At 38.0% G+C, this 141,157-nt stretch overlaps 3 protein-coding genes across 4 annotated transcripts; 1 reads left to right on the top strand and 2 right to left on the bottom strand.

The window, feature by feature from the left end:
- Positions 1 to 564: 564 nt before the first annotated feature.
- Positions 565 to 7,869, bottom strand: dcaf8 (DDB1 and CUL4 associated factor 8). Of its 2 annotated transcripts, none has more exons than XM_072362957.1 (13): positions 7,605 to 7,869; positions 7,008 to 7,080; positions 6,822 to 6,914; positions 5,900 to 6,567; positions 5,173 to 5,313; positions 4,979 to 5,073; positions 4,737 to 4,847; positions 4,503 to 4,633; positions 3,916 to 4,023; positions 3,600 to 3,730; positions 3,353 to 3,472; positions 2,608 to 2,724; positions 565 to 2,432 (listed from the first exon to the last, which is right to left on the bottom strand). In XM_072362957.1, exons 2-13 carry the CDS (start codon positions 7,042 to 7,044, stop codon positions 2,325 to 2,327), a joined length of 1,860 nt encoding a protein of 619 aa, XP_072219058.1. In that variant the 5' UTR covers positions 7,045 to 7,080; positions 7,605 to 7,869; the 3' UTR covers positions 565 to 2,324. The 2 variants fall into 2 exon arrangements, with proteins under 2 accessions (XP_072219058.1, XP_072219059.1); XM_072362958.1 differs by having other exon boundaries at positions 7,789 to 7,842.
- Positions 7,870 to 9,299: 1,430 nt separating this feature from the next.
- LOC140268765 (guanine nucleotide exchange factor VAV3-like) lies at positions 9,300 to 63,582 on the top strand. The gene is made up of 27 exons (XM_072363744.1): positions 9,300 to 9,663; positions 13,589 to 13,705; positions 22,219 to 22,277; positions 22,781 to 22,846; positions 23,481 to 23,598; positions 25,351 to 25,443; positions 25,758 to 25,826; positions 25,906 to 26,009; positions 26,278 to 26,377; positions 26,696 to 26,791; positions 29,854 to 29,922; positions 30,828 to 30,914; positions 31,801 to 31,886; positions 32,092 to 32,224; positions 35,092 to 35,201; positions 37,956 to 38,057; positions 38,595 to 38,686; positions 39,329 to 39,351; positions 41,218 to 41,242; positions 43,836 to 43,966; positions 47,999 to 48,064; positions 48,316 to 48,350; positions 48,511 to 48,627; positions 52,996 to 53,083; positions 53,548 to 53,677; positions 60,528 to 60,676; positions 62,185 to 63,582. Exons 1-27 carry the CDS (start codon positions 9,460 to 9,462, stop codon positions 62,224 to 62,226), a joined length of 2,511 nt encoding a protein of 836 aa, XP_072219845.1. The 5' UTR covers positions 9,300 to 9,459; the 3' UTR covers positions 62,227 to 63,582.
- A 12,474-nt stretch (positions 63,583 to 76,056) lies between these two features.
- On the bottom strand, positions 76,057 to 138,995 carry LOC140268729 (netrin-G1-like). The gene is made up of 7 exons (XM_072363697.1): positions 138,437 to 138,995; positions 133,854 to 134,507; positions 110,435 to 111,078; positions 90,473 to 90,645; positions 86,150 to 86,176; positions 84,787 to 84,831; positions 76,057 to 78,138 (listed from the first exon to the last, which is right to left on the bottom strand). Exons 2-7 carry the CDS (start codon positions 134,097 to 134,099, stop codon positions 77,903 to 77,905), a joined length of 1,371 nt encoding a protein of 456 aa, XP_072219798.1. The 5' UTR covers positions 134,100 to 134,507; positions 138,437 to 138,995; the 3' UTR covers positions 76,057 to 77,902.
- Positions 138,996 to 141,157: the final 2,162 nt, after the last annotated feature.

Here is a 141,157-nt window from a genome sequence, read left to right as displayed (position 1 = left end):
CAACTTAAAGGAGAACTATTCAAGGAACGTGGGAGTTTTTAATCTCCTCTTTAGAGATGCTTCAGTGATGAAAGTTTAACCGCTTGAACAAAAACAGACCATGAAATGACAACACCAAGAGCATAGTCATTTTTTGTTTATTGCACAAATCGTACATATTTCCAACTGAACTGGTAGAACGCAATATTAGGCGAGGTGGGAAAAGAGTTGTTCATCAAAAGCCTTATTCATTAACTATACAATATGCCAAAAATAGCCAGTGGGAAAAATCTGGATAGAACTGTCTCAAATAATGGATTAAGATCTTCAAAGCAAGCTTTTTCTTTCCCAAGAAAAATAATCGGAAGTTGAATGCTTGAAATAACAGCAGTTCTGTTTTTAATCTCAGAGGGATGCCGAGAAAAGGAGAAAAAACTAAAATGGTCTTTTCAATTTTTTCTTCACTGGATTTTAAAAGTACGTCGTCCTCATACGGTATAGAATATAAACCTCTGCATCAATACCAATTCATTGTTTTGACTTTGTTTTTCCTTTTTTTTTGAAGTCAAACAGCAATTGCTAAAGTTTTTTTTTGTTTTTTTTACAGTTTTAATATATATTTATATATGTACATATAAATTCAACTAACTACAGTTCTCATAGAAAATGAGAAAAGCTGGACTTTATCGCTCTTACACATCAAATGACTGGCAAGCATATTGACCCCCCCCCCCCCCTTCCCCACCCTCCCCTCCCATCCTCATCTTTACGCAGCACCCGACCTGGCTGAAAAAAATTGATTTTAGATTTTGATGTCAAGAGCTATACGACTCTAATATGAAGGTACCACCAGCAGGCCGTAAACTTAGTTTAACACAAGATCTGCAAGATAGGGCTTCGTCTGGATCTGTAGAAGGGACAAGTAAACATCCTGGAGTTTATGCTGGTGGCTGAAAAACTGTGTTTTTATATGAATTACATCATACTGACAAATAGAGACCTCTAGAAGTGCTGGTAATTTTTTTTTTTCACCTTCTGACTAAATCAGGTCAGGTATTCCTCCATCTTTTCCAGACTCATGGCAAAAAATAACAGGTAAACATTGAATATCAGTTATTTTAAAAAGGAACCACACAAACAAGTACAACCCCAGATTACTCCAATCTCGTTTGGCTCGTAGGCAGTGTTTCAACTGATTGATCCAGGTCGGGTCTGGCTCTTAAAAGAAATCAAAAGAGTTCCCCAACAGAGCTCAAATCAGTCCTCTTTTTCCTGTACACAAGCATCGATCTCACTGAGAGGTGAACTGAGGAGACTTCCTGTTGAAGATGAATTTCTGAATGGAGATGGTGGGACAGGAAGAAAGGATGGTGGAAGCAAAGGAAACCACCTCTCCTCAGTTAGAAATGCTAGAGTGCAAAATGTCCTCTCACTCAAAAAAAATAACTGTCCACAACATCACGCAGGGTGCACATTTAGTCTGTCTCACACCGAGTCATCCCTGATTCAAAGTGCGCTCAGTTGTGACTGGAGAGGGTAATGCAAAGTGGAAGGGAACAAATGGAGTAATGCAGCATTTCAGGATTTAGACGTTCTCTGGGATCAAACGTGAAAAATGCAACTAGTAGCGCAAAAAAAAGAAGAAAGAAATCTAAATGAGCTGGGGGCAAAGCAGTGAGGAGCACTGGGCTCTACCCCACACAGTTCAATTTCTAAAGAGAATCACATTTAGGGGATGGTTTGAGGGTATGAGCCTACGTCCTTCCTACCTGCTGAACCCCTCTTCATCTGCACAGAAAGCTTGAGAGCAAGAGGTGTGGAACCAACACAAAGGGAGGGGGGGTGCTGGTGAAGTAAAGCTCACTAGAAGTTGTTTAAAGTTGGAGGTACTTGTTGCCATACATGCACAGTACATCTTTGAAATGCTCTGCAGATCAACAATGTACAGACAAGCTTCAAGTGGTTTATAGGGATGTGAGTGCTCACTAAACCTCTGTGCACTTGTCTCACGCTCATCAGGAGATTGGAAGTTTCGCCATCTGCAGTCATCCTTTGCACACACGTAACTGCTGGGAAACCAGGCGTTAAGCATCTGTCACTCTGCCTCAACAGTATGTTTATGTAAATGTTTGTTTTTCTGTGTCTTGTATGCGCACGCTTGTGTGCATGGAAAAAAAAAAAAACAAAGTAAGAAAGACATAACTGATGTCTGAAGTCGGTAGGTCATCAGTGTTTGAGTGTGCCAGTGTGTCAATAGTGCTTGCCTATGTGCATCAATTCAAGGGCAATAAAGATTGTGTGTATGTGTATGTGCGTGTCTTTATGTGCAAGTATGTAAGTGCGGCTCAAGATGACATGCACTGGACGTGGTCTGGACCTCCTTCCTCTTCGTCTGAGGAATCTGGAGAGCTCCAGGACTCATCTGTGTCTGCATCTGCTCCCTCACGGCGAGCCTATTTGAGATGTACAGCAGCATTTATCAGCATGTGTGCACGTTCAATCTCATCTTCACAACACACTTTCCTGTAAACTTCTACAAATACTCTGAATGGATAATAATTCAAGCCGGACCTTCTCTGTCGCCACAAAAACACATTTTTCAACAAAGGTTTTCCAAACTGAGCTCACCCTTGTGGGTCTTCTGTTCCTCATGTGTCTCATCAGGAACCACAGCAGCTGGGTGTCGTACTGGTCACCGTGGCGCACGCTGTCCTCGTCTCGCTCCCGCTTGTTTTTCTTCATCACCTTCGTGAGCACAACAGAAGTAAATGTGGGGATCAAAAGCATTCAGTTCCAGCACACGTCTAAGTCAAACAAATCATCCCCAACGCCAAACGAACGTAATCATTATCGGGCTAGTTTGTGTTTCCATTTTCGACAATAGTGAAAACAAGAGACTTGAGATGAAAATGCTACTGTGCTGCAATGTTTTGTCTTTTGAAATAAATCCAGGGCAACCTCTTTTCTTTTTTAGCTGACTGCTCACTGCCTGTTCAGTTCAGCTTGATCCAAAATGACTGCAAGAGAGTCGAGTTGTCAACAAGCTCCATCTAGAGGAAGTAAAGGTTGCAACCAGGGTTTGTAATGAACTCCAAGAGTGATCATTAGAGGCAGTGCTTTTTCCTATGTCTGGTCTTTCAGTGGCATGTTTTAAATGTGGTTACACCCAGTATTCTGTAATGCTGAATAGACTAGATAAACAGGTAGGTATACTCATAACTACTCATACTGTAGATCTTTTTCTTTCCAATTGAACCATATCTAAAGCTCAAGGAAAGCCACTGTTAAAAAGACAAGTCCTTGTTCAATAAATACAATTTCAACCCATATAACAACAATAATAATAATATCTATTAATAATACAGTACAGTACCTCTTTTAGACCCTTTAGTCCTGTGGGGATTTCAGCTGTAGGGGCCCACAGTTTGATATCATGGTCCAACCCACTGGTGGCCATACCTGGCAGATGGGGATGAGGCTCCAGACAGTTCACCTACATCAGGCAACAGTAATTTCATAAATCCTGCCTCTAAAACCAAGTAAAAACTCTTAATGTCACCTTTAAAGATGCTATCTGATTCCAACTAAAATACACGTTAAATTCTCCCACACTGACTCACCACTCCTCCTCTGTCGCCCTCCATAAATTGGACGATGCGAGCAGAGTGTTTGTCCCACAGGTAGATGTGTCCACAGTCACTACCGCTAACCACAAACTCACTGGATGGGCCATAGAAGTTCACCCCCTTCACTGTGAGAAAAAGATGACAGAGCAGGACAAAGCACAGTTAAAGAGCACCCTTGCTGGAGGCGAAAAATGCCAGCAAGAACGACGAGCTGTCAGTTGAATGTTTGTCCAGTTAGGGAAGTTATATAAGCTGAAGTTGTTTTCAAAACTGCAGCGTCATTGCTCCAACTTGGGACTGAGTTAAATACCTGTGGCGTTATTGCGGTGTCCCTTATATCTCCTGCGATAGTCTGCCCCGTCACTGTGGTTTGAGTCAAACAGGTAGATGTCTTCATCATTGTAACTAGCCAGGAGTTCTGGTCAGACAGAAAGGGTTGAACGGGTCTTAAAATGCCCTTTAAAGCCATTATGACAATGAAACTGGCCTGGACAAGAAAGAATTTGGACAACCTTAACCAAAAAAAACTGATAAATCTGCACCACTGGTGCTAATCTAACCATAATGATGCTTTGTAAAGAAAAGCATAATCAAAAGATTTTCTTCCTTGGTACAAGATTTACATCTATTTTAGTTTCACTGACACAAAAGACGAGCCAATTAGAAGTTTTAAGACAATAAATCAAGTAAGCATCAAGTACAGAACTCACCACTTACAATAAACATCTCTAAAAAAATAACGTCCATAACAGAGGTTATTATTCAAGGAGGATCACAATGAATTAAAAGATTAATTCAAAACTAGATCACAGACTGAAATGAAACCACTCTGAAAATCTAAGAGGTCTTCAACATGGCCTTTATCATGGATTGTTTAAGCTGTGTCAGCAACTTTACCTGTGCCGTCATGACTGTACACAAGGCAGGTAATGTTGGTTTTAGACTCGCTGGACACCAGATGTGAGGGACAAAACTTTTTCAGCACACCGTTGTTGTCATTTTCATTTATCTTCCTCTGGTCATAGATCCTAAAGAAAGTAACAGAACAAATACACAAATAAGACCAAATATCAGAGTATTCAACTGACATCATCGGTGAGATATATACCGAAGCTACAGTCAGGTTCATACCTCACATACTGATCTCTCCCACCAACAGCAAAGTGGTGCGTCTTTGCTGGATTGACAAAGATGGTATACAGCCCCACTTTTTTATCACCTTCCTTTACAACCACTAGTTTGCTGTCAAACAGACATAAGGAAATTAAACAAGAAAAATATATATATTATTAGCTACTGCAAGCGGTCTAAAAATGACAATGAATTACATCAACCACCAGGAAATTACACTTCTTCTTTTTATTGCCACTCACTTGGCTGGGCGGTCTAGGCGCAGGTCAATACCAAACACCACAGCGTCCTCTCCAGCTGACAGAAAGGAACATGGCGAATCTGGCTCCAGGGCCAGCTGAATAAAAGAAAAAGGAAAAATTTTATATAACACTCATAAGAGACTATTTGACCATATCGGTCTCAAAACAGCATGTCAGTTTCCCCTCACTCTCACCTTGTGTGCAGCTCCTTTATGCTGTGCTACCCGCTTTGTGTTCTTGCAGCGCTGCGTAGCAGAGAGCTCTGCGACTCTGATCTGACCATCTCGAGCGCACATAGCCAAGGTGGAGTCTCCACTGTGAGGCAGGAACTTTGCCTATATAAATCAAGGGAAGAACGACAGGACTCGCCTCAAGTTTAAGACCACAAGTTACGTTGATCAGTCACCAAGTTTCTTTGGTCCGTTTCATTCTATTGCAAAATGTAGAACATATTGATAGGAAATACCAATCCATATCATTGAGTGACAATTCAGTTTTCTTTGTTTCTAGCTTATTTAATCTTTCCCCTCATCTTTTCTACTCATCTGCCAATCCATTTCTTTTTTAAAGATAGTATAAACAAACTACAGATGGAAAAAACTTGAGATGTTAACTGCTTTTTTTGCCTTTCAGTGCTAAAAGAGTCAATCAAAGAGTCAACTATTACAAACAATTAGGCAATTAATAATTAAGCAGAAGATGAAATGACAAGATGACAAGAAGCGTTCAGGGTATGACTCGAATGTGTGACCATTGGGAAAAGGGTTGAGGGGTTTATATGAAGAAAATTTAGCTTTTCTTCTTCCCGCTTCCTGTCTCTCTTTTCCTAACCAAAACTCAACTGATAAAAATAACTGAGAAAGTTACGAGTAACGAAATTAATCCACAATTGCCGCCCTGAGCCCTCTTGTCTTCGCTCACCTGAAACACATTACTTTTGTGTCCACTGTCAAACTCCAACTCAGCACGGCGGATGGCCCAGTCCCATATCACCACTCGCAGGTCATCGCTACCCGATGCCAGGCGGGTGCCAGAGGGGTTGAAGTGCAACGTGTTGACACAACCTGTATGCCTTTCTAAACGACCCTGTAGTTCCAGCCGCTGAACCAGGCCACGGGCTCCACACACGTGCCTCACAAACTGATGCGAGTCCCTGCCGATCTCCCTGGAGCGCAGAGAGGGTACTGCCTGCCACACAGGGCCACGCATCTCACGGAGCTCTGCCCCCAGCCAGGCTTCCATAGCCTCGTTGTCATCATCATCATCTTCATCCTCCTCCTCATCCTTATGTTCTTCTTCATCATCATCATCGTCATCATCATCATCATCATCTGAGCTGGAGGAATGGTTGTTACCGCCGCCAGGTCTGTTTCTCTTTCTAGCTGCCCTTTTCCCGCTATCCTTTTCCTTGGCCTTCTCTCGTCTCCCACCCTCACTCTCTCTTTCACCATCCTCAGTCAAGGAGTAGAGTCCGCTGCCATCCATGCTGTCTGTATCTTCGTCCTCCTCTCCCTCTTTGTTTGCCCCCGTCTCTCCTGCAACATCTGGCATAGCTTTGTCTCCAGATGCCTCTGCTGTCTCTTTGTGAGCTACAGAAATAGGGAAGGCCAGGATGTTAAGGCAACACTGTCTCACTGGGAGATTCAAGAAAAGCTACACAACTGATAAAGCAAACTATCAAATACATCAGGAATACCCAAATACATCAGTGTTATGTCATATTAGGTTTCAATAACTTAATTATGACTTTTACAAAAATAAAAAAACAGGAACATTTGAACAGTTTTACACAACGCCATCAAAATTAACTTTTTAGAGAGTTAGAATTCAGGAGTAGGTTTACCATCTTGAGAGGAAGACTGTGTTTGTCCCTCTTTGCTTCCAGAGGCATCCTCCTCCTTGTGGTGATCTTCTCCAGGCTCCTTTTCTTCAGAGCCTGCAAGTAAAGGCAGATATTTCCTCTTGATCAACTTTCAGGCCAAAGAAGCATGACATCTTGCACATTTATGGTTCAGCACTGATAATGTACCATTAAGAACAGTGGATTTTCCGTCAGCCTCAGCCATTCTGTCTCTTTAGTCCTGCGTCGTCCCGAAGTAGAACTTTTGAGTGTCACAAAAGAGAGCAGCAATAAGGTCACTTATTCGTGTACCACACAATTGCACAAAATGAGAAACTACAGTTTGCTCGAGTGCACAAACCGACAACACGGGTCATACAATACGAACTATAATCAACAACAGCCTCTGCTTTGGATACCGTGGGACACAAGTTGTTACCTGTTAGCACCGTAGCTTTAAAACTAACTGAGAGGTTATTGGTGGCCACTTTTGCCACTGTTCCTAATGTCATAAATAAACTAACTCGTCTACTAGCCGACTCCGAGGCCCAACTAATGCCCCGTTTGCTTTCTGGTGTCTATTAGTGCACTGTCCTCTGCAAAACAGCGACTAGGCGACTACGTGACACTGTTATTAGCGAAGGCTAAAGCTACCTACCATGTATGAAGCTAACGAATATCGAAACTATAAACACAATCGTCACTTTTAGAGAACACAATGGTTGGGAAAATGCGAACAAGCGAGTAGCACTGTTTTCACTCGCTAACTAGCATTGCTAGCGTTACCTCTACTCGAAGGCCCGACGAGGCGTACTTCTTAGTTTAGTCCTAATCTTTATTGCAGATTTGTTTTCTCCACCTCACTACTTAGCAAATAAGCTAAGTGCCTCGACTAAGAAATATCTGACGATAAACACACGACATTAGGAGTGCGTGCGTAAAGCTCTGAGTGAAAAACACAGTATAATACAAGCTAGCTGCGTTCAGGCAAGGTTGTCTTCTCTGTTTATGTTTTGACGGTTCAGCTTCTTTTTTTGTGCGTGTGTATAGATCCATTTCCGGTGTCGTGCTCGCTTGTTTTATTTTCCACCGGAAGTTCGCAAAAAAAAAGCCTGAATATGTAAATTGATAAATAATCAAACAAAGAAGTACATTATAATCAATAATGATAATGATTTCAAAGAAATACAATTATATAGACCAGTTTGATGAATTTAGCTTTATCTTTGCTGTTTAAAATATAGGCACTGTAGCCATCCATTTCCTGCACTTTTGTGTTTGAATTGTAGATAGGCCAGTGGTGACTGCCCAGTTTATTTTGAGGGAAATTATTTGACACCTGAGACAGCAAATGGGAGCTCGCATTTGAATTGAATTCTCTTTTCCTTTCTTTAAAAAAAAGAAGAAACATGTTAACTTATTGTACTGAGGTAATCAAGTGAACAGGCTGTCCTGCAGCTGACTTATTTACTTACTTACTTAATTACTTACATGTATAAAAAATACATGTTGAGGCTCATGAATGTGATCGCTGTGTACAAAAACTAAAAAAAAAAAACATCTGGCTTCCTCACTAAGGATGAAGCACAGTGGGATCATGTGGCTTCCTTCCTGTGTTTATGTCACAGACTTAATGCCAGTGACCTTGTGTAATTACGATTGCAGTTCAACGTCTTTATCTGTGCCATTTAGATCCCGCGATCCTTCTCCTTTTAGTTATGACTATACTGAAACACAAGGATCACAGACTCCCAAAATACAGACCTTAAAAATGAGTTAACTTGTTAATATCCATGCAGAACGTTAGCTATAGGTAACAGAGTGGGAAGGAAAGAATAAACTAAAGCACACAACACTTCTCATATAATTAACAGGTTTTTTTTCTCTGTACCGTCTGCTATCTCTTTATCTATCTCTCTGCTATCAGTTGTACTAATCAAATGATCACTGAGGTTAGCAGTTAAGTAGGTGGTTAAACATGTTTAAAGTCACCTTAAATTCAGAAAAGTTTTACCAGCCACTACCTTCCCTAATATGTAAGACTAAAATATTTGGTTAGGATTAATTAAGATAATATTAAAAAAAAAAATCCGTGTAAATGTGTGTCATGTAAAGAATAATTGTCATGTGGTGAACACGAGAAACACCTGTCAGCACCTGTCATATACTGATTTAATACTTTTCTACTGTGAAAAGAAAAACAAAACAACACAAAAAACCTCGCAAATACACGATCTTGTAATGTTTTTGTCTCAACTTTACTCATTTCAGAAACTAGGGGTTGTGCTATGTTCTTCTAATAGAAATAAAAAAAACAAAACTTTCTCTCTCTCTCTCTCTCTCTCTCTCTCTTTTTTTTTTTTGTTGATAGGGTTAAGGTTAAAAACGACCTTCGTGGAAATATCACAGATGAAGGAAGGGGAAGTTCAGCTTGACAGAGGGGGTTTCACACCCATGTGTGCAGGCTGCTCTCATAAACTGCAGCGGCTCAGTCGTCCTCCAGAGGCGATGCTGGATGGAGTTCGGGGACGCACGCGGGCGGCTCAGAGAGCAGCGTCTGTCATGCCATGAGCAGACTTAAAACACAGCAAAAGTTTAGATATTCGCTGTTGACCTGCTGTTTACACCTCTCTCCGCCAACATGGAGTTCTGGAGGCAATGTGCAATGTGGCTGATCAGCTGCAAAGTGCTGCCTGTAAACCACCGAGTCATCGCGGACACGGCGCAGGTGTCAGACCTGGCGCAAACGCTGCGGGACGGGGTGCTGCTGTGCCAGCTGCTCAACAACCTGAGACCTCACACCATCAACCTGAAGGGAATAAATCTCAGGCCACAAATGTCACAGGTACGCTAACTGCATCTGTGCTCATGTCAGAACAACAGGTTGTAACAACCTGCAGGACAACTGCAAAATAGCGCAAAGTTAAAGTGCTTTAGTTTATTGCAAACGTGTAATGTTAGATGGAATCGATCAGATTAATTAACCTGGGTTAATTTACTCCCTAAACAATACCTCCACAGTTACCTAATCGAAAATGCACGAAGGCGTGCGTGTGATGTTGTTTTTGTAGGAGATAGACATAAAAGACCCACGTACAGTTTCAAAAATGTCCCACCACAGAGCAGACCAGAGGGTGTGTGTGCACATTTAAAAAATATATACAGAAGTGTGGTTCCACTCCTGGAAACTTCAATTTAGAAGTAGGTGAGCGTCTTTCGCTTTTGAATTTGATTGCCGAGTAGACTGGCACAATTGTAAGGATTTGCAACTTAAGCCAGTCTTCTGATCGTTTTCCACCAGTCACAGACTTTGACATATTTGAGTCCAGAAATTAAACACAGCCATCCTGACTCTGTTGGTTCCATGCCAAAGACAATCTGTTATCAAAACTATGGAGCGATTTCCAACACATGGTGCGCCAGTCAACTGTACATGACATCAATCTAAATTATGGATTGTGTGTCTTATTTTATCTTTATCCATTTTTTACATAGTTTGGAATTTTGCATTAGTGAGACAATGTTAAATGTCCCCTTAGCCTATGAAAGTTACTCCCTCACTGTCATTAGAGAGGTCTGATAAAATCCTGTCTTTGATCCACCCCGTCCAATTTGTGCTACAGTAGCTTGTGCTTTGCTTGTGACTCAGTTTGGAGACATGTTACATGTGTAGTTAGTCACTGGCGACTTTGCATTCCCGAGCACCACTAAAGCAATATATTTCAATTCAAGAAATTGATCACCTACTACAGCACAAGTCACGATTTGCCAAGATGCTCTTGATGTAGAGATAAAAAATATCTTTCAATGTCATTACTTACAGATTAGACAAAATACAGCACATTTTTATAACTTAATGATGATATAATTAAGACAGATGTGTGGCAGGATAAGATGTTGTGGTTTCCAAAATACTCACTGATCATTTTATACGCCACAGTAGTAGTGTGGTCAGTTAGTAAGTTGGTTTGATAAGTTAATATTTAAAGTGGACTACGAACGGTTAGTTTCTGATAGCATTCAAAAAAGTTTTTTAAATGATCCATCATCAAAGATTCCTTTAGAAATTAATAAAAGAAAAATGCAACAAACTACCCATTTAAAGAAGACTAAATTTGCCTTAATTTTTTTAAATGGGTAAATAATAACCAGTTCTACAGCATTCTATAGTCTTATATGATGCGATTGCCTTATGTCTGTTTATGTTCTGTCAGTGCGCATCCACTGTGGCTTTTATCTTCTTGACAGACAGTGAAAGCACACCCAGAGTCTAACGGGCCAAACAATGGAGTCTCATGGCCCGCAGCTGTAGGCCATATGACTGTGGTTGAGAAAGGCATGTGTGTCAGTGGGCTCCAGATCTGTAAATGGCATTTTCATTGTGCACGGCAAACATATGATCTTAGTAATGGAAACAAAGGCTTGAGGGGAATGAGCTGCAGGACAAGACAGCAGTGTACCGTGATGAAAATGCACCATGTTGGGCCAGACATGTTGGGCCTTGGTTAAGATTCAAATTGATGTTGTTGATACTAAAGTATGTGGATCGTTACTATTGATATCATATGCTTCTATGTTTTTAAAGAAAAGTACTAATAAAGATATATTTGAGATAAGAGATACAGAGTATAGATGAGATGATACATCAAGTGAAATGTTATGTACAAGTAAAGCTTATGAATACATTCAAACAACTACCAGGAGAATAGAACCTGCTTTAACAAAATAGGCCTAACAGGTTTCTAATGATCTGTAACCCCTCAGTTCTAATAATAAAATACCATTTTTCAAGAAGCCAGTCAATACTGACCTCAGAGATTTTATGTTTTGAGAATGTAAAAGAAAATGTGCACGAGAGTGGTCACTGCATTCAGTAGGAAGCTGCAGGTGGCACAAAGCCATCATGTTCACGCACTTCCTCTGCAGACGTACAGGGCCCTGTGGGGCGGTTGAGTGATTACAGGCGTCTCCACGATGAGCTTATGCGATAAAAAGGGGTCTATCTGTCCTCAGAGATCTTCTTGCAGCCCTGTTTCTGCTGCAAATTGTCACATAGTCATTAGTAATTTCTTAATATGTGCTCCAAAGAGCAAATTAGATTGGTTTATTTACCTTTTCAATACTTTCGTGGGTGTTTTTATTTCAGTGCAAAATAAGTAAACTCAGACCTCTTCCTTGAATCCTAAACCACAATTGTAAGGACACAGTCTCTCTAAGAGCTGTGGAACGCTGTCTTCCCTCTGAGACATGGATCCTAAAAGGAAGTGACACCAACAGAGAATTTAGTTGGTGGTTTCATTTCACACAGCTGAACTTCCAGTTTTCACTTTCAGTTTGCAGAGCTTGTGGTTCACTTTCAAATGTTCAAAAGTCATTTCACTGTGCTTTCATTACACTATTAATGCAATCTTATACTGTCTAAAGTAGAATAGATGGGCTTGTTTTTCTAAATAATAAGAGAAACTTTAAGAAATGCTACCATAGCTGCTACCATAGAGTCACATAAATTGGAATTAATCTGTGCCACTCAAAGCAGAAAACATCTGTTTCAACAGACTACATCACTGTTACACAGAGTTATTAAAGAGAGCATTTAATTCATCTTAGTGATCTGGTGAACACAAGAAACCTGGTAATTCATATCACTGTGCTGATTGTGTTTGCATGAAAAGCAGTCTGATTAGAGCAGATAGAAATATGCACCTTGATTTTGCCACTTCACAGTAAAAGTAGTATCAACCCCTCAGCCAAACACTTTAAAAACAGTTAAAACAGTCACCAAGTAAATCGAATTCGATCTCAAAATCATAGGAAAATTAGCAGTGCACTGCTTTAAGACTCTGGGGTTGTTTCCTCTGAAGACAGATCTCAGATCAGCTCAAATGAACCCCACTAATAGTCAAACACGACTTGTTTGAAACCCAAGCAATCTACTAAGATGTGAAATTCTAAACTTACACTGCAGATTAAATATTTTGAGCACTCTCCTGAGCTAACCCACTTTGTTAAATTGTGCAACTTTTGGATAGGTTTGTCCTCATCTGACAAACACAATCTCACAGTGTCACGTATTTGTGATTTTAGACCTGTCCTAAAAATCCTGCTTTCACAGTCCAACAGTTCTTGATTTTTTAACATGTTTTAAGCACCTGTTGTCTCTGAATTTGCATTGCTCTGACATGAAGATATCCTGCTTACGTCTTCAATACGCAAACATTTCATTCTGTTTTCAGAAACCTGGATTGGATCTTATTGTGGTTTTAAGAAGCTTCAATATGCTCTAAGATACACTAAGATAATGTACCAGTAAACGGTTTAAATGGCAGAAAAATACTACTTTATGTTGAGTGCATATGTATGATAAAAAGCAATGTGAACGGGTGGGTGAGACATGCATGTAAGAAGCTTTGTAAAAATCCAGAAAAGGTTGAAAAGGTGTCATTAATCGGTAACTTAACTTGTAAGTAGTAGTAACAGTAGCTTTCAATATGTTGTAAAATTCTTTAAAGTACTATGCTTTTTTAATTAATTATTGTAGAGTATGAGTAGGACAAATCAAACAAGAACCTCAAATAGTATGTATTGGACTATGTATGAATGTAATTTATTACTTTCCATAAATTATGTTATTTTTCTTTCCAGAATTAGATTCAGTTTTCGATTTCTACATCATACCGTTATAGATAAAAGTAAATGAATGACTGTAATTGCTGCTGCATTGAGTCAGTGGATACTGAATTGACAGTTGTCACATTTCCCCCCCATTGCAGTTCTTGTGCTTGAAGAACATTCGAACATTCTTGGCTTCCTGCTGCGATGTGTTTGGAATCAAGAAAAGCGATTTGTTCGAGGCCTTTGATCTCTTTGATGTTCGAGACTTTGGAAAGGTAATTCACATTTATCACTCTGTTCAGTCTGCCATTTCAGATGATTTTTTGTTTATTTAGCTGCTTCTTTAGACTGAATGATTTGTAAAAGAGTGCCAATCGTGTTAGTTGTTGCACCTTTACATGCCGTTTTACAGAGAAATCCATCTGATAGGTAGCAAAAAACATGTTACCAGCTGTTACAACTGAGTGATGATCGCAATTAAACTGGTTTTCTTTACAATCGATTCTGCAGCTTTTCGTCAACATTTCAAAAAATTTGGTTGTAGTTCCTCCTATTTTATTTAGAAATGATATACCTAAAGTGTCTGCGGGCCACTGTTGGGTAGGCTTGATTTCTCTGTGTCTTTTCCACCTTCATTAGTTTCACCTGTGTCTTGTTCTTTACGTATATTACCCCCCCCCCCCCAACGCTGTTTGTACATCCTTGATTCCTTTCCTGACTTCCTCTCCTTGTATTTTAGTCCCTCCCACATAAAATGTGGGCAGAGTACATAAACAAGATGTGAAGAGAGATGATTCAAGAACAAAATGAGTCCTATTAGCATTTGTGCTGCAAGTGGAACATTTGCATAATTTGCCTTCAGTTTTTGTTTAACCGCTGTGCTTAATGAGATCTGTCAGATGATAATAACATGGTTCATGCGAACTCAATGAGTTATTTTTAAGCATCTTACATGTATTTAGATGTCTCAAATTGAATGTGTATTCTTACTCTTATGTCCTCCAATAGGCTTCCTCTCTGCTTTAGATGCATTCAAGGACTTAAGAAATTTGTTAAGATGTTGCAGTGTGAGGGACACAGACACAGAGGAGAGGGGAGACAAGATGGTGCAAAACAGAGAAATGAGAGGAGGGCTTAGTCCAGCGTCTTCCTCTGTCAGTTGACATTTTGTGTAGGCTATCATGCCAGTATGCCTCTTTTTCGTTCCTTCTGCTGTGCCTTTCATTATCCCTGTTTTATGCATGGTCTAATTAATCTTTGTGGTACTCTTGGATTTCTATATTGCCCTTCTCCCAGAGTTTTTGTTAGCCTATTTTTGCTGTTTTGCATCTTAAGTCTCATTGCATTAAATCTCATTAACTCAAGTCAAACTTTATTTACACACATAGCAACAAACTTAAAATTCAGGCCTTGTAGATATAATTTGAAGAAAATTCTGTAACTCTAGTACTTATTTCACGCCTCAAATGCATACTGAAACAGTTTTTGATGTACATTTAATGTACATTTAGGTGAAATAAGTGGTGGATGTTGCAGCCCTCTTATATAATGTTCATGAAGTAGAATCAGACAACTTGAGCTCAAATCTGACTGGCTCAGAGGACTGACGATGGAGTTTGATCGCGTCTCAGATATAATTGGCTCTGGGCAAAAGTTAGAAGAAATCACAATGACTGTCTGGATATGAATTTATTACAAAAAGCCCAAATAATGTGTAAGAATAAAGTAATGCATGAAAATAAGTCCTTCTGCTTCTTCTGCTTTCGGCCTCTCGCTGTGCCTCTCCCTTGGCACATGTTTTACGTCGGATGCCCTTCCTGACGCAACCCTCACCATTCATCTGGGCTTGGGACCGGCACTAGAAATACACTGGCTCCTGCTCCCCAGCGGCCGGGTGCTCAATGCCTGAAAAGAAGTTAATTACATTATTAAAAAAAATAGTAAATGAGAGAAATATATTGTGAAAAAATGCAATACTTCATGTATAAAATATAAACAAATATATTTCAAAAAATTAAAATATGAATATATATATATAGGTTCAAAATAAATGAAAATCCTTTATGTTATCTGTTGTTTAGTAATTTATACATAAGTAAGTAAGTAAAGTTTATTTTTTAAAGCCCTTTTCACAAAAAAGCCCCTGTACACAAGACGATTAAAGAATATATGTAAATTGTGTGCCATAGTAGCTAATAAAAGATTAAATCTGGCATTGCCCTGGTGACATAACTACATACCTGGAAAAGATGCCACCTTGATATGCCTCTGCATCAGTGGTACCTTCACCCATATGTAAGCAACCCATGATATGGACTCTGTCCCCCACATTGTCACAGACAATGGTTTTTGCAATTTTGTTTCTAACAGTCTAGATGGTATTTCTCATCTTTGGCACGTAGAACTAAGCGTATCTTTTTCCAATAGCAGCTGAAACACAGACTCATCTGACCACAGAACACATGTCCACTGTCTTTTTGTACATTTCAGATAAGCTTGTGCCCAGAAAACAGAACATATTCCTTCTTGTGTAAAACAACACCTTGCAAATGCCTTTCAAGGTGTCATGTGTGAAAGTACAGAAACATCATTGGGAGTTGAGGTTGATCCACTGCCGATGCGCCTCGGAGCTGGCTAAGGAGGTAGTCACAGAGCTTTGCTTCTGGGCGTAAGCAGACATTACAGAACATGTCGTTCCAACCAGGAAAGCTGTTTTCACTCAGCTGATTCTGAAACGCCAGCTTAACATGTGTAAGCACACTCTGATCAGCAACTGTCCCGCCTGTGCAAATTACCAAAAAGGAATGGCGAAAGGTTAACTAGGATGTCCTTTTTGCACTGATACATATACTACATTTGTGAAAAATGGCTATAGTTTCAAGTTACATTTTTGGAGGCAGTGGATGGCTGTATTGGGTGACAGTGGTTTCCAACATAAGCCCATATGGTTATATTAATCATGATAGTTGGCATGAGAGTTTGTGATGCAGTTTTGCCTGCGGGCTTGAAGCTCACACACATGTAACAGTAAAGTCTGTCATAAGCCTTTTTTGCATTGAAATATCTCCAGACTGCTTGAATTTTTTCACTGTGTTATATACTGCAAATGCTGAAAGACGAAAGTTCTTTGCAATTTTGTGTTGAGAAATATTTTCTTTGAACTAATCAATAATTCTCTGATGGATAAACTTTTCCCTCTATTTTTGCCTCTTTTTGAGTGTGTTGCTGGTATTAAATTCTAGATTTATTTAAATTGTCTGAATTAATAAGTCAGTCAATAAAGAGAGTTAAAATAATTTCCTTTGCACCTATGATTATCAAATAGAATTTCAAACAAAAGAAGAATAAAATTGGGAACTGTACTGGATATTAGCTTTGTAGAAAGTGGGTTATGGTTGGTCGCTACATCACTAAATTTGCAATTGCAAATGTAATGATCCAGTCACTTACTCAAATTTCTGACCTTTCTTGTTCCTTTCTGGAACCAAGACCTTTCTGAAGCCAACCAGACATATGATTGCCTTCCTCCCAAAGGAGGCAAATCATTTGTTTGTGTGTGAGTGTAAAAGCATTGAGGACCCTCCCATCATTTGTCTGGTCTAATATTTTTAGCCAACCTCTGAAGAGATTGATTGACAAATTTTTATTGCTGGATTATTGTTGGAGCTGGTTTCAGTGTGTGCACATGCACAGCGTTATTAGGTCAGTGGGTTTGTACTCTACCTTGCCACTCCTGTGCTGCATGTGGACAGTCGCTTGCAGCACAGGAGTCTGATTTAACCCTGCTGAAGAAGGCACAGTCACTCAGAGCAGCCCACTTTTCTTTAGTTAAGTGCATCTGGTGTGTACCTTACCTCTGAGCACCATGACTTGTTTGAACATTTAGAGGCAGTCTACAGGGAAATACAGCATTATTTGTTTATGAAACATTTAATTACTGGCTTTTATGTTCTGAATCTAATAATTGTATAATCCATTGCTTCAGTGATTTAGCCAGAGCTTTAATTAGGTTAACTTGAGTCATGCTTTTGCATTGAATTATTTTGTCATTCTATTTGTTGCACCTGTCAAAGGTAATTGATTAAGTGTCTTATGGGTTTAGAAAATTATTTATGTAGCATGTACAGCAAATTTGACTGAAAATAAATGATCTCCTCCAGGCTCTGCAGTGAAGAGAGGTCTTTTAATTCAGGCATGTTATATGTGATTACAATATTGAATTCACCTCCATTAAGAAAAAAAACAGGGGTCACAAGGGTAGGAGAACTACTAGCAAGTGCATGCAGAACTGTGCATGCCTTTCTCGTACAGACTCACTTTTTTTCAGTTCAGTGTGTTGTGCTCTCAAGAAGCTTCTAGTTAATCTGGCTGCTGATAATCCCAGTGGGGAGGTGCGGCCTGCAAATATGTACAGTACATTCAAGCTGGGCTGCATAATCTCAGTCATGTTCAAGGGTTGTCCATCAAACAGACAAGCTTCTGGAGGAGGGAAAGATTGCACTGCATCACTCATTTTTTTAAAACCTTAGTTAAGGTAGAAATATGGGTGTCTGCACATTCAGCGATTGGGTTGGATTGGCCCCAAGTAGGGCTGTACAGCTGAACCAGAAAAACTCAATCTCTACCTTTTTTTCACAAACATCCACAAGAGAACATCTCAAATCTTAGCCAGTCTAATCTACTTGGGGTTTAGTTGTACCAACTCTGCCCATAAACTGAGCATTAGTCTACTGAATATCTAATGAGACCTCCGTAACCTACATTCCTCTGCTGAGTTATCACAGGCTTCACCCTAGGCATGCAGAAGCCTTCAGGCCATATAGGTGAAAGGAGGAAGCAAGAAATGTGTTTGTTTCATCCCACATAAGAGAACAAATCAAATATTTTTCATGCTTTTTGAAAAACAAAACATTTACTGTTTCTGTTTTTAAGGAAGTGTTTTTTTTGGTTTGTTTTGGATAGACAATTTGAGGAAATCACCTTACTCCAGTGTCTTACAGTAAAAAATGGGTAATATAAACAGTTTGTTTAGCCTAACATTCAGAACAGAATGGGGATTATTAGCTGTACTAAAACTGAACTGACACAATTTGCATGAAGTACCTTGAACTTACTTTTTTATATTCTCAGAAAAATTTTTCTAATCTCAGTGACTCTAACTGAGCCTTTGCATTTAAAAAATGAAAATCCACGGCTACATTTAAAGGGCCAGCTTAATGTTGCTATACAGTGTTTGATTGGTTTTCTGTTAAATGTAGAGATCGTGTGGAACAGTATTCACTGAATTTTACATGTACCACCCAAGCTCTGTTTTTCCAGTGGTTGTTCACTGGAAATTTGCAGAATAAAAATCATGCAATTTATGATTGTGTAATGTTTATTTCAAGTTTTGAGTCAAATTGTAACTTTATTTCTACAGGGTCATTGTAAATTAAAGTTAATGTGTTATATACATACCAATCTATCTCCACGACATTGTTTGCTTCGGCAAGCCTGAGGCAGGCCAATGCCTTTGTTCTTTATAGTACTATCAGCACCATCAGCTTGTGCAGATATGATACAGGCATTTCATTTTCTTATTTTTTCATAGCCTTAGGTCACAAAGTTACTAATTGATATGCTCAAAGAGCTTGCAAGGTGACCTGGGGAGTGAGCATTATGCAGCTTTGGACAAAATCCTGTTTGTTTTCTGCTGCCAGTTATCTCTCTTAATATGTGTCATTAAAAAAAAAAAAAAGGAAACACACTTTGGGAGAGAACTTGACTGAAACACTGAAGGTTCATTTGTGTATTTTGTATTATAACTAACATACATTTTGTTGTAATATAAGACTTTGTTTGACGGCTACAGAGTGAGTTTCTGTGCATTTTCACACTGCTAAATGTTTAAGATACACTTTGTAAATAGGCCACTCTCACCAAAGCGGTTGGACTTTAGCTTAGCGTGTGGCTTTCTGTCTCAAGTGACATGTGGCTTAACCTTAGTTTCATCAGACAAGTTAGGTGTGAGAACAGCTTGTTTTTAAGAAAACCTTTCAGATTTTAAATGTAAGTACAGTCAGTGGACACATGTTTGATTTTTTTTTAAAAAACCTTTTCATATTGGTCCTGTGTTTTCTTAAAGGAGCGATATGCAACTCTGTCATCTTTGTTTTTCTTTAGAATATCAGTCCTATATACAGTGACCTCAACTACCCCTGCTGTAAATCAGAAGTAAAGGGAGTTATATGCAGTCATATTAGAATTACACTGATGGAGATCAAATCATTCATGACATGCAAGCCCCCAAAAGGGCTCATTAACCTACAGCAATTCAAAGGTTTTCTTGAAAGGTTTCTTCTATGGAGTTTAGTTGTAATAAAATGCAACACAGTTAGATATTAGGGCTGTAAACACATAGATCCACCTGTAAAATAATCTTACATCAAATGCTTACTTTGTTATAGGGAAAAATAAAAAGATTTCAGTTCTGTTCTTTTGCATTTTTAAAGCCAGTTTCTCACGTTACAAACAAGACTCTTTCAGGCCCACTCGAGTTTAACCAAAGCCACAGCACTCATTCAGACAGGAAGAGGAGATCAACTGCAGATAGACAGGCTGTTATATCTAACCCAATCAACTATGTATTTGTTTTAACCATGGCTGCAAATCCAAATTCTTTGAAAAGACCACGTTGCTCTTTCTTTTTTTTTAACAGAGACTTCTGAACAACAGCCAGGGAAATAGAGAAGTGAAAGAGTTTATCCTTAGCTATACTGAGCGTTATCTGAGTGTTACTGTGTATTATGAGCAACAAGTCAGAATAGTGAGGACCTGAGTAAATCAATTATCTATAAAACATTTATGTACTCTGATTTGTAATAAGCACAATAACGATAAATACATGAATAAATCGTTTTTGATACAACACTTCTCATACCTGACACACCTGTACATGCACAGCGACCACCACACAGACAGATATGGTGTGATGATTTGCTGTGAACTTAAGGTAACTTCCTGAGATCACTTTTATTTCTGTAGCTATCTGTATTTTATCTGTATGTCACTCATGATTTAATGGCTCAATGAAAAATGTATGTGAACAATGTTTCAGCCTACAAGGAAAGAAAATATCAAATGCTGTACTTCACTACATGAAGTATTAAACACTATTCAAAAACATAACTAGACAGTAGAGTAAAATGTTGCTAAATAAAAAAAACTGAACACTTTATACTGTCAAAATAAGTAAAAATGTAAGTCTCATGTTATCGAGTAAACTAATAAGAAGACATCATTTTGAGTGTACTTAGTATAATTTTATATAGTCTTCTTTATTTATTTGACATGTGCAGACATATTTTGCTGCTGAGTTTAACTTTTATCACGGTAATGGATGTTTTGTCATCTACAAGTTTAATATGTGCACATTTACTGCCAAAACAGATATCACAAGTTGTGGTAGTTCATGCTGGGCATGTCATCATTCTAAGATTTCAGAAATAAGGGGCCAAAAGCTCGACAACAAGGATCGTTAAATGTAAACAGGTAAATAATGTCATTGGTTGGTATCTTGACTAAGGGGTGACGCAACTTTCCTTTTTCATAGCAGGAAGTGTGTTGCTACCTTGTTGGCAGATAATGATTGAATAGATGCAAACTTTTATGTCTTGGTAATGTGTTTGTTAGTGGTTGCCCAATAGTCTCTATGGATATAGGGGCTTGTCAGCTGCTTATTTGGTGGTCATTATGGTTTTCAGTCTATTCAGCATGTGGTTTCTAGTGCATTACCATGAGGTTGCTAATCCTTTGGTCTGTGCTGCTGTCATATCATGGGATGGATATTAGCGATAAATCACTAAAACCTCCTCGTTTTTAATCGGATACAGCACCCATTTACAATAAAGTAATGACACTGAGCAAGTGTGAATAAAATCAGATCACAATGACTGCAAGATGGTGATGGCAATTAGTTCAAAAGTAAAAAAAAAGAAGATATTTCAGTCTCAACAGAAAGTTGGAGATTTCACCATGTACAAAATATTCAAATTTATAGGGAATCGAGAAACTCGAGAAAGATGAAAATTGCTGCTGCTTTAACTTGGCCTAAGCTTATTTAAGACAGATTGCGGCATAGTGGGAAACGTAGCCTTCTGGTTGATATAAACATTTTTGATTTTTTTTAAAGAATCACAGAGGAACTATCTGGCTTGTCATTAGCAAATAACACAAAAGCCAGCTGTTTTGGTATGTAGATGCAATGATGCACATGTCATGGGTAACTTCATCAATTCAGTGAGGATAACTTTAATGCTGAATCATATTTGCGTGTTTTGGGGAAAGCCTTTCATATTTTAGCAAGACAATACGTCCTGCATGTATAACTATTACAACAACATGACACCATGGTAAAGAGTCCAGGGTCTGAACTGGCCTGCTTGCAGTCACCTAGTTAGTGAGTTGTGAAGCAGAATATATTACGAAAGTGGACCTGAGTTGCTGAGCAGCTGAAATTCTCATTTTCTCTCAGTTTCATCAGTTCCCAAACTCAAATTGAGTTTATGTTTTTGACCATCCAAAGTTTTTTTTTTTCTTTTTTAAATCTGGAAAAGGAGGCAACTCAAATAAAAACACTGTACACTGTAAATAAATCCCTACATCCATCTGACTTTCAGTATTATTTACCACTCAGCAACTGGGAGGATTGTAATGGACAATCATTTTGACATGACATTAGCAAACATAAGCCCAAACTCTGTCTCTTATACATTCTGCAAAATAATTTCACACGTGTTTGTTTCTCCAGGTTATGGACACTCTTTCAAAGCTCTCACATACACCGATTGCTCAACAAGGAGGATTCAAGTAAGTCTTCTAAGATTGAAAAAAAAATATATATATATATAAATTACCCTGCAATCTCTTTGTACCTGCAAATCTTTTGCTTCCATTTTACCTTCACCCCCTGCCCTGACTGCCGCTTCAGCTACTGTAGCCATAAGTCCCACAAATGTTTTACTTTATTGTTTGAAATGAAACAGAAAAAGTGTCTTTGTTTCATAGAAAATTTGTTTATTGAAGTTTGAACTGTTGAACTGTTGTATCATAAAAAACAATAGTAAATGATAGATATTGTTAAACTGAGTTTGACTTTTCAGAAATCTTTCACTAGATAAAGACTGATGTAGCTTTAAAGTCAAATAGCTGATTGTAAATGATAAATTTGCTGATAAATTGGTCCTAGTTAGCATGGATCAATTTGCCCCTTTTTGAGCTTGATAAAAGCATATCAGTTTGTTCTGATATTTTAATGTATTTAGACAAATAAAAATGTTATTTAAACTAATCTGTTTTACCGTCTCTTCCAGGCCTTTTCCAACGGAGGAGAGCCTGAAAGACGAGGACATTTACAACAATCTTGAAGACTTGATTGAGTATGTATGAACTCTGTGGGCCCTGTACTGATGTTGACAGAATGCGATCATTTAACTCAGAAGCAGAGCCAGCTCTCTTTGCTTATCATCCAAGCTCTCCAGGGGTCTCAATACCCACATGTTTTGGTAAAAGACTTGGCTCTGTTTGTCTGTTACTGTTGGAGGAAACAAATGAGTAATTTTGCACGTTTTTGCTGAGTGCTTGCACACCACCCACATCAGGTTCTGAATGGGTGCTGTTGGCAGTGGGTTTGATCGTACAGAATAACAGTAATGCAGTGTTTTTTTTTTCATGCGTCAGCAGAGCTCCAGATCATGATTTCTTTCAATTTTGTCTTTAAGAAGCAGCTAATTCTTTCACACATGCATTTGTTCATTATTAGTTAGAGTTGCAGTTATTGATGAGCAGCTAAACAAATTTTTCATGAATTGCATTTCTTTTTAAATAATAGATTTGGCAATTATTGCACACAAACTGCATAGAGGGTGTGCTGCTTGACACTGTGAGCATATTTTACAGCTTAATGTAATGCACACGTACAAATCCAATTTTTTAGAATTAACATTATTCACAAACTGTAGCAACCCCAAGTTATTCTGACAAATTTGAAACGTGTGTGTGTGTACATGACAGTGAGAATGTTCCTGAGGACGAGGATGACTTGTATGCAGCGGTCTATGGGCTGGAAGAAGACTACGCTGGGGGAGAAATTTATGAAGACCTCATGAGGACTGAGCAGCATCCCCCACTGGTACCGCATTGAGTCAGCCTCTGATACATACGTGCACACACATTCACTAACACACATGCACTTACACACCACAAACACCACTGAATGTATTAAGCAAGTATGTTGAAGTCTTAAGCCTCATGAGATGGATGGCGTTGAACTTGTTTTTTTAAAGGAGCCATATTAGGATTTTTCAAAACTTACCATCAGTATTTTATACACATTTGGTGCATGCAAAAGCAAAGTTACAAAGCACAAAGTCCAGACTAGATGGAGACACAATATCTTACTGAAAATCTTCCCCCTGACAGCTTCAGCTGCTTTACTGAACTGCTGCGTCGTGGTTGCATTTGTGTATCCTCACCACCAACACTCCTGTTGCGGCACTGCTGCGGCATCTGTCTGCTCAACTGTTTTAAACATAGCATGCTTCTGTGTGGTCATAATTACGATGTATTTTGTGTAATCCACAGTTGATGATTTGAAAATTAAAGACATAAAATCTTCCCTGCAGTAACTTGAGAACAGTCACATTCAGCTGCCAAAATGAACTGAAAATCATTTGTTGTCATCGTCAGTCATCACCACGACAGCTAAGCTGAGACTACTGTAAAATATTTGTTGTAACTGATATGAAGTCAATATGATGAGAAATGTTATTACTATGTATTTTGTTGAGAACAGCTTTCATGAGCTTACCTCGGGTGTAAAAAAATAGTTACTACACAGAGACAACATTTCGTGGCTGCAGCACAGCTCAGCCTGCGACTGCATCCAGTGAAGATGCTCTAATCTGCTGTGAGAGACCCAAAACAAAAATATCAAGTTCTGCACACGGCACACACATAAGACACTCCCGGTGTGAAGCCAGCATAATTCTTCTACCATTAAGAGAAACTATAGAGCAATCGCGTACCTCAACAACGGCAAAATCAGAAATCCCTGGATCTGACAGCTGATCCCAATCAAAACTGAAATTGAATCACTTCTTAATTGACCCATGACCAACAAATAAGCCAAACACAGCACACAACCTCTGTGTCAGGTGCAAATTTAATGCATTTATTTTTATCCCATGGGTGATATGAAGACATTACAGGAAATCAAACAAGCAAGAAGTCTCTCCTCCATTGACTTATATGTACAGTAGAAGTAGATTAAAGACAAAATAGAGAGAAAAACAACTCAAAGTTAATCTACCAACATCAGTATCAGTGCCAAAGTTACCAAAACAAAATATAGTGGCCAGGCTTAAAAGCAACTCACACCCATCTGCCACCGCGGTGAACTGCAACTTCTCCAACTCAACATCAAACTCTCTGGCTCTATGTCAGAATTGTGGCTGGTTTGGCACATTTCAAACCTTCAAAGATCAGATGTTTTGCATAATGGGATTTTTGTCCAATCGGCTGAACAATCAGAGCAGGCCAGGCCTACACATTCTTCAGACACTCATTGAATGCATTTTACGTCAACTATAGTAGAGAAAAGTAAACAACATTTCATACTTTTAGACTTGACACTACTCAATAAGAAATTCTACCCATGTCATGATTTGTATTGAAGCATTTCTGTTGATACTGCTTGGCGCTGCAGAGGCCATCCTTTCATCAACCCCCTGCTGCACCTAAACGTTGTTGAGCACCAGCTGGTGGACTGCTTGACTTTTTTGTCCGCAAACTTTCTTGTCCGCGGATAAACAAATTAGACAAATTCTTCGTATTCTATCAGATGGTAACATTTACATTTTCTTTGATGTATGCTTCTTTCCAGAGGCAGGCAGAGGTGGATGTGCGAAGCTGCTGCCTTGCAGAGATCAAACAGACGGAGGAGAGATACACAGAGACCCTTGAGTCCATTGAGAAGGTACCGAACCTGTCTCCTCTGCACTCATCACATGTTGTTCATGTCAAACGATGAAACTCTTTGTATCAGACTTTTAAATCTTAATCGATGTTTTCCGATGCTGTATTTAGTATCTTTTAGGGGTATTTCAGGGAACTTCCCAGTTAGCGTTTCTCAAATTCGCCTGGCTGTCACACTCTTTAAAATATCTAATGTGACGTCTGTGAAAGGTTTCAGTATTAGTATCACTGGTTGTTACAAATTATCAGGAACAAATGTGTGAGAGGAGGTGATTAAAAGGTTTATTTAATGTGTTTGTGTGATCGTTTCTACAGTATTTCCTGAATCCATTAAAGAAGTTCTTGTCTGCAGCTGAAATTGACAAAGTATTTGTCAACATTCCAGTAAGTCCAGCTGTTTTTCCCCCTTTCATCTGATGAAATAAATCTGTTCAGATACTGATGGCTTTCTTCTCCGATGCAGGACCTTGTCAAAGTTCACAAGAATCTCATGGTTGATGTGCAGGATTCCATTTTAAACAAAAAAGCCTCAAATCTCTACCAGATCTTTATCAGCTACAAAGAGAGGTAACAGAGGATTTTCAGCTACAGCTACATCTCAGTTCTGAGTTTCACTCAGTCTTTTCTGCAAGCGTCCATTCGATTTATATAAGAAGCACCTATGAGTTCCAGTGTTGCAATGAAGCTCAAACTGAAAGTGTTTGTATTTCCTGCTTGTAGAGAAAGCAGCTGAGAGCAGACAGTTTTACACTATAATAGATCTCAAAGCTCTGTTTTGTAAGCTCTGTGGCCGCGTTCCTTATCAACATGGTCTCACTTCCTTTACTCTGACTAGATTACTCATTTATGGGATATACTGCAGTCGGGTGGAGATTGCCATTGCTGTTTTAGACCTCATCTGCAAAGAGAAAGAGGATGTTCGCCTGAAATTGGAGGTGAGACTTCTGAAGACCATATTTACATATTTAGTTTTACAGTGACCTCTAGTGCACATATATGAAAATTGCTTTTATAAATATATATATAAAATAGAAGAATGTGTTTTTTTCCTGTGTAAGTGTAGCAATTAAAAAAATATAGCCAATTCAAAATTATGACATTGAGGCTAAGTTCCACAGCTGACAATGCAACTCTGACTAAACTGAAGGCGAATGACCCTTAAACCGTTTAAAATATTGTGAAGCCTAAAGTCTCTGTAGTGATGCACAGTATCTTTTGCTTGTTTGAATATGTGTGCCGCGTCTTTATTTTAGGAATGCTCCAAAAGAGCCAACAATGGGAAGTTCACACTGAGGGACCTGCTGGTCGTCCCGATGCAGAGAGTGCTAAAGTACCATCTCCTTCTACAGGTAGAGATATTTGACTCACTAACTGAAAGAAAAAGTTTGAAACTTGTCATGAAAAAATATGATGAAGTGAAATAAAAAGAAAAGAAAAAGGAGACCATAGAGCTTTTCTTCAGTTTAGTGAATAATCATCAATGAAATCAGCTGAGTTTATTGAAAATTGCTCGATTTAAATTGTGAGGTGATCACAGCCTTGTGTCTCTCTTTTCATTGGTTCACTTTTTATTCATTTATATATTCATTTATATATTCATGCTCACAGACAACAGCTGAACTGGGTGTTCATATAAAGTATAAAACTTTATATATATTTTTTTTCTTGTTGGTATTTTTGATCATAAATAGAAAACACATGCATATTCATACATATAAAAACAGCCATTCAGCAGTAACCCTATCTCCCATTTTGGATGACAACTCTATACATTTGGCTTGGACACAAGTTAGTTTGGAAAAAAAATAAAGTTAGGACTAGGAAATGATAGACAAGCAAAGATTCTTCACTTGATCAACAAAGACAGTCAAGGCATATAGAGTCAATTGTTTGGCATGATGCATCCAGCAAATGGCAGTTCCAAATAGGCAATATCTATTAAAGACTTTCTTTAAGACAAGATTTCTTGTATGAGCATGTGGTGGCTGCCATCACAAGGCTGTCATCTGTTTTTTTGCTGCTCTTAGACAAGCAACAGTGTTAATTTTTGGTGAGAAGAGACGTCAGTGGATGATGAATAATTCAGCAGAAGCAGCCTAGGGCAAAATATAGGGCAAAATAGCACCCAAAAGTTTGGATTGCGTCCTGATTTCCGAAAAGATGCTACCCCCTGGACAATTCCAGTACACGTGTGAAAAAGGAGCCTGGGACCACATAAGGTCACAGTTTGCAGTAAGAACATGAAATGAGTACTGTTAAATAAAGTTTCATGGAAGTGTTATACATTCTGTGCTGGAATTTAAAAGCCAAAATTGCTTCATACCCTAATTTCTGTTGAGGAACAGACAAAATTCCTTTTCAGTTTCTTACAAAATTATATTGGTTTACAAACAGAGAAAAAAAGTTCATGGAACATGGAAACTAAGCCTTTAGTATGACCCCCTCGTATCTAGTATGAAGTGAAGCAAGTGGGATGTTAAGGTAACACTCCATGGAGCTCATATAGCTGTATAGCAAAGAAACAAGGACAATCCCTCAGTTGATATAATGTTGACACCTTTTTACAACTGTGGTAACTGAAACAGGGTGTCTCCTGTTCTGACTTTTTATTTCAATGTACGAGTGAACACTAGATGGAGACAACGTCCACATATTGATAATTCATGTGGGTTTTCCATCTCAATTTTGTCATCTCAGATAGAAAATAAAATAAATATATCCTTTCTGTAGAAACATCCCACATTCCAAGATTTCTAAAGGCAAAATCACTGACTCAAAGAATGTCTCCAGATTTAAAAATCTCCAACAAATTGCAATCTACAATCTACAAATTACAGACTTGAGCGTGTTTTGCAGGTTAGTTTAATGTAATATCCCTCAGTCTCTTGCTCCCTTTAGAAACCTGACATTCATAGCCTTTCGAATTTCCACCAGTTTCACGACCTACTGATAAACTGTATGACACTGTTTCCCCTGCTTTGTATGAATCAGAGGTTAGAGATTACAGAGGGCAGGGAAAAAGGGCAATGCCTGGAAAGATGTTTTAAATCATTAAAAGGCTGAAGGACTCCATAGTGAATGCTGTCAAAGCAGGGAGTTCTTTGCCACCACCTGACAAGAGACACTGTGATGAGGGTAAAAATGGGAGAAAGAGGTTGATTAATTCAGGCTCATTCAGAAAGATGATGTGGACGCATTAAATTGATCTCTTCATTTTGCAATGTTATTAGATGGTTTATCACACCAAAAGTGATTCCACCAACCTTTCATACTAAAAACATGTAGGACACAGTACACCACGGTAGGAATAATGAAATCTTGATGATGTACTTTTCTGTTATAACTGCAAATGCAGTATTGGCAGCAGGTGTGATTAACAAGCAACATCTGCCTAGAATTAAAATCATATATCGGCTTTAGCAAAAAATCAACATGCTGAATAAGTTTACTGTGCAAGCTCTTCCAACAGATATTCTGCACAGATTTCATCAACAGATTGGTTCCACTGTGCTGTTTTGTTTAAGAACAACAACTTCCATGTGTTCATTAAGAAAATAAATATGTGTGTACCGGATATCTACTTTCTTCTGTCTTTATCTTTGCCTATTTAATTATATAATTGTACACATAATATATATATATATATATATTATAGATATAAAATGTATCTGTTAGTTGCACAGTGTCACAATAGTGTGTATATACATGTTTTGTATACTGTGTTGCTTACAAGAAGGAATTCTATTTGTTGGCGTATTTAGAGACCAAATAGAGAGATGGACGATACACAGTGCTGATATCACATAAGTTTTTAGTGTTTATTGCATAGAATGAAAAAAAACACCTCAATGATAATTAGTTTAGATTAAATGAAAATTTATTTAGAAATGAAATAATAAGAAAATAAATGAGAAATACTCCATATGTATTCAAAATTGTTATTACAGATACAATAACAAGACTGCCTGCTCTGCAGATGTTTACTGGAGTGGACTGATGAAATTAAATAATTGTCCAGTGCTAATTATCTTGAAATTACATATAATTGGTCTGATTAATCAGCTAACTGAATAGTCAGACAGTGTGTATAAGTCAGGTACTTCATTAAACTGTCTAGCTGTAAAATGAAAAAAGTATGAAAGTCTTTTTGTATTTTTGCTGTAATTGTATAGAGAAATCGTCCCTATCTAAATGGTAGAGCAAAAATGAAGTAATACTATTTTAGTACTTAAAAGTTTAAGATCTGTATGTGTTCATATTTGCTTTTTTGTTGTAGACTTATATAATATGTATAGTAATCAATGACCCTGGTACCCATGCTAAAGGCGTTTGCCCATGTTATTGTATTTGTGTGTCAGAGTTCTGTTAGTAGAAGTCTTTGAGTTATTTTTCTGTCCTTTCTCTCTAACAGGAGCTAGTCAAACATACCCCCGATGCTGTTGATAAGAGCAACTTGAATATCGCTCTTGTTGCCATGAAAGTAAGTGCCGTGCTTAAGTGGTGTGTAGATACTGAGATGTTGGATTGTAACCAAAAGATGGCTGTCAGAGCAGATAAGTCTAGTTTACACTCTCCTACGCTCTGCTATCAACTTTTATTTGATGAAAACAGATCTCTTAAACCATTTAAACTTGAGCCTACTGTTTTACATGTGGGGGAGCAGATGAAACTTTAAAATGAGCAGGGCTGCTCTTACTAATCCTGAGGTTATCCTGAGTTTGCTTAGGCAGCTAATCTGAGCACCTAGTAACGATAATTTAGACAACTTGAAGTCTTGATTTACATTTTCATACTTTACTTTGTTAATAGATTAAAATTTTTTTGTGATTAGAGCCTCAATACAAAATTCTCCTTCTGAATCAATAAACATTTGTGAGTATATATTTATCTGTCTGATGCTGTCCTTGCACAGTAGCACAGCATCTCAACAACACAAACATTAAAGTATATAACAACAAGAATAGGTTTAGAAATATGTACAACATCAAACAGTATAATGAGAGAATGCTTATTAGCTTATTTTAGAAGAGTAGGATTGATACCACTCTTTCATCTGTATGTTTGATTCCAAGCAAAAAAAGAGGGCTGGGAAAACAACTAGCTTGATTGAAATTTGATTTGAAATGTATTTGTTTCCTGGCTCCATATTGATATTGGAAAAGCTGATATATCAGTGATATTGATCCTCTCAGCTAATTCTCAGCATGAGAGAAACAAAGTGTGCTTTGAATTCTCGCATTGTCCACAATGTTTAAACTGTTCCTTTAGGTGTACAACTCCGAATATCATATTTACAAACTGGATTCTTTGACATATTTCACCTCCTCCAGATTGCAATAACCCCGGAATAAAAACTGTGTGTTTGTATGTGTGTGTGTTGCCCAGGACCTCGCTCAGTACGTCAACGAAGTGAAGAGAGATTGTGAGACTCTGAGGGAGATCGAACAGTACCAGAGGTCCATTGAAAACCTGGTATACCAAAAAATCTTTGTCTGCAACTATCAGCAGCTGTTCGTGTTAACTTTGTGAGAATGCAGATTATCAGGGAGACTTGCTGTCTCTTAAGCAGTTTTTATTCTAGATTTGGAGTCCTGGAGACATAGTCAGACTCTACTGACTTGACTGATTGTCATTTGCAAGATGATTAAAGATCTCATTAAATATAAGACTTTCATTTTATGCTATTTTTGTTTCTCTCTTTTTACTTTGACTTGAACCTATTCCAAATTTGACTTTCATGTTGTTTAACAATATTATGTTTTTTCAATCCTTTTACAATTTTACAGGAAGGTAAAGCATTTTTATCACCAAAGCTAAACAAGAATATTGATCTCATTGATAACCGCTAAAGAAGTTGTCCTCCACAGTATAGCTACTGTATCTATGGGTATTCTAAACTCTCTAGTAATGTTTCTTTGTACATTTTCAACAGTTATACAAGAAAGGTGCAGGAAGAGTGTGAAGCACAGAGTTGTCCGCTGTTTTTATCACTGACATCATCTAAATCAGAGACAAATCATCATTCTGAAGCAGGCAGGCAACAACATGCCAACAAAATTGATTTTCGGAAATGTCAATCTTAATGCAATCTGACATTTTGAGAATACTATAACATTTATGTTATGGTAAACAGTACATTTGATGCCGAGTCACAATTCTGAGTGAAAACATCCTGAATGAAAATATCTTTTTTTTTCCAATTCTGAAACAAATCAAACCTCAAGATTTAAAGGAGTTGCGGAAATTCAAGATGCACATCCGTTTTCAAGGCTTATGACTGATGAAGCACTGACATTGCATGAACAAATTTGATTCTGAAAACACATCAGTGCTTAACTTCTCCATATTTTCCTTGCAGAATCAGCCCCTTGACAGTTTCGGTCGGCCAAAAGGAGATGGAGAGGTACGCCTGATCTCCACTGTTGACAAGAGGAAACAAGACAGGTTGTTTTACTTTAACATCATGAACTCATAAGCGAAAGCAGGATTTTAGACAATAAAAAAAGATAATATAAATTGCCCATTGAATGTTTCTTTAATGAATCATAAATATTCAAGAACTGAATATAAATGTCAAGCTGTTTTGTGTCTTTTGGGGACGTGGTTTTGCTAGCGTATACTCTTATTAATCTAATCTCGTTGTTTACAGACACATCTTTTTATTTGATGTGGCAGTCATTGTTTGCAAGCGAAGAGGAGACAACTATGAGATGAAGGACATCATGGATCTTAATGACTTCAAAGTTACTAACAACCCCACGTCTGATAGAGAGGGCAAAAAGGTCAGTTTGATGTAAAACTTTGCACTTTACCTTCCAAAATAAACTTTCATCTAATTGAGCGTCCATATCCACAAACAGTGTTGCAGGAAAGTTGCTACTGTATGCAACATCTGCTTGGATTCAGATTTTATAGCAAAAATAAACATTATTCTCCCATAACCTGTCAATGGCGCTTTCACGCTTTCTGGAAAAGCCTGATTTAGAAACCTGCAAGGCTCCTTTTCCGTCTTCCCTGTTTATACAGAAAACTTTTTTTTTTTTTTTTCACCTTGTGGGAGCGTTCGTAAGCCATATTGTAGTGGAAGAAACTTGTTGATGTCTTGTTGATGGATGCCCACAGATGGTGTCTTCTCACTTCGGTGCTGATTGCTAATGTGAAACTGACAGCTTGCCAGAATGGGATATGAGTTTTTTGAAAAGGACTCTATGACGATCATAATGCACTCTATTGTGCAGTTATGACATTTATGTATATTGGTGTGAGATATAGGCATGACAGTGATTGGAGTTGATCATTTGTAGTCATTATCTTGATATGCTTTTTGGGATAATGCATGTGTTTGTGTGTTTTCCATTGTCCAAAATGTTTGATTTACATATTGACATATGTAACTCTGCTTAACCTGCTTGTGTGTCTCTTTACCCTTTATCATTACCACCCTTTCAGCATAATGTTCCAGCAATCGTACATAAGCTTTATTTAATGCTGCATAAAAAGACTCTGGTATAAGACTTCATTTGTAGCTGCACTTGTACACAGGCACAAATATTCATACAGAGTTCCTGTGTGCTTACACAGAGAAACACACACACACTGCAGGACAGAGATGCTAATATGAGGTGATGAATGTGCACAGTCCTCCAAGGCTACTTTACACTATATGTCATTTTCTGCTAAATGAAACTTCAGACTTTGAATGCGGTACCGCTGAGCAGCACCCACACAGTCATTAATGATTGAACACCAAGCAGTGCTCTGGAACACTTAGGATTTTCAGGGCTGGCCAATCACTGACGGATAAATCCGACCTCTTTTCTAGTTACTGGATATGACACAAGGACTGGAGCCGATGATGGTGGTAAAAGCAGAGAGGTTTGAGAATTAATTGAAAAATGCTCGAAAATATACACATGGGTGAGGCTTTAAAGCCAAAGGTGCTTTTGTGAAGCTATTTGGTGGCTACAGCTTAAAAAGCATTGCATCTCTGGTTAACTGTTTACCTAAATGTATTGCTTAGGGGAAAAGGCATGTTTATGTATTTGTCCAGCATTTGTCTTAATAGATGTAACTCCTTTAAGACACTGTTAAAATCTTTGGCAGGGATTTGACTTACAATGAATGTTCCTTGATTTATAACTTAAAAAGCAATTTGGTTACTCTAAGGCAGATTAGCAGACACTGCCTCAATGTTTTTACAGTCTTCAGTGTATTTCCGTCTCTGCTCTTTGGGTTGAACTCTGGTTAAACTCCCATTGCAGCTGCTGCTCTGTTGATGCTGACAAAATCCAACAGCCTGCACACTTTGGTTGATCTGTGAGGCTCGTGACATCCCTGACACTAAAGCCAAGGAGGACTGATGACGGCATTAATCGCTGTGTGTCAGGAGAGCAGTGACTTATGCATCATTTTTGCCTACCTTGTCATAATTAGAGCTGAACAAACTAGATGATTGGCATTGTTACAACTTTAGGGTTGGCTCTTAAGGATTCATGTTAATGCTAAGCATACATCATTTTTTGAGATTATCATAAATTAAAACATTTCATTTTTATTATTAACTATCTATTAGTTCCCTTTATTGCCTCTTTGGTTGGTATGAAGCTGGTTGATGCAAATTATTGGTAAGAACAAACTTTTCCCTCGCAGCCAATTTTAAGTTGGCATGAAAAAACAATGTATGTTTGAAGGACTTACAGTGTACACGTATATAATATTTCTTGCAGTATACGTTTTTAATAGGATTTCAGAATTGAACATATTTATGACTCATCCTGCACTTTGGGGCGTATGATAATTGGATGATTTAAAAATCAAAAATTTGAAATGAATGTTAAGAACAGTATAAGCATTTTTCGGTGACATGCTTATTCAGATTTTTATCTTCCTCTCTCATGGCTGAAATCAAGGTTCAAAACTTTCAGCTGGAGTGAGACTGATAGGGTTGTGTTTGGGTACAGCCGAAAGCACAAATAGCCTGCCACTGACGAGTCGGTTATTTACACAAACTCTGCACAAAATCAGTTTTGTTCCTTTATGAATTCAAACTTTGAAAAATTTTTAAAGAAAATTTACCTAATTGCATCAGCAGATAGTGCCATAAAGTGTTTGTATCATTGCTTCCTGTTTCCTTTAACTTCTTGAGAATTTAAGTCTCCTTTTGAAAGAATGTTTTTACCAAGACACACAGTAACAATCCACAAAATTAGTATATGCGTATTTTTATGTTCATAATTATCTTATGAACATAAAAATGAACAAAACTATTCATGTTTACTGTTGGGTAATATTGATATGAACCCAGCCATAAATTCTTTTACTGAGTAGTTTTTTGTCAACCACCTAACCCCTAAACTAAACCTAAGTATTAGCTGGCGATACTAACCACAGTTTTAAATAAGAGGCACGTTTAATGTTTTCTGGATTTTTGTTTTTAGCTTCTTCTTGAGCCATACTTACCGCAATGTTACAGTTTATTTTCCGGTACTTCAAAAAGGTTGACACTCAAATCTACAAATACATTACAAAATAAATAAATTGGTACATTTATTCAGGCCACGGTAGTTTAACCCCCCCCCAGATATATATTTTTTCCTACACATGCATCCACATAACATTCTGTTCCCTTTCTTTTTCCTGAAATCCGCAGTGGTGTTACGGCTTCTATTTGACGCACCAGCAGGGGCTCACAGGCTTTGAACTCTTCTTTAAGACCAAAGAGCTGAAGAAGAAGTGGCTGGATCAGTTTGAAATGGCCATGTAAGTACGAGGAGGCAAAAACACCACAGTTTTATAGCCACATTGAAGGCCAGTGATCACACTGTGTATTTGCATGCATGCATGTGTGGGTGTGTGTGTGGTGTATATTTGTCCTGTTTGCTTGTGTGTTGTTCCGAGGCCAAGAGAGGTGTTGACTCTTTCATGTGCACTGTTTGATCAGGTTTAAGCTGTAATCAAACACACGCACACACACACACCCACAGCTATGGGTTAACATAAACTGTTCTGCAGAGTCGCCAACTACAAAGACGTCACTCTACCTCGATGATTCATCAATCCATGCTGTATTGAGATAGACTGTATTGTTTGTATTATACTGCAACATTTGGAGGACTTTACAAGCTCATATCTTGTCTGCATCCTTTCTTATGCTGATTAGGGAGAATACTTTGTGGTTTAGACATTACACTGTGTTGACTGAAAAATTGCCTTTGAGCTTGAGTTATGAAATGTATGGAAAAAAAATCCTTGACATACATGCTGACTCTCTGCTTTGGCCTTCATGAATACATTCTCACTTCTGTTGTTGCTTTGAAACATTCTTGATATGTTTGCTGTAGCAGAGTGTGGTGATGTACATTACTGCTTCTAGTTCTCTCCCTTGAACTGAAAGTTTTGCAGTGACATAAGTTATACACTTCTATTAGCACTTAGCCCCTGACACCTTCCCAAAACATAATGTGTAATTTCCAAAATTCACAAAAAGAAACAAACATTTTCACTCTGGGCTTAAAACTGTTTTGACATAGAGAGCCTACAGGGTTTCTGTCTGAGATAAGCTGCGTGTGCTTCTGTGCATTGGGTAATGACACCAGAAGGGGCCAATTCAGAAAGTAAAAATTGTGCCCAAATCGAAGAGGATGCGAGCTCCTGATGAAACCCTCAGTGATGGGAGTATTCATTTTTAAAGGGCTTCTGGGTGGTGTGTTTGCCACAAAAGAAAAAAAAAAGGGTTTTGTGCCTGTCAGGTTTGCTCACATTTCAACAAAGCTTTTTCAACCATGCATGCTGCCCATTTTGTATTTGAAAATGTGCAGATAGAAAATTTAAACTGTCTTGGCTTAAATAGGTACTCCATCTTTGGTCATACTCATGCGCTTTGGTAAAATTATTGTCATCGCGATTGTAGCTATACTAGCATTTTGACTAATAAGGCCAACGATTGATTGATTGTTCTCTTAGTGGTGGCAATAATCAAATCCCAAAACATCTGATTTAAATAAATAAAAAAAGGTAGAAATAATATTTGCACACATATTGCATACATATAGATTGATTTGCATGGTATTTCTATTCAAAGTCAGCCCATTCTGCTGAAAAAACAGCAATTTAAGTTTGGTTTTGTTTACACTGAGCTAGTAAAGAGCAGGAAATAATCTCAGGAGATTTTACAAAGATTGAAAAACCATTGCCAGACGTTGCCAAAAGCACCAGAGGGTGCTGATGACTTTATTAGCTAGATTGTTTGGCAAACAATAACACCTCAGTTTGGATCAGCGCTAACACTTTTAAATGCCATGGTTGAAGCATTTCATCTCTCATGGATACAATCGTTTGTGTTTGCCTCTCCAACAAGATGGCAGATGATTAGCCTTAAACTGTTGCTAGTGTGACAGAAGTATAAACACACTGATTTAGAGACTGTTCAGAAATTTGTAGTTCACATTCGGCCAATTCATTGTATTTGTGTCACATGGGTTTTGCTGCAGACAGGAGACTCGCATCAAGTCTTGAGTATTTTCATTCCAGTTGGGAAATGAATTAGTTCATACTGTATCTTGACAGATTTTTTGCCTTACAGTCTCTGAAGATACCATTTTACACAAAAATAACTTCCAGACATCTAGTGAGTGCATTCTCAAGACTAAAAAATCAGAAGGAGATCTTAAAAACAATTTCAGATTTAACAACAGACATCAAAGGAAAATATTCCAAAAACAGAACGCTAACTTAAGCTAGATGCATGCATTGTTTTTTTCTTTTTCTTTTTCTTTTTCTGTCAGCCCATTTTACTGTTACCAAAATAAACTTTCATTCAGTCCCACCATGTTTACAACACTTAAACAGCACCCACTTACACTGTAGTAGACCAGAAAGTCTGCTGGGATCAGCTGTTCTTGATCTTCTTTAGACTGAGTGCAATGTGTATGAAGCTGTAGCAACACAGAGACAACTTCCCTGTGTGTGTTTACCAGACATTTTTATGTAAAGTGGCTCACAAATGAAGAGTATAGAGTGGTTATTGCAATGAATCACTCACTGAGACTGGCTTTTAATTCAGAAGTGCTAAAATATCTATTGGGAGTGATCATAACAACTGAGCGCTGCAGAGCTAAGCGCCGCTCAGCAGAGAAGAAAAGATTAATCTGTAAATCCATACACATATCTAATAAACATGCTCATGTATTTTTTAGACATGCACACTATATATGCGATCAATGCACACTGGTGAGATAGCCATGATTTATGTTGGAAATTGTGAGCCGGACTTTCAAACAACTCCATAGAACAAGGTGGTGTTTTGATGATTTTCTATGAACCAATCCGTGTACCCCATCAGAGTCCTTTTACCTTACTCTACTGTAGCATGCCATTTAATGAAAAAACACCATAAGCAGTGCACCGCTGTATTTATTGTACTCACAGATCAACACCATCAGGTCAACATTTCAGTTTTTATAATACATGCTATTCTATATCCAACCATTTTATCTCCTTTCTTCCCCGTCTTAGATCAAATATCCGACCAGAGAAGGCTAATCACAATTCCCACCAGTTCAAGATGCACACATTTGAAAAGATCCCTTCGTGCAGCTACTGTCACCTTTTGCTCAGGTAAGATTCAAACATCAGATAGGAGACTGGTCTATACTGAATAATTATGCACATGTGATGAAGTACCAGTAAGTTAGAAATATTGAACTTGAGCTTGAAGTTCACATTCTGTTCTTGAATGGCAAACCATCCTATGTTTTTCCCGATCGTGTCCCTAGATACGTATAAATACACATTAAAATGTTTTTCATATTGAAGATATGAAGGAACACAGTGACAGTTCAGTTCTCTGTCACTTTTCCTCAAGCACTTAAAGGGAAAAGAGATCATTGATTTTAGTCCTTAACTTGACTGTAAAAAAAAACTTACTGAGGTTCAAGTAAATATCTATTACGCTGTGATATAGACTGTTACTGTAGCTGTCTCGATTTTCAACACATGGTACCATTTTATGGTTTTGGAGAGCTGAAGGACATCGCCTGTGTCATTTCACTTATCTTGACAGTGTGACAGAAGCAAGAAAATTCTAAATGTCAAGGTGTTTCTCATCTGGATGTTGTTGCGCATGAAATATATCCAGTATTTTACTGTCTCTAGGGGCATCTTTAACCAGGGTTATCTTTGTCAAAAATGTGGCCTGGGGGCTCATAAGGAATGTCTGGGTCAACTGGGAGTCTGCAGGAGAACAGGTGAGACACAGACCTTCCAAACTCTTTTTTTTAAAATGTTCTAATCACGTAATCTAATTTTTTTTTGTTGACCTTTCATCACCAGGCTTCAATATGCACTTATTCGCATTACATATCAAAATCTAAAAGGCAGATTCTCATTAATTTTTCTCAGCACATTAATGCTCCTTGGAGAGCAACCTTTATACAGCTTGTCCTTCAGTGAGCTTTACCCTAATGCCACACTCTAGTTTGATAGTATTTATTGTCCTCAAATTAATATCTGTAGATGTGGTAACCTCTTAAACTTTACTTAATTTGTTTGTAATTTATGTAATTTTTTTTAATAAGTAATAAAAAAAGGTCTATGTTTTGACTAATGTTGAAATTGAGCCATTGTTGAATCGTATTGCTGCGTCTAGCTTAATGTCTGTGTCATCAGTCTGGTGCTTTAGTTCAGGGAGTTACCTTTTCTGAATTCACAGACAGCTAAAGGCAGCTCAGGCATTTGACAAGCGTTCTTAGCAGAAACGCTGTGGTCTTTTTGCATTCAGAGGCGTGATGAGGGCCAGCAGAGGTTGACAGCTGAGGTTGTATGTCAAGAAGCCACCACACTCTCATATTGCATTCCTCTCACTGTATCTGTTTCTCACCTGCCTGCAGATCCTGTCAAGCCGAGGCCCACGGTAAGCCCTGAACTGGTTCTTTTCTTTGACTTAGACATCTAAGCTAACATAATTGGTGAAACATAACACAGCAGCTGTACTCCTAATCACATGCACACTTATCTGCTGACAAGGAAAGATGAGGAAGGATTTTGTCATGCACATCAACAATCAAAGCTTTGTTATTTAAATGCCTTTATTGTGCTTGTGAGCTGTTTATTCTTGTAGTGCTCTGAAGTTCGAGAGGAGATGCTGATATGATGTGTGGCTATTAAGTCATGAGAATAATGCTGTAAAACTTGCGTTTCAAGTCTTTTCCGTTTCCAGTTGTCTTTGATGCTTCAACATATTCTTCTTCACCTCAGTAACAGATGAAAAACAGGTTTCCTCGAGTGTAAATTTGATTTTGAGGAAAATAAATAAGCTGCATGGTGCTAGATTAGAAGAGAAGGGTGGTCAAGTACGGTAGTGATTGTGCTGCTGTGTTGTCCCGATAAAGGATGCAGCCGCCACTCTCCCTCTCATTCCCTGACCTGTTCTCACAGAGAGTTTGCAACCAAACAAAATGTAAAAAAGGGAGTTTTCTTTGTTAAACTGAGCTAGTGCCATGAATGTTAAAAGTGTAGAACACGCAAATTGCGGCTTTTCCACAATGAAGGTTAATTTTACAAGTGGTGTGACTCACTGTGTATAAAAATACTGAGATTCTATTATGTGAAGGGCAACAACACCGTCTGTCTGTTACTGTCACAAATTAATTTCAACCATTCAGGAAAACAAAGCACAATAAACCAAAGCAATGGGTTAGGAGCAGCTGCTGTCGACTGTCGTTAAGCTGCAACGGAACAGTGTGGTTCCGAATCACAGACTCATAGCCTGGAGCCCAACTTGATGAATAATCTCATGATAGAAGTCTTGCACCTATTTAGATGAACCAGTTAGGTGCGGACTTCAACAGATCAGATCAATTCAACTTCAGCTGTCAGTCTGTGGACCGATAGATTTTACAAACAGAGCTTAATCATAATCACTTCATGATCAATACATCAATTCAATTTCTATGTAAGTAAAACGTCATAAACATTCAATCAAATGTACATTTGCATTAGTTTTTTTTTTTTATTCTGTTTCCAAATTCAGACACACATTTAGTATCTGGATCTCAAGATAGAATGAAGAAAATAAAACTTTTATGCCTGTTGTTGTTCATTGTCTTCTTGAAACAACTGCGTTTAATTGAAAATCTCGTCCAAAGTTTGCAATCTACAACTTTAATGAGGCTCGAGCCAGAGCAGCAGCAGGAGCTCTGTTTGGCCAGACTCCTGTCAGCATGAAACAGCTGGCAAATCATTGCACCTGATGATATTCTGTGGTTTTTGAGAATGTAGGTGGAGCACTCTGTAAAATTCTCAGAGTCGAAGGAAAGCTATATTTGAACATTGTCAATGTTCACAGTTACTTATGTGGCCATCTCCAAGCAGCCATCCATTTATATAGCATCACTTGTTTCTGATAAATCATAAAATAAATCATGTTTATTTCACATATCTCCCAGTTACTGCAATCTGTTACACCGTATGTGAGCAGGTTTTAAACTCTCTTTTGCTGTATTTAAAAGACTCACATATTTATACATTTTATGTTCTAAGTTATTAAATTCCTCCCCAAATAAACACCAACATTTTACTTCTGAATACTGTTTTTTAACTTTCAAAATGCTGAGACCAAACATTTAAAAAGTATTACAGAAAGTTTGTAGAGCATGACTCATTTTTTTAGGTCAGTCTGATCTTGCACTGTAGCTAAGAACCTATACCTCTATATTTATCAATATCTTATATTTTTTCTTCTCTCGCTGTGTTTCTTGCTTTCTTTCTCCATTCACAGGATAACACAACACCACCAGACCCAGGTCAGTATGATTTGAGCACTTGGCCGCTTTTGTGAACCTGCAGAGAGCTTTTGTGGTACTTCTTAACCTTCTTTTATGTCAATTCTGCAGCAAACTTTGGACAGGATGAAAAGGAGGTGGTTAGTCTTATTAAATGTCTTCTTGACATCTAGGTTTAGCCTTATTCAGAGTGAGACTGGGAGCAGAGGGACAATGGCTTAAAGCTAACCTCAAGATGTTTTGATGATTTTCTGTTACAGATATGTTGACATGACATTCAAATTTTTGTTTTCTTTTTTTTCTTAGAAATTACTTGATAATAGAATACTGAACAAATCTTTAACCAGAGCACAAAAAAAGCTTCTTTGCTCACCACATACCGTGATGCCTAAACCCTAGACGGCATTGAGATGAATTGGAGTGGGTGGAATCATTATGAGAACCACGCAGGAGAAATCCTGGCAGAAAAGCACTTCCAGCAGTCTGTGCACCTCAACCTCAACTGCTGAGCTGTGCCTTTGTGATAAATCAATTTCTATAAGGGGTTTATGAGAAAGACAGCCCTGCTTATTGTTCTTATTAAAAACATGAATGTGAGATATTCCATCCATCTGAGGTCACAGTCAACTAATAGTTTCCTCAGGCTGGTTTGCAGGGGAGCTGGAGCTGGAGGGGGAGATCTGTCTGAGGTTGGGTAGATATGTGAGTCAGGGGAGAGTAAGTGGCTGTGTCTTTTAAGTTGGCAGGGGTGTTTAGTCTTTGCCTTAGCGCCATGCTTGTGGCTGTATTTGTCTACCATGCTGAGGAAAGATTGGTACTGTTCCAGAATCAAAGAGATGGATTTCCTGCAATAGTAAATTGGTGCTTTTAGGATGGTGCCATTTTGGTGGTTTAGATCTTGATGAAAAAAAGAAAAAAAGAATAAAACTCTCTAAACCAACAGATTTATATATGTATTAAGGATCAGTTGAGCTGAAACTAACAGGATTACAAAAAGCCATATTTTCTCACTTGAGTTTCTCACTTAATACCTGTGTTACAGATGGTTTGTGTCTGCACAGGCTTTGACACCTTGGCTATGTGATCCCGATTTCCAAAAAAGCTGTGACAGTGTGTGAAGTAAATGCAAATGATTTAGCTAATAATCAAATAAGAAATAATTACAAAAGGCCAGTGACATAATTTATTCGTATCAAAATGGCATCTCAGAAGTAAAAATGGAGAGAGATTTACCACTTTAGTGAAAGAATGAACAGACAAGTAGTTCAACAATTTGAGAATAACACATCTTTCAAAAATATAGATAATACAGAGTAGTCCCTGCTCCTAAGGGACTAACTATATTGAATTTCCATGATCCCAGGATGGGCAGGATCAGAACTGTGCATTAAAGAAATAAAAATTAAGTGTGGGAAACACTACATAACCTTGGGAACATTTACAGAGATTGTAGGTTGCTGAATTCTTAAATGCAAGTGAAACATTTACTATGCAAAGGAGAGAAAAAAGGTTGTTCAGAATTGTATTGAGCTTCACTCCACAATACCTTATCAATCCCAAAATGGGACATAATTTCACTCCATAAAGAATCCAAACAGTTATTAGGGCTAATAACAAAAGGGACCGTGCAACTGTGATGGTAAGTAGGTGCATTCGTGCACATAGCATGGGTTACTCATACATCTCAGAAGGAACCTTTAACGTTAAATGGTATATGCAGAATTTGTACAATAGCAACAAAAGCCAATATCCATACCGCGTCTTTTTCAGGAAAGGACTTGTTTATTTCAGCAAGACAATGCCAAACAACATTTTGCATGTATTACAACCACGTGACTCTGTCATGCAGTGCCGGCACATCACACATTAAAAGCATTCAGTGCTTCGTGAAACACAAAATACAGCAAAGCAGTTACTGAAATGTTGAGCAGCTGAAATGAAGCTAGAATGGAAATAATTTTGTTTCAAAATGACTGTAGCTGTTCTACCAAGTTCCCAAATGAAGATGGTAAAAATGTCTCTGTTCCAGGGTTTTTTGACAAGTGGCATTAAATTCAATTTGTCATTATCATCAAAATTCTGTTTTTCTACTATTTTCAATTTTCAATGTAAATCCCTGCATTTGTATTTTTTTTTAAGCTGCATGGAGAAGCAAGAATTAAACAGCGACTTTCCAGCAGCCCAAAGTTTGTTTTTTGTTGACTTTCCAGTAGCTTAACTTTTCAATTTTCTGCTGTAAAGAAACAGCGCACTCCTTATAGTCTGACATTACTGCCACGCATCTGTCAAGCTGGTTGTTTTCAGACATGCCATCCTTTGTTCATTTATTCATAAGTGATCTCCAACCACTCGAGTTATGTGAAAAGCTTTGTTTTACTCATTTCACACCAAGCGTTGTAATGAAAGATTTTAGGTCTCTACAATTGTTAAATAGTAGTTGAAGCGTTATAGTTTTTTTCATTTTTGTTATCATCTGCATGTACTCTGTGGTTCTTATTTGCCTTCTAACAGTCTTGCTGTGTATGCATTGATACTTTGTGTTCCCTTCAATCAGTCTCTCAGATAAAGGCAGATAATCTCGAATATAAACATATTTGTGTTCTCTGTTTGCTAGGTTTACCCAGGATGGTTGTAATCAGCGACTACCGTGGTATCCCCAGTCCCCAGTGCGGGCCCCCACTAAGCATTCATGTGGGGGATATCATTGAGCTAATGTTTGCTGACCTGCACAGCTCCTGGTGGCAGGTGTGTGTCATTCAGCTTTTTCTTGTTCTGTGTCCACATCTGTGACTTTATGAAAAGAATAATGCACAAGTGATGAGGTTCATTTAATATCTTTGCAGTGTCATTGAGTGAATCTGTCTTGCAAGTTAGCTAATTTCTCAAAAGTCTGGTATTCCACCTTGTGGGAACGAAAAACATACTGGTGTATAGACATCAATGATTTACCTCCCCATGACGAATATTTTTGAGAAATGACATGTTGTCTTTTGGTTGTTCATCATATTCTTTTAAGTGTCTGGTGAGCCGCAATATAAAATGAAGAGGTCAGCTGCAAATAGAAATATCAGCTGAACATCTGCCAAATATGAACTCCTCTGTACCTCATTGATGTTATTGATAGAGTATTTCTATTCTGTTTCTCTCTTTAGATTGGATAAAATGATCAAACAAATTAGTGGCTTCAGTTGATTAATTAAGTGTCACAGGGAAACAATAAAACAACAGACACTTTTGCCTCTGGAGGATGTTTTAATGGTTGAGCACAACCTCGTGTTCTGGCATATTTAGCAACCCCCTCACAACGTCGACCAGCAGTTGAAGGTGTTTGACCTTATCTATTTTTGAAAGGATAGCGATTTATCTGCAGTCTTCCGGCAGCCTCCCTTGCTGTTTCTCACTCTGCTTTATGGCGGCATTAAAGCCTCATCCTCCTTCTGGTGCCGCTCCAATCAGACTGCATCCTTTGCCAACGGCACGGCTGGGAGTGGGCAGTTAGCCCAATTTCCTGCAGTCCATGTTTCTCTCTGTTGTGACATAGCACAAGGTGGAGGGTGAGGACATGAATGTCAGGAGACTTCTTGTAAGCTGGTGGAATGGCAATCAGAATGTCATGCCCTGGACCTGATGGTACTGTATTGTTTGCTACCATGGTAACAATGCATGCTGGCATATTCCTGCCTGCTGCATAGTGATACTGTAATATATATATATTTATATATGGGTTGACAAAAAGAAAGCATAGCTGACCAAACTGTAACATTTCAGGGCTATAGAAGCCCATACAAATGATTGTGCATTGAGATAGCCAATAAATGTGACCTTCCTTTCAAGATGGAGTGTTTTAGTTTAATGTTATGACACTCCTATCTATTGCTTGAAAATTAGAAATTGTGTTTTCATTGCCCTTATCAAGCAATTTATATCCCCCCTTTTTTTTTTTTACCCCTTATGCCTTCTTACACTGCTATGTTACTAAACTAGTATGGGGTGTGTTGCTATTCTGAATAACTGTATAGTAAGAAATTACCCAGAAATGTTCCAGTAGTATTTGCACATTGTCATATTTTCTGTTACTTGACATCAGGAAGTAAGCACCTGAACAAAATCAGTGCCCTAAATCTCATGCATAAAGCTGAAAAAATAAATATAAGAAAATTAAGTAATTAATTAAATAAGTTTTCATACATGGATTAATGTAATGGACATGATAAGGGATTTAGCATTGGGTATACTCTATGATGACTGAAAAATAAGTGGGTGTACCTGTCTGTGTATAGCCTGCATTACTCTACCGGTCATTGTCCGATGGGAGTTGAAACAAGCAAAAAAGACAATGATACAATAGATCATGATTATCCCTTTGTCACTGGCACATTCTTTTTCTCTGTCTTCATGTTGAATAAACACATGAATAATAATAAAAAAAACATAATTTGGCCAAGAAGAATGAGAGACTATGTCAAAAGTGGCTACAGAACACAATGTGCTTTTTTGATAAATTATATAGTTTTAGCAATTACTTATAAAGTAACCATTTTACTTTTCATATGATTTATCTGGGAACACTCAGAGATTACAGGCAACATAAAAACACAATAATCTAATCCTACACTTTGTTTACTAGTTCCAAATCAGTCCTAAAGTTTCAACAGATTGACTGTCCACCATTACTTTTAGATAGTTTTCTACTTTGATTTGACGTGCACATAATCAAAGCAAATGTTGGCCATTTTAACAATGCAACATGCTAATACTAAGCCATATTTTACTCACATCACTGAGACATTTAAGTGTTACAGAAAAATGATTAACTGCGAGGAAGCCATTAGGCATTATTCAAATACGCTGTTTAGTGACATCTATGATTTACTAAAGGACACTCTTGATTTCACACGAGACATTTTTGGGAGTTCAGAATTAGTGTTTTTGGAGGGAGAGGATATCTTCCATTAGAGTGGATTTTGAGCTTTATAATTATGTAGTTCTTTAACAGAAACAGAAACGCTATAAAACACACTGCAGGGAGGTAATGAGCCAAAAAATCATGATATGGCTCGCTCAAACTTAGCTTAACCCCACCAAATCAAGTCAATTTCACTCAATTAAAACCTGAGATGCCACTTACTGGTTGCATTTCCTTCAATTTACGGCCAGTTTCAATTTGTGCATTCAAAGTCTTGGATAGAAAAACTGATCAAGTGAAAATAATTAAAAACAGTGCAACAGACTTTATACACCTGTTGGAAAACTGATCAATAAAAGCTAAATGCTAAATTACAAGCTAAATTACAAGTGACAATTTCAGAGCACAAATGATGAAGTACAGAAACCCTGACATGGAAATGCAACAGCACATGCCTTTGTATGGCAGTGTATTTATAATCACATGACAGGTATCATTTGAAAAGATAACACCTGCACATTTACGTAAAACACATCTGTTTAGACACTGTATCAATCACAATTGAATCATTATTTTAAAAAAAACACATTATACACCGTTGCTTATGACAAGGTGTGCCTGTAATGATGATGCATATAAACAGCTGGTGGCAGTAATGAACTGTGAAATGTCATATACTTAATTAGAGGAAAAGATAAAGAAATTTAGATTTTGATGTGAAGAATAAAGTTTCAAAACATTCAATAAAAGCCTTTGTTTCATCAAGTTTTTTTGGTTTTATAGTTGCACACAATGTGATTTGGTGAGAAACACTGAATCTGAACAAAACCATGTTTGTTTACAATGAAAACTCCACAGGGCACCTTTAATCTTCAGCGTCCCCAGTGGCGCCAGAGGATGGAATTACAGAACATTGAGAATTCATATCCCCTGTTACCCAGAAGGCAATTATCTCCCATCCCCCTGGCAGAACAATACAATCAATCACTGTAATTTCATTTGATCCTCTGGCTGCTGCCTGTTTATGCCAACAGAGTAATAAGTTTAATCTTTATCATACGCTTATCGAAAGCATAACAAATAGAGAAGGGCTCTCAAAAAACCTTTGATGAAATGTTATTACACAGAATGAATCATAGAGATGGGTAAAGATTCGCTTTCCAATCTAGTTACTGGGGCTTGCATGGCCCCAAAAAGCATTTCATACCCTAACAAAGAGGAGTGAAGAGAAAAACAGGGCAGGAAGCTGAACGAAGAGGTCTATGTGCTCTCACCACTTCTTGTCTTCTCATATTCACTCAATGGACTTCAAATTGACCTCAAACTCAGAACTGGAAACTCAGATTATCTGGAGCTTAATGATGATATGTATTCTTATTACTGTCTACAAGATAATGTACATGATGGGGACTTTAGATTATGAAATAAACTGAACTGCCAATACTGAAAATAAGTTATCAATTTGACCTTATCAGTTTAGTTATCTGGAGGTAAAAGTTTAGTCTTTTCTATGTTTGTTGAACATATGCATGTTTTTTTTTTTTTTTACGTAAAGCCTGTGGTTGCTGTTGGCGAGTTTGTTAAAAAGCAGTTCTGAGTAAGAGAGCTCCCACTGTTTGGATATTCAAAGACCAGAATAAGATCCATTATTTGGCTCTTGTTTTGATGCAGCACAAATCTAACTGCCGGCATAGTTTGAACCGTAATTAACTTGGGCTGCAAATTAGATGCGCTGCTCGTTGTGTGCTAATTGCTGAGGATTTATCGAAGCAAGAGTGGGAGGGGAAGAGAAAAGGAATAGAGGGAGAGAAGAAGAAGAGTGGTAGCTCCCAGACAAATATAATGCGATTAACAAGCAGTTGCCATTGCAGGGTAAAATTCTGGCGACAAGCAAGATTGGCTTCTTTCCAAGTGATGCTGTGAGGCCTTGCCCACGTGTAAGTGTGCATGTTTATCAAAATCAATAAGGCTAAATTTATTGTGATTACAATGCATTCAGCAGATAATGGATACTATTGATGTCCTGGAAAAGAGATTCAGTGCTTTGAATTGCAGTTTTCTTTCTGCTGTTGAAGACTTATTTTAACCATTAGAGGTAACTTGAATATCACATTACCATAAATTACCTCCACCCTCTGTATCGACTCCATTAAAATATGAAATAACCCCAATTTTTTTTATATGCCAGGTTCCAAAACCAGTCGATTACTCTGCACAGCCATGGTAAGTGAAGAAAAAAAACCCAACAAAAACACTGTAGATTGTGTGGAATAAGCACAATTTATTCTTATGTCATGTTATTGATTGCATTGAATGTTCTCATCCTCATGTTAAGAATGATTGATCGCAGTGTAAGTGCAGTCGTTGTTCATGGATGGTTCAGGTTTGCAGGACCTATGGAGAGATACCAGGCTGAGGAAGAGCTCCTGGACCGAGAAAATAGCACTTACCTCGTTCGGCACAGGAGTAAAGAGTACAACGAATATGCGATCAGCATAAAGTAAGTGACGGGAGAGTTATTTGAATTTATTTCAATACCAAATCTAGTCCACTTTTCAAAACCATTTACCACAAATATTAGAATAAGCAAAGAACTGACAGTCAACAGCAGTGTTGTGTGCAAAAACACCTTCTTATGAGAAGCGAGAGACAGGTTGCAAGAATATTTCGAACAAACAAAATACCCATTTGCAAATACCATCTTAGAACAGCTATACATCTGAAAACAAATGACTCCTAAGGTTTTAAGTGGACGGGCTGCAGCAGAAGGAGATCATGCTGTGATCTATTCACGTTGGGGAAAAAAAGAAGTTACAAATACTGTATAATCATGAGCAGCCTTGAACTGAAGAATGGAAAAAAAGTTTGCCTTGACTTTTTGAATTAGACCAGGCAAATAATACATATAATTAATCCAAATAAATATATAACACACAATGGAAACTTGCCTTTACATTACATTTGCAAACCTGACGTTATACAGTTGGATGTAGTAAACAAAATATTGTTTTAATGGTCAGAATCCAACTCCCTTTGACAAGGGTTGGATATATTTGGCAGCAAATGAAAAGTCAGTCATCGAAATAAATGTACTGGAAATAAGAAATATGTAAGAATCTGAACCACTTTGACAAGGGCCAAATTACAATGTCTGGATAACAGAATTTCCAGAACAGCGGGTCTCATGGACTGTATGCAGTTGTTAGCACCTGCTAAATGTCATTCGAGGAAGGGCAACCAGTGAACCAGCTATGAACCATGTGTGTAGGCAGCAAAGGCAGTCTGATCCTAGAGATCCTACTAAAGAGCCAGTTGCTGAAAACCATAATCCTGTCTGTGACAGAAAGGTGTCAGATCACACAGTGAACCACAGCTTGCTGCTTAATGGGTTGTACAGCTGCATGCCGGTCAGAATGCGCATGCTGAGCCCTATCCACCACTGAAAGCACCTGTAATGAACATGTGAGTGTCAGAACTAGATCAAGCGATGGAACAATGAAACAAAGTCGTCTGGTCATCTGGATGAATCACACTTTATTTTACCTCTTTCTTTTACATCATGTGGATGGCTGGGAAAGAGAAAGGCAGAAGGATGCATTGTGGGAAGATGACAAGCTGGCAGGGGTAGTGTGGTGCTCTCTTGGGAAACCTTCTTGTTTGGCATTTATGGGAATGTGACTTTGATGCATATCCTCTGTCTAACTGTCCATGTAAAGCCCATTATTCCCTCATGTCAGTGACCTCTTTCAGCAGGATAATTGGCCGTGCCACACTGGAAAAATTGAGTTCAAGTTGTTGATTTGACCTCCCACTTCCCCAGATGTCAATCCAATAGAGCAAATCTGTTGGGAAACGAAACCTAAATCCATGAAAGACACGTTTAGCAACCTAAAGAACTTAAAGGATGCATTGCTTATTTAATAGTGCATTAGCCAGAGTTAAAATTAGCAACCAATAACATTTAGTTTGTCATTTAAATTTGATAGTTAAGGTTTACTTCTGTCACCAACAATTATTCAAGTTTGATAAGTGTTATGGTTATATAAAGCTAATGGTATTTGACACAAGTGATCTACAAGGAGAACAGGAAAACTATTTCTATGATGACTGTCTGACCTTGCTGTGGACAAATTGCATTGGAACTAAAAAAAAAATGCCATCCATTATAGATAATGTGGAATGTTCAGGGACAATGATCCTGGAATTAAAAATGCTCCTGATGAAGTTCAATGGCTAATTTTACTATTTCTATTGTCTTTATCTCACACATTTATTCAAGGAGTTCTTGATAGCTTTGCTTCTCATATCATTTGGTTATCACTCTTGGAAATGTATTTCAAAAGAAGACTAGCAACACACTTGAATTCTAGATACCATATACATCCCATAAGGCCCCAATAAAAGGCAGCTGTATCTGCAAGTTAAGTGCCTGCATGATGCTCTTTTAAAATACAACATTGTCTGTTTAACTAGTGAATATCTTCCAAGCTACATCAAAGCTTGTTCACTCTTTTTAAAAAAAAAAAAAAGAACAATCGAATCCCTGTGACCTGGAATGACCTCTGCATGCGACTATAACGATGGACGGAGCACTCTGAAGCACACTCAGAGTGTTTGGATGTTAAGACTATTTAGCCAGTGTCACCATTCCAGCCCATTTAGTTTGGTAGACTCATACTGTTACTCATTCATAGCTTTGATCTACAGATCCAGTTTCTGAACACTCCGATACTAATTGCCTGTCTTAGTGCTTAAGATCATTATCACGATGGCTGTTTGAGATAATGAAGCTTTATACAGACAGCTCTTACTAATCAACTGGAACTGTCTAATGTCAAATACTACAAGCGGTCAGTTGGCGTATGTGCGTGTGTGTGTGTGTGTGTGTGTGTGTGTGTGCGCTGAATGATGTTTGTGTGTGTATGCGCAGCCTTGGGAGCTGATAGGAGAAAATGAGGACTGTGCCTTCATGAAACGGGCCTCATCTGTCTCCACGCATTATCCTGCTTATAACTCAGCATCTATCAATAATGTATTAGACCCCATATTTTAATAATGTATCAGTGAATTTGCAACATAACTGTATTCTTCTCATCTGTCATACACTGCACTAGGATATTTACAATACCTATCCGTCTCCAGTATAACTTGCACATCACCATATGGGAGATGAGCTATCTACAGTACTGTGCTTGCAAATGGTTTGACAACACACCTCCTCTTTTTTCTGTAGATAGGTACTTTATTAAGCCTATAAAGGACATTGTTGCTATAGTATGTATGCTGTGAGTAGGGGAGTATGCATTTTCAGCCACTTTAATATTCCCAATAGTTAGCCTGAGCAAGGTGTTTTTACAAAACAAAATATTATTTAAACATCTGATTATGTGGAAAACATCATCAAATATCCCTTATACTGTATGGTATGCTTTTTATCAGATGTGATACATATTTTCTTTTAAACAGGAGGCAAATTAGGATGATAACATTAGTTACCCAAATATATGCACTTAATTTGTTTCTAAATGACTTAAATGTCTTAGTGAAAATGTCTTAGTGAAAAGCTTGTGTGGTACGCTCTTCCACCGATTAGTGACTGGCTGATTAGAATTTTGACACTGCCTTTGTGCCTCAAACTGATTTTATTTCACAAGTTGACAAAGTTTGATTTACATTTACAAAATCTGAAACTCGTTGTGAACAACAACTTACAAGCTGAAAATATTACGGAACAGGAATTTTCTTTCGTGAAAGAAGCTTTGGTGAAGGATTTCCTTCCCTATTTGACTGGTAGTAGTCATCCAAATATCCAAATTCAGTCCAAATATTAAAACATAATGATCTGGAAATTGCAGTGTATACACAAAAAATGGTCACATCCTTGTAGCATAACAAGCCACAAATATATGCCATCCCTGCCTCACATATGTAGCCTGTAAAAGCTTTAAGGTGTAGTTCGTCATTTTCCTGCCACCATTTGGAAAAGAACAAATGCATGTTACTCTTTGTTTTTGTACAAAACCAAAGAAAAACTACAAAACTACATTCTGTACAGTGTTACTGATCTTATCGCCCTGTTGCAATTGTAGTTATAATTGTATTTAAGCTGTTTGCTGCAGAAAAAAGACAAAAAAAGTGTAATCAGCCTAATTTTCAGAGTGATGAACACAATCCTGCAACACTCACACTATGACAGGACAGCAGTAATGCCACAGGGATTGTTATTATAATATAATAATATAATAACAAACAATAATGTTATTCTGCTCTCCATTTAGCTTGTGCCACTGTTTGCTGGCTTATAAGGCTTGCCTATTGTTAATAATAATTAGGTTTTCTGCTATAAGAAGTCCAAAAGTCTGCTGTGACAAAGGCGCATTATTCTTGTGGGGCAATTGGCTGTAACCAAAGAAGTTGTTCATTAAATTTGGAGAAACATTTTTGACAGTTGTGACCAAAACCCTTTTTTTTTTGAGAGAGACAAAGGTAGTGATGCAGGATGCATCTCTGGTTTATTAGTTGATACAGTAATATTTAGCAAATGCACTTCACTGGAAATGATTAATAGCCTGAAAAATGTTCATCAGTTACTGAAAGTCGAGTGTGCAAAAGTCAAAACATCTTAGACATTGCTCATATAATTGTACAAGATGAATCTGGCGAGGCCTATAACACTTTCGTTATTAACTGTGATGAGTAAAAAGGAACTGATTACCACAAAGGAAGAGAAAACCAGAGGTGATTGGCTTGGCATGACAACCACTTTGTCAGCTCAGTCAGACCTCCATGACAGTTCGCCATAGATACTGGAGTGATGTGAAAGCATGTATAGTAGATTAGCAGCCCATGTCTTATTCATCCTTCACAGGTTCAACGATAAAGTCAAGCACATTAAGATTCTGACCAAGGATGGAGGCTTTTATATTGCTGAGAGTCGACTCTTCAAGACTGTGCTGGTAAAGGCTTTGGCTTTATATAGATTTTTCTCTGCCCCACAGACTGCTGCAGCATTAAAGAGTGTAATCATTTTGACATCGTCTTTGCTGCACTCTGCTGATATAAATACTATTTTCAGCTAAGTAAAGATATGTTGTTTTGTGTATTGATGATACTGTTTCTATGATTAATTGATTTGATAATTTTTGTACACACTCAGACTGTGGTATTGTATAGCAGTAGTTATTATTTTTCAGTTTCCGGTCATTGAAATGGGCAGATGGAAAATATGTTGTGATGTGTTGCCCTGCTTAAAAACACTTTCTTAATACTGGCTCGAGTAATGCCAGGCTAGCAGTATCTTCTTAAATAACCTTCTGACATGCCTTTGTTTGTTTCTATACATTTGTACCAAATATTCTAGTTTCACTCTGGCTCACAGGTGTTAAAGTTATTTTTTTCTTCTTGCACTTGTTTTACACAGGATTTGGTTGAGTACTACAAACAGCATTCACTAAAGGAGGGTTTCAGCAGTCTTGACACCTCTCTGCAGGTTCCCTACAGGGAACTGTCCAATGGAAACATGCCCAGGGCCATTACCAAGGTTGGCAGTGGTGAGTTTGCTTCACAAACATCCAGGTTCCTTCCGTAACACTTTCTGCCTGACAGCTGCTACAAGTTCAGATCAGATCTCGATCCAGTCATAGCTGAAAGACATTCAGTGTATTTGTTTTGACTCGATTCGGGGACCAGCTTTTGTAGCTTAAGCTCCAAGAAAAAACAGACCAGAACAGATAAAGATTTTTTTTCCCTCCAAGAAGACAGTAAGGCCTGCATATATGACAAGGGCAGTCAGTGATTTGTGTTTTCCAACGAATTGAAACCAGACACAGTTTGCTGGAATCAGTATCTCACCTACGCCGCATTTTTCTATTAGAGGTACACCTACTTTGCAAAATTATGCAGAGTGTATTGCTTGGTTATTAGACAGTTAAGGTAAAAAATAATATTGAAATTTCTTAATGTACAACAGCCGTATATCTGAATGAAGAAGCAACTTGTGTTAAATTAATCAGGACTATATATAAACAATAGTGTGACAGACCACAATATTGCATAAACACTTACTAAACAAGTCATGATTCTGACCTTATCATGGTTTATTTGCTCATTTTAACATTCCAAAAAAGAAAACTTATTGATGATTTTCAGGTGATCTTTAAGAAGATGGGCTATGTTATAAACTCAGCTGTGTATAGTGAACAAGCAGCTTAATTCCCTCACTTAGATTAGATCAATAAAGTAACTCAACTGACACAGAAAATCTTCCATATCTTCCTTAAAATATAATAAGAACTATAACCTACCTGACGTGTCAAAATGTCAGGGGCTCTGAGTTATGACCAAGGTAAAGAGGGCTGAAACACAACCACCAATCACTTAGTTTCACTATAGTTAAAGCATTAAGAAGCCCAAGAAACACCTTAAGATGGATTTTCAATGGTTTATGGACAGATTAGATGAGAGTGACTCATTTAATTGAGCAGATGGGTGGACCCATGCTGGAATACCACCATTTGATAACAGACACGTTTGAGTCAGGTGCGAGCACTGTGGGGGAGTGGTATTCGTACTGTATGGTCTGCAACTGTTCAGAACTAGATGGTCATTTTCTTGTGGAGGATAGATTACTTTCTTCAAGCAGTTGTTGATGGAAAAAAAATCTACTGCAATTAAGAAGTCCAAGACAATGGTCCATCACACACAACTGAATATTCCATTGCTTTAAATACCACCACGTCTCAATCTGACCCCCCTCTTTACCAGTCATGTTTAGAAATCTTTGGCTTGTCTCAAGAAGCAGGAAATGAAATACACCTATTTAAACCGCTTCTGGGAAGCTGTAGATGTTGTCTCAGCAATGGCTGCCAGCAATTATATGAAGAAAAAAGTACTAAAACAGAGTTTAAGTTGTGGAGATGCTAAGTTGCAGGTGTAGTTTGCAAATAATATTTGACTCTTTTTACAATTAATGTTAAGGCACAGATATCACATACAAAATGTATAAAAACAGGCATTCCTGTTAATAATAAGTGTAGCCATGATTATTTTGAGGTACTAAATCTCCAGGTTTTAAGTACTGGCTATATACAAGGTTTGAGAATGCACCTTAAAAAACATTATTTGATCCATTGAACATGTCCATCAACATATAAACTCGACAACATGAGACCATGTTCTCCACTGGAGTGGATGTATCACAGTGGTGATCCAGGAAATGGAAGAACACATGGCTGCAGGAAGGAGAAGAGTTTGGATTAACGCATGCTCGTCACAGCAAAATGTTTTATTTAACCTGAACTACAATTCTTCTCCTAAATAACAAAAAACAGTTTTTCACCTCATAATTTTTGTGTCTAAACCTTAATTATGCTAAATGAAAGTAACAATGCACTGATGTCTCTGGTATGGAAATTTAAGAACTTGCATTACTACTACATCCACTTCTATTTCAACCTACAAATACGTGCTAAATAACCTAGACTATTGTGTGTGGATATGAAATGAAAAAGAAGGTTAGCAGGGCTTGCTGAAGTTTGGTGCTACTGGGTATCAAACAAAATAATGATAAATTAACTTAATAAAAATATTGTGCCAATTCAGTAGAGTACATCTTTGATAATTTCATATTAAATGGACATCATCCATAATAACATAATTACAGAAGAATGAACCTTTCTGTAATTATTTCATGTTATTTGATTGATGAGAAGATCAGTTAGACTCCCATGTGACAGACTCTCACACAGACATAATCAAGCATGCTCTTGCTGCTGTATTGCCGAAGTATTGCATGCTAGAGCAGTGATTCTTGGCCATGAGCAGTGCAAAGCATAATCTTTGAACACAACCTGTTGGCTTTGAGAAGCACGTATATACGCAGGGACGTGCTTAAACTCAGCAGTTCCACTCACTGTGTAATTTCTTCCCTTCAGAGGCAGTTGGTCATTCACTCGTGCATGTAAAGAATAACAAGAACAGGGTTTCAAAGAAGAAGATTAGTGGAGGTGGCAAGTTGTGAAAGGTGAGTTTGAGAGAGAGGCAGGAAATGCAGATAAAATGTAATGGGCAGACAGGGGAAGGAAGCAGCGTGCTAGCGAGAAAAACAATACAGTTAGACATGTGGTATCTTGTACTAACATGTAGTTTGCATCTTTATATGTGCTAAGATTGACAAACATGCAAAAAAACAAAACTGAACGATTACATTTACACCTAGCTGAAATCCAAGACATTCCAATTCTATCCGGCTCCAGGTGTCATCTTGCTGATCCCGTCATATTGTATTTGTAAGGTATTTTATGGACATTTGCTTCTCAAATGAGTTTTCTTAAGCATTCCCTCACTGCATGCTTACTAGTGTAAATGGCTATGACAAGACAGAGAACAATAAAGAGACATGGAGAATGAGAGACAGAAAGAGAGTAACAGATAAAAGAGCGACTGCAAAATACGGTGACTAAGGGAAACAAAATAGAGCCTCAGCAGCTTACCAGGCTTGGCAGGGAGGTCCCAGTTAGGGCTCAGTGCCTCAGGCAAGCACCAGGAGCCTTCTACTCCAAAACGTCACACTCCGCACTCTGCTCCGCTCTGAGATGGCTTCACAATTTTCCTGACAGGACATGACATTTCACTTGGGCTGGCTGTGGAAAAAAACTGTGTGACAGCCGCCTGCTGACACAAACCTGGGGGAATACCCCTGGTCCAACTGAGAGACCATGACTTCTTCCACAAAACTGGGAAAAGTTTGCAAATGCGATCTGATCTAAAAGAGCAGGAAGCAGCTGGAGGTAAACTGCCTTAACTTGAAGAGATATGTGTGTAAACACCCAGCAGACAAGGCAAGCAGATGAATGCTGGAACAAAGTCAAAGTTAGCCTTTAAAATTCTACTGCATCCTCGTCCGTCAGCCTGCTTTGGCAACGGTGGTCTCCTCGTGCATCTGGCTTCAAAGCAACTCTCTAAGAGACGCTTTTGTGTATTGCTGCCATTCACTGTGCTGCTTTCTCACATGAAGCCTTGACAGATCCGTTGTTGCCTCAATGCATTCAGGGTTTGATTATTATTGCCTTAAGTCGTCCACCCCCATAGACAGACTGAGTGTGGGCACCATATTCCATCTGATAAACAGCCTCTGTGGAAAGACAGATGTCACCCAAAGCACAATAAAAAGGTTTGAATCTCAAAACATACACCACATGGCAAGGAAAATGGAATGCAAGTCTGAGCAAACAGTCACAAGATGCTAAACTAGTGAAAAATAATCAATATTCTAGAGTAAGGTGTCTGAAAAAGCCCAGAAAGCATCTTTAATAAATGTGACTGTGCTTTTTATCATGAATGTGAAAATGATTTGCAATGTAATGATCTTTTTAATGTCTGTCAGGAAGATCAATCTGTAGTAAAGGATTGATTTGAATTTTAATGCTATTGGGGTTCACAGTTTTGTTTTCTTATGGGAGTAATTGTGGATGCAACCGAAAAGATTTGAAAAAAAGAAACTAGTTTATGTGTTTATAAGATGGATTCACAGGTTTTAGAGTAAACTGTTCATCCTAAGGATGAGAATGATTGATTTAGTGCAGTTTAGTCAGACAATTGGCTTGTTTTGGCCTCAGCATGTAGGGGGGAAGAAGAAGGCATAGAATCATATTGTTGAGTTAACAGAAGGAGCTGTTTTCTCAGCATGCGGCTCACATTGGATTTCACACGGTGTCGTTGGCAGTGTGGAATCCTTGACGTGTCCTTGTCAGGGCACCAAGCTGTTCTCAGACATACACTTACCCACATGTTGCTGCTTTGGCTTGCCTGGTTTGAAGCTAAAAGGGTTGCTAATGCAGTCTGACTGAGGAGAAGTTGTCAAAGCACAATAGATTTACATGTCTATGTGATAACAACTAATAGAAAAAGCATGGTCAAAAGAGTTCCTTCAAAGATAGTTGCATTGAGAAGTCATCTTACAGATTTGAATTAGATCATCCAAAAAGCAGTAGCCAAAATAAGGACCAAAAAATTACACAGAACTTTTAAAAAAAATAAATTCTTGACCTTGCTATGATTTGGGTATAGGCAAATATTAGTTGAGTTATAGATGCATCTAGCGACACTGAACCGTTACCTCACTGCTTTTTGCATTTGGGGACACTTCATCCTTCCTAAACTTCCATCCATTTTCTATACCCGCTTAATCCCACTCAGGATCACAGGAGGGGCTGGGGCCTATCCCAGCTGTCATTGGGCAGGAGGCAGGGTACACCCTGGACAGGTCGCTAGTCCATCACATAGCCACACAGAGACAAACAACCATCCATGCTCACACTCACTCCTAGAGTCAGTTAAGAGTCACCAATTAACCTAACATGCATGTTTTTGGGCGGTGGGAGGAAGCCGGAGTACCTGGAGAGAACCCATGCATACGCAGGGAGAACATGCAAACTCTACAAAGAAAGGCGTCAGCCAGGATTCAAACCAGGAACCTTCTTCCTGTGAGGCAACGGTGTTAACCACCACACCGGCCCTTCCTAAACTTCAATTTATCCCAATTTATCAGTCCATGGTATAGCATTAAGTCTCTTTAGACTTGGTACTAATGTGTTTAGCAGAAAGTATTAATTAAATAAAATGGAACCAAAATAGGATAAAAATGATTCCAATGAAAATAAAATATATGTGTATGTACCTGGTGAAATGATAATTCGTTTGATGATCTTACTGTTTTTTCCTCTCATTTTACACTACACTCCCTCCAGTATTTGCTTTATCCTTGTTTTTTTGACTTTGACAACTTTTCCACTTTCTCTCTCCTTTACTCTCTCACACACTCTTTTTCTGTCAAACTTGTGTTTACTTTGCTTTATGCATTCTTTTTGCTCCCACTACGGCCTGAACCCACCCCCTCTCCCAACCCTATCACTTGCTACGTTTCTCTGTAGTTCCTCCTGGCGGCTGCAGCTTTGTTCCTCCCTCCTCCTCGCCTTTTTGGTCAGGTACAGGTGCTGCTTTTCTACTCTCTTTGTCTCCCCCTCGCTGTATATCCAAACTTCTAGGTTTCAGAAGATGAACTTGTTTCTCCTGTCTTTGTTTAAAAAAATGTTATCCTGTTATGCTGCTTCTATGTCAGATTACACAATATGTTTCAGTTACCATGTGGAGAATTTAATTCTCATCAACATCATGCAATTAAAATCAAGTTATTATGAGTTCTCGTAGTTATGATGCTCTGTATCCTTTTTGGAAAACATTTTCGCAAAAATTCTGAACAAGTTCAAAAAAGATGCAAAGCCCACATTGCTGGAATTTTCATAGTATTAAGTCCAGCAATCACTATCAATTCAGCTGATTAAAAAAAGCAGACTTTTGTTGTTTTAATTGAAGAACCATGACAAATATGTTGTATAATGAGAATTGTTAATTCAATCTTAGTATCCATTGAAATTTGAGAATGAAAAGCCAGCAGTGGTGGCAACATCTTGATATAATGATTAAGGTGAGATTTCATTTCCATTCTGCTGGCATGGTTTGAAAGAAGGATAATAGTCTAATAAGATGACTTTGTTTGTGTTGTTCTGTGTGCACCTCTGTGCATGAGCATGTACCGTATATGCATACATGTATTTGTGGAGCTGAGCATCTGCCTTCCATGATGTGCCTCTGTGTGCATGAGGGAGTGAATTTATTCCTTTCATCCAGCATATCTTCACAGTTGTGTCATCTGTATTTTTGCAGATAAGGTAAACAAACCTTTACACACCTGTGTTCACATGTGATATGAGCCCTGACCTGCATGTGTAGGAATAATCTTGTTTAGCCTGATAAGTGAGGATGTGTTCCCTGAGCTAACTTTAATATTAGCTTTTAATAGGTTCAAATGACCACAACATGGCCACAACAACCCCTGACCTCTCTTCTTTACTGTGTGCAAGAATGAATGTTTCACCTCTCTTACAAGTGAATGTGATTCTTTCTCTCACTTTTTTTCCTCTTTTTATTTGCTTCCACACTTTGCATGACTCAAGTACATGAGTCAAGGCTCTTTGTTGCCTTTCTAGCCCCTGCTGTAGCCACTTTCCTGTGAGCAGTCCCTCCAAGATATCCAATTCATACCATTGTAAACCTAGTTAGAGCGATATCAAAACTCATATTATAAGATGAAAGGTAGATGAACAAAATTTTGTTGAACTAAGGGTGCACTCTGGTAATTTATTTCTGTTACAGTAAATGTGAAAGCATGTTTAATCTCAACTGTCAAAACAGCATCAGATTAAATGTTTGCCTGGTGTACTCAGTTCCTTTGAAGCTCAAGTTGTTCCTGAATATCTCTGTATATCACCCCAAAAACTCTGATGGTATTGTCCCAATATTTGTGATATATTTGTGATAAAATAAGTTGTCTCTCTGTGTCAGTCTTTTCTCCTAGAGTGGTTGGCATTGCAGTGGCACGTTACGATTTCAGCTCCAGAGACACACATGAGCTCTCTCTACTGCAGGGAGACATTATCAAGATCTATACCAAGGTGTCCAGTGGGTGGTGGAAGGGAGAAGTCAATGGCAGGGTGGGTTTATGCTGCTCTTTTTACATTTATAGAGTTAATCATTATGTTCTTTACACAAAATAGGGAAAAATTATTGTCGAAGAAGCAACTGCAGTTGGTGTTATGTGAATCTGGTTTTCACAGAAGTCCTAAAAGTGGATAAAGAGAGATCAATTAAGGACAGGGAACAAAGATTTTATGATTTTAAGATTTTTTTCTTTCGAATGAGTAGCACAAGCATGCATTTCATACCCAATTTAACAGCATTAAAAAAAATACATTTACTTGTACTAAAGATTGTTTCAGTCTCTGAACAATTATACGATCCATGTTGCTTTGAGTGACAGGTATTAGTTGCTGTCCAGTGAATGTGTTAATGTTCTTCCTCAAGTCCTTGCATGCCAATTCTAGTTATAAAAATTCTAGATGGTAACAACCATATCACAGGCTTGACCACTGGATGAGACTACAGTGGCTATGTCCATATTTTATATTCAGTTTAAGGGTACAACCGCAACGTTTAGCTATTACTGCAATTGAATATTTAGGCTTGGAGAAATTTTACATCATTGTAAGTCGTTGGACGTTGTTGGGTTTCTTCACTCGAAGTGCTCGATTAAGGGTAGAACAGTTTGACTGGATTTAGGTAAGGTATTTTGCCAGCTCCTGCCACCAGGAGCGTTGAATGTGCCTGAAGTGTGCAGAATGTGATCATTTTAATTTCGGCTCCCATATGAACAGGTTTAAGCATCTATACCAGCTGCAGGCATGTTTCAGCGTGGTGCCTATTTTTTTATGCACCACGCTTTTATGAACCACTTCCATGATGCATGAAAGCATCATGGAAGTGGTTCTCAACAAATTACACGGTGAAACATTTGTTGGTCATCATATTGACTTCATATCAGCAAGTTTCACTGTAGTGTCAGTGTGTAAGAACATAAGAATGTAGAAGCTGAAAGTACAGCTTACTTGTTATGATGATTTTTAGTCAATTTTTGGTAACTGAAAGTGACTGTTCTTAAGTTACAGCTGAGCAACTTTCATGCCCACTTTCACTTTTCAAGTTATCAACCATGCATTACACAGAAATAACTAGAGGCATGATATGATTAAAAACAATTTAGTAGGCATGCTTTGCTGCAAAAGAAAGATCAGTAGTGTGCAGACATGCAGCTGCAACGCTGTAGCTCAGTAAAGCACACACAGGGTACACACTTTTCCTGTGTAAAACAGGCTTTAGGCTTCTTCTTTGACCAATCTTGGGTGAAAAGACTTATGTACTAAGGGTTGTTGTCTTGCTGCATAACTCACTTATTCTTGAGATTCACTTCTTGGACAAATGTCCTGACATGTCATTTTTAAAACTGGTATCTCTTTATCTACTTTTGGGACATGTGTGAAAATCTGATAATTTTTTGGGTCATAGATGTAACAACTTCTCACAGTATACTTTGCACACTGCCTAAAGGATATGTCTAATATGTGTCAGAGTTGCTGCCTCATTGCTTTCTGTTGCTGCTTCTCAGGTGGGCTGGTTTCCCTCTACCTATGTGGACGAAGAGGAATGACTGTGTTTGGTGAATAATGTCTATTCAGCATCCACTGAAAACTGACCACTTGCGTGCAATGTTGCTCTGCTACTGGAAGTCTGATCTCTTTGACAAAACTCTTGGACTCAGACATGAGAGGAGGTGGCAGTGCCCTTAATAAACCCTGGTCCTGTTCTCTGCAGAATTCTCACGCGAGAGTGGGGGTTGTTAAATCAGCGACTGCAGGAGTGTCACGCCACATCTTGCCTCTCGGTGACTCTGTCTGTCCCTATGGGCCACGAGAAAGAACATGTGGTGCACCTAAATAACCCACCCCCCTCCATTCCTTCTCACTTTCTCTTATAATTGAAGACTCCATTGGCTGTTGAAAAACTTGTCTTCCCTGTAATCATGTTTCAATACCAGGAACACTTAATCCCTTCAACTGGAACCGAGATCCTGCTGACATTGTGCCACCCAGGTATTCTACGAGTTTTAAATGGAAACGATGGAGGATCTTTGACTTCGGCTGGAACACTGAAGTCCTCTTGACTTCAAGAGGAGATCAAGACTTTGTTTCTAAATCCCAAACACTGGATGGATAAACACTTATTTTAAATGCAATTCTTTAAACTTGATTTGACAATCTCTGTAAAAAGGACGTATAGTTACAGCGTTACAGACTGATTTATCATTTATGTCCTGTGCATCCAGTGTCACTGAAAGGTGGACTGAGAGGGGCTTGAAGTGGTTTTCTTCAAAGTGTGGACAGAACACACATCTGGAGACACGAAACTGATAAAGTGCTGAAATCTACAAAGCACAGTTACCTATTCACTCATTTTCACTTACAGACCACTGGTGCTTGGTTGCTATTGGAAACAACTTGGGATTCAGGGTCTTTCCCAACAACACTTGGGCATGCTGAAGGATTAGTGGAAAATTGCTCCAGCACCTGAACCTCGGCCGTTTGTTGTTGAAAAGAAAATAATTAAAAAGCTGTTTAACTTGTAATGCAATAGTACAATTTTATAAGACACACACTTGGACACACATTCATCAAAGATGATTCGTCAACATGCACAAAATGAGTCAAAGACTAAACAGGAAGTGCAAATGTGGTGTGTATTGTGTTGTTAGAGGTACGCTGTGAGCTCCTCAATCTTTTCAAATTTATTGTGGAAACCAGAGCCCTTTTGCATTCCACAGATTTTGTGTTTACCTCAACTCTTTTCAGTTTCAGAATGAATGACTCAAGGATGATGTAATAGCTGTTCACTTTAGAGCAAGGTAGCACAAGGGCGTGAAGTGATGAAGTTTTCCTTCAAACGTTAACACCCCGCTAACCATGTGTGAGCCATCAATATTTAATAAAAGCATACTCTTTGAATTGTACTTTTGAAATTCGATTGGCTATTTTTCCCTCTTCAGACAAATGTTAAATTACATTAACAAAGGCACTGCAGTTGCATCACAAACCAGAGCCGTGGCTGACGTGGTCTTGGAGAACTGGCAGGGCTCAAATAATAGCTTAACAAACTGAACAAAAAAGAGACCTGAAGGCAGTCATGGTGCAGGAACATGTAAGCACTGCAAAGTGTTTTTTTTATATAAATGTCCCTCACTAAATTTGAAAAGAGTCAACAGTTTTCTCAGTCATTAATTGTGACAAATGCTGTATTTGCAAGATAAATCTCAATTAGTTACCTATATAAGAGACCTCTGGTGAAGCACTGCTTGAAAATCTTTTTTTTTTCTTTATTTCAATTTGACCTCCAGCACATTTCTTGCTGATCTTTTGATTAAGAATAAAACCTTAGCAAAAGCTTGAGAAGAATGGCTCAGCTAAAGCAAAAGAATATGAAGGAGTTGTAAAAAGGTACAGCTCATAGCATGTGCCCGAGGTCTTCAAATGTAATCAGACTCAACTTTATTGAAAAGGGTTGGTAATTTTCAGAGAATTAAATATTTATTTGATTAAAACGAACATTTTATTTGCTCAAATTAATCTGAACAAGTTGAATGTTGCTTAATCCTGAAGCGTTGTACTTATGGTTGCTGTGTGTCATACTTACTGGAAACTTACTGTAAGGCAGCTAAGTCTGCAAAGTCAACAAAGTCTTATTTAGACAGTTTTTCTGCATGTCTAAATCTAAAATGCTGCTCCACAATCTCTCTTTGATGGTTTGGTGTTATAATATATTCATCATGGCTTACAAGAGTCCTTTTCAGGCGTCAGATACATAAAATCGATCGCTTCATCAATCTGCAAAAATAATGGCACTCAGTCATTCTGACATGGGTAGCTTTTGCATTAATGTTTGTCACGCTTCATTCAGACTTGCCTGTGAAAGTGATGGAAAGACCCACAGTGTGCACGTGATATTTGCCTTTCACATGAGAGTTGAAAGTACATCAACTGAGGTCCTCTTACTATTGGAACTTTTTTATATTTCTCAACTTTGTTTTCCAGTGTCCCCTGAATGTGGGAAGGATCAACTTATTATCACAGCAGCACCCTATTAAACTGAGACAGAAATTCAGGGCACAAAAGTATGTGGCCTTTGCTCTGTTGGAGTATAACTATTTCATAAGGAAGCATTTTTGAGTCTAAACATTACAAATGTGTACTACAAAGCTAAACTAAAGAGTTTGTTCAATAATTTATTAAATTTATTCATAATTTATTAAATAATTCATTTATTAAATTAAATCATTTATTGATTTTACCAATTAATTGTTTTACTAGAAATAAAGAGTTTAAACTATCTAATGTAATCATTTTAACATCAATTCACAGTAAGTATGCTATTTTTGCATACCAACATACAGAACATTTCTAATACCTGCCTAATACTATTCAGGGTTGTAAGGGGGCTGCAGACCATCCCAACTGCCGTTGGGCAAGAGGCAGGATTCAACCTGGAAGGGCCAAAAGTCCATCACAAGGATGTGACTGGCGACCCATGACTGTGAAGTCCATCACAGAGCCACACAGAGACAAATGAAACCAACAACCATGCACATGAGGGTCAATTTAGAATCACCAGTTAACCTGACATGCATGTTTCTGGACAGTGGGAGGAGCCAGGAGCCCTCTTGCTTTGAGGCTACAGTGTTAACCACACCACGGTGCAGCCCAAACCCTGTATATGTGACTGCAGTTCCAGACATGGAATTATTAGTATGTGCTAATACTTGCTGCTGTATGCACAAGTGATCATTATGATTTATGAATAGTGTTTAAGAACAAGATTAGATTTATTCAAGTTTATCTTCATACCCATCTTGTTTGTAGTGGTGTTGCTCTGAATATATTTTCTTCATTTCAGTTTTTGTCATTCATTTGGGTTGTTTAACTGATTTGTACACTATATTACCTTTCATATTAAGCTGAAATTCATGTTCATATATAAGAATTTATTTATGCCCTCGAGCAGTGCGTACTCGAATAGTATCAGTATTCTAGTAATGTAAACAGTCCCTAAGGCTTACCCCCCCACTGCTCTGCAGCCTCTCTAATGACCAAACTCAACAGAGGGAGGGCTCTGCTGCACTAACAGTAAAACTCACATCACAAAGAGGCTAAAAGAATGGCTCCCCTAAAACTCTTCCTCCTTTATCTGCCTCTTCCTGTCTTAGCCAAAGAGATGAAAGGCATCGACAGAAAAGTTGGACAGCAGCCAGACAGAGTGGAACAGATGTACAAGGTTGCATGCAGTAGACGAAGTACATGAAAAAAGAAAGAAGAGTGGGTATGGATATGCATCTGAGAGGAGTGCAAAAGGCAGACTGACAGAGAAAAGGAGTCCTGCATCAACTGAATCTGTCTGAATGATCTCCTTAATGCCATTCATCCCCTCTAGATCTCTGTACGGGGGTTAAACGGGGATTTAGCAAAAACTGAGGGGGCCCTTAAATACCCTTGGTCCGTCTCAAAAGAGCTGGGCTCTCCAAAAGACTTTATCTTTCATATTTATATTCAACTACTGACTTATCAACATCAGCCACTTTGCAATATCATGAAATAGTTTTTCTGTAACCAGGCAAGGTACACAAAAGACTCTCTTACAACAGAAATGGGACAAAAACATATAATATTTGATGGATACAATGACATGATGCCATATAAACAGAATTTGACATTAATAAGGGTAACTTCACCAAACTGCCAACTCAACAATACAATATTGATCAAAATCTTAAGATCATCTGAGATCCTTTAAGGGTGATAAGTCTACAGAATAATTTGAGAATGACAATAGTAGCAGTCAAATCAGATGTGATAAAGGAATTGTTTGACGTGTGAATAATTAATGCACCCAAAAGCCTGTAAGGTATGGTTTCATTTCAATTCATCTCAATTGATATTCAATGATACTTTATTAATCCCCGAATGGAGATGATTTTGCTGCAGTGTAGATTTTATTATGAAAGATATATATTGTTATAGATAGATAATAAAATAAAAAATCAGCTGACAAACATTTAGAAAGTTGAAGTGTAGTAAAGAAAGGTGTGGTAGAAATCTTCAGAAATAAATGGATGGATTGGGTTGTTTTTGTAGCTTGGCAACAATTTAGTTGATGATGTCACACATAGTGTTGGGAGGTAAAAATAAGTGATCGTTCATTACCTCACTCCAAGCAAAGACAATCTGTGGCTGTGCTTACAAGGAGTATTCAAACTACTGAAATGTCTTAGTGAGCAGGGCTCAGATATTTTGAAATATTCTACAAATACTTCCGTCAAAATGACCACGCTGGTGAATTGCTTATACCTTTAAATACAACCCATTGGGGTGTATTTAAAAGTAAGTAAGTTCACCGCTACGGGCAGCAGGAGGAAAATACAACTCACATGAGCGTTTCCACTTTGGAGCATTATTCTCATGTGTTTCCTTTAATAAGGCACAAAGTTAAGGGTATGTGGTTGATGAAATTACATGCAGTATTTTCAAGCCTGAGATGCAAGCTTAACACATAGATGGGCCAACTATTTCTTCACTTCTGGGTTGAGTTCAGTCCATAACAGAGAACTTTATCAAAACACTTTTATCATCTCCTGGTTGGTTTTAGGGAAAAACATCACTTGGATAGAGTTAGCAATCAGAACTTCACGTCACAGTTAAAACCCACATCTTGGTGAGGACTAACACACATTCTTTAAACCAGTTAAAAAGTCTAAGTCAAAGTCAAATTTATTTGTATAGCACATTTCATGTACAAAACAATTCAAAGTGCTTTACATAAAATAAAAGCATTGCAGCGGGGAGCAGAAAAATAGCGGTTTTAATAGCGGGTTCACACATATGTATGCATAGTTTGTGTGGAACATAGGGATTTTTATTTCAGCTGCATACTGGCGTTACAGTATGTTGCCTATTTTGTTATGTGTGATGCAAGTGGTCAGGAAAGGGGTGCTCGGCTAAATACACAGTAGAAACATTTGTTGGTCATTACATTGACCTCGTATCGTATCGTATGGGCAACAAGAGAAATAGAAAATATGGCTTAATGTTCACATGATGATTGATGATGATCATGAACAATTTTCAGTAAAAGGTCTAGTTGCAACTGAGCAACCTCTATAAACCATGGATTTTCTAAAAACTATGTATGTTTAGACGTTACCTGAGGCATCTCTGCTTCAAAAACGATTGTGCAGGCAGCTGCTGCAGCTCTGCTGTGGTGCAGATTTGAAGAGGGATTTTTGGAGTTTTCTTCTTCTGGTATTTTTATTTATATTCTGGAACATACATGGCCCCCAATACTGTCTCGTCCAGTGAACTGAGAAGTTTTTCAAAGTATTAAATGAGTGAAGAGGTGAAAGTAGAAACACGACCACCCTCCTCCCTCCTCGCCTGGATGGTGTAGCTAAATCTCAATGAGGACTTTATCAGTGCTACCCAGCAATTAAGATCTCACAGATCAAAGCAGTCTAAATGAGCTAATCCTCAGAGAACCGCTGCTCTATCCTCCTCTGTCTATCTCTTTCTTTCACTGTCTGTCTCTCCCTCACCCTAGTTACTTCCTCTTGACTCATGGCACCATGTGCCGACTACGCTTTGATGCTCTCCAGCAGTGGGTCTTCTAAATGTAAAATGATGAATAAACATGCATTAATGGGTTGCTCTTTCATATCGTTAATGCCAATTTGCACAGACTGGGAGTATATTTTCAAAGGACTTAAGATGTAATTGAGAATCATGAATCTCTAGCCACTTTCTGCGACATCCTCATACAGTGCAACTGAAGAAAAATTCAAACACAAACTTATGAAGGATGAATCAGCAGAACAGGTATTTGATATAATGTTTGGTATAATAATATGTGTAGGCCTACATTAAAACATATGGTGTAACAAGCCCCTTGTGAGGGTAGTGAGCTGGAACAGGCAATGGCATGAAAGCGAGTGACAGCTTTGAGGTCAATAGTTGTTCAAAGGAGCGTGACGCAGCTCGCTGCTTAGCAGGTCGGTGATTATCATTGAAAAAGCAGAGCATCTGCCTGTGACTCCCGGGGACAGGTTTAACGAGGTGGTGCTGCTTGTCATGGGGGTCTCTTTGGCATGGCCTGTCTTTCTCTCACCCTTTCTACTCAGTCTTTTTTTTTCCAAATGTCTCCCTCTTTTCCTACAGTCTCTTCTTCCAGATTTGCCAGGGATGTTCATGTTTACTGCTGCCGCTTTCCATCAGGGAACCATTGTTTCATGGCAGCCTTTTGTGATGAGGGCTTCTGTCTCCCATTTTTTTTCTCCCCACTGTAACTTGATTCTCTTTGTTTTTTGTACCCCCTTGTCTGCCTCTACACTGTCTCTCCTGATGTCCCTGTCAGTCTGGTTTTCTCTTTCTCTCTCTCTCTCTCTCTTTCTGTGTTTGTTCTCCAACTGTTGCTTTGTATTTGCTATTTGGGGATTTTGTTCCAACATCACCTGCGCCTTCCCTTTCTCCAGTCCTTGAATTTAAAAATGCCACAGCCAACACTGTTTTACCACAAATATAGTGCAGGAAGCAGGATCGGGGACGGGAGAATAGATGTGGGGCTTTAAGGGTTAGGTTTAATTGGCAGCTATTGAAATTGATATTCACAATTGCATACCATTCAGCAGGCTGTTCACTGTTTTCTAAACATCTGTACTATTGAGGCAGTTCCTATGTTTAAGTGAGTGCTCATACGAAACATTATTGGAAAACTGAGGTTGTAGTGATTCAAAATGAGCAACTCATTTAAAGAGACAGTACTCACAAGGAATACAATCAATTCATTGTATGTGATCATAATCAATAGCCAAACAAAACAAAGCAAATCATGAAATTAAAGCACCTCCTTTCAAACATATTGTTGAATTGCCTACAGATTGCTTTCACATTATTCAAAATTGTTAAATCTTACTGTTGTGTCTTATTTTTTACATAATCTTATGAACCTTGCTGCTGTGGCAGGGTATCTGTTAAAATCCAATAAATCCTAGCAGTCTTTCATAAATGTTTTCAAAACTACCATGTGAAATATAAGGCAGGTGTTGGCGGTGATCCTCAGTTCTATCTCCATGGATCTGCTCAAAATCAATCCACTGTACACTGACAATAGCATTTCCTGAAACCTCAGTTGGTGATGGCTCAACATTATTCCATGGTGTGTGACTTCAGTACAGCCCTAGAGCAACAATGTTGGGAGATTGTCTACATAGAACTTCGATCAATAAATATGAGTGAGCTCATGTGTTGCCAGATCTGTAGTGGTGCTGCATTTCAGCTTTAGTTTTTGCAAAAACAAATGCATTTATTCTGCATGTCATTAAACTTCTGCTATTCAAGTAAGAAGACAATTTGCTCCAAATTCTGGCATCCAGGGAATATGGATGTGTTTGACGAAGGCAGAACAGTCAGCTTGCTAGTTGTCAGATAAACAGCTAGATGTCATAGTTGGCTAGTTTGTCATTACACTTGTATTCTACTTTCAGCTGTCCTAATTCAGAAATCTGGTTAGTCATTGATGTCTGATTTCACACCATAGAATTTCCACAGAATTGTTTAAAAATGCAGCTTTCAGCATTTCAACATGTTTTAAGCAACTATTGGCTGATACATTTCATAAGTTTCCACGCAAATATCCAAATTTACTTTATTCAAACTGGAGGAATGGGGACATGTTTGGTCCCACTAGTTTAAGAATGCAAAGAGCTTCCAAGGTATTCCATTAGCAGATACTGTTATACTGCCATAGTTACAACTCAACAGCAGTTGTTGAAATGTTAGTTATTTCCTTGTCAGAGGTGTTCAAAATGTGTATGTGTTTCAGGAACACAGAAAGCACAGCATGCCTCACAGCAAGTTCTGAAATTAGTACAAACAGTTTTCTTCAAATATTCAGAAACTTTGGAACAGACTGTGAATGCTATCTTTTATTTATGGACAATGTCACTGTGATACGTAGATATTTTTTTCAAAGGGGTGTTTGGGGCTTGCAGTGCCAATCCCAGCTGGGCTTGATTTGCAATTTAGGTGTGGCACTCAAGGCCAGAAGTGTAGAATTTGGCATTGAGAGGAAAAAAAAATGACGAGAGCTGTGATCATGTGTGACACTGAATAGGATTACCATCTGTAGCTGGAAAGCCGATTGCTGCCCTAGATTGTATTAAAATGAGGGGACATCAGATTGGTTTGTGAACGTGACAAGTATGCAAAAATATTTTAAAGCATTCGTTTTGCTCCAAAATATAAAACCGTCCTGCTTAGAGCTGCCTGCTTTGATTAAATATCTTAGAGTATTTTTTTATTCTATTTTTGCATTATTGTGCTTGTGGTTTGTTTATATAATTTCTCTTTGGGATACATAAGGTGTTTTTTAAATTATTTTTAATTGAATTTAATTTCATGTTTGCATCTTTAATGATACAATGGTAGTTTCAGAAGAACAGATGATATACGATTAAACAACATTTTCCAAATGCTTCAGTGGGATAATGGATGATGACAGAGTGGAAAATATTGCTCCCCTGATGTGTCTGTTGCAAGAACAGAGTATTCAAGGCGAAAAAATTTCAATCATGTTCCAGCAGAGGCAGCTTAGCTTGGTCTTTGTTCTTCTATTGATTCTAGTACACTTGGGTTCTGTGTGCCAAGCCAGAAAACCACCCACCAGCTGTCCTTGCAATGTCAGAGATGTGAATAGCAGCATAAAGCCATATATGACATGCTGCTCTAACTTCTCTATCAGTGCAATATCTGATATGTTGTCACACAAATATAGCTAATAAATTTTCTAAAGCTGGAACTGACAAACTGTTTATGATGGAGAGGACAGACAGTCGGATACCAAGGTTGAATTGGTATTTCTAATGTTTTTTTGCACTAAAAAAACATTGTGTGCATTAAAAATCATGCTAAATTTATGGACGTTGAATGGTAGTTCAACATTGTTTGAAAGACTGTATATAAAAATCAAACATCAAAAAGTCTGCATATACATTTTGCGTGAAGCCAATGAGAAAGTGTTTTAAAGTCAAACTTCAATGATGATTGTCCGGTACTACCTCAAATACATCCAAAACTGTGAATTGTAAATCTTTCTCACATGTCATTATGCTGTCATTGGCTATGTTGATTAATTAATTCATATGTATGTGCCAGTCTTATCTTCAAAAATGATTATTTTATGTCGTATAATCTTTACAATATATAAAGAACTTGATGTTATAGGTAGGAAATGACCAAGCTAGCTTGTATTACAGAACCAAATACTGTAAGGTAACAGATAAGATCACTATCAGATCAATTTACATTCAGTTATGAAGTAAATGAGATCTCTGTTAATCTCTGACCTGCAGTATTATCTCTCTACCTTACCTTTACCTTGCTTTGTTTTTAGTACATTTTAGTTGCAGCTTAAGTTGAGCTTTAATGACTCTTATGACACAAAGCTGTGATACCATGTAAATGGAAGGGTTAATCAGATTAAGAGAATCGGTTTTGCTGTTAATTACCAATATTGAGCCATTGTTTGTTAATATCTAAACATGGCTGAAGATGAAATATTATAGAATAAAGCAGCTCCCGATGACAAGAGTAGATGTGGAATAAAACATGGATAGTCCTAGCCAAATTTAACGTTGCTGTGCCTGGCTCCATGTGCACAATAGATACACTTTTGCATGTCTCCTTTAATTGTTTTTATTGCCCAGTTAAAAAAAAAGTTACATTCATTAAGCGTTACTGTTGAAAGAGCATTGACCATTTTCTTTAACAATAAAAAAATTGTTTGTATTTGACTTCGGGTCCGTTGTTTAGAAGTTTAATAGAATTCATTGTACCTGTGGGGGGATTAAACCCACTTGGTTACACACTTCCATCCCAAACCATAGTATCCCAGAAGAAAATAGATCAGAAACTAATTTGCACACATTCAGGTTACTTGAACAAGATTGAAATTCCCATTAAGGCCTGCTGTTGTCAGCATCTGTAAAGACAAAATGTGGAAGTTAATTTAAATGGAATTGCAGTGATCTGTGGATTCTCCAGCAGCAAAATTAATTTGATCACGTTTTTATTTTAAAATTCAAATTGAAGCTATTTCAGTTTTTTTTTGTGTTACACCATTAATTTTCATGCAAACCATCTGATGGGTTAACTGCATTTCAAGGAGTGATTGCAGACAGTTGTGAGATGGGAGTTTCTTGTTGTTAAAAAGTCACTTTAATCTAACCCAGCATCTATTCAGATGACCATTTTCATAACATGTTATGCATATTAGTTAGTATTAATTTGGTTCATGCAAACATTTTGCTAGGTATAACATTCTTAACTAAATAAATAATGTATATATACAGTATGTATATATATATATTAAATAACTTTTATTTCCAGGCTGCAATCTGTATTGACTCCTTGCGGATGCCTTGCTGTTCAAAGGAATAGAAAGTCTTTATGAAAAATGTTGCTCTCTATATGTAGCCTAGCTCTCATTGTTTGTTTTGTTGCAGTGACACATGAACCAGACGCTTTGGTATGCTTAGTGACAGGGTCAAAGAATACTTTTTCTTACAAACACAGAGATGGAGTATTGAAAAATATGAGGACCTGCAACCACTAACTCGGTTCTCAGCAGCAAATGTTGATAAACGTCCCTGAATTTTCTTGACTTGAGTTGAAGCTGAGCCCTCTTCATATCCCTTGATTTAAAAAAGCCGGGGGAAGAAATATGAACCAGGCCTTCCGCCCCTATTTTTAGCATAAGAATCATTAATATTCAAATGTTTTGGAAAATACGAAAGGCAGAGAGATTCAATATAGTGACATTCATTACAAATGCAGAGCATTAGTTCTATTTACAATGCTGAATGACAGATATGTTTTAGCCTTCTGTCCCATAACAGAGCCAATTTGTGCTTGAGTTCTGCTTCTGGGCATCACATCGAGCTAAATATTGATATTGATTTACTAATAGGCTGAATGCTTTAGTCATGTTGCTCAGCCTCCTCTCTCCCAGATACTGAATACCCCATGTCTTCTGTTATGTAACTTTGTGTTTGTGCCACCAGTGCTGACAGCGGCAGAACACAAAGATTGCTTGTGTCTAAAAGTGCCCTCCTGATACCCCCTCCTGAGTCTCAGATGTGAAAGGCGGAAGGACAAGTAACTGCTGTGACCCAGAACAGTAGGGTACATAACTGGTGAATAAAATCTGGTCTTGTCTTTATGCTATGAATGTGACCTCTCAGAAAAAAAAGAAAGCCTCATGCTGCACTTTCTACAAAACCAAACCAAAGAATTAATAACATGAAATGTGCCACTGCTGACAAATACAAGCAATTTATAGTTGTTTATCTTAGCATCTGAGCACTTTTTTGTGTAACTTCAGGTTAAGAAAACCAAACAAAATCAATGGTAAAAAGAATCATTACAAATATGTCCCAATATTCAGTTATCGAGCAATCAATGGACAAAACATGAATTCATTCCAAAGCTCAAAGGCAACAGCTTTACATCAACTTCTATGACTTATCCCCTTTATTTATTAAGCTTCTTAATGCTTTGGTTGACATCCTGAATCAACCAACATACCTAAAATTTCAGTATACTTCAGTTTGATTGTATCGGCTCTCCTGCATGCCACAAACTTTGGAGATTATCGACCTGTTCTCCTCACATACTGATAACTTCTGAAGGAGCTCGATTTCTCGAGCTGGTGATCTAACAGTCACAGAACGCATTGCCATGAAAATATGGAAAATGTCCTTCTAGCTTTCTGCACTGAGATTTATTCTTATTGAGTTTAATCGCAGAATGAGGATGTTTTCATGACCTTGTCCAAGTGCTTTTATTGTCTAACCTTGATCAAGTAGTTCTACTGGTAATGAAGAAGTATAGAGTGAAAAAAGTCACAAGTGAAAAACAACAGTGTCAAGGATGAACTTGGCCATAAGTCACAATCTAGAGAGTCAGGTATTTATCCCTTTCCTCCCCTTCAAATTGTGGTATTTGTCGATTATCTGGTACAGCAGAACAACATTTCCTTGTCACCATGTACTGTTGGTGCAGTTGTTGTATTCCTTAATGCTCCAGAAGGGTAACTGGCATCATGAGGCAGTTCCCTCATGTTCTATTGTTGAAAACTAATGCAAGGGCAATATGAGATGAGTTAGGAGTGAGAATGTGTTGAGATGAATGATCCTCAAGTGCTTAAAAAACGTATATGTTATGAAAATTGCGGATATCATATTCCCTCATTGCTCCAGCACCCCTGCACCTCCAAACAAGAGACAGCAGCATGCATGGAAAGGCTTCTACTAAAAGACTGCATTGGGACTATGATCCAGATCTCACTAATGTCTCTGGAGAGTGTGGTTTTAATTTTGCCGCAGGCATAAACTGGTAGTCAAAAATAAACAGAGGGTCTGGGTGTGACTCTGGCTCTGGTACTTATCTAGCTTTAACCACAGTGAGGAAGATTAAAGTGGGACTCCTGGTATCTTACATCTGGGAAATTTTCCCATGTGTGAACATGTTCAACACATCAAATGGGATTTATTAGAAGGCACAGAGTTGTTAATGGTTCTAATAAGCAAATTGTCAAATTGTACAGGAACAAGCTGTGTAGTGGTCAGATAACCACTGTGAGTGGGTGGGAGCAAGGTTGAGAAAACAGTTCCGTCCATGGCTTTAGCTGCAAGAAGAAAGTTACCGCTCTCTAAAGAGAACATTGCTGTCCATCAGCCATTTCACAAAGATTATGTTGGAGAGCCGGCTAAAGGAAAACACTGTATTCTAACAGAAGAACCTTATTCCATCTTTAATACACAGTTCTGGTATTGTCATAGTTTGGGCCTATTTTAGTGGATCTGGGCCAGGACAACTTCCAATCACTGAAGAAGTGGTGAACTCTGAAGGCAAATTGTAAAGGAAAGTAACTGATAGAAAGAAAATACTGCACAGTCGTTCCCAGTTATTAATCTCAAGTACTAACTTAACAAGTGCTTACTTGCTCCTCAGCTTAATTAGTTCTTACCATAGTCATTGCCATTTTCAGAAACTAAAGTTAGCTTGGTACACACAAACTTGGTAACATGTGCAGCTTGCTGCAGCAAATAAGCAAATAGTAAATCCATTCCATTAAGTCTTTTTAATTGTGAAAGAATGGTTCAGTGAGAGCAAAAACAGGAGAGAGGGAACTCAGGCAGTTGTGTAAGTCTATAAAACCAACTTTACATTTTGATGTCCGTATCAGTCAGTTTAGAGCCATGCTTTTCCACCTTTTTTAGGGTCATCCAAATGCACCTAAACTGGAGGGAGTACTTTGTCCTCAAAACAGCCCAGATAGAGTCCTAAAATTAAGTAGTTCCTGTGGTCAAAACATGCACAAGCACACAGACACTGACGTTATTAATTTATTTTCTACATTAAATTATTTGACAATCACATAGCTGCTTCTTGTGTTTTCTTCTTCAGATTAATGCTGATCATCGGCTTTTGTTTTTCTCCTCCAAATATTTCATTTGTTAATTCAGAAATAACATCCATCCCTTGCAATTTACACAGTGGACTGACCTATTACAAATGTTATTCTAGTTTCCAAAACAAGACTTTCGGTTAAAAAAGGCTTCTTCTCTCCATCATACAGTGTCATTTAATGAGAGGCACTTACATTAAACTCTAGCCCAATAAGGTGTTTCAAGACAACCTCGGGGGTAAAATTAATCTCTCAAATGAAATGGGTCTCAGTTCTGAATATGTCACCTAGTGGGATGTGACTTCATTTCTATTCATTGACCCTCCGTGAATTAAAGCTCATTTTCTGAACATGTAGCTTTGCGGTGGCTCCCGCAGCAGGATGCAGGCTTTCAACCATACCAGCCCAGAAAACCTTCCCCTCTTCCCATTTGATTCGAGGATTAGATGTGATTACAGATTTGTGCTGGACAACCTCTGCAGCAGCCGTGCAATCTCCTTTTCTCTTTTTGTAAAATTTACATAGGGTTGATGGGATTTTGGCTTGATGCCTCTGATTCACCGTCATTTCACGAGCAGAGCAGGGACGTGCTACAGCACAGGCTGATATATTCTTGTCAGCTATTGGTGCTTCAGTGAAACGGTCAATGATTGGAATTGATAGCTTTTAAAGATGCTTTAAAATGACATTCAGCTGTTGTCACTGGCTTGCACCTATCTACAAACGACACACAATTTAATTCTAGACATCATGTGTCAAATATTATGTTACTACTTAATAAAATAACTACTATTCAACAACAAGACAAAGACATTTTTACTTTTGCGCTTTGGTGGAAGTGTATTGTGTGAGTGCGTATGTAAACAGTTCTGACAGCATCTCTCAAAAGTAGAGAACCAGGTGCCACACAAGCAAAGAAATAATACAACCAATATCCTTACTTACTTATAGTCCACATCTACTTTAGGACAGGCCAGCAGCAATAGAAAACAAGTAATACATCTTTTTGTTTTGCGTAGTCATGAAAATATCTGTTTTATACAAAATTAAATACAGTTACAGTATGTTACAACTTTTTTTTCTCATACAGGTGAGATCAAGCAAGACTACAAAGCCTCTGAAAAAGCAAATAAAGTTCTAGATGGATACTTCTAAGGGGGGATCGATCAATAGTAATACATCTGCAGCATTTAGCAAAACAAAGGACACCTTTGAGCAAAGTAAAATCACCAGGATCACTAAAGCGCAGGAAGGGGAAAGTGAGGGAAAAGGGGAACAATGAAGGAAAGCAGGAAAATAGAAGAAGAGGGTAACAAGTTAGAAACGAGGCAGTGAGGCAAGATGTTTTAAGATGTATCTGTCCACACTATTTTTTTTCCTAATAACTTCCGATTATATTTAGAAATCATGTGTCTAGTTTTGTACAGTTTGCCTTCAGCTTGTGGCTTTACAGTCCGCATTTAATAGACTATTAGACAATGACAAAATCACAAAGCAAGGGCACCAACAGTTTCCTCTGTGAAGTTATAAAACAACAGTGTCTTTCCCAAGCCTTTCATAAATATTTCTATCCTTCAGTATTACATATCAGTGCACAGCCTGTTGCACTATCACCCACCACCGTGGCCTTGGATATACAAAAGAGTTGCTTATATCGTATGCTGAGTACATTGTCCACACATTCTTTGTTATTCATGTCCAGGTTGAAAGTTCAGTCTCAGCATTTGTGGTCTTAGGGTTTTGGTTTAGGATTTGGTTCATGTCTCTCACCAGAGGGAAACAATCGATAGCGTGAGCACTACAATAGAAAGAATAAGGTGGTGGCCTATGGGGTGATGATGGAGCACTGCCCGTCCAGACAACTCATCACACTCTCCGGGACCCTGGCAGCGAGCTCTCTCACACAGGACACCTGTGAAGCCAGGGGCACAGTGGCAACGCTGATGGTGGTGGCAAGTGCCGCCATTCTGACAGCGCAGCATTGCGTTGTCACACACCCGAGCTATGGAGACAAAGCAGAAAGGGCAGGGGAGACAGGAAGGCGTGATTAATAGATCACTCAGTGATAGGGACGGCAGAGAACATCAACAGACAGGTTCACAGGGCACAAGCTGCCTCTTTCTGTCCTGTCTGCATCTCTCTGCATCCTCATTGTGCAGCAGACACATTAGGAAAGGTGAAGTCAAGGACATCAAACAGTTTTTAAAAAGGAATTGGGATGCAGTTAAATACATTTTAGAACACAGCCAACTGTGCGTGAAAACACATCCGGTGAATGGCTGTTTATGACAAAAACAGATATTTTTATGGATTTTGAGGTATTTTCAGAAGCATCAGAGGGACTTCAGAGCAAATCATATTGGCAAAACAAAAGAGCAAATAGGGCATGGCACTGATGAGATGAAATTAATGATCAGTGAATCAAAGGATGCCAGAATATTGTGAGAAAGCCCCTCTGTGCTGAGGACAGAAGAAGAGACAGGGGAGAAGACTTGGGATGAACACCTGGCGCCATCAAACCACCACAACCTTTGATATGCAAATAGGCATTTGCTGGTAATTCACCAGTTGCTGTTATTTTCTTTTCGAAGCCAACCTAACAATAAACAATACAACATTGTCAGGAAAAAAAGGATGGAATCTCCAGGACTGAATTGTTTTAGAGGCAATAAAATATTTCTTTGTTTTGATCTAGACAGATAAGGACTACATAAGCTAATATTCACATTTCCAGACAAAAACTCACGACTCAATTATCCCAGGAAGCCTTTCTACTAGCAGAGGTGAAATCTGGGAAGAGGTAATATTTGCACAGAGATTTCAGAGTAATTGGATATCTCTTCCTGCATAAATAGTAATCACATTTTTGGTTTTCGGTAATGTGGCTCATGCATCAGAATAAAGTGAACAAATAATCATTTCTCATGCCAAAACTGATTAAGAAGGCGTTGATATTGCATCTAACTTAATAATATTCCCTCTTATTTCACTTAGACACCATTGCTATTATGTGCTTGAATGGAAACTCCACCTGTGGATACAGGGCTCTGTTTTCGGTATGGGATTTTGTAGTTTATGGTTTTGGTAGGTGGACTTTCCCTGCCCTGACTGCTTCTATTTTTGACAATCTTGAGAGATTTGTTGTGATGGCCTTGTTGTGGTAAACTATTTTTATGTGTTTAGAAATTTAAAAATGCTATGATCATAAAGGCAAATATTAAAGTACAGTCAAACCAGTTACTTAAAATGCAACACACTCTACTGAGTGTACTGTGTTACATCAACTTACATCAACTGTGATAGATTCTTGTTTGTGTCACTCTTAAACACCAGTAAAATAATAAATGAGTATAGCAAGTACTCTTCAAATCAGAAACTGACAGAAAACCTGACATTGATGTTTAAAAAATATTGCTTTTTCCCTTCACAAAATTTGGAACAATTTGATCACATCTAAAATCAGAGAATAGACAAGCTACAATACTAAGCGTTAGTCTGGACATTATAAGATGATGTTCAGACTACATGTCATGGTTAGGAGGCTGTTCAGACGCCATGGTCGGGATGTACCTGCCCATCTCTAATACAGATATGATGCAGATATATATATACACTCACTGGCCACTTTATTAGGTACACCTGTTCAATTGCTTGTTAACACAAATAACTAATCAGCCAATCACATGGTAGCAACACATGCATTTATGCATGTGGAGGTGGTCAAGACAACTTGCGGAAGTTCACACCAAGCATCAGAATGGGGGAGAAAGGGGATTCAAGTTACTTTGAGTGGTTGTTGGTGCCAGACAGGCTGGTCTGAGTATTTCAGAAAATGCTGATCTGCTGGGATTTTAACGCACAACCATCTCTAGGGTTTAGAGAGAATGGTCCGAAAAAGAGATAATATCCAGTGAACGGCAGTTGTGTGTACGAAAATACCTTGTTGCTGTGAGAGGTCAGAGGAGAATGGGCAGACTGGTTCGAGATGATAGGAAGGCATCAGTAACTCAAATAACCACTCGTTACAACCAAGGAATGCAGAATACCATCTCTGAACATACAACACATCAAACCTTGAAAAAGGTGGGCTACAGCAGCAGAAGACCACACAGGGTGCCACTCCATCAGCTAACAACAGGAAACTGACAATACAATATAGGCTCACCAAAATTGGACAATAGAAGATTGGAAAAACGGTGCCTGGTCTGATGAGTCTTGATTTCAGCTGTGACACTGAGTCGCAGTCGGATTAGTGGCATAAACGGAACGGAAGTTTAATTTCCACTAACGCGTTTACGGAAATTTACTTTGTTCACGCAAAATCAGCTTTTTAGCAATATTAACGTGTGCACGTTCTATAGATATGTCAAACTTAATGCGTTAACAGATAGATACATATATATATATATACGTATATATTTACAATTAATTAATTGATTTTGACAATGACTATATAAGTCACAGACAAGTGAGAAATACAGAACATCTTTTCCCGCTCACATGTAGTTCTGATAATGTGTAAAGTGACATGAGATGGAAAGTTACTTAATTGTTTGCACTTAATCAAATATAGCTAATTAAGCTAACCCTAACCTGATTGTTGCCCACTTCTGATGGTTAATAATATTAACATTTTACTTTCAAAAAGTGTCTGCATGCATGAAAATGGACTCCTGAATTATGGCTTCCTTCGATCTCATCCTCAGTGGGTTCAAACATTAATGGCCCTCTCGATTCCAGTCAGTGATGTCTAATCAGTTTTCTATTTTGTTTTTCATTTCAGCAGCTAATGGAAAACACCTGCTCAGGGTGTTTTTGAAAAGCGTTCTATGGGATCAGCTGAGTCTCAGTTGTCTGATCAACACATTAACATTGCTGACTGTAAGCAAAAGACGTTCTCTGCGTCTTCCGAAAGACCCTAAGGACAACAGTCTCACTAAAAGCATCTGTTGCCTCAATTAGTGGTTTAAGTTTGCAGTGTCTTGTGCTGGCAGGCCTCTGCTGTGTGCTGTCATTATAAGACACAGATGGAAACTTTAAACTTTATACTAGATGGAGTACAATGCAATTTAGTGCTTTTTTTAACATTTGTTGAGATGATTTTTAAAAAAAATTTAGATTAATCACAGCATGATGACTTTACAGAAAACAGATTTTAGAAAATTCAGCTGAGTTTTTCATTTCATCGATCCACTTCTGTTTTCTGAAATCCAGGTGTGAATTCATCGTTGAATTTTCGGCCACACTTGTGTTGTGTTCATTGAAATGTTTTGTTTTATTGTTGGGTTTCGTCCAGTGCCGTTGTGTTGTGCAATCACAGCGGCTATAGTAACACCTGAGATAGTTGTCGTTATACTTTTAAAAAAGCCAGTCTTGAAGAACATAAAACCATCCATAGCAAAGCAGCAAAGCGTGTCATGTCTACTTTTGGCACTTCCTGTCGATAACGTTTGAAAAAGAGGCCTACTGCTTGTTTTGGACTCAAAGTTGAAATATTTAATGACATCATTAGAGAGGTTTTGCATTAGGTTTTGGAAAGCCTTAAAACAGAGAGCATTACATGACTGTTTTGCCAACTAACTGCAGTCCACTAAACTTGATGTTTAAAATCAGTGGACTGCTCCTTTAATAATGCATCACGATATACAATTTATTCATACATTTGAGTCTGCAAATTTGCTTGTGTGGCATCATTCACTCTTGCACTTGTGCTGGCAGAGAATGAGGACAGAGCAATTCCAGTCCTTCCAGCGAACTCTCCATAGACATATGTGTGCCTCACACCTCTGTCAGATGTGCGACATTTCAACATTATAACTGTTGTGACAGATCCATCCTCAGGCTTTCACGTTGGATGAAGCAACAGGGAGAAAATTCTCCACAGCAACAGCACAACAGTGACAGGAAGGACACGTAGCTGATGCAATTGGAATGAGTGTTTTAAATGTCATTTTTTCTTGCACTCCACTTTGCTCACATATAAAATATTTTTATTGTGCCTACTGCAAAACAACATTTTTTACAGCAACTTCTGTCTTCTGTGGGGCTCTGGTACTTTTTGGACACTTTCTAAATGTCCAAAATGCACTTGTGTAGTTCTCTAATAATCTCATCTCACTCAATTCTTGATGTCCTCTGATATCATGTCACTGAAATGTCTAAGATACAGAAAATCAGAGGAAGATAACAAGTTGAAAGTCAGAAATCAGTGGCCTGGATAGTAGCTCCTGTCATTCTTTTTGTAAAAGATCTAGATCTTGTGTGGTGGAAGGAGGTTCTGCAATATACACGGTAAACCTTGTTCAATGCATAATTTCATATAAACAAAATGGATTTGACAAGTAATGAGTCTCATCCATGGAGCTTGAAAGGAAATATATACGATCCCAAAGACCCAGCAGAGACACTGGCAGATTAATTGAACTACATGTAAAAACTAAAATGAAATCATATTCACAATAATGAAGTTAATATTTAAAGTCCTTCACAACTATGCCAACACAATTAATTATAACTGGAGACACTTCTCAGATACAGGATCTGCTAATTATATGCTAGGAGCTTGAATAGTGTTGCTTCAATTACAGTGGATCAATATCCATGACGTCAGTGTAAGCTGAAACTTGCATTCGGCCTCGCCTCCTCTTATCACATTAACATGCAGACTTCATCATTAGTCCACGATCCAAGGCTCTGGAGTTCAATATGAAGCGTCAGTTTCATAGCACAGCACTTGGCAGTGGTGGGGATACAATACCACATCTGCAGACAGAACGGTCTGGCTTTCCCTTTTACTCAAGTGTTGCATTATTTGATGCAAGTCAAGTCAAAACCAGAGGACATTTTTAATTGGAAAAACTAATTTTTCTAAAGTAAACTATGCACTGCAGAACAGTCTGAAATGACACAATACAGAGTTTTGAAAAAATGAATAAAAATGATTAGTAAATACTTTTAAATCATGTGAAAAATAACACACACCTCTAAGGTTTATGGATCAAGACATAATAAAAAACTCATCTGAGCCTGTTCAATGAAACAGGTTCAACATATCCAAGGTATCTTTAAATAATTTGGCTTATACCTTACAATGTAGTAAGGGCAGTAGTAAAGTAATTTTTCACACAGTGCTTCTGTATTTGGGCTTTGCTTTGTTAAATAATTCATGACATTGTGTAATATCCCCTGTGTTGTCAATCTAAGGTTTTATATACCTAATCTAAGTTTGTTTTTCTCTCCTTATGTGTAAAATCTTAGTATAAAAAGAGAGTGTGCTTTCTTTTTCACGTGACTCTACTTAATTATATCTGAATTAGATTTATGCCACCTGAATGAAATGCACTCGGTTGGCTTCACACAAAAAGGAGATTAATAAGGCTTGCCTCGTTTTGTCAAAAGTAAAACGTCTATCACTTATTAAGCTTGCCTGTTTGGCATTTACAGCTGTTTATCAGCAAACAAACAGGACACATTAACTCCCTTCAGTCTCAGTCTCTTTAAATAGACTCTTTGTAAAAACAATTTGCAATGAACCAAAACACAATGTTTTAATTGCTGATTTCAATGTTAAGGAAGCCAACTAATGTCATGGCATATCTTACTAAAATGCTTGATAAAAACTTGAAGACCTGCATTATTGTAATTACTAATGTCCATACTCATTTACTGTGAATGTTCAACAATCACACCATTCAAACAGAAATCAGGCTGATATTTTATCTGCCTATAACTGGGTTATTGTACAAAGGGTGATAGTTTAAGTGAATTAATGAATTATAGTAATAAATTTGTTAAAAATACACATTTCGCACCAAATGATTTTGACTGCCATCATCTTCTTAAATGTTGTGTTTACAGCAACAGCTAGTGCACCTATGCAAAAGATACTTGTGAAATTGGTATATCATTGAATTAGATTGATTATATTCTCTAACTACGTGTGGAAATGATGGAGATCAAATCAAACCACAAAGCCAAAATGAGTTTTAATTCAGTAAAGTGCTGTAAATGGCTGTTTTCTGTTGGTAAAGAATACTGGATTAGTTTTATAGACGCTCAGATTTGTGAGTCCGCAAAAGTAAAAAAAAAAAAAAAAAGAAAACTCCTTTGATTGTGGAAATCCTCAAAGTCTTCCTTTAATTTTTTTCTCTCTTGGTTGTGAGAGCAGTGGTGCAGACACGACTTAGCACTCACTACACAGGATATCTGGGCCTGAGGATTAGCTGGAGATAGCTGGAGATCAATCTACATAAACCCCCCTGGAGCCTCTTCTCTCCTTCCTTCTCCTTTCCTGCTTTTCCTTTTCTTTTTTTTACCTCGCAAAGAAGGCAGAAAGGGTGCGCCCCCAGAGAGCATTCTGGGTAATTAAAAAGAGGGCACGATCAAAGAGGTTAGGAGGCTGTGGACTTGGTGATCATGAGACATGTGGTCCATTCCCTGCAGTGCTCTCACAACAAAAGGTTTGCCTTGTAAGGACCAGCGTGTGTTAGTGTGCAGGCAGGATGAAAGTGAACTCTGGCAAAACAACCAACAGAATTCTGCTATTTCCATATTACACTTTTTTTTTCCTTCAAAACGCCAATCAGTAAGCTGTCAATTCTTTCTATGTATTGACAATACCAAGCTGAAATTACAAAGCCTATAAGCCTACCTTGGTTACGATTTGCAACACCAAGAGATGAGGCATTTGCTCGATCTGTGTAAAAATGGGAAAAGTCATATATTACACTGGGTTGTCATATAATTCATGCTGTTATGTTGTTAAAGCACAGCGGTAGCATGCATAGACTCTGGATTTTTACAATAATGACTTTTGTCTCACCTGATTAAACTCAAGAATTATTGGAAACTTTCTGCCTCACATTTGGGCTTGTAGATAAGCTAATATACAGATAGAAAATAATGCATGCAGCCTCTATGAATTTTTCACAAGACAAAGGCAGAGAGGTCTATGCATGGTAGCTGCTGTTGTTATTCAGTGTATGGAGTCACCTTCAGGCATCAACATGCATAGGGATGCACGGCTGGAACCAGGCCCTCATAAAGAACATTTTCTCTTTTCCATTGCTCCAGGCACACATCTGTGTGTGTGTGTGCATGTATGTGTCTGTGTGCTATGAGCAAATATTCTAGTGTGTAAAGGGGAAATTGTTCTCTCTTGTGCTAATACGTCGGCCAAACATGCAGGACTCCTGCAACGTTATATGAACTATCAAATCGAGTAAACAATGCCAGTATTTTTGCACATTTTTGCTGCGTTACAACAGATTCCATCCTAATAAACTATTTATTCCTAATCAAATCATGATGAGCTTTGATAATTCAATATTGCACTAAAAGTAATGACAACACAACACCTTAAAACTATTTTTTTTGCATTTATTTCCGAACAGTAAGAATGTCATAAAGCCTAACCAGACTATGGCTTTTCAACACACCATTTCTAAAGCTCCACTGTAATGGAAATAACTGTTCACTGATTTATTTTGAAGTGGAAGTGAAAACTGTTTTTCATTCACTTGCCAGAGGGTCAAAAAGTATAAAACAAGTTTGGCATGAATGCAAAACTGTTAGTAGGAATGTGAGGTTTAAATTGTTAATTGTATGTTGGCCAAAACTTGAGAAATCAGTTATTACCCTCTAAGGATTGTTTCTGGGATGAGAAAATTCTTATTGTATAAGAAAAATGTTTCCTTAATTTAAAGAACTTTCGGAGAATTATTGCAAAAAGTACAGTTCAAATTCCTTTCGTAACTGCATTGGAGAAAAGTGAAGCGTCCTCACTCCATGCATCAGTTCTCATCCTTTGATAAAAGTGGAATGAAGATGAAATGCTACAATTAAGCCTTGTTAGAACTGATTTGTTTTCTACTGTGGAAAACATGCTGATCAGTGGATATGGTAACATATGGCACAATTTCTCACACCAACATCAACAGTCAAACAAGTGTTAGTCATGGGAAAAAGAGGAAGCTGTTAGTCAACATGCCAATTGAAAAGCTTGATTAACTTACGCACTGGTCCGTGATTACTGGGAATGCCTGTGGAAAGAGCAAAGAAAGAACGTTTCATTCAAGCACCAGCTTATTTCATCTTACTCCTGTAACTTTAGTCCTGAAATTGCACTTGATGCATTTCGATGGAGTTGTTTGCACTGAAAAAGCCCACCAACACAACACTTATCCATTTGGTGTCGGCTGTGTCCACTGATTAGCAGCAGCTATGGCTCTGCAGAGAGCCTGACCATCACATGGTCCCATACCCGCCTTCTGCTGATGATAATAACAGGTATGCCAGTGACAGAATGTCAACAGAATCCAAACTGTTGATTTGAAAAAATAAGTCTTTCCATCTGTGTTTTTATTCATATTTAGAATGGAAGTTGTTATTCTCATCTGCTATTGTCTGTTTTCTGTGTTTATCCATTTTCTACACCAACTTTGAAACAGTGAATGCATAAATAAAGCGTTTCTAAATTTATAATTTCACTTTAGAAATAAGAAGCTTCTACAGGCATTGTCAGGTCAGTATTATTTCAAACATGTTGAAAGGAGAGCTAAAAATCAAAGTCAACTAAAGAATAACAGTGATCATGTTTATCCTTAATCGAAAAAACTCTAATGCTCAGAGAGCTGTCTCACCTGACTTTAAATCAATGAGAACAGACTGAAAGATAGAAAAAAAATGAATATATAGGCACTGACTCACGACTGCCTGTGAGCAGGAGCCAACTTTAGCAACTCTGCAGGCTCTGTATAATCAGTGTCTGGCTGTGGATTTACCATCTTTGCATTGTGCAATCGTCACCTTCAGCCATCCTTAAACTACAATCAATGCAATTTCTGATCCCCCTCCCAAGTTTGATCTTCTTTGTCTTTTGTGATTATGTTTGGGGTTTTCATATTGTTTGTATCCCATTCAGCACTTCATTACCAGTTAGGGGCTGTCACAACAATGGTTGGCATGAGCACAACACTCCAGCCGCCAGAAAAGCACAGATTTTAAGCTCCAGTTTGCATGCCTGTGAGCAAGCCCCGGTAAACAATAGTTTGTCTTTTGTGAGGAATGGAGGGCAAACAATATTGCCCTTTGGAGGCAAAACACATTTTACAGTCTGATCAAACTCACAGCTCCAGCCCTTCTTAACCTGTGAACCTGCTTTGGAACACAAGATGAGTTGATGCTCCCTGCAAAGTGGACTGTCAACATAATTCTTGGAGTGATTCCTCTTCTTCTCAGGAGGCAACCTACAGATATTTATTTGCCTTTTTCAAGAAAACCTTAAATTTGAATCTTTCTCTGAATCACTCCCGTTATCTGAACGCTATGGCCTATAGCAACACCATTTTGGCTCTTATTTATCTAACCACAAGTAACACATGTTCATGCATATGTACATGTACAAGGATTTGAATATCTAATAAACCTTGCCCAGTTCTTACATGCGATATAAATGACTTCCATGATAAAAGAGGAAGACTTGATGACAGATGAAAGCTATTAAACCATAATTACACTTTACACGTTCAACATATTTGTCTTAATATGAGAGCTGTATGTTTAATATATTTACAGGAAATATGAGCTTCATGTAATAGATAAAGGCATGTTATGGGGCCCATGTTTTACTCATGAGAGAAATAAGAATAATTCAAGACAAAAGAGTGTTCATTCAACCCCCTGGGGGACCAATATCGTTGCGTCACTTCCATGTACAATATTATTGCATTTTATGCCATTGCCAAACAAGCACTAATATTGCTTTTGATATGACTAGACCCTGGTTTCATCAGTTCAGTGCAGATGCGGCCAAGTGCTGGATTTTTTAATAACATCCTGTCAATCTGAGAGTGAGCATCACATTGCAGGGAGGCTCATAACACAGAAGAGGTGCAGGGGTAAATCTAGCAATATCTCCTTAGAGTTCACAGACCTTCTTGCAAACAGACTCCCACACACAATCAAATATGTTGCATGTGCAAGCTCGAGAACACTTAAAGCTCTGTGCACAAACACACAGACCCATAAAACACATATTCATACAAATGACTAGATAGTACTCAAATTCATCAGCAGCAAATGAAGAAGAGCAAGGAAGGTAGTGTTACACCAAAAGTTTCACAAGAGCAGATCAATAGCAATATCACATCTTTGTACAAATCTAATCAGCAAAGTGTCTGAGAATTCAAGTCAAACAATCAAATTGAGCATCTGAAAAAACCTGCTGTCAATCCCAGCAGACTTGTGCCATGAGTATTTTCAGGTTGGAAGGCTGAATAAGTGCAAATTGGAGACAAGAGGGCTAGATCTTCTGCCATCTGGCCACGCCTGGCCATCTACCACCACAACCCTCAGTGGCTATATTAGATTTATTGAGGCAATGTGCCTCCCTGCCCCAGGCACGGGATTTGATAAATGTGACTCAACTCCTATCCAAGATTATAATGGGGATAATGCAAAAGAGCACCTTCTGTCTCAGAGATACCACACACAGAGTTGAGAAAGCAATACCAAATTTGATGTTATCTTGTTGGTGAGTGCTAATCACATTGATTAAACAGTGTCAACATAATTAAGATCATTTGACAATGGCCCATATACATTTAGACTTCTGTGGAACTACTGGGTAATGTTTACATAGCAACTTGCCAAAAATATCTAGGCCACATGATGTGTTTAGAAGCTTTGGAAGCAGTACTTTGAGTTTAGAGGTTTTGGCCTTTGGACAAAAGAAAAGCATGCAGTTCCAATCCAATACATTATGTGGCCAGTTCAACACATATTCCCTCATAGTGTGCTAGCTGCATGTTCTGTGTGGGCACTCACAAAAACTCTGGATGATGTCTATGAAGTCTATGACTTTTTCGCTTCATGATATATTACTCTTCAGGAACCAATGTTTGATATTGCTTCATTCATTGCACACTGGTACAAGTGGCAAACGTGTGAAGCCTACGTCTCAGATGCAACCAGCTTTGACAAGAAAGCAGCCTCAGAAGAGAATAGGTAGGTGCAGGACAGCCCCATGAATGTCAACATATTGAAATAATAGGATTCATTCCAAGGACTGTTTAAAACACAACCCCCTCTCATTTTTGCACACTTAAATTTGTAAGATGGGCATGAGAGAAAGTGAGTTTCGGAATAAATTGTGGTGTTGGTGACTGGAAGTGAAATCACAAAATAACAGTGCATCCTAACCTGCTGAGAGACATCAGCTTCCACACCATATGAGGTAGGAAGTTTTCTCATTGGGAATGCTTTCAAGTTGTTTGTGCTGATGCCTTGGCAGTGTGCATCCATGGGATTGGGGGGCAGATTTTGTGAAGGAGCAGTGAAGGGATGGCTATGTTTACTTGGCTGAAAAATTTAAAAAATCTTTTTCTCCACAAAAAAAGGGGAGGGAGACGATTACTGTATGTTTGAAAGTAATCACTGATAGGTGTCAATCTTTGTATGCCAGATTCATGGCCAACCAAAACCTTCTTTTGAGAGGAAGTAGACTTCTTGTTATCTATTATTGCTTCTTTGTTACACATGAAACGATCTTCATTTAGATTAGACATTAAAAGTACTCAGTCAAGGTTAGAAAATAAAAGTATTTGGTCAATGTTAGAAAATATCATGTTTAGGTATTTAAATAGGTCAAAAAACAACATAAATTTCTCCTGCAGAAAGTCTCCCTCTGTGAAGTGCTTGTATGAACAGCAACAACAGAGAAATTGTCTGCACATTCTCCTCAATATAGGAGAGTGTTCCACAGCCTATGAGAATGTTTTTGTGTGCTATGTGACAGCTAAATCTATACATGAGCTCAGAACTGAGCAGAATTAGATATTTTTACACATTTCTCGCTGTTGCTGCATCTCCAAACTTGGCTTTCTGTTCTCTTCAGATTGAAGTTTTGGGACATTACTAAACTTGCCTCTTAAAAGAGGACAGACTTACAGTAAATCTGTTAGGTTGTCAAAATGTAAACTTAGATCCTTTACAGACTTTATAAAACTGTAGTTTTAAAGCTGTAGTTTTACTGCTGATGATGGTCTTATATGATGTTACTTGGTTTCCGCTATACAGAGGACAATTCATTAGAAATACATTCAAACTTTGCTTTCTCAGAGGCTGAGAAATAAAGTGAGGAGGAGGAAGAGAATTCTCTTTAGGATTAAAATAAAAAAAATATACTAGAGAAGTTTCATTGCTGCAACATTCATCAGATATAAGCTTTAGCAGTAACAAGACTGGAAATGGTGTGTTACCAGGCAGCTGTATCTCTTGTAAAATGGCTGCATAGCTAGGTTTTATCAGCAAAACATTAGAGATACTTCTATACTTACATATATTTGCAGTTCCTTTGGGTATCGGGAGGTAAGAGCCCACACTCCAGGCTCTTCCATGGTAGTGCCTCTTACAGCGACTGCAGTCTGGCCCTGTGGTGTTGTGTTCACACTCACAGCCCAGCTTCCCCTTGTCAAAAACACAGCTGTTGGCATGCAGGTTGCATTTGCACCTGAGACAGAGGGACAGAAACAAAAGAAAGACACATGAATAGGCATCATTTCGCACCCATTGAATCAATATCTTCTTGAGGGAATATCCAGAGTCTACCCTTGCGGCGATGTTTACTTATGCCTTTCAAATTTTTTGACAGGAACAAATTGAAATCCTGGTGGGTTATCTGACTTGGATCATGCCTCCTCAAAGCTTCATTATGCTCGCCTTTAAAAAAAAAAACAAGGCCTCATTTGTTGCTGCCCCTGTGGAGAGGACAGCAATGCGAATAAGGTCATTTTTGCCTCTCTGAGAGCTAAATAAAAGGCACTCTGTGAGATTCACTAATTGAGCACAAAACAGGGTCTGATAGAGAGATGATAGAGTAAACAGAAGCTGTGTATTCTGGGAATTCTATTTGTTTCTTTATCTTCAAAGTTCTATTGTTTGGCAAGGAAGCCGTCATACAGGAAGCCGAGTTGCCAGAACTGGTTTATTAGACCAAACTGTGGCAGAACTGACAGACGCTCCTGACAGCTGAGAGAAGGACTGATGGTTTTCTACACTGAACCAGATTCAACCTCCTTTTGACCACAGTGAGCGAAAAGGATTGTAGTTTCTGTGTTTGTGAATCTTAAAACCAGAATGAGGAAAGAGTAAATTGCATGTCCTCAGAATATAACCTTTTCCCATTAAGACGTGTCTTTATTCCCAGGGAAGAGCTCCATCAGAGGAAGAGAAGGTTGTGTTTGTTATCACATGAGATATTACAGTTTCATATTGCAGCTGTATTCCAAATATAACTCTCCATATTTGGTTTTACTCCCAATAGGGTAAAAGGTTACAAATAGTGACCTCAGCTTCTTGCGAGGTGGCTGGCAATTGATACTAAAACAGCTGGAAGGAGGCCATCGAGTGGATCTGACACCGTAGACCTCCCTAGAGGTTTATGCGGCTCATGGTTTCACATCATGCCTATGTTTGTTTTTACAAAGTGCTTCCGAGAGAAGATTTCTCCCATTTGAGACCAATGAGCCGGGTATCTGTTGCCTACAACTGCAAGTGAACATGAGACAGAAAAATGACAGCAGCAGTCAGAAATACATCCATTCTAATTGACTTCCTAGCCTAACTGTGACATCTCACATTAATGATGGATAACTGCGGGAATAGAGGGAAACTGTACCCTGCTTTGCTTTGCTGACAAGCAGCAGTTCCAAAGTAAAGTGGATGTCTGCTCACATTTTATTTAAACTCTAGAATTTTTATCATCTGAAATAACACTTTAGTCAGCTGTTATAACACATTAAAATAAACTTGAATTGTTACAAAATATAAATATTTATACTTTCTCACAATAGTTTCTCTAACACCAACTTTTCATTATATAATTCTGCATAGATGTGTTCATTTTTGGATCCTTGTGGCTTAAAGTTATGGATCAGAATAGTTAATGAGCAAGATATATACATGATGTTTGTGAAACAACGTCAACGGAGAGTTTATTTGTGTCTTTGTCGTGGGTACTCATGATTCTTAGGTCATCGTAAATGTGACTTTTCAAGATGTCACAAATGTATGGCTTTCACTTAGAGACACATAGAAGTGTTGAGTCAGTCACAGTTACAGTTCGACTTGGCCAGTTAATTGGACACCTGTACTTGTCCCAATATACAGGCACAGTAGGGGGAACTGAGGCACAGGCTAAAGTATATTGGACGCTGTGACACTGTGGGCCATGTCAAAAGAACATTCAAGACATTCCGCTGCTTCTAATTTTCTCTGTGGGAGATCATTGTACATGTAAGTATAGTATAATTCACTGCACAGACTAAAGTCCTAAAGATACCTAAATGTGGGTTGCTTGTCTCATCAAGTATGAATCAGTTTAAATGTTTGTGATTACTGTAATCTTTAGTTCTGTAAAAGGAGCTGCAAACTACAAGTGTGGATTATTTGATGTGTTTAATGACTTTTTCTCTCCCCTTAACCACTGGGCGGAACCATATTCGTGTGATGGGACCTCCTGATTTATAAAACAAGCACTGGATCACCCTTTTTCACATGAAAAATCACACTTTCCACACTAAGACTCCTTGCATATGTTGAGGGACATTGGTGGAAGCTGCAGGATAGCGGGCGACGCAGGGCTAATTAACATATTCTCTGCACACTAAATGAGGCAAAGTTGTCGAGTTACATATCCCGTAATCCATTTTAAGGCGTGAAAAAATTATTGCATCTGTAAGTAAAACTCTCACTGGTAGAAATTGTGTGACAGAATGAAGGCATTTATTGTGAAGAGCTTTGCCTCTGGGTTGAACAAGAAATGATCATAAAACTAATGCAAGAATTCTGTAACTATGAAAAAAATTACTTAATGAAAAGAATAACTTTAATTTGGAGTAAAAGAAATTGACAATAACAAACAGCAAAAAAATTTTTGTCTCACATCAAAGTCTATCAAATGATATCTATACAATTAGAATGTGTATTTATTCAGATTAAGTGCTGTCTCACATTATCAACAGTCAAAATTAATGGCACAGAAGAGTGGTTCACATCAACTAAATGCTACTGCCTCTCACCAAAAATTCCCCATAGTCTTTAACTTTTTAATCAATTAAAGTCCCTGCTTCATAAAATTAATGACTGGGTGTAGCGTCTCTGCCATGCAGAAAGCAGCAGCTCCCTGAAGCAATGAGATTTGACCTTCCACTTAATTAAAAACCAGCAAAATCTGGATCATCAGGCCCATCCGGCATGGCTAGCAGCCTGATAGAGTAGGGGATGTGGACTCAGGGGACCTCTAGAGTGTGATGCTTTTGCCGCCGGCATTGTCATAATGAAATCGGAGAACTTTTCTGTAACTGCTTTTGGTCACTAGAGGGGAGAGATCCCCAGTATGTCCAACCTTTTGAACCTAAACCATTACAATGACACATTTTATAAAGTTTGAAAGACCTTTTATCTCGTGTATAGTGTAACAGCAATTGGTATTATCTATTATCCAAACAAGCGTTCCTCCCTTTGAGACACCAAGGATCATCTAGCATCTCTGTCCTTCTCAGAAACTGCACTCCTTCAGATAGGAGAGAGAAATGTAGTGCTAAGGTCAGTGATATTTCTTTGTGTGCAATAAAAACAGCAGGAATTATTAATATTGTACACCCTTCTTAAAGGATCAGTTAATCACAATTATAGTCACCAGTAGAGTGAATTTAGTTTGTGGCAACAGGATAAATCAATGAATGAATGTATGAGTAAATATATAAATGCAAAAAGAATCCAGTTGTGCTCTTTAATCCATCAAACATGGCAACAATTTTTTTCTATTTGATAAAATATAACTTTTGAAAAGTGCTGTGCCCACCACAAACTAAATTTACTTCTTTAAACTGACGTACTCACAGAAATACCAGCGCATACGGGGTAAATTTAAGCAAATAGATAAGGAAAATTTGCTGGGACATAGTAGAAAAATGTATTATTTTAAATTTGGATAACACTTTTCTTTAGTTTAAGTCAGGTGTGATCTAATCATACATGTTTTCAAGCATTTCTGTCAACCAGTGAAGACCGGTAATCTGTCCAAGGTGTTCTCACCTAACGGCAGCTGGGATGGACTCTAGTCCTGATGTGAACCTGAACTGTATTAAGCAGGTATAGAAAATAGATGGATGGATTTATATCAGACACCCTCTTTAACAGGCCCATTGCAATCAAAGTGACTGTGACATTCTGTGTCTAATTTATGCTGCACCTGCTGAGTCGTGTCTTGCTTCTGACTTAACCGTGAATGCGTTGGCTATAGATGTAACAATGAACAAATGTGAAAAAAGGTGAGATTTGCGTCTAGCTTTGTGTTGACATTCTGGAGTAGATGGCAGCACCGCCCTCCATCATCTTCTCTGGCTGTTGCCTAACCTTGGCTTCTCCTAGCTGCTTGGCACTGCGTTGACAGGCTCGTTGTGTCTAACACAGCTTTTCTTCCTTGTGACAGCTCCTAACCTCACTGATTCAAAACAAGAGAGCAGTACAGATTAAGCTAAATAGAGAGTCTGAGCTGGAAGGTTAGGAAAATGTTTCTTTTGTACTAATCTTAAAGTGGGCTTCAAGAATAATACCATAAAGCCATATTTTCAATAAAGTGTTGCCTAATATGAATTGTACGCTTTGTGTTGCTGGACAGAGGAATAAAACCTTAAACTATTGGTGAAAAAACGGCTTTTCCACCTAATTATAACCGCAAAGTTTCTCATTGTTCAACACTTATCCTTGAGGCAGCTGTGGAAGATGAAAGTGTGTGTCATGACAACAATTTGTTGCATTACCTCACGGATACATTTATAGCAAATGACTTGCCTTGAAACTTGGTTCCAAGTGATATAAATGTTTCAGTAATGGGAGATTTTAACAGTCCAACAGAAGAGCAATAAAACAGCATTACAAAATTCAAATGACTAAATAGTAATGAAAAAGAAATTCTCATTGAAAAGCTGTGTGAAAACTAGCAGGGAATTTTTGTATTCTAAATGTATTTATTTTAACCAGTTTATCAGTCTGTAGATTTTTATTAAAGAATTAGCCACAAAGGCTGGACTTTTTTTCACATATATACCTGATTAAAATTCTCAAGAAAGTGTGGGAATTTGCAGACTAAACTTGACTTATTTGAGCTTGACTTAACCTTCATTCTATGGCACCTGGGAACTGTTAATTTCTCATCCATGAATAAGACAAATCATCAAGAAGACTTTCTAAACAGTAACCCTCAACTCCTGCTTAAAATGTACTTGCCAAAACAGGAAGCTTGAAGTTTACCCTGTACTTAGATACAATCCCTTTAGATATCAAGCTTTCACTACCTGTTAACAGAGTTAATTTCACTTTGTCTGCATTCTGTGTCCAAAATTTGCTTCCTACAATAGTTTAATATGTGAAATGATGTCCCCATTACGTGCACGCACACACACATTGAAAAACACTAATTTGGAAAGAACAACAAAGCAAAACTAGAAGCAGTTTTCTTTTCCCATTCGGTGCTTTGTGTGTACCAACATTATGTAATGAGCTCCGAATGCCCTCTTTCTGCAAAGCTGTGAGTTCAGATAAATTACACCTTTCTTTATTTCTTCATATTCTCTTTAATAATAATAAAAGGTCTTAATATATTATTCATAAAGTCATGTTAACATTGCACTATGGAAAAATAACTAATTTCAATGCTACATTTAATGATTGCTGAGCTCCATTTAGCTGTTTTTGTTTCAAGGTGTCAATGTTGTGCATGGCTGCTCACTGTAACACTGAATACATTTTCACCTACCTGTTTTCTGTGCATTTTTAATTTGAGCTTTACATATTTATGAGTAGAGACTCCCAATACAAGAAGGGGAAATACTATGTAAAACTGTTCTTCAACTTAGCTGAGTTAAAGACAATGAATCAATTGAAAAAGACAAATTGTGGCGAACTCCATTGTTACTGTCCTGACACACAAAGCAGGTGACTTGAATGCCTCTCATTATTTAAACGATGGAAAATAGCAACTGATGAAAATATGTGTAATTAAATGGTGAAGTAATACTCTTCAATTATTATTGATGATAATAATAATAATAATAATTGATAATCATACATGAAACAGCCACATAACCAATATTTTCATATTAAACATGTGGTTTCACTTTGTTAAGCTTTGACTGACATCCCTTTAATTTCCTCATCTTGTCACCTTGCTATTTCCAGCAGCGGTTTGAAAACACATGACTGGAATTTGGCAACAGAACAACAGTGAATAGATTTGTTGGTGAATGCTCTTTGCTCTGAAAACTTTGGCAAGAGCTTAAGTTCAGTGATTTAACTAAAAAAGCAATACAGGTGTTGAAATGCTGGAACTTGTGACCGGTCCACTGGTCCACAGGGGAAAAACGTAATAAAATCAGTGATGGACCTTTTTTCTAAAATTGGCCTTCAAATGTTTGTCTTTAACTTGACATAAAGTTCCTTTCCACATATTTATATTCTATAGAAATATTCCAATAGCATTTTATTTAGGTTTGTATTTTCAGTGCAGCAGTGTCGTGTGTGTGTATGTGTGCATGTGTCTGTGTAGGTATGTATATATGCATAAAGACAAGGGGCAGGATTTAATAAGTTTTTTACTTCTTCCTACTCCTTTTCGAACATGATAGTGAATGCGTTTGGCATTTATATATATATATATTTTTATTTCTTTATTTTATTTTTTAAAATGTTTTTCCTGTGTTCGAAATAAAATCAATCAATCAATCAATCAATATTCCAATGCCACAGGTCCTCTAAATCCCTAAATCAGGGTTTTCTTGGTAAGCAACAATTCTTTGTCATATTAACCTTTTAGACTTGATCTATTCTCCCACTTCAGTTGACTTGCCACTTTATAAATTTCATATAATTTTGTGAAGACACAATCATTTCTTTGTGTTACAGCACATATCTTGTTTGTCATGTGGTCATTTTTAGGTAAAGATAAATATATATAAAAAAAAAAAACTATATATGATAACCTCCTAGATTGTTTACACCTGTAGGAGGGGATAAATCTCTTCACCAGAGCCATACACTGACCCTGGTAGCAAATTGTGTCTCGGTCTTTTATTGCCAACCGCTATGGAGAAAAGGTAACTGATAATAAAAATTGCATTATTTTCACATCTGGAAAAAAAATAAAAATGAATTTAGTTATTGTCTTTATTGAAAATGCATCGTTTAAAACCTGAAAACATTTATGTTGTCAGTTTCATTTTGAAAAATGGCTATACCAAAATGAAAAGTCTCTTTTTCTTTAGAGATTCAACCCATGGCTGCGTCTCTGACTGATAAGACCCAGCCTGCAAACCAGCCTTCCTCGGCTCTGTATCTCACCTTTTCCCTCACACAAGTCACCCATGGTCAGAGCTTGTAATGCGCCTCCATGCTGTATAAATACATACTGAGGTTTCCTGAAACTTTCCTCAACAAGACACTCCGAGAGGCTCAGATATCCAGACCGGCGATTGCTATGAAAGATATGGTTAGATCAAGGCTGTCGAGGGAAACTTTTGACTTAAAATATCGGTGTGATACCAGGAAAAACCAGAGTAACATACCAACACCCACAGGGGAGACCGAGACTGTTTGATGTCTTACAAGAAAGGAAAAGTAGTGTGATACACACCAGCTACAGGGACACCAAAATTGAAGAATTTCTTTTAAAGCCAAGATCGTCTGCAACCATTATGATTGCTAGAATAGAGAACATGCCTCTTACTGCATCATACTTCAGTGAAATTGAATCTCATGCAATACTTAAAGTCACTTAACAAATTATATGATCTATGTTGGGGATACTGCATTTATGAAGGCCATGACAGATAATATTAAAGGTCTGAAAAACTGGCAGCTATCCTCCTCCTCTTTTCCATTAGGTTGGTGCCCGCGGCAGAGCCAGTTATGCCTCGATACCTTTTGAGAACTGGCATACATTTTGACGGTTAAGAGAGAATTATGCAGTGGTGGATAGGGCTCGATTTTTCATGGTGAAGCCTCTCGCTGCTGCTACTTTTGTGCGCGATCTATCGAAACACAACTGTGTTTCAAAATGTCTCGCGGCGCTTCCTTCTATTGCCAACGCCCAATGTTGTTCAAACTTTTGGAGCTTTTGTGGGACAGGGAAGTTACTTTCTGTGGAAATGTGTAGACCAGAAAGCGGGAAAGGGGTTGCGAAAGCACTGTTTGATAACAAAAGTGTTCCCTGTTTTTCTCTGGCCACCTGCATGTCTTAGGCCTAATTTTAAGACAAATTGGAAATACTATTATAAATTAACAAAGAACTTACTTTAATCAATTTGCGCCCCAAATTTCAGATAATGCTTTACTATTTAGGGTAGGATAAGACAGACCTTTATTCATCCCAAAAGGGGTGATTCTCAAAGTTACAGCAACAAAACCGTAAAGAATAGCACACAGTACTGGAAAATATAAAGATGGAAGGTATAAAAAATAATCACAATAAATAGCATGAAAAAAACAATATAGTTAAAAAACAGCTGAAGCAAAATATATTATATACTTTTATCCATCCATCCATTTTCTAACAGAAGTCCACAAGTCTGGGTTTCAAGTGTAACCATCGAAGCAGAGCAGCCCTAAACACTCTCCCTCACAGCGTTTCTGGGAAGACACTAAACTGTTAACAAGCAAGTCAGCCAAGAGTCTCTCCATCCTATCTACCCTATGGTCTCTTCCCGATCAGACATGTCCGAACGACAACACTTAGAAGCCGTCTAAGCAGAATCCTAACAAGATGCCTGAACCGTCTCAACTAGCTTTGAGCCCTTCACAAATGAGCAAGCTCTTTACCCAATCTCATATGGTGAGCCCACACACTTTCAGCTGCTTGTATCATTCTTTCAGTTGCTACTCACAGCTTACATGACAGCTGGAATGATCTCCCTGTTGCATTTTATTGCTGTTGTTTTAATGTTTTTGACTATTTTCATTGTTATGTTTTACACTTTATTAATACTTTTAACATGTCTTTGTACAGTGACCTTAAGTCCTGAAAAGCGCCTATAAATTAAATGGACCTCTTTACTGTAGACCCTACAGAAATCTGCCTGAAAACCAAATAATTTGTAAACAAGATCCAGAATTAGTGAAACTTCTACTTCAGGCAGCAGCTCTTCCCCAAACCAGACTGGTAAAACAAACCTTTCACTAAGATGAATAGCTTCAGATTTAGAAATTCCCACCCTGGCTGCTTTATATTCTGTAAATTACCCCAGTGCGTGATGTGAAACCAAGTTTGATGTCATCTAATGGCTACGTGTTTACACTTTAGGAATAAATCAAAGCATTTATGTACAATCAAATTATATTACTTGCATAATTAAATCTAAACAAAACGATGGCATAGAAAAATGTCTTAATTAAATGTTTGTTTGAATTTGTAATCTTATTTGATGCATGTTAAGTGCAATTTAGGCCTCACAGAGCAAACTCAACAACACATAGTCGTGAGCTTGACGGCTTTTCTTTACTTTGCCTCTTTTCACATTGCAGATGGCATTGGAGGTTTTCACAAGGAGAGGAGAAAGTCACCTCATTACAGCAGGCTCTGCCACCGTGAAATTGAAGAGTCTGATTAGGCCTGTTTTTGACGCCCTGTGTTGTGGCCAATTTTGTCATTTGTCATTTGTTGGTGTAATGCAATATCAAGCAAACTGTTAGTACCTCACATTGAAATATAAAGTGAGCCCGCCAGGGCTCCCCAAATTGTTGGGGAAACATCAGGGATGAGTCACAAGTTAATTCCCCCGCTCCAATTTTCTGCCACGGCAAAATGGAATCTGAATTTGCATGGCTTGGGGCCCTGCCCCCCAAAAGCCTGTGATTTGTTTCAATGACAGGTCCTATTACTGAGGTTGTGCATTGATGTAGTCATATAGTACTGAGATGTCTGAAACCCTAATCCCACCTCAGTGCTCATGGAAGAGGGATGGATCATTTGTGATGTGATGTAAGAGGATGAGACAAAAAGGAGGAAATCAGCAAGGGGAAGAAAGAGTATATTAATATGAATTTCATAGGTCATCTGAGAACATACCTGTATATAGTTACCTACTAAAGTATAAGGAGTGAAAGTACCACTGTTATATAGCTCTAACACTTCAAGAACATAAAAACAAAAATAAACATTGCCTCTTTTTTAGTCACGTGATCAAACGCCCACATACTGTAAACCCATACACAGATATACAGTGTACAGTACAGCAATGACAATCAGGGAGCCTCAACAAGCTTGTGTCTTCCACTATTGGGAAAGCTTGCTCATATAATGCATATAGCAAGTTGAACATGTAGATGATTTTACTATTCATGGCTGCTTCCACTCCAGAGACAGCTTATGTTGATGTACTTTCTCTGGCATCCATATATTATTTACAAAGAAAGCCCGGCCTTAATGAGCACTAATTAAACACTGGAGACCGGGAGATGACTGGCAGAAAACATCGCAGCATGTGACAGACATCTGGTGGAAGATAAGTGAGCAGGCAACGGCAGAGCTGGAGAGAATCTTACAGTGGAAGCAGAGTAATGCAGGAGCTGAGTGAACCTGCACTTGAACCTGACTTTCAAACTCTGTCAATCAAGCTGGCTGCAGCTGTCATGGTTCACAGGGCACGGCTTAGAGGATTCAAAGAGTCTGTATGTAAGAGACTGGATAAGAGCCAGCAAATTTTGTGTGTGTATGCAAGTGTACAGTACAATTTTTTTGTATTGTACGGTTATACAAAAGGTGAATCCGCAGTGCAGCCATTTACGATGTTAACCCAGTTCACTTCTCATGTTTGACTCAGAGTTTACTTTGGTTTTCATGCAACTGAATTTAAATATCCACAAAAAACTTATCAAGGAATACTATGTTATTAAAACAATAGAGCAAGTTTAGCAACTTTAAAAACCAGCACAGTTATCTGAGTTTAAACTTCTCAGGCTCCTTCAGCATCTGCATTTCCCAGCCAAGTTGCCAGATGAAAAAAATCACTATTTTACAGTTCTGAAAGTGTGCACGTGCATAAACTTCACATTTCTCTAGCACAGATGGATATAGTCAGGATGTTTCTCTGCCAAAAGATCTCAGAACTTTAACATTGCCTTTTTATTATGACTCTGTATGAGGACTATGCATCTTTCTGAAAAGCCAAACTGTCTTTTCCTAAACTCAACCCAGTTCCATGTCAAATTGTACAGTAGCTATGTTGGTCTTAATCTGCACACCTTTGTGAACCAGCAACCAGTTCGTACAAGAAATTACTGGTTTGAGACCTGTTCTGCACTTGCATTTCCTTTATAACATACATGGTTAGACTATTGTAAAAAATATTCATGGTTACCAAATATACATTTTCCCCCATCATGTCTCTCATGTCAGGTAAACACTGCCATGTAGAAAACATCAGCTTCAGTATACAATACCATCTCACAATTTCCATCTAACTGAATAGATTGTGACATGTTCACATTACAAGACTCCTGGAGAGACTGGGCTTCTAAAAAATACAACCAAACAGTATAAGAATGAAAGCTAAACACAACAAAAAAGGAAAAGAAGAAAGTCAAAAAGATGTGAAAAATTACTCAGGATTTACAGCCAGTTTTCTCAAAAAAGGTCTATTCCGCTTCACCATTTTCACATTCAAAGAAAGACCTGCCTGATAGTTGACTCCCATGTTCGTTGCTTGACCCTTCTCTAAAAAAATATTATGATTATTCCTATCAGTAGTTCTGAGAAATGTAAAATGGTGACACTTATAACTTTGTGTTCTTAAGCTTTTGAAAAATCTCTGAAATCTTAAATCTGAGTTCGAGTTTGTTGGGACTTGTAAAAAAGCTTACAGTAGCCCTTTGTCACATTCAGTGGATTGACACATTGTGTCTATAACATGGTATGTTTAAAATAGAATAGTATCACACGAGTAAATCTTTGTGATGGCTGTCTGAACAAGGCAGTGAGCTATAATGTGGTTTTCATCAGACATGACAAGAAAAAGTTTGTCTGATGTACCAGCATCTCCAATCAAATATTACTTGTTGATCGAATTAAACCGGATGTTACTTTGTTATAAACAAGCAAGTTTATGTTTTGTGCTAGAATTGTGCCTTAAATATTGCCATGAACAGTTGCTACAGCTGAAGTATTGTACATGGGATGAACAAATAATCCAGTGTAACAGTACTGATGTAAACATGTTGTGCACTCCCAAATCAAACACTGACATTTTGAGCACAAGCTGCAACTGCAAGAATCAGACTCAACTAAGAATGAACAGAAAAAACAAAAAAAAAAACATCTTTAACAAACACTCTAGAGGAATATTGATTGATTTCCTTCTGCTGCGTTCTGTCCTGCATTAAAAAAATAAGAAAAGAGAGACCTGTAAAGATAGTGCAGAGGCTATCTTCTCAGGATAAAGGCATTTTCAAATGTCAGTTGTTTAAACATGGAAGGAAGATGTTCAAGCACATTACACAGGAAATTAGGTGGTGTATTGTCATTGCACAGTTATTTTTCAAATTCCTGTATGCAGCCTTCAGAGCTGTAGATAACCTCAGGGTGTAAATCATCTGTATGTGGCTTAGGGTGTGTAATGCCCCGTGTGTGAATGCTCTATGAAAGTGCTACACACACATTCAGATTCCTTTTGAGTACGAAATACAGTTGATGTGAGCAATGTTGTGCTTTTATGAGCTTAGTATACCCATAAGGGAGGGAAATACAGAGCAAGTCTGGGGTTTGAGGGTAACAATGGTACATGAAATACTAATAACATATTTTTCAAACTATATCTCTGACTTTTATCCTTTTGTATCCAAATTGCCTTTGAATAATACATATGTATACCACAGATGGAAGTTAAGCATAAATTTTTTTGGTAGTTTTCAGATGTAGCTTTTGATTTACTTTTGTTAGCATACAAACTTGGTGGGAATATAACACTTTTTATATATTCAAGCCTTATTGAGTGGAAAAGTCTGTAAACTTTCTTGATTGAATATACCTAATGCTTTTCCTTGTCAGTACTTGTCAGTAGTAGTAATATACTTTTATATGAACTTTTACAGTATAGTATTTGTACTTTACTTCAGATCCAGATAAACTGTGCAAGATACTCATCAAATAGTCAAATAAACTTAAAGTATAAAGACATAGTTTGTTCCAAAAAGTAAAGTAATAGTTCAAAGTCGTTGCTTTAATTAAGTTCCCCTACGTTATTACAGTCTTTATGACCTTAGGCAATAAGTTCCAACCACCCACCTTCACTCTGTGCACCACACCCACTTCACCTGCCCTGAATTTCCTAATCATCCCACCTGTTCCTGCTCTCTTTATCAGTCACGCAGCTAGTTCCAACTCTCCAGATTCTCTCTTGGCCAGACTGTTTTATATTCTCAGCCAAGCACACCAACATTGTATAACCTAACTTTTTTTTTTTTAACTACCTGTTCTGACCTCTTAGCTTATTCATAGACTTTGATAAATGATTGCCTTCTGCTTTGTTTACTGAATGTGAGCTCTTACTTTAGCATTTTTTAATCAAACACATTAAACCCGGTGCAGCCTCCCTGATTTGGACAGCATTAGAGTTCTCAATTCTACTTTTGTGCCACACCAACTGAAAAATAAACAAAAACTTTTTTGAACAATTTTGTATTGATATTAAATTAGCTGCTAATAGCTGCTGCTCTTATTTAATCTCCATCTTGACATGGGGTCTATGCTTCCTTTCAGTTAAACACAAATTCACTAACAAATAATCTAGACCTTGCAGTCACAATTTGTCACAAAAATAATCATAAAAAATTACTTACTTGTATTGCTTCACAGCAAAGCTACTCAAATCACATTTTTTCAGCAGCTAGTAAGTTCAAATTTGTTTGTAATATGTATAAAAGAAATGGAACGTATTACATAGCGATTTACAGGACAATTCAAGTTAAAATTCTTTCATAATGGTTTACATAAATATTAATGTGTACGTGTTTGACTTGAATCAAAAGTACAGTGCATCTGCAGCACAAAATGTACAACCTGCCCACGATTGCACTCCAGTGTAAGTAGAGATTCCATTAACCAATATGAATAATATGGGTTTAATGCCTCACTTGAGGACAGACTGACTTAGCTGGAGAAGAATAATTCTGTGGATAAATTTCAGATTTTTTTTGGATGTGTGCAATATCTTTTTATCTTAGTTATGAATTCAGATTTTGGTTATGTTAATTAAAAACACAAGTTATCTTGAACCACACCATCAGCATTATGGAAGTAAATAAGAAGAGCAAAGAGAGAAATAGTGACAGAAAGAAAACAGAGGAAAGGTTTGGAGAAAAATAGAGAATGACATCGGTGGGGGGGGAGGTAGCACATTAGCACTTATGGATTAGCTGCCTCTCATTCCCAGGCCCTGCTGCAGCCCTGCAGATGTAAAGCACTGACCGCGCAACCACCCGGTAGCGGTCATGTCTTAATTAACAGGCTGACATCTGATCAATAAGTGAGGAACGATGGAGAAGGAGACGTAAAAGGTGGGACAGCCTGCACGGTTCAAGGTTTTTGTTTTCTGTTGATGTGAAATAACATTAGAAATCAATAGCACAGCTAGCCCTATAACATACACTGACTCAATATGCAGCGGGGAAAAAAAGACATCCTCCCATTTCTATCTCTTATTTCCTCCCTTTTCTATCACGAAAAAGGAAATTGATCATTTGGAAGAGCACTGCAAAATATGAGTCAGAGACCCTATCACTGGTTCTTTTTGTGGCGCTCATGCACAGGAAAGATGGAGATGTAGTTGAGGAGATGAAGGTATCTTCTTTGGGAATATCAGGGTTGCATATTTATTCTTTGCAGATGATGTGGTACTGTTGGCCTCTTCAATCCATGACCTTTACCACGCGCAGAGCCAGGATGAAATTTACATTTGAATCATTCATTAGTTGCTGTTGTCAAGTTATGCACTAAATCTACAGTGTTAACCACCAGACCACTATGCAGCCTATCTTAAATATGATATGTCAAAACATGAGAGGTATTGGCTGTCGCACTACCCTATATCACACTGAAGTACAACCATTTTTGTCTACAGCCAGCAATGTAAAATATCTGCACATTGCAACCACAAGAGGGTTAACATGTTCTAGGTAACTGCTGAGGGTATATATCAGTTGATTTGATTTGACTTGTGTTTTTGAGGGTCTGATATGAATCAAGATTATCCCAGCCTGTGCTGTCTCTGTGAAATGTGCAAGTTACATTTTTATCTTAGTTGAAGAAGTACTGGTGGTGAATATGTTTTCCTTCTCAGGGTCTGCTGTTTCTGTGTACACTTGCTGCTGGGAATGTTCAGTGCAATAAACCTGCAAACCTCAGCTGCAGTCATCCTGCTACCAGATCTTGAATATATCTTCAATCATTGGCACAACATTTCAAGCTGTACAGACAGTTTTCTGGCCCCCAGGATTTATCAGATCTGTCCAAGTATCAGAGTCAAATTGTATATTCTGGGTTTGATTTGAGCCGTGAGCTGTCTTTGGAGCAGCTGCCTGAGTAAGTTTCAGTTATTAAACAGAGTTTTTTGTCCCCATGCACTCTTGCAGCCTTAAAGGTTTGCAGCGTCTGATACTGAAACACAACAAAAAAATCCCAAATAAAATAAATGTTAAAATTGCCGGTTAATTTGGAGTTCTGGATGGTGTGTACAAGAAGGAAAATAACACTCCAAATTTCTGCATTCATTAAAAAGGGACATTTAAAGAGAGACACCACAGAAAAATATAATTACATTACACAGTAGTCAAAAACTCAAATCTCCACATTTAGTCAGCTTGATTGGTTAGTCTTGCATCTGTTATGATGTTTAACAAACGGAAGCAGTTAAAAAAAGCTTATGAAAAATATAACTCACCCAGTCCTCAGACTGTCAGCAAAACCTCATAGCTTCACTTTAATTAACATGCCAGACACAAAACGGAAGGTAAACAGTGACCATGTTTTTATGCTTTTCCTAAAAACTGACATTTTGTCTGACAATGAAGACAAATCTATTTTACATAGGTGATTTTGTTTAAGTTTATTACATATATTGGTATTCCATATGTCAGAAAATAGTTTTTGGAGTTGATTCTGATATTGCTCAGGCTGTGAATCAAATATGAAGAAACCCCACGATGAAAGCCTTAAGTTTGGTGTATCTAAGAGCGAATGAAATATTCACTTATATCAGAGTTTAGACAAACTCATTTTCTGGATTCTGATATATGTTATTAGAAACCTATTAGTGGGTAATTCTTAAAAAAATAAAATAGATAGCAGAGTTAAAATTTCTTAAATCTTCCATAAAAGGAGCAGTCAATTATCTCATTAAATATATGCTCATTTGTATGAATGCCCAAGAAATAGATTGTTTTGAAATAAATACCTATGGTGTCAAAAAGCCCAAGCCTGACATATGAAAAAAACAACTTTATTGTGACTTTATTTCACTGCTTTGTGACATCTATTAGTTTTGCAATGCATCTCTTGAATTGTAGTTATTAAAATCACAAAGAACATCAAATGGAAAACAAATTTGAGTTTCTAAAATCTAAACTCATTTACAGAACACTTGGGAAATTTGGCATTCTTCTTTATGTCTATATCTAGAGGACATGAGCCTTTTCAGCCATTCAGACCCATGACATCGCTTCAAGAGCATATCTGCAGCTAACCTGAACCCATAAATATTTAGATGTGAGTGTGCATGTGCAAGTGACAGTTTGTCAGCCTTTGTGTTGTATTCTGTGACTTCTTAGACAGGATGGCCATTCTATGATAAGCCTTTCACATTTGGTTGTAGCCAGAAGGCTGCTGAGGCTGGTGGGAAGTCTAATCAGTCTCTGCCCACCTGCCTCTATCACACTCTTTCAAGTGAGTTACTGATCCACCTCTGGACAGAAATCGTATGTTTATTTTCTTTTCTTTCTCACTGCAAAGTTTTGCTCGAAAATTGAATTTGATGCCTGGAGGCTGGATGGAAAACTGGGCAAAACAGCTTATTTTCCCCACATCTAACCTTTTGCTACTCTTTCTAATGAATGGAAAAATAAGATAACTGTGGTAGATGCTATTTTGTGCTGGCTGGCAGGCCTTTCAATTTAGAACTCATCAATTCATGTTTACAGTGCAAGTGTGAATATGGGCGAACCATGTACGACTGCAGAAGATGTGTCTAATTTGGGCTGAGATGGGAATATAACACAGCACTATTATGAAAAACTTGTCATGGCATGTGATCAGAGACATCAAGTGCCATGAGATCTTGTGAGACTTTGATAGAATATGACAGCTCATATTCACTGAGTAATTTGCTAAGAATTTTTAAAATAGGATATTTTCCATAAGAAAGTGTGCAGCCTGTTAAAAAACAACAGCCCATAGATTGAATAATAAATCTACCCTTTATTAAACAGGGCAAGGCTAAATTTGGAACCACAGCCTGGCAATTCTTAATGCCGTCATGATTCACTGATGTGTCCCTGATGATTACCATTTAATCAGCTGCAAATGCTCTTAATTACAAGATTTGTCTCCTACCAATTAGCCAACTTGCTAATGGTTCTAATCTGCTATTGAAGTCTACTGAATTCTAATTAGAGACTAACTGTTTCAATTTACCTAGGGGCCCATCTGATGGGTCATTACCAACCAAGTTATCCTCCCTATAAACCAACTGCAGCAAGTAACACAGGTCCCATTTGGAGAGCAGTTACGGTGCCTTTATGACCATCATGTGGGCCATTTCAGTGCATCAGGAAACAACAATGTTTCCATTACTGAAAATGGCAGTATGACTCTGATGACTCACTCATGAAAACACACACTCTGTAACACTATAAGCTGTGTAAACTAAATATGCAGCAGAGGTGTTTTACTCCAAATTTAGCTTAGAAAATGCGAACATTACTAAGATACTATATGTATTATTTCAGGTGGAAAGGAAGTATTTAACAAGGAGTGAATCTAAACATAACAAATCTCCATACAGCTCCAGGTGGTGAACAGAAAAAGTTGCTGCTTTCTAAATTTGTCTTTGAATTTGAGGATCTATAGAACAGACAGTGTGTTGCATTTGCTGCTTGTTCTTCTGTCCCAAAGAGCAACTTTATTTCTAAAAACTTTACTATAGCAGGATATATGGGATGAGAGACTATAGGTTATATGTGTATCAATAATACACATAAAACCTAAGAAGTGTAGTCATTCACTGGCATTAAACATCACCACACATCTGAAGCGACATATTTGCAATGTATTTGTTTGCCTTTTAGTTTTTTAAGTAATTAGAAATTGCACAGGCCGGATATGACATGAATAACAACGTCAATATTCAAGGATACAGAATTATATGTCATATGAAAAAATTAGCCAATCATGCCAATAAATGGACATGAAAAGAAAGCCATCATGTAGTGTGAGTTAGTCACTAATTGGTTTAACTGCCTTAGCAGAAGGGCGCTTAACAACAAGCTATCTCCTTAGCATCAATTAAACCTTTAGCCCCTGAAAAAAGTGCAAATATTGATAAGAAGACAATATCTATTAGTTTTTTTTTGTGGCTGTTCTTATATAGATGTGTGGAAACTATTCTAGTAGTTTTGATAAATCACTGAGATTGCTCAAATATTTGTAAACAGGTATTATTGTAATATTTGTGACATGCCTACAAATGCCTTCTTCTGGAACTCAGCTCATGAATTTAGCTCCTTCATAGATTCAGTAGATAGTGTTTTAAATACTTTTCTGTTTAAAAGCTTTTTTTTTTTGCCATAGCAGACAAGTTTGTCAACATGGTAACTTTGCATATAGACAAGGGGAAAACTCTTGCATATATGTTGAAGAATTGGTCTTTAGATGTTGGACTTTTTTAATTTAAGAAGATTCTATACAAGGTTGAGCAATAATAAAATATTATAAATAAATAAAAAAATATGATGCATTCCTGTAAAAAATGTTTTTTTATCACAAACATTTAACCAAAGTACGTTCAACTATTAGTTTATTACCTGACCTAATTATTTTGAATCATATAATGAGATAATCGTCTGTTGAATCTTGATGCATGTCTGCAATAAAAAATATGGAGAGACTGTCCCCTTCACTGTAGCTCAGAGACTGCACATCCAGCCCTCTGTCCTTGTCAAGTTAGGCTTGTAATAAATAATTCAGAGGACTAAAGTTCATAAATCATAAATCATAAATCATAAATCCCCTTCAACACCAATTTTGGGAAATTTGGAAAATAGAATATTGGGCTGGATTGAATTAGCCTTTGACACTTTAATACTGGCCTTATAAACAGTGATCAGCCAAGCAGTTAAACTAAAAGAAATAACCCAAATAACAGAAATAAAGCTTCAGTTTGGATTTTGACTTTTTTTTATTGTCGTAGCTAGTTTTGTGCGAGCCAGTGACACTGGCAGTGTCAGACTCAGATGATTGTTTCACATAAAAACAGCAACAAACGACCAAACGAATAGAACAAAAATAAGATGGAATACGAATGGTGTGGCATGTTGTTAAACCTGTTAGAAGGTGCACATCATTTCATTATTTTGTTGTAAACAACTGAATACAAGAAACAAACTTCTGTTTACAAGAAAACAATGCAACCAATTCTATAGGTCCATCATTATCAGTATTAATCTTGCATCATCCAATGCGAGAACTACAGGAAGGTGAGGTGTACGGACACCCAATAACAAAAAGTCCTGTTTAGAACAAATATTTTCCCACTGACAAAGTTCAGTTTTAAACGTGTAGATAATCGGCTGCACTTTCTGTGAGATGCTTCCATTGCAGTTTTCAGGTTTTGAGGGCTACGATCCTTATATAAAAATAAAAAGGTTTCAAACTATTCCACAAAATGAAAGTTATTAGCTGAACAGGTGCATCAGCATAGTCAGTGAAAACATATCCTATCAGCGAAAAAGAAGTGGAACAGAGTCTGTGGGGTTTTTTGTACCTAAAGGTACAACCAAAGACTTGCAGCAAAGCTTTTATTTATCAGAAAAGTCCCAACTTATTTTTCAATAAGCTACTTTAATTCAAGTCATTAAAAACGTTCTTTTTTTTATGAATTTACAAGCATTTCTAAAACCATATTTGACCACTTGTCCTGTTTTTTGTGTGTGTGAATTTGTTAAAGAAATGATGATTGACAAACTTCAATGGATCTTACCTGCCCTGCACTTTGATATCAGAGATAGCGTAGAAGTATCTGGATAGATTGTTCTCGTCCACCATGGTGGCTCCAGTGGCAGGCTTCAGTAACCTAATCCTCAGATCGGTGATTGTGAAGAAGTCCCGCAGGTTCTTGGTGGTATCCAGCTGGCCATATAGGGAGGCCATGTTGTGTAGTCGAGGTCCAGCAAACAGAGCAAAGCGGTCCTTTATCTCAAACCGTACGGTCTTGTCATTCTTCCACACATAGCCTCTGGAGTAGTCCTCAGTGCAAATGATGTCCAGCAGGGTGCGCTGGGAGAGGTCATTCACCGTCTTGGGTTCCATGGTAAAAGCATCCAGGCAGTCAGTGGCGTAAAACTGATAAGGGGTCCAGGTCCGGCCGTAGTCGAGTGACTTTTCCAGGACCATCTGCTCCGGCCGGCCCGACTCAAAAGTGAGGACAATGTCATCGGTCAGCTCGATTGTCTTGTTCCATGACAGCGTGATGTTGACCTGCAGAGGCTTTGGGTATTTCTTCCATGACGTGGACTGCCAAAACGTTGTGGGGTTTCGACCCTCAAAGTCAAACATCAACTCAGGAGGATGAGCCAGCTCCTCGGTGGCAGCGTCACATTCATTGTTGCACATATATGGATTCTCCTAAAGGAAAGCACAATTAGTTAAGGGTCAGTACACACTGCAACCAGATAATAAAAATGCTTTTCTCTCCCTCTTGTGAGCGTAGCAACTCTTATGAGCTAAATATGTAATGGAAAACATAGCCAACATGCAATTAAGTATGGAGTGATAAGTATGGAGTGAAAATTGAAGATACAATGCAAACATAACAATTCGTGGATTTGATCACTTTTTGAACTCCTCCATATCACACTGCAAAAAAACAAACAAAAAAAATTATCTAAATAAATACAAACAAAAGAAATACCAAATTAGTTATACCTACAAAAATATTGCTTGAAGCTCAATTATTAAGTTAAAGTTGTGGACATGTTTGAACAGACCTATTCAAATAGCTTGTTTCGGTGAGACTTTTTCAGTTTGTTTGTATTTGGCTCTTTCTGCCAACTGAGAAGAAGGTTACCCTACAGCAAACTGATTAAAATTGGATCAGAATTGATCTGAGTGTTGATGAAGAAGATTAGAAATCAAGACACAGGTTAAAAATAACTGAAATTTGAACATGTTCAGGTTGTAGTATTGTTAGATGAACCTAAAAGAGAACAGGCTGTTGGCATTTTACAGGTATTTACTTTCCCTTTGCCTTGTTGGCTTACTATCCCATAATAACTTCACCAACTCAACTCAGTTATGTTGCATTCAAACAAATGTGTATTTCATGATCAAGCAATGTCAGTTCTAGGGCTGGAGGAGACGGTGACCCTCTCGTTGAGACGATACTGTGGATATCTTATTCTTGTTGAGAACCATTCCTGCCTACACTGCCACCCAAATGGTCTGTGTAATTGATATTCTTGTGTGGTATTTCAGCTGAGATGGGAAAGGAATCCCGATGAGTGTTTCTTATGAAACACGCAAAGGGACATGCATTTTTCATGGGCTCGTGTTTGCTCTCTACCATAGACATCCAGTGAGTTTGTGTGAGCTTGTTTGTGGGGAGAAAGAGAGGCGCTCTTGATGTGTTTGTGTTTGTTTGTGACAGGGATAGAGAGCTCTGAATGTGTCTGGCTTGTGTGTGTGCACATGCGGTATGCATTCGTGTGTGGGTGTGTGCATATGTGTGCAAGTGCGAGTGCATGGCAAAGAGAGGAACAGAGACAGGGAGAGCTGAGACTGAAACAGGGCCAGAGCACACAACACTCACTCCAATTGACATTCCTCTCACCTCTGCTCCAGGAACAATGAGGTTAAGTGCTGATGAGATTCAGATCAACTGTAACTCCGTTCGATAATCAGCAATCATCTGACACTCTACATGCAAAATTATCTAAAGGTGAGAACAGCACTATCTGCAACATTAGTCATCTATCTCTTAGATATTGCAGTGCATTCATCGCAAACTGCCACTTTGGTGATGGTAGATCCCTGGCAGGAATACTGATAAGCAGAAACCATTATATTTAATTTGAAAAGATGGATAGCTGCTTTTTGTCTTGGAGTGAATTTAGAAATGTTCTTCTCCAAAGGAAAATATCTGTATTTGATTCTTTATCTTCTTCCCAGTAAGATATATAGATAACTTCCTTGTTTTACGATACGTATCTCAAGAGTCTATTTCATTTCCTGTTGGGCTGCGATATGCTATCAGTCACTTGCTCCTCAGTCAGAAGAGATAACTATTTGATGTGAAAGGACGAGACTGTTGAATTGTCGGTCACTAGGTCTGTGCAGCTGACTCAAAAGAGCGTTACATGATCCAATTAGAGGGGTAATAAGGGTTATGCTACTCAGACAAAATGTGAGAATAAGACAGAGTGGGAGGGAGGGAGAATGTAATCTTTTAGGAATGTGTTTTTAAAGGAAGATCTCAGTCTCTAAAAGTGTTCTCCTCTCACGCCCATGCACACCCACACACATGCAACACTAACACAAAGCATGAAAGGCCACAGTGTAGCCTGAAACCATAAATGCAGAGAAGAAATATATTTTAAAAAGAGAGTTAAGGAGTAATAGGGAGACTGGTGGCAGTCTGAATTCTGCCACCGGGACACTAAATTGTACTTGAGTCTACAGTTTACCAATGATGTGGACTGAGGTTATATTCCCTGCCTGAGTTCCAACAGGTCCGGAGGTTTGTGGAGCCTGGACGTTGATGATGCACAGAGAGAGCACAGAAATTGAGAGGGACTGATTTCCCTGTTGTCATTCAAGAGCATGAATTTTCACTTATTTTCGTTTCATTGGTTTAATGGTTTGGTTCAGGAGCAGCGGGGTGGCTGCCATCACATCTACCATGGAGCGAGCCTTATTCAGAGATGATATAAAGAACAGCGACCGCAGTGTCTGTGGCTAATGAGAAAACAATTTTCTGGCAGAACAGTGAAAAGCAGTCTAAATAGAGGCTTGAAGGAAATAAATTGGCCCAAATTGAGTCAGTAGAAGTGTACAAAAACTAGTGGAAAGCAGTCATAAACTCACTCTGTAATCATTTTTCTGATGCCTTCATTGACTTCCAGCCCTCAGAAAAGAAATCACTCTAACTAAGGAGTCTGTTTATATATAAGAAATAGCTGTGACAAAACTTTGATACACATTTTGTCCATCATTAATACTACTCAATCATGCAAAAGCACTATTCTATTCAAGCAGTAAGTGGCATGTATGGCATTTATTATCTCCCGCTAAACCCCAACATACTGGCATGCTTCCATACAGCCTAGTTTACGTGAAATGAGAGACTTAGAGAAAGGTCAGCACCTTTCATCGGATTTCCTGTGGTGGTTATTTAACAACAGAAACAGTGCCTTATGAAGATCAATACCTTTTGTGCTCTTCTAAGATCAAGGGCTTCAGTGCTGTGCCGGGGGGCAGCTATTGAAAAACAATAAACCCTCTCAACTAGATCCTTTACCCACGATCACGGCCGTGGGAGAGAGAAAAAAAATTTCAGAGGATGTGAAAGAAACAAGAATTTTCCACCAAAATGAAATATCGTCCAACTAAAAAATCATGACCTGACCTTACAAATTAATTGCTGGCATGAAAATCTAATGCGGTTTGGGTGGTTATTAACACTTCTGACCAAAATGTTGAGGATGTTGTTTCATTATTATGAAGCTTTCTTGGGTGAAATCACTTTAATAACATGTATGTACTCAGACATTTTATTTAATCATTATTACTGCTTGAAAAGGTCGAGAGGCAACGCAGATACGTGACCACTTCTTGTGTGCATTTAAATGTTGTTTTGTAATGTCTAAAAACTTGTCACATAATGATGTCATTCAGGGTAACTTTTATAGGTAAGTATGATCACAAACTACACAAGGGTGTAGACACTGAACAACAAGGAGCATCTAAAGAAAACTGCTCTGCATTATGGGTACTATAGAGGCCAGTATTCTTGGAAATTGACTCGTTCTCTGCATTAAAATCTAAAAATGTTTCCTGCTTCTGTTTTGAATGTTTTCATTGATATTTTGTTTTCATAAATCTTTCAAAAGTCATGGTTATGAAAAACTAAATCCCAAAGTTAAACCTTTAATATCTTATTAAATCAATTTGCAACTCTTTTATTTTAAATGTGCTACAAAATAGCAGTTTTCCTGAGTCCAGCCCTTATCAGCTGGTACTCAGCAGTACTGACTGGGATGATCCAAGAACCTTACCTTTTCATAGTACATGCATTGTTTAGAAAAGAAAAGTTTTATTTGTGAATGGTCATAATGTATAGGCTAACTGGAGTGAAATTATACAGTTCCATGTTTTCTGTCCCATGGCATCAGAAAACTGCAATTTGCAAATATGCTTAATTAAATTTGAACAGTATTTTATGATATCATATATCATGCTCTCTTTTTTACATATTCTTGCACAATATATATTAATGCTTTATTTCACAGAGCCATAAATTCTTGTTATTTCCTAATAATTTGCCCTGAAACAATAACCACTTTACATGATATGCCACAAATCAGCTGATTAAACAGAAGTGGTCAAAATTTAAACATTAAGCTTTTGAGGAGGACATTCTGAAATGATTATTAGTAGCAATGAAAAATTTACCTTGGATTTATTTTTCACAAGTCTGCCAACAAATCTTTTAAGAAGTCATTGATAACCTGAAAACATCCAACTAAATTTTCTCTGAGTGTTGCTAATATTTGAACTAATATTTAATACACTGGAAGCAGTAGAATTAAATCGAGTCTTTTCTCCTCCAAAGGTCTGTTTCTTGTGCAAATGTGGCACTGCCGCAATTCTGCTCTCAGTGTTCCATCTTCCACCATTTGAAAATGTCTCATTGTTGATCAAATTTTACGTTGCATATTCCTTTTGCAACTGTAATTTTCTCCTAATTTTGCCTCATATTTGTATGTCACATCGTCTAATAATCCATGTCATAGATATGAGTTAGCATTCCTCATTCTACACCTATTGACATACAGTGCAGCTCATATAAGACTGCAAAAGCTTATAATGGCCCGTGTCTTATTGGTATTGCTGACAACTCTATTGCCAGCATGGCTACTGTGTAACAGATCCCAGCTGGTTTTTATCAGTGCTATATGATCCGTCCGGGGGCACTGGCTTAGCGCAGGAAGGGTTGAGCAGCAAGTCTGTGACTGGTCGTAGTTAATGATGTCCTGAACTCTGCAGCCTATAAGGTCAATCCAATATCAGTGAGTAACACAGTGGGCGAGCCAGAGAACAAGGAAGACACAGACACTTGAGCTGTGAATTCAAATGTCATTCATTGGAATGTAAAGTAATTGTCCCAATTACTTTACATTAATTAATTTAACTTTGTTAAACTTTGTTAAATTAATTTAACAAACTTTAACAAAGTAAAGTAATTGTCCCGAATGTCACGAATGACATTTGGATTCACAGCTCAAGTGTCTGTGTCTTCCTTGTTCTCTGGCTCGCCCACTGTGTTACTCACTGATATTGGATTGAGCCTTCATGACAATCTGAGGAGTGGGACACTCGGCTCCTCAGATTGTCACCTCCTCACCAGATGTTAGGATGTAATTTCAGGTGCTCAGTTGTTTATCAAGGTTTCATTTCCAGGAATCAATGAACCATCTAACAGCACAGCGACAGTACACTATAGCCCAGATTTACTACTGCTTAATGCCTGTTTTTTCTGTCAATTTGTTATTGTCAATATTAACTAATGAGGGTTGATGGTAATTTAGTGACTGCAAAGAGTAAATGATTCGCCCTGTTGCTTTTGTATTTATGGGAGTTTCACCATCAGGGTGGAAAATTCTGATTTATTTAAATGAATCACACAGACCTATTTACTCTGCTTTGCAACGCACAAATGAGCTCATAATTATTTGCGTACCAAAAAAACCCAGCTTGTCTTAAATGTCATGCTTGACATGGCAGTAGTTGGTGTTGCACGAGAGGAGGTAATAGTGTTCGAAGAGATCAGTTCATGTAAATTTGTTTGCAGTCTACAGTGTAAAGTAATCTTCTTGTGGCATTGCAAAACCACATTATCATTATTTCACTGTAGGATCTAGAGTTGGAACCGGAATTACTCACTGGAGGGAGTCATGAAATGCTGGTTGACCCAAAGTGTTTTGAAGCTCTTTGTGCTTTGGTATTTGTTTTAGTTTTAATGGATGCATCTGCTTTTGGGATATCATCCCCATTTTAATTGGTGATGCACCGGATTGCGGAGGAGCAAAAACATTACCACATGGTGAGGATGCCATGATGCACTGCAGGTCTTTAATTTCCTGGAATAACAGCTGTTTATGACATTCTAAGGATCTACTGAAGGCAAGTCCAAAAAGCTTTTTTTTTGTTATTATTTGGCCGTATGTCAGGCCTTAATGACTCTTTCTTGCTTCTGTGTGCTATCTGATCCTAGATAACTAATAACAAATTTGAACACAGTTAAACCGAGGAGTGAAGTCTTATGACACTCAAAGAGGAGTTTATTTATCAAAGGTTCATGCTTATATGCCCTGTGCAGTAAGTTGAAACAAGATGCCATGCCGTTTGTGAGCCATAGGCTCCTAATTATTATAACACACTGACTCGTACTGTTCTTGGTAGACTGCTTTGAACATTACTGAAATGAGCTGGTTGCATCTGTGTTTGCGATTTAGGCCAGATTTAGGATCTCGCCCTCTGAAATGGACACTCCCATATATGCTATTTAGCAGATTTGCAACCACATGCTTAATCACCATTCATAGTAAAACTGCCCCTAGAATTTCTGCACACAACTTATGTGTATACTACATAGATAACCAACTTAACTAAAAACATGTGAAAACACAATTTAGACAAAAGTACACACACACTGATGTGATGTGAAGCAGATGTTTAAATGATTGACACAAGCAACATCCTGTTGATGTTGATAGGGCTCAACGGATCATTTCTTTGGCCAATGACAGCTGTTGTTGAAAGACGGGTGCTGGAAATCTAACCAATCAGTTTAGCTGATGGATTTCTGACCTGAACCTCTGAACACAGTATTTAACTCACAACAGACTTCTATTCCAACCATCTTCTTCATGGCAAGTTTTGTGGATAAAACCTGTGACGTCTAGAGGTCTGAGAAGTGACGTTGCATTTTTTCTCAACAAGTCACCCTGGGACAAGCAGATATCCACAATAAATGCAAACAAAATTAATTTGGCTTGACTTACTGTGAGTGATCCTCACTTTTCAGGAGAAAAAAGGATAATGGCTGTCATCAGTTACAAAACAGTTCTGGGAGAAATTAATTTTGTTTTGTGTGCAAAAAGAAGCACATGCCACATAAAGAGACCATTAACTTAGCTGCAGCGAGTCAAAACCAGTAACAGAAGGAGCTTACAGTAATGATTGCATCTATAAAGCAAGGCTTGCTGTTTAGTAGCAATCATTTCAAACTATAGTTAAAACAAGTAATGGCAGAGATACATCATGTTTACACAAGACAAGGAAAAAACAAGAATTGAAGACATTAGCAAATTTGGTGAAAATCCCAAATAGACGATTAAAAGATGAGCAGTTAACAAATTTAAAGCAACAGACATGAAGCAAACAATGTCCAAAACATTTTTCCTCTCAAAAAATACTGTTTTTCGAGGTGTTTGGCACAGATCGTCCTTTACTGTTGATTCACTGCAACATCAGCTGCAGTAATAAGATAAGATACAAGATTTTCTAGTTAGATTTAGGCACAGAAGCTACAAAGTTAGGTCTAGAAAACAAATCAACTTGGTTAGAATTAGGAAATAATCATTGTTTTATTTGTAATGCATTACTTTACACCAAAAATCAAGCATTAGATAAGGATGCAGAATGAAATTGAAATGATAAATTCAATGTGTTACCTGTAAAGTATGTTAATAATAGTGAACCGTTTAGGTTATGATTTTAGCTTTCACTCATCGTTGGGCTTTTCTTGACAAGTGTCATAGCATGACTTCTTGGTGCCTTTCCATTATTTATGTAGTCACTATTCTCATCAATGAAACTGAGATGTACAATGGTATTATCATCAAATATCTATATGTACAATTTGAAGAAGCAATTTCAAGACAAAAAGTAATATCTGCCTGTGACCTGTGTGCACTTTGCTAGTTTGTGCTGAGTATTCTATAGCTACTGTGACTCCTCTGTGGCTGTGAGAGAACTTTCTCCCACTGGACCAGAGGTGTTGCTGGATTAATCATCCCATCGTCCTGCTCGGCCTTACACTTCCTAACCTGCTGCATGACACCTGCAGACCTGTCGCTGGCCCAATCCCCCTCAATCACACCTCCGAATGCCATTCCTCATTCATGAAGTGTGCCGGAGGAAGAGAAATTTCACATGTGACAATTCAAACGGCTATGATTCAGTGTTCAGGGAGTTGATCCAGATAAACAAAAATAACAGTGACGTGAGCCGGCGCACCACTTGAGAAAAGATGGCCATCTGAGACCACAACAAATTCTCAACTTGCAGACAAGTGCTGTTTATCCTGCACTCACATCGGACCTCAACAGATCTAAGGGTGATATGTTTGTGGTGAAGCACAGAGGACAGGCCTAAAGTCTGATATCCTGGTAGATCTAGATCAACTTTTTAGAAGATGGAAGGGTACAGTGATCACGGAGACTGGACGTTGATCCTTTCAGGGCTTTATATAAGCTAGACAGAATGGACAGCTGAGATGAGCCATGGTGAGATATTGGTGGAGTGAGAGCTTTGGCAGAAACTCAATAGAGCTTTAATGACCAGCAGTGAGGGCCAGGAGTGGTGCACAACAGAGCCAGGCTTTTCATTTTTCTGACCTTCAGAAGAATGGAGGACAGACAGTCTTCATGTGTGACCTGTGAGAGTGCCATCATTTCATATCACTGGTGGCTGAAGGATGGTTATAAACACCAGAGTGCTCACTATAATCCATTCTTCATGTAGAAAAATTCAGATTTTTACAGATGAAGAATGTAAACTATACCAAACAATTATTACCATACACATTTTTTAAATATCCATTCATTTGTAAATATATATCCTTTATTATTATGATCATTATCATTATTATTATTGATATGTTTAATTTGTACACCTTACACCTACAATGTAGAGCTTGTTAAAATCCATAGTAAAGACAAGATGAAGTTATTGTGTTGGATAAAAGGGTCAAATAAGATGTCCATAATTACTATCTGTACCAACTGTGCAAAAGACACCAATTTGAGCAATTTATGTAGAGCTACACATAGTGAACAAAATGATACATGCATCAGACAGTTGCTTTAACGGCACATCAGAAGGTGCTCGGGTAATGGGTTTGGATGAGGATGTAACTTAATATGGAAGCAGACATCTGATCAAACAGAAAAGTCAAACTTCTTGCAACACTCACATTTCAATTTACTGCATGCCAAACACCCCACCCTTTGGAACACAGCCCTCACCAAAGCAGTCCCTTTGAGGGCTGCAGCACAGCCAGTCTGGCCTTTTGAAGTACACTGCTCGGCAAATCAACTGCACCACGATGCAGGGCAGCAACCTTGATTGGGATTCACAGGGTGTCGGCAGACGAGAGGAAACGCACTCCACATTAATTAACACCTGGCCTTATTATCTGTCCCATGTGGCAGAACTCCACTGGGGTAAATTTAACACCAACTTATTATCATGGGGTAAGGTGTTGGTGAGCTTTAATGTGTGTTTGGACTTGAATTTGTCCATGAAATGTCTACGTTTATGTATGACGCACTGAATCAAAGTAATTTGTACATGTGCACAGTACTTGCTATTTCTATTTGTTTTTGTAATCACGGGGTCACACCTGTGTATTCATCACTGGTGTTTGAATGCAGTTTTCTAGTTAAACAGACTTTGTTGCATGTTGGTTTAGACTTCGTCTCATGTCAGAGTTCCTTTAAAAGCTTTAACATTGCTATAATGAGAGGCTGTTTAATTCTCTTTGGTCGATCTCTTGTTCTTTGCTGTACTGTGTATAGAATGCAAGAAGAAAATTATTTTATTTTACACACAAATAACTTATTCTGTCTTTGTAAATCAATCATTCATCATCATAATGCATTCACCCGGGTGTAGTTTAGCAGTACTCATGGTTGAGTGAAATAGTTAACTAGTCTTTCCACAATATCTTATATTTTAGATATTTTCATATCCTGTATAATTCATAAAGGAAATTAAAAGTGGACATTGATGATGTCAAAGGGAACAGAATAACATGCTGTAAATGTTTCCTGCAACAAGCCTCTCAAATTTTACAGCCAATTAAAGATATTTTTCGCTACATTGGTGCAGAAAGACATCAAAGTTAGAGGATACTATGCTCATTGCATATTTTACAATAAAGTGGACATGTAATGTTACAACAAACTGAATGTGTTCAATTTCGCTAAGAGCCTTTTCTGAACAAGGGAGAAAATGAGCTGATATCTATCAAGCTTGCCCATTTTTTGGTAGTTTTATTTTCACTATACACATATTTGCACCCTTGTTATTGGAAAATATGTTAACTAAAACCTTTGTATAGTGACAGTATTATAGGAAAAGTTTGTTTAGATACAGGAAAAGATCACAGCTTGGTTTAAGTATGTACTTTGATGAAGCCAAAGGATTCATGTTCATACGGCAACATTAATAAATCAAGGTTTTGGGATGCTTATAGCTAAAAGAATGTCAGTCTAAATATCTACATAAACATATACATTATTGCATGTCATTTCCTCTGAAATAACTTATGTTGCTTCAACAACATTGTTAGAGGTCATGTTGCAAGCCAGAGACCAAGAAGTTATAAGCAGATACAATCATGAAACACCATTCCCTTCAGCAGTTTGTGTTTTGCTTAAACAAAGATGTGCTAATTAGCAAGCTTTAGTTTCAGGATAGTGCGATGACAAACGATGTCTTTTACATGTAGCTATATACATATATATATATATGAGGTAAGTATATATCAGATATAAGCTAAGTGTATTCATGGGTCCCTGTCCGCTGAATGAGGAGGAAGAGGTAGAGCCCTATTCTGAGTAATTTCAAAAGGCAAAAAAAAAAAAAAATCTAAATGTAAAGTACAATTTTGAGATACACAGATGAGTTTTTAGAGGATTTATAACTGTCAAAGCTGAACTTCAAGTTGCACATAAAGTTACATAAAGCTTCAGAGGTACCTAGAATATTTTCCGTCAAGTCTTAGTTCTGCTTGATCAACACATTTTTACTCTTATTTGTCCCTAAAGTTTGAAACAAAATTAATCTGAAAGTGTAACGAGTCTCTTACTCCGGAGTGCCTCCAATCTAACAATACACCAGTGAGCTTCTCTAAAATCAATGCATTATTGATTCTGATTTGTTAGTTTCATTTAAGTACCTTCAAATCAGATGGAAATCTGTCACTAATTCAAAGTGCACTGTCATTGAAAAGAAATCAGAGGACACCGACTTTGTGCTCAACCATTTGCAGTGAGATGCTAGGGTCATCTCAAATAAATTGATAGAAACTGAGATGAAAGTGAGGGAGTGGAAGAAAGAATGTAAGAGTGAAATTGCTGTATTGTTCATCAATGTGCAAGTTCATAGTGTGTCAACTTGTCCTCCATCTTTTCAATCTGCATAGTTATTAGAGGCTTTTATTATTTTGAAATGCCAAAGTGAGAAATAAAGCATTACTGAAATGTCACCCTTTCTATGAGCATGATAAAATCACACCAGCACTACTTTTGGAAACGAACATTTTCCCTTCTGTACTTTTATCCCTACCTCTTTGCCTTCCTCTCCCTCTACAGTGCAGTCTCTTTCACTCTTTCTCAGAGATCAATATGGCCTGACAGCATGATGGCTGGCTTTCCTAAGGGGAGGTGGGTCACAACAGTTGCCTGTCATCTCACTGCTATTTCTCTCTTTCAAGTCTGGCCCCTTAGACTTAATGCAAGAGTCTTGGGGAAAAAAAAGAAAATGAAAAAAAAGCCCCGCTCCATACTTTTGACCTTTTAAAATTTCATTTTGATTTGCTTGGGATCTGTAAATGAACACAATGTAGAGTAATTTGCTTCACATATCAACACATAAAAGGAATAATAAAGAGTAGTCGATGACCATGCTTCCATCAATGTTATTTATGCGCATTTTAAAGAAGCCACTTCGGAAAAGGTTGCTATAAACAGCTTAAATTGAAAAACGTTTTCATGACTGCAAAAACACCTGCTGACATGACAGAAAATTACAATTGAAGTGTTCTCTACATTATAACAGTTTATCCACATCGAAAAAAAAAAATCTTAATTTGAAGATCTCTTTCCATTTTGATTTGCAAGACTGGGGCACTGGTTTCCTTTTTTCTTCTTTATAAAGGTTCTCTTTCCAGTTAGTAACCATTCAGTCTTCAAATATTGCAAGTCATGTGGGACATAGTCTGTACAACTATCTTATACTGGGATTAAGAATATAGTATTCATACCAAAATTTTGCTATTTTTATGATTTATCTGTTTTTTAATTTTTTTCCCCTTTTTATTTTCACTTGTCATACCAATCATTATGTATCACAACATTAAAAACATCTATGGGAAGTTCCTTTTCTATGTAGTGGACCTTATGGAAACGTCTGCTTTTTATGCTCAAACCTAAACAATTAGTTTTAATGCCTTAACCTAGCCCTTTGATTATTGTATTTAAAGAAGTACACAGCTTCGAGAAACAAAGCAGAGTGATTTTGTGTTAGATTTGTGTTTTATCTCTTAGCAGGTGAGTGCATTTGCTCTTGCACAACTGTATAAATAGTTTTTGTTTGGGAGAACATATCATTGTCATGCCTAATGCAGACATATGGGAATTCTTCATCGGATCTGTGTGAGCATGAACTAAGAGCTGCATTTTTACACATGCACTGCACAAAGATACAATTTCTGGTTGGAGCTGACAGATGAGTGCGTGGATAAAATGTTCAGGATAACAAAAGAGTGAGTGGGTTATTTAAAGGTACTTCAGTTCCGGCAAAGCAAAACCCATAGTTTTAAAAAAGAAACAGTGCTTTCATTTTATTTATTATTCAGGTAGCTGACCATACTAAACAATGACCAAAAAGTGACTAAACTACTTACTATGGAAATATGACCATAATTCAATTAGCAGCAAGCTGCTGGAAAACGTACTCAATATACTGATATTCTTTAATTATCTGTTAGTTGCCACCACCAGTCCTGCCAGTTGGTATTATCTCTCAAAGTTTATTAACTGACACTTGCTGTTTTGTTTAAAGAGCACTGGCTAATAAAGATATTTTCTTTCCCTTAAAATCTACTGCTCAACTAGCTATCGCTCAACAGGTCTCCATAACAATGTCATGGCTGGGAAAGCGCTTAATTGACATCTCTGAATTACTGCTACTGTCTAATAACTAGTGTCTCTGCAGTGACAGCAACCACACACACTAACACAACATAACAAATGTTTCCAGAGTAGCAAATCACCACCAAAACATTAATAAATGCATCATGTTTCCACGAGGGGAGCCGCACATATATGTTTGCATGAGAGGATTTCCTCAATCATCTCAAAATATCTAATTTCCTGCAATGTGGGTCTTTGAGCTTGACCTCGTAAATGCTAACAAGATTCATCTTTGTCATCCTGCTTCACAACAGTTTACATAAAACACGCTGACATGGATTATTGGAAAAAAAACAAAAAAACAATAATTGTGACATTAGAGATGGGAGTTGCTGCTATCTTTTCTTCCACACAAAAATAGAACAATTAAAAGTACCACAAGCAATAACAAGGAGGATCAGGAAATGTTCTACAGGGCTCACTACTATTCAAGCATGTTCAATGAAAAGCAAACATGTAGATCAGTAAAATGAGTCCCGTTTGGATCAAGAGTTGTTGGAATCCTTGTGTAACATCTTATAAAATCTGTGTACAGTTTCAGCCCTTATAAATGTCTTGATTATTTTCATCTTCTATGCCATTAGCCTACCAGCCCTTGTCTGAGTACAGTCTTGTTTGTCCCCCTGTCCTTCATCAGCTTCACCAGTACCATTTTCCCTCATCCATTGTCAGTTCTGAATTTTTAGACATACTGATTATGTTACAGCTTTTGCTTCCTTGAAATTTTTATAAATTTCTAACTTTATTACTACAACTGCCTCTTTTACATGTGCTCTGATTTTCTAATGCCTGTATCGACGTCCATGGTTGGACTCCTGTCATCAGCCTGTTCCACTTACCTGCCTGCTCGCCCCACCACCGACTCAGGAACCTTGGACCACAGCCAGCACCCTTCCCTCCACCTTGGATTTCCTCTGGAAATAAGTAAGGATAAACATTCTCCCTCCTCCCACAGAGTTCCACGTCCTCTCGGATTCAGCTCTCGACCGTCCACAAACTCCTCTTACTAATAAATACTAATTACTCTGATTCTTCTCAAATTCTGTGTCTGCACTTGAGTTTGTGTTTGTTTGGCGGCTAGACTTCTAGCCATGACACATAGCTCCAGGGATTAACCAGTGTTGAATCTACATTTAACAGACAACTTAGCAAAGAACAAATTTTAAATTGTAGCTTCAGGCACTTTGTTACTAGAAGCATGTCACAGAGGCACATAATCTGTTGGTAACACAGTTTCACAGTCATAAAATGGTAAAGTTGTCATAAAAATTGCATTTTTGCATCAAAAAAGTCATCCAAGAAGCTATTAGCAAAAACAAAATAGGCATATCTTGGCATGTTGTGCAGTGTCTCAATAAAAAAATGGGAGAAAATGGGACAACTGGAGGACAAGATAAGATATGTTCTGCATGTGATTGTATTGTTCACTGAAACATCATCAGAAATGGTGTCCATGAAGGGTCACTGTAAGAAGCCATTCTTAAGGAAGGGAAACAGGGAGGAAAGGCTGAGCTATGCCAAATAATACAAGAATTGGACTGAAAATCTGTGGCAACATGTCTTATGGAGGGATGAATCCTTCCCAGAAACTTGACCTCAACATTATTGAAGCAGTGTGGGATCATCTTGACAGAGAACGGAAAGAAAGGCAGCTAACATTCAAAGAAGAGCTTTGAGATGTCCTTCAAGAAACCTGGAGAACTATTCTTGAAGACTACTTAAATAAATGACGAGACAGCTTGTCCAGGGGGGTTCAGGCAGCGTTGAAGAGGAAAAGGGGTCATACATTTGGCTTTACTGTATCTCCATCCATGTTTGCACGTTTTTCTTTTAAAAAAAGGCTGGACCCATTTCTCATTTTCCAACTATTGTATAAAGAATTAAGGGGTGTCTTCAGACTTTTGCACAATACTGAGCAGACCTTTAAAATTTTGCAAATACCAGTGAATTTATCTAAAGTTTTCATATTTGTAAGCTTGCTTCTTTTTCATCTTCTTTTTCTTATCATTATTACAAAGGTCTTTGATGTGAATAGGTCCAGTGATCTGGCATTACCTTGTATACTTGATATAAATATAGAATTCAGGACTTTCACTTAAAGGCTTCAGTTAAAATATGTTAAGTTGCTTTACCATAAATGAATATTGTAGAAGCTTTAGTTTTTAGTTGTAGTTTGTTAATAAATATGAAATGGGTTCTGATTTTCTTTAATTTGTTCAATTTCATCTCTCAACCCCAGCTGTGTTAAGTGGAAAAATATGTCATATACTCACATAATTTCATACACAGAGAGCAAACATAATTTGAAGCAAGACTGGTGTATGTGTGCCACACAAAGCAGCTCGGGTCTGTTATGTTAATGAAAATAGTGGAGTGGAGTGGAGTGAGTGTGTAAATTGTTCAACAAGACTGTGCAATGAGTCTTACACGCTGAAAACTGTCTTTTTCAGCTCTGGTAATAGTAAACCTGGACAGCTTAAAGGCACCCAAGGGAAAAAATTAATTATTATAATTTGTACTGAGAAAGCAATACACGTGGTTACACCAACGTCAAATTTTTGTCTGCTTTAAAAAGAACAGATGAATGCAGCACTTATCAGTATAGTATTATGAGCTTAATTTTGTACAAACACATACATCTAACTCTTACGTTTTCTGTATTCAAGCCACAAATCCCATTACAGTCTTTTATATTCTAATGCATAATTCATCAAACTTTGTATTTACAACCCTCCAAGAATTAACCTGTCAGAGATCCAGGGAAATGATGCCAGCATATCTCTATCTGTCGAGTGCTCGGCTCATATGAAGCGTCCTGCCTCCACATGTTCAAACAAGACATGGATATTATGCATCATCATCTGACAGAAAACAGGGGACAGGGAAATTAAAAAGCCAGGAGACAAAGACAGTGGCAGGCGAGTGAAAGAATAAATGATGACTCTCCTCCTCTCCTGGAGTCAGGGGACATGTTGCATGTCATCTCGGTGTCTTGGTACGCAGTGGTGCGGTGATGATGTGCTGGGCAGGGCCAGTTCGGAACAGAGTCAAGGGCACCGGGGTGACGGCAAGTTAAACGCTCCAACTGTTCCCTGTCTCCAAACAAATATATGGATGAGTGAATCTCCCACCGAGAGGGAGGGGTACAGAGATCAAAGAGGGGCAATGACAGTTGTGGCTTTGACCTCTGAACTGCTTGATATTTCAGCAGCTTGAGATAGACAGTTCATTATATGGAGGTTTAAATTTTGTTTGACATAAAATTCAAAGTTATTCAAGATTACAGCTGACCCATAATGATGCCAAATGTGGGAACAACTAAGAAATCTTAATTTGAGTGACTGCTATCTATGATAAGGAGAATATAAAATATATGCGCAAAGGAGTGATTTCAGACCCCTGTGGGTTCAAAAGAGGAAGAAGCCAGTTTGAGGTGATCAGTCCTCTCTTTTATTCTAAAAAAGGGAAAATAGCTTAGTTCCTATTCGTTATGTTTTTAGAGCACGTTTGCAATAATAGCACAATTCTTCATGGACCTATGAAGTATATGTACATTTTTTTTCTCCTTTTAGCTCCGGTATGAACTCTCTGTCGGAGGGAGGGAAACTTATGACAGTTACTTGAAGAAAAAAGAAAATAGTTATTATTGCCTAATCTGACTCGCCCTTATGTGCATTCAACATTATTTATAAATAAGGTATGATGTTTTACTAAGGCATTTATAAATGACTGCTGTTTAAACTTTAAGATAAAGTCTTGACTGGGAAATGTACATTTCACCTTGCACTGTGGTCTTTGAGGAAGTTCAGAATAACCTAAAAGTGAAGCTAAAATAAAGAGTGTGATCAACAGTAATATATAATTCATTTTAACAGTAACATACACACTCTCAGTAAAGGCCAGATATAAAAGCTGTGAGTTTGTAAAGTCTGTCGCTGAACAGACTGAACCACTGTGAGAGCCCAGAAAAAGGAAGAGACGCTCGTTGCAGAGGGCCAAAGTGGAATATCTAACAAAGGTTTCACTGTTGTAAAAATGCCATGGCCTGTTTAATTCATTTTCACATCCATACCAAACCCAAGTACTTCTATCACTCTACCAAACTACCAATGTAGTTTTTACCAGGCATTGAAAGCCCCTCTTCCAAGGCAGTGTTGTGCATGAATGTGTTAATATGAACGTCTTCATGGAAAAGTGTTAATTTTCTTTGATTATTGAACTTACCAAGGTTGTTCTCTACCAATAGATGCAACATAATGACAGACATGATACTGAGATGAGACTGCATGTACAACTAATGCAACTGTATTAGGACAATTACAGGCAATGTACAGTTACTGTCACATGTAGAACAATGCAGCAAACTTTACACAGAAGACAATATGTCAGCAACTGAAAAAAAAAAGTTTTAAACTAAAGCTCTCTGCTTAACCAGCCCTCATGTGCATAATATGCTTTCATCGATATATGAAAATGTTTATTCACAGATAAAAGGATGAGAAGCAAGAGGAAGGCTGGCTAAAGACTGAAAAGTAAGCTTAATATCTTGATGGGCAGGGCCCACTTTGACCATCATGCAGTGGAGCCCTGTGCTGATGTTACTCCACCATTACAATGGTGCAGGTTTTCTTTGGTTTGTTTGTTTTAAAAGTTATTCCTGTTTGAAGCATTACAAATTTAGCTTGAGCTCCACATTTTATGATAATTTAGAGTCATTAATGCTTTATCTAACATTAATGAGGTATCATTTCCTTGATAGGAAAGGTATTATGAATATGACCTCTAAGGGCAAAGTTGTAAATAAAAAATACCTTGAGTATCTTTATGGTTCATAATGAAAGAGATAAATGCAGATATGTGTATATACCTGCTTAGATGGCCATTTGCCTGCATTCCAGTACACCATAACACCTCATAGCTGTACATACTATACAGAGTCATTGTGTGGAGAGTTTATGGTAAGAATGTGATGATGCATACAGTGATGCAATGATGTGTCTCAGCAGTAGCTCTGGCCTATAAAAAGCACCTGGTTACAGTTGGTTCAAAAATAATTCTTTTGATCTTGACTGAACATTGAAATTTCAATGCTGATTGCTTTTTCATTTAATATTTTCATATGATTTAGCCCAAACCACAACCCTTTCTTAAGTGTAACTTAATGTTGTACTGGCTCAAACACATTTGTGACATATTCTGTTAGTTTCTGTTATATTTTTGGTTCTATCTTTGTGTTACTTCATTGTTTTAATTTCCATTATTTCTGAGTTAGGCCTTGTTAAGTTTGATCTTGGGATCCTCTCAGAAGCTCTCCGCTCTCCCTGTATACCTGTGTTCTGTTAGCTAATCACCACCACCTGTCCGGTGTTAGTTCATTAGTTCTCTCAGTTTCAATATTCTTTACTTTCCTTTGTTCGTTGACAGCTCCTTGTCATGATTTTGACCATAGAAAAGGAAGATACGCAGAAGACCTAAGCATGAACTCAAGAAAGCCTAACGCACAAATCATGAAAATCAGACCGATATAGTAACACAGACACAGACAGAACCAAAAACATGACGGAAAACCTTTGACAGTATGATGTCAGTTCAAAATGATGCAAGTCATTCAGCAGATTCACATTTCTCCTGGTGACGTCTCAGCCTATGTTTGAAGCAAAGATCTTTAGTCCATAATTAATTCTGCTCATGACGCCTTTTTATGTTAGTTTTTGTTGGCATGTTAGACACAGATTAAAAGTTCACAAGTTGACTTAATGCCAGCAAAGATAAGTTGGCTGTATCGACTGCTGCATCAACAATGTGGCAGTCTCCAAGTGGCTTAGTGGGAGCTCTTGTTTATCCATCTGAAGCCTGCAAATGGGCGTTTGGTTTGGTGATGCCCTGAGAACTGGGCATAAACACGATCTCTGAATAAGTCTCAGAACTGTTTACAGAACTGCCATGGCGATGTGGTTCAATCAGTATGGCTGGACATAGAAAGCTCTCATTCTTTCATTCTGATTAACCGCCAGAATCCAAATTTTTATAGCAGGATAAAGGATCCCTCATTTGTTTTCTTCAAAGCTTTTCTCTATAATAGTTCAAATCACCAGTCAGCTGGGTGTAATGTAAACGCTGCGGCATTAGTACCAGTGCAGTTATAGACAGAGTGGTCTTTTTCCCAAAAAGGATGTTATTTATTCTATTGATTTTTATCTTATTGAACACAGACAGATTTTTAATTGTTTTCTAGATGTAAAAAAAGTAATTTTATTTAACTCTGTAATGCATACAAATTAAAGCTGATTCAAGCAAATTAAAGTTAATCAATTGCCATTTTTGTAAATTCATCTAAAATCCACTGAAGCCAGTGTAATTTAGACAGAGAGAGGAGCTCTAATTAAGAACAATTCTGTGTATTTCAACCATATCAAAGATGATTAGAAGAGATTTATGATGCAGATGTATTTCAGGAGGCTTGCCCTGCATTCACACCTATTATTTATCCATATGACGCAGTGATGAAATAACTGTTTTCACTGCAACTATTCAAATGCATCTAATTAAACCATTATATCAAAATTGCAGAATGGTGTTTTTTTATTATTATTAATTACAACGAGAAGCATGACTGACAAAATTCCACACAAATTTTAAAAAGTAATTGAAAGACAATATTTATCAGCTAAATCCAATCTTGCCAATGCCCTCCTAAGTCATAGTACCGTTTTATAATTGTTTTGCATTTTAAAACCACTTGCACGCTACATGTTCTACAGTGAAACATACCTTAAAACAACATTGAGTGACAGTGAGTGTCACAGTGCACCACAGGAGAAGAAGTTTAATACCCACACATTTTTGAAAAGCCCCTGCAGGTCTGCTGCTAAAAATAAAAACAAGGCTTACTTCCTGATGCAGAACACCTATTATTGACGGCGTGCATTTTGGACAACATTTGTCACAAGACTGTAAGCAAAAAAGGATCTCTTTGTCAGTTCATCCCAAAAACATAATAGCAAATCTTTAGTTGTAAAATATGTGTGCTTGAATACTTAATCTCCATTTCAGGACATTAAACGTAAGCAGATACTGTCATAATTATGTTGTAGCAAAGTTTAGTTAGAATAAAATGAAACATCCTTGAGTGACAGAGAGGATAACTGAAAGCATGAGGCACAGAGAAGGAACAGGGATGGGCCAGCAAGTATTCTTTGACCAACTTGAATGAAGCAAAACATCTCCTGCGGAAACTTATTAGACTGGGCTTAGAACTGCAAGAAACTTAGTGATTGGCTGAAAGAGCTCATTTGCATGCTCCTCTCATCTACAACAAACTCTCAGGAAGCAGCTGTGTATAAGGTCACTGATGTCAGTCTACCTGTGTGCCAGCTAAGTGTGTAAACAGATCAAACACACAACAGTCTTCTAAACAAGTCCACGGGGAGCCTGTGTGTTCCTCATAATCTGGACAATGATGACCTCAAATTCATGTCAGAGGTGATGGATGTTCCAGTAGTCAGAGCAACTCACTGGAAAAACCTTTTTTTTCCAATTCAGCAGTACTCATGTTCAGAGTTGCTGGGAAATGTAAACTATACTGCATACTCAAACCAGTCAAGTCAACATTGTTACAGCAGGCATATATATATATATATACATCTCAATCATTGAAATTACAGTTTAAAACTTTGGCCTTCATCTAATGTGGTGACAAAATGGCTTGTTAGCACTGAAAACGTATGTAATGCATTAGTCACATACTCTCACATACTATTATTTGCTATTGATTGTTATTTTTATCCCTGTTTTAAAAAATTGTATCTCTTTTCAAGTGATTTGGTGAAAGCTTTTATATTCCTTTCTCAGTTAAACTCCTAACGCTATCATTCAGTAATTGTTTGCAAATCCAGAATATCAGTATTCAAAAAAGAAAAATTGAGGCTGATTTTAAGAGCAGTGCTGATGGTGTTTATCTATCTTATGAGCACTAAATATGAGAAACAAGTGAGCTTGATAGCATTTTAATGGCGTTTAGACAGAATAGGACAAACTGTCAATTTGAGAGGTTGTTGCTCATTAGAGAGTGAACACAGTTCATCTGAAGGGGAGCCTTCATAATTTTATGGCAGTTCACTGAACAAATGATTACCTTATAGAAGCTCTAGAAAAGCTAATATCCTGGCCAAGCTAAAAAGAAAAAAAAAAAGCCTGCCGGCCATCTTCTAATATGGAATATTGATGTATTTAAAATTTTATGGTATGTCAGACCAATAATACATTAATCAAAAGTCTCACACCACCACTGCTCTTTTTGGAGTAAACCACTAGACGAAGCCAAGGTTGAAATAAAATGAAAAGATGCCATTCTGACACAAGCAATGAATGACTGAAACTCTAACAGAGCATGCTCACAGTGTCTTACTCAAGGCAGGCTCACACAATATTACATCATCACCCACGTGTCTGGCTCGTCTAATGCAGATAATAAGAAATGTTGATAGCTATGTAAATACACATATATATATACATATATATATATAAGGATTATAATTACAATGTCCAGTAGATAAAAAAAAGAAAAAGGAGAGACAGATGAAACTGTGATGAGGCATCTCTAATAACCATCACTTACAAGGCTAAAATGTAGTGAAATGAAGAGGAAAAATGTCTGAAACTTGGTCATTCTCTGTCTCTCTTCTACTTTTCATACGCTTTGCGTTATGTCAATGTAGTTCAATTAAGATGGGCCAGTGAGGTTTCACAATTTTGTTTTCATACAAGGATCCACAGAATGTCCCACGTGATCAGAGACTTGCTCCTTTTTCATCCTGCGGTGGCATTAAATGTCTCAATGCCATCTGGCGCGGCGGGAACAAAAACTCTCCTTTTAAAGATGCCCATTTTAATTGGTAAATGTTTTCTTGCAGGAACCCTCGGTGGGCAGGCACACAACTTCTAATGAAGCACTTTAAAGCCTATGGGCTTACTTTGAGTGTGTTTCTAAACAAATGCAGCCTGGGGTTGAACTGTTGATAATGGCTGGTAAGGACCAATGAAACACAACACTCTAGAGTGCGGAAGAAAGCAGTGCATTATAAAATCACCGGTACAATTACCTCATCGCCGCCGCTCTTTGTGTGCAGTTGTGTGTGTGGGTTGAGTGTCTGGGTTAAGAGTGTGTCAACGACCTGGGCAGTTACACGTTACATGATTGTGTTTGCTTTCAGTTGGTAACAAATCCAAAATATTTGTCAATTTGTCAAAATGCCTTGATACGGACTTAAGCTCATAAAACTTGAAACTTTTTCAGAACCCTGAAAGATACACGGAGGGGGGAGGAAAGCAACATCAAAAGGAGAGTTTTGCAAGATCAGAGAATATTTTTTCAGAAAGGAAGAAGCCCAGGAAAATGTGAAACTAGGGTGTGGACTTTTCAACAAAATGTTTACATATATGTCCTTTTTGTGGCTCCATGGCTTGAAAATATGATTATAAGCAATTTTTGACAGAATCCCACTTGTCATTTCACTGGCACGTGTGTAATTTTTACAAATAAAAATACTTTCTATAAATATACTGTACATTTGGCACTTCCATGTTCTGGGTTATGTGTTCATATGACTCTTAATATACAGATGATGTATTTTGTTAACAAATGAATAAGATCATATATTTGCTCTCTGTCCTTCTTTTCTTGTGCAAATCCGTCCACACACACGAATGCACTAATGTGAGTACATGTAAGTGTGTGCTTCAGCTGCAGTTAGAACTTGTATCTTACTGCTCACTGGGTCGATGTGTACATTAATCTCTGCTGCACTGGCAGCACTTTGCCTTGTATGCTCTGTTCCCTATCCCTGACCCAGTATGCTGTGTGATCCTGCCTACAGCCTCATTTGTCTCCATCAGGGGACAGGCGAGGTTACGACTCACCAAAGCGCAGTACGTTTCTGGCGGATCTCCACACGTGATGTTTGGGGGGTCGAGGGCCACTCGCAGGTACTTTGTCATGTCGGTGGCTTCTGGCTGACAGGCCATGTAGTCCCACGCCAGGCCCTCCTCAGTATAGATCTGGGACTTGCACACGTCATAGTGTCCCCATGCCGCTGGGTAGTGTTGCATAGCATGTGTCACACTGGTGCACACAGCTTGCAGGGTGAACAATATGAGCCAAAGCATTGCTGATCTTTTTCTTTGTTTTTTTTAGAATGCCCCTTTTCTTTTTTTCTTTCCTCAAAGCTTCTACGTCTTCACAGAAATGACGACTATACGAGTGAAAATCTTCTAAATCAGCTGCAGGTTTGAAAAGTGTGATGGAGCATTTAGGAACAGTGGCAGCATCTTGTACTTGTGATCTGCTTTAGGCGGCGATTAGCCCACACTCAGTTATTTTGTCTTTGATTGCTACCACGTCTGCCTGGCTGATGAGGTGTGTCAACAAGTCAATGTCTCTGCTGGTGGTGATGGTTGATGAAGAGGTCAACAAACGGTCAGATGTGATGTGTAGAGGGAGTGACACTTCTCATATGTCAGCAGATGTCTGATCTTGATCTCCTGTCAATTGTGTCATCTGCCACTGCCACCATCCTAAAAGACAAGAGAAAATGACAGTTTGGTGGACTAGACAGATCACGTGCACACAAAGAAATATTTGAAAAGCAATAATATTAACAATTCAAAAAGGACAAGAGGCCCTTATTTGAATAAGTAATGCATCTAACAATCCACTCACAAACTGTGTATGTATTATGTAGACAAACACAATGCAAGGTTCCTCTGTTTGTACATATCCCTCAATAATAACCTTGCCAAAATCACTGTATATTATATAAATCGAACTCGCACTGAAAAGCATAATCTCCATTTGATTTTCATACAAAGAGGCTTATTTCCATGTGTCAAGTCGCTGCATTTAAGTTATTGCGTTTTCTGAATCTTCTGACTCCTTTATGTGGAGTTGTGGTTGTTTCAACACCTTCAGAGGCATCTGGGAAATATTAAAATAAAATTGTGAGACAGAAATGGTTTATTTGAGGGATTGTATGTTCTTCAGAGCTATCACAAGCCATCAGTAAGATGGTGTAATTCATCAGGTAATGGTTTCTGGCAGCAGTCAGTAGAGACATACACAATTTTAAAGTCTCAGGTAAAACTGCATACGGGGAAGGAAAAATAGAGTGACTACATACAGCTGCCTCTAATGGATGAATGAATGAATACTTTAAATGGGAGTTAAGTAACTGTGCACAGTAACTTAATATCCTGTTTAAGTCGCTGGATGTGAAATGCATTGTGTGAAGGAACCTCGGCAGTAGTTGCTGAGATAAAGATGTTAATCTCTTTGCCCATATTCCCACAGGATATACATGCAGTTGAACCAGTAACTCTAAGGTCACCAGCAGTGCTGTCTGCTCCTCAGGCTGCAGCATTCGTTACTACACTAGCATTTTCAGCAAACCTGGGATATGAAGTCTGTAGAAGGTCCAATCTTCAGAGCAGTGCAATATGTCAGGGTTTTTGTCACGATATTATGAGGTTAGCAGATTAAATTTATAAAAAAATAATTATATTTATCAACATAAACTAATGCTGACGAGTCACGTGTTTCTGTGTGAACACATACTAATGCTCCCTTCTTTCATAAGGAGGCATTAGAGCTCAATATTCTAATTTGGTCACCCTGTCTTGGTTCAGTTTGTGCCAATTTTAATGGGTTTTGACCACATCTATGGCAATTACCACTTCTCCACTTCAAGCCCCTAATGCCCCTTTTACAAAATGACCACAGGCTTGAATACATTCCAACTATAATAAAAGACGTTCAGTCGAGCTGGTGATATTATCTGCTCTGTTATCTAGACTTGGCAGACCCTTCAAAGTGAGTCATGTCAGAGAGTATGGATGGCAAGCTTCTTTTGACAGACCTCTGGAGGGAGGAAGGAAGAAACAAGTGGAAACGAAGGTGTGAGGGAAGAATTTTGGCTCTTTGAATATGCTCATGTCAATCAACAAGACTCCCTGCAAGAGGCCAATTACAAATTTGATAACACAGCTAGAACTCTGAGTGATGAATAAGCCATTTCTTTCACACTGATTCATGTATCAAATTTCATAAATATAAATGTCAGTCCCTGATCCGAGATGCACTATGGGATCGACCACTTTCATTTCACATTCTCATACAAAGGCACACACACAGTCCTATACCCATCAAAAAACTCCCTCACACCGTTTCATCACGCTGAGGCTGACTTTCATTGCCAGTCAAATTAGGTACCAGCGCTAGGTGACAGGGGTCACTTATCTTATTTCTATGTAACAGGGAACATTCATAGCTAATAGGAAACGAATAGCTAATAGAGGTGTGGATTCAATTCATTGCCACCTGGAGTAATAAACTCGCTACACATGAAAGTAAAGTATCATGTTCACATAACCTCATCAGATAGTTGTAATTCAACATCAAGCTGCTACTAAAGGATATCAGATCAAGAAAGAAGAAACTACAAATACGCAATCTGTCACATCTCTGTTTTGCGAAACAGAATATTTCTGCATGCTAACTTCCAGTTAAAACCTCAAAAAATCCTAAACATCACTTTATCTACTCGACTAACACTGAGGTTATTTTGACAAAAATCCTAGTATTTGACTTGTGTTTTCCTGTCCTCACATCTCTGCCTTATGCTCAGTGGTGCTATTCAAGAAATGCACTGCGAAACCTGGAAATGTCATAATTTCTGGAAAAAATATGAGCTCAGATTCTATATTAAAAGTCATAAATATTTTAGCAGGTCTCCATATGCAGGGAGATGAACAGCTAAGGGTGACCACCTCACTTCTCTTCCTCTCTGTCTCTTTGCTTTCACTTGTTTTCGAAGCCCCTAAAACACCCCCTTGTGTCCGCTTGTGTTCCATCCCCTGGGCAGCTCAAGCATAGCAGAGTGTTTTAAAAGTCAGCAGGCAGCTGTGCCCCGTAGCTTATATTTGTAACAAACTCCCAGCAAGACTCTTAAAACTCATTGGGTTCGGATGGTAACCCTGACCCTAACCCTAACCCATCCCCTTCATTTCATAGTAATCCTGTTAAAGTAAGGCTTTGCGTATTGTGTTTGAGTGTGGCCTTCTGATTGCCTTGTGGCTCTCATATTAGGGCCAGTGTAAAAGAGAGCTGTCCAAGCTGCTGAAATGAGAGACATTTATATGTACATTGCAAATAGCATGGACTTTTTAAAAAATCAAATAAGCAAGAAAAATACTGACAAGACAGCCTGAGGCTCCGTATGTGAATTATTTGGCAACAGTTACTGTCTGTCCTTTATGTTCTGTACACCTGGTCAAGATTTTGGATTTGTACATAAACAATAGCCCCTCATTGTGTGATTTTGTTGACTTCCATGCAATAACTTCTGATTCAATGCCAATTTTAGCAAACTGAGGCTTTGTTTCTGAATAATGACAGCAACAATAAATGGGTTAATGCTTCCAACATTATCCAAGCCAAGGACTAGCCCTTCAATATGAGTCACAGTGGGATAAATGGGCAAGCAGAATCATGTCTGTGCTGGTACACATTTTTCCTCTGATTTCACTCTTCTATCTGAATCCTTCTTTCAATTTCTCATTATTTTCTCAGCCATTTAGTTGTATCTCTCTCTTGCAGCCCCTGAGACATGCAGTCATAAAATATATTACTGATAAACTCCAACTCCAGCCACATTAACTCACTTATTTACAGCAAGGAGTCCACATGCTTTTCTGTAAAGAGCTATTTTCTGGAAAGGCTATGATTTAAGTGGTGACAGTATGATGGTCTTAGCCAGAGCCAAACAACAAGCCAGTCAGGCAGTCTGCAGTAATATCATATAAGTAACTTGTAGCCATGTATTATTCAGAGTTCTTCAACGTCTGGTCGTCTACGCAAAAATGTGCAGCATGTTGCAACCATTTCAAAATCCTCATTTAACAGAGCCTAAAGCAAGGTCCAGTAACTGATATAGGTATCTGATTTGGTCATAGAGTCAGTTTTGCAAAGCAAAAGGCAAACATTAAAGTTGGAATAACTTTACCAAAAGCTGTACACTCTATGTTCTGGGTCGAATTTTGCGCAGAGGCGAGGCACACCTCAGTTAGACTTTTCTGACCTGTTGCACCAGGTTAAAGTGGCATTAATTTGTTTACCACAGTACTGAGGAGTGCACATATGAAGAGGATGCAGAAGACACTCCTCTACATTTATCAGCTTCCATATCTTGTAAAGAAAAGAAAGCCCCGCTATGCACAATAAAACTCTTCGAGAAGGGGAATATAAAAGGGAATTTTTAAATGTTAACCTCAACGAAAGGCTAATTTATTGGCCATTCAACCCACTTCAAACCCGATTTCCGGTAAATCCGTGCAATTGCTCCCTATAATATCTATTAATATCTATCCATTGCAGGACAGCTGTCCTCAACAGGGAGAATAAGCAACAAAATGAACATGGGAAAATGAATAGCAATCAAAAGAATACTCACATTTCAATGCGCTCCTGGGGCAAGCTGCTCTTTCAACAAGTTATTTACAGCCAGGAGTGGTTGCTCAAACACTTTAATGTCCAGCGAGATCCCTTTTCCTTTTAATTTGCACAAATTTTTTTTAAACGTGGAAAAAAACAAAGATCGATAAAAATTAAGAGAGCGTATAACGTATGATTTCACGTATAGACGACAAGGTTTCCCAACTTTACATAAACTTTTGCGTCTTACTAACGCGACGTTTTCTTCCATATAACGATCCAGGACCCGATCGCAAAATCTTTTCTTTCTCTCCTACAAGCGCCTTCGAGTATCGACTAGTGTCCATACAAGATGCTTGACTTTACGCAGCGCTGCTTGGCGCATTCATCGGAATGGCGCAAGAAAAAAATGACCTAAGTTGCATTGAAGAGGATACACTCTGGTCCCTCATTCAATAAAGTCCATCAACGGTTATAAAAGCACATCCAGATAGAGAGCAACTCTTGGGATGGATAGGTTAGTCTGAATTCTTAGCCCAGCCGAGATCTGGACGGAGGAGGAGAGAGAGATAGCAATCTTCCTGAGATGGAGCCACAATGTCCAGTTACATATAAACGCTCCGCCGGGTCCTAAAGACAATACTGACGAGCTGGTAAATTTCAACTTCAGCCGTAGTTTCTCGAGGCTGGTGTTGTTAATTATCGTTTATGTGTAAAATACATTCAAATCGTCACTACATAGGCAACTTATTTTGCGGTGCTTTAAAAAAGACAGAAACAAAAGAAAAGAAAAGGCTGTTTTAAACGTTCTCCTCATGAATTAAATAATTCTGAACTCTTGACATTTTACAAATTGATTCGTGAACGAAGACCGACCTGCGAAGGCACTTCAGTGAGATAATTCCATTGATACATTTTCGATGGTTCCTAGTACTCTGCGCATCGGTTTCTGCAAAGATGTCCGACCCTCTGACAGCCCATAAAGCTGTAACCATAAACACCCTAATGCCATTTGGAAAATACAGTTGTCAGTTTAAAGCATGCAATCGTAACAGTGTTCACTGTTGTAATGCTGTCTCTAATGATAACCAGCCTATAATCATGCACACTTGACTTACAACTCAGAGTTTATGATCACATCTCAGGGGACATTAATGGGACTGCATGTGGAGAGTGAGACTATCCAGAACTTGGAAAACGCGCGTATTTGGGGCAGAAATGCAAAGTACAAATAATTTCGAATGCAACGTAAATTTTAAGAATATCGGAAATCAAGTAAATATCTCTCTTAAGATTCTGTACTTTGCAATGTCATTATGTTCCTATGCGCTGATGAAGCTTTTTGGTCACATATGACTGTTATCACCTCTACACTGCCTCAGGACTCGACGCTTTTGGTACAGGAAAAAAGAGTGATGCCTTACCTTGAATGTGGGAATTGGAATCGCCCTTGTAAAAAGGACCGAGAGTTGAAAAAAAACTCCTCTGGCCAGAGTTCGTGCTCTAATTATATTCAGCGGATTTTGTAAGTGGAGCTGAAAGAATAACTTCAGTAAGTGCGTCTATCGGGCTCCCTTGGTGAGGAGTCACAGATGTCACACTCTCCCACTACAGGGTGCCAGGCGGCTTGGCAAACAACCACGGTGACAGGTCGCTTTGAATACGCATTTTAATTGTGGTGTAATGCCAACCGCTGGAGACAATAAGATAAGAACAACCGCGCCCAGTTGAAGGTCACCACAGTAATTGAATAGTTTCTCATATCGCTACAATACGAATTTCAAAACTCCTGACTTGGAGAATCAGTTTTGCTTTCATCTTTTCTTCGATCAGAATATATGTATGCTTTCAAAGACAGAGATTTTTTTTTTTTACTTGACTGCAGATCATTAGATAACAGATCCAAAGACCCAGGCTTCCTTGAAAAGCTGCAAAGTTTTCTCACATTGAACCAGTTTGACTATACTCTGATAACAGAGCCCCAGGACAGCTCCAATGCCCTTTAGACATTAAAGCTGAGCAGATTTCCCACAAATGAATTAATCACTGTTTAACGAAAGTAGATTTTAATGCACTTTTCAACTGTTTTGATAAACAGTTAATTATTACATTCATGGAAGTATTAAAAAGTAATTAGTAGGTTGTAGTATTGCCTGCCTTCGTTAATTTTCTCCTCACAACCTTTCTGAGTTCCTCCAATTCTTCCATATGCATTACTTTCAAGGGATCTACAGTACTTGACCTTCACCCCCCATAATTCCACCTCTTTTTTTGCAAATCAGAATATAAAAGTCCAACTCCCACCCTTTTCCCCTTGCTCCTCCCTCATTTTGTAGAATGTGAGCTAAGCAGTGTTTAAAATGTCCCCAAATAGAACCCCAGCTCGTATTGATTTCTCCTAAATTATTATGCAATGAAAGACCTGTAATCCCATTAAAAAGTGACAATGCTATTTCTGTTTCGATGAAGGCAGATTTTGGATGGGACCAGAGCAGAATGACAACAAGTCTCTTGTTGCATTGTATTTGTCTCCCCACTGATCTGTATTGTATCAGAGGGGAGAGGCTCTTTGCTTGAGGTTGCCGCAACTCGTGATAATTTAGATAGATAGATAGATAGATAGATAGATAGATAGATAGATAGATAGATAGATAGATAGATAGATAGATAGATAGATAGATAGATAGATAGATAGATAGATAGATAGATAGATAGATAGATAGATTGATTGATTTGTTGA

This window comes from Leuresthes tenuis, unplaced genomic scaffold, assembly GCF_036924035.1.
Source record: "Leuresthes tenuis unplaced genomic scaffold, fLeuTen1.0.hap1 SCAF_14, whole genome shotgun sequence".
In the NCBI taxonomy this organism is placed as follows: Eukaryota; Metazoa; Chordata; class Actinopteri; order Atheriniformes; family Atherinopsidae; genus Leuresthes; species Leuresthes tenuis.
This window is presented reverse-complemented; position numbering and strand designations above follow the sequence as displayed.

Bases quoted from the DNA above. Each gene is read 5' to 3' on its own strand.
- dcaf8 (XM_072362957.1), bottom strand. From the start codon at position 7,044: ATGGCTGAGGCTGACGGAAAATCCACTGTTCTTAATG. The intron at 5,314-5,899 runs GTGAGCGAAGAC...TGATTTATATAG, and splicing joins ACAAAAGTAATGTGTTTCAG to GCAAAGTTCCTGCCTCACAG. The intron at 4,634-4,736 runs GTATGAACCTGA...TACTTTCTTTAG, and splicing joins GGGAGAGATCAGTATGTGAG to GATCTATGACCAGAGGAAGA.
- LOC140268765 (XM_072363744.1), top strand. From the start codon at position 9,460: ATGGAGTTCTGGAGGCAATGTGCAATGTGGCTGATCAGCTGCAAAGTG. The intron at 48,065-48,315 runs GTAAGTGTGCAT...TTTATATGCCAG, and splicing joins CTGTGAGGCCTTGCCCACGT to GTTCCAAAACCAGTCGATTA. The intron at 48,628-52,995 runs GTAAGTGACGGG...CATCCTTCACAG, and splicing joins GAATATGCGATCAGCATAAA to GTTCAACGATAAAGTCAAGC.
- LOC140268729 (XM_072363697.1), bottom strand. From the start codon at position 134,099: ATGCTTTGGCTCATATTGTTCACCCTGCAAGCTGTGTGCACCAGTGTG. The intron at 111,079-133,853 runs GTGAGTCGTAAC...GCTTTCCTTTAG, and splicing joins CAGAAACGTACTGCGCTTTG to GAGAATCCATATATGTGCAA. The intron at 90,646-110,434 runs GTAAGATCCATT...CCTCTGTCTCAG, and splicing joins GATATCAAAGTGCAGGGCAG to GTGCAAATGCAACCTGCATG.